The sequence below is a fragment of the Musca domestica genome, unplaced genomic scaffold (genome assembly GCF_030504385.1).
Source record: "Musca domestica strain aabys unplaced genomic scaffold, Musca_domestica.polishedcontigs.V.1.1 560, whole genome shotgun sequence".
Lineage (NCBI taxonomy): Eukaryota > Metazoa > Arthropoda > Insecta > Diptera > Muscidae > Musca > Musca domestica.
The window spans coordinates 32,400-173,602 of NW_026712357.1; the positions used below are offsets into that span (position 1 = coordinate 32,400).

Consider the following 141,203-nt stretch of genomic DNA (forward strand, 5'->3'; position numbering starts at 1 on the left):
AGGCAAAAACCTACAGGTATTCAAGGGTGCATACAAATATTTAGACGATTTTTTGTCACAAACTGAACTATTACACGACTTAGTGATAGAAGAAGAAAGACACCTATTCATTAAATATGTTTACAATTTTAAACTTACGAGACAAGTAAGAAGCACATTAGGTAGGTCAAGTAAACCAACGACATATGTAGAACTAAAGAAAATTCTAATTGAATCACATCCAAACCCTAGAACTTTACAGCAAGTCTTAACGGAATTAGGAACGACAAATCAAGGGAATACGACAATAAGTGAATTTAGAGAACAAATATCAGAGCTTGCAGATCAATTAAGCGCTTTTGAAATAAATAGCTTAACAAAACCTTCACAAGAAACGAAAGATGCTATTTATACGGTTAGCGAGAATATGGCGTTGAATGTATTCGTAAAAGGAGTGAATCCAGAATATCAAACTATACTGCTATCCAATCCACCAACCAATATAAACGAGGCAGTTCAAAGATGCCTGAGTGCAGAAAAGAGTTTTGGAAACGATAACAAAACGTATATGCTATAAAGAAGAGAAATTACAATGATAGATACAGAAGCAGTGAAGATACTGATAACAGATACAACGACAAACGTTCAGAGGAGATTAAGATACCGGCACGTACAGAACTAGTAATTCCGGTTCACCTAAACATCGATGAAGACAGCATAATATTGAACAAAGAAGTTTCAAGTGGTGTGTTCATAGCAAATTGCATAATACCAGGAAACGGTTTAAAACATGTTAAATTATTAAATACAACAAACAACTCGGTAGTTCTCAAAGAATTAGATTTGAGCTACATAACTTAAAGGATTATTACATCTATAAAGTTGCTAACAATCGTTCACAAGATTCATCCCCACTCACAACGAGCCACTCCTTTTATAGGGATCGGTGTCAGGACGGTGGTGTGCTTAAAGGTGCCCTACCGACGAATGTTGGTGCTACCCTTTTACTCGCGGCTCCTTCACATAAACAAGTTGTTTGCACGTTAGCGGCGCTTCAAAGGGCTCACACTACGCCTGTTGTTGATACTTGTTTTTCTCGCGATCACAACATAAACAAGTTGTTTACTCCTTTGTGTCGCTGGGGAATGCCCTACACATGCATGTTTTTGCTACTTGTTTCTATCGCGATCACTTGCATAAACTTGGAAGGTTTACGTGACACGCTTCTCAATTGAGCGCTGGACGTAACTACTATTCTCCGATTCGGTCTCTGTGGAATCCGCATATCTATGTGACGTCGGGTATAACGGGTGCTTTCGGATGCGCTGGTGTTTACAGCGAGTTTCTCTTCCGGAAGAAAATCGTCCAATTTATGGTGTTGATTACAGTAGATTTGGTCTAACATCATTTTGACGGTTAGATTTACCCGTTCTGTCGGATTCTCTTGAGGACAATACGGTGCTATAAATTGGTGTCGCACTCTGATTTCTTATAGGTATTTCCCTCGTTCCAGACTAGTGAACTAGCTTCCATTATCCGTGATGAGTAGCTTGGGCACACCGAATCTTGAGACAATCCGTTCTCGGAAGGATTTGACTACTCCGCCAGCAGTAGCCTTACGTAACTTGGAGATCCAATCTATGAAAACTAGGAACACTGTATTTCCATGCTTCGTCGGCGGCAACAGTCGAAATCGGTGCAGACCCTAGCCCAGGGCTCATCTGAAATGCTTATGAGCATTTCCCCAGTAGGCGCCAGCTGACTGGGCTTGTAACGCTGGCAGGATTTACAGATTCGCACAAACTTTCTTATGTCCCTCGTCATTCCAAAAGTCCAAAGCCCAAAAGTATAGTTCGGATATTCGGGTCGCCATTTTTCGGATCCCTAGATGACCAGCAGCGGGTTGGCCGTGATTTTTATGAAGGTCCCGCTATCTCAGTTGGGTGAGGACACAGAACTTCCAAGAGGAGTTGTGGACGTCGTTCGGGTGCAACGGAATATGTCTGTAGAGTTGTCCGCCGACTACAGCAAAATCCGAAAATTTCTTCGGGCTTCTTTCGATTTCTTTCTTTTTTGACTGTACCTATGGGCACTCTGTTCTAGTCTCTGCTACAGCTCGTTGCAAGGATTCCACTGGTCGCATAGATAGGGTATGGGCAAATACATTTAGAGCTCCTTTGCGATACTGTATAGTATATCTATACTGCTGGAGTTCCAACGCTCTTCTTGCCAATGTCATTCTCGATTGAGCTCAACCGCTAAGAACCGTCGAAACTCCTTCAGATTTTGTGGTGGCCTTACATCGAGTATCGCTGCTTTTTTCCGTCCGTATCTCTTCTCCTGACACTACATGTCCCAGATACTTGGCTTCTTTCTGGAAAAAGTGGCACTATTCACGTTTGATACGAAGATGAGCCGGTCGGAGCCTTCGGAACACCTCATGGAGATTTGCCAGGTGTTCATCAAGTATTTTCCCGATAACAATGATATCATCTAGGTAAACAAATTCAACCGGCTCCATTTCTGGTCCGATGACTCTATCAACGGGCACGCTGGAATGTTGCTGGTGCGGAATGCAAAAAGCATAACTCTCTTTTGGAAGAGACCCCGACCTGCGATTGTGAAGGCCGTATACTTCCGACTCTTTTCTTCCAATGGTATCTGCCAATACCCATCCTTGAGATCTATGCTACTGACGTAGTTGGACTCTCGGATATGCGTCGGGATCGGATTTGGATGTAAAGTTGTCGGAAATCCATACACAATCTCTGACTGACATTTTTCATCTGGGTGAGAGTAATCGGAAGTTGTAAGGGCTTCGGGATGGTCCGATAAACCCTTCCACTAAAAGTTCTCTGATCTTTGCGTCTATGATTCCCTGCATGTCAGGGTTACGTGTGGCGTACCGCAAATTGAACGGTCGATGGTCTGTCATAACGATGCGATGAGATACTGCCGGTCCATGAATATTACGGAATTGTTGAAGCCACTCCTTTTATAGGGATCGGTGTCAGGAGGCTGTGCTTTCACATACCTTTGCTCTGTTGTTGCTACAGTTTGTTGTCACCTCCTTGGTTTAAACTAGTTGTTTACATCTTGGTGTGCTTAAAGATGCCCTACCGACGAATGCTGTTGCTACCCTTTTACTCGCGGTTCCTTTGCATAAACAAGTTGTCTACACCTTAGCGGCGCTTCACAGGGCTCACCCTACGCCTGTTTTTGCTACTTGTTTTTCGCGCGATCAATGCATAAACAAGTTGTTTACTCTTTGTGTCGCTGGGGAATGCCTCACACATGCATGTTGTTGCTACTTCTTTTCCTCGCGATCACTTGCATAAACATGTTTTTTACTTCTTTACATATCGAGTGAGACATTTACATCATCGACCTAAACAAGTTGTTGACAATTTTGGCTACTGATAAATTTTGCGGCAGTAATCCTCGCCAACAATAATAAAACCTTAGGGACGGATAGAAATTATGGCAACAATGTATGTATCAATAAATTCATATATTCAATTCAAAACATTATAAGAAAACAATTCATGTTAATAATAATAATTAATTATGTCGATGCACAGCATCGGGATGTGGAGCCGGAAACAAGTTCCAGCTTCCAGCGTTACAATATGTAGACTTTGTGTGGTCTAAAATGTATATTTCGTGGTGTTGCAAACGGAAGTTTCCATTACGAATTTCAAAAACCAAATTTGAAACTTTTCCGGTGAATAATGTCGCTTAAATCACCAAAATATCGAAAAAAGTGAGGTACCATTATATGGAGGCTATACCTAAAAAACATGACCTTTTTTCAATACCAAAATTCCTGCAAACATAATATACATTTGAGTAAAATTGTATTCATCTACTTCATTTCGTTCGGAAGCTGGAGTGATTTCCACAGACGGACGGACATTGCTAGAAAGAAAGAGCAGCCATCCACTCCCAGTGCTTCTGTCAACCATTCTGTGACAAATAATAGTGTAATTTTTGCCACAAAAGGTAGTGGGTGGCTGTTTTTATCAAACAAACAAACATTCCTAGTTTTAATTAACATCGGGAAGTATATTATTGGCGCCGAAGGTTTTTACGAACTTCTTAGTGAAGGCTAAAGCTTCCATTTCAGCAAAAAATCACTTGGCTACGATCCAGTTGGTTAATACAAGAAGTCAATGGGATCGATTGAAATAGTAAAATAGAAAACAACTAAGAATCTTTATGTCGCTTGTGATTCCTCGAGTAAAACATCATTTCGCTTAACTATCTCTTGATGGTGGGCCAACTATTCAAAAAGAGTTGTACTCCATTTTACTCCCTTTTCGTTTACATAAATATGTGCGAATAGCAGATACTGAAAAAATTTATAGTCAAGTTTTAGTTGACGAAAAATGTAGAGATTTTCCCCTAACCTAATCTTTTGGACAAAAAACTCAAGTTATCCGCTACAAATATTTAATTAAAAAACGGTTACTTATGGAACATCTTCTACCACGTTTTTGGCAATTGGTTGTCGCATTTAAACGATTTGTCCAAAGAATCTTTGCCTATTGTGGCTGAAGTTATTCGCAAAATTTCTATGTGGATGATTTATTAACTGGCGCTGCTGACTTAAGTAGTCTGATCACAATTCGTGACGAGGTGAATTCAAACTAACCAAATGGTTTTCAAATCGAAACGAAACAAGTTGCAGTGAAAAAATATTACACTCGGATTCCGAAACTGTCAGAGCATGAGGAATTCATCGGGCTACTAACAATGATGTCTTCAAGTTTTGTAGTGAGGGAGGTTTCAAGATATTAAAGGTACTAAAATACATAATCTGTCAATTTCTTCAAGATGATTCGAACCCCTTGGTCTTCAGTGCCCAATTATTACCAAAACCAAAATGCACTTGCAAGAATTTTGAATTAATAAATTAGACTGGGATGAATCGATTCCTAAATCTTTAAATTCAGCTTGGGTTGACTTCAAATTTTTATTTTTTTATAATTGGTCTCTCCAATTAAGTTTCCTATCTAGTGTAAGGTTCAATACCTTTGAAAATATGCCCTTTTAAAAAAGACGTCCGTATAGTTGAACAATTGATTGGACAATAATTTTATTATTTTTCATACTTTTCTGTATTCATAAATTATATTTCATGGAATGCTTTTCCCAAAATATATTTGTTAAAATGAATTTATGTAAGTGCCTTTAACTCGGCCACGCTCCTCTGAATATGTCCCCGTGATGCATCTGTAAATAAATGATATATTATTATGGGATTTTAATATTATATGAATAATATTAATCCTTGGCTTCTGCATTAAATAATACGTATATCTTAATTTTATCCGTTCGTTTAGATCCTGGCATATCTCTTAACAACATATCTGTCATTTCCCAAATATTTAACTATCTGAAATGGTCAACAAAATTTCGGAAGAAGTTTTCGACATCCTTCTGTTGCTCTTGACTTTTAACTAATACTAACTGGTCCTTCTTATAAGTAGAACCCTCTTTTCTGATCGAACTTTCGTTTCTGATATTCCTGCATTTTGTCTATTGATTTTTTTGCTTGATCTCTACTAAGGACAACATTTGTTGGTGTATTTTCTAAAACTTCATTACTCAAGTCAGCGCAATTTTTTCCTGTTGGTATGAAACCAAATAATAGCTCTTTGCACGAGGCGTTGCAGTTGCATTATGAATAACTTTTATTTCGCAATCATTAGTTAAGCTCATAAACTTATGACACGTGAACGTGGTCGCTCTGTCACAAACAATTCGTCTCGGAACGCCAAAAATCTTAAAAAAGTCTTCTAAAAATTTTTTGGACGTGCTCCACTTTAGTTGTTGGCACCGCTTTCAACTGTACATATTTTGAAAATCCATTCACCATTACAATAAGGTATGTAGTGAATGGCCCCATATGATCAATATGAATTGTATCTGATGGAACTTTCAACTTTTCTGTTGGATGTAGCCCCCCCAACTTGCTTACCAGAAGGTAATTTGTTGTAAGAACCTGACAAACAAAATATAATGTATCGGTTAACATAACGACTCATGTTAACCAACCAATATTTATTACATATAGCAGAGATAGTTTTATCAAGAGAAAAGTGTCCTATTATCATGATGATTATATACGATTTACATTCTGCACGTCTTTGGAACAACCTATCTCAATCCTTTTTCAGTTCTCTTGTACAACCTCCCCTGTTTCAATGCGTATAAATTTCTCTTCATAATTGTGTGGGGCATTTTTAAGAACGTTTATTAAATATTCGCATCTATCATCACTGAGCTGCATTGATAATACCCAATCCATTTCCAAACTTTCTACACGAAAATTATCAACTGTTGACTTATCAGAAATTGTTACTAAATTGCGACTTAATGCATCCACATAAATTATTTGAGCACCTGGGTGATACTCTACCTCAAAATTATATTATTGTAAAGTTAACCACCATCTGCCTATTCTAGGAACTAAATCCCTTTTGGTAAATGCTGTTCTCAAAGCTGCACAGTCCGTTACAACTTTAAATTCTATTCCTAGTAAATACACCCTAAAGCGTTTTAATGCATAGACAACCGCTAATGTTTCCAATTCATAAGAATGGTACCGTTGTTCCTCTATTGATGTTGAACGACTAGAATAGGTCACAGGTTTTAATAGATTATCTGCCTGCCTTTGAAGTAAAACGGCACCTACTCCATTTACGAAAATTATCAACTGTTGACTTATCAGAAATTGTTACTAAATTGCGACTTAATGCATCCACATAAATTACTTGAGCACCTGGGTGATACTCTACCTCAAAATTACATTCTTGTAAAGTTAACCACCATCTGCCTATTCTAGGAACTAAATCCCTTTTGGTAAATGCTGTTCTCAAAGCTGCACAGTCCGTTACAACTTTAAATTCTATTCCTAGTAAATACACCCTAAAGCGTTTTAATGCATAGACAACCGCTAATGTTTCCAATTCATAAGAATGGTACCGTTGTTCCTCTTTTGATGTTGAACGACTAGAATAGGTCACAGGTTTTAATAGATTATCTGCCTGCCTTTGAAGTAAAACGGCACCTACTCCATTTACTTGCGTCTGTGTGCAATTCAGTATATGCTTCTCTGTCATAAATTGCTAATATGGGACGTTCCGTTAAGCTCTGTTTTAATTCTATAAATGCCTTATGTTGCTCTTCTTCGCATATACATTTTGAGTCATTTCTTATCAAACTTTGAATAGGTCTTGCAATCAAATAATACCTATTCATAAATTTCCTAAAATAGCTTGTTAACCCCAAGAACTTTTTTGGCACGGGAAATTCCAGCACAGTCTTTATTTTTTCATTTCCTGGCTTCACTCCCTCTGAATTTCTTTCAAAACCTAAATATTGAATAGAATCATGAAGGAAAAAAGGTCAGTCATTTTAAAACAATTTCTAGTTTATCGAGTCCACTTTTAATCGAATCGGATTAATAAATGAATCGGACCAATGCCGTAGTAAACCTTAAATTTCCAAGAACTTTATTTATAGTCCTTTGAAATACAGCAGGAGCATTTACTAAACAAAATGGCATTCTCAAGAATTCATAATGGCCATCGGGTGTTATAAATGCAGTCTTTTGAGACGAGTCATTATCCATCGAGAACTGGAAGTATCAACTTGCACAATCTAGACTAGTGGAATATTTGCTGCCTTGTAATGTAATAATTTCATCATCCATTCTTAGCATTGGAAAAACTTCTTTCTCGGTTTTCCTGTTCAGAGCTATGAAATCTATGCACATTCTATACCCCCCTCTTTCTTTTTAACTAAAAGAATGAGGCTTGAATACGAGGATGATGAGTCCTGAGTCTCACAAAAGCTATTGCTTTCCGGTTCACAAGCGTAAACTCTAGCTATGGCCTCTCTAAAAGTAATTTCATTATTAGACTCGTTACTGACACATATAAATCCCTTTTTCCCTAAAATATATCTCATAAACCGACACTCTTAACGCGGCATTCTTCATTCGGTTGGTTTACATACATATCATCAATATAAAAACTACCATTCTCATTGGACTCAGTTTCCACATCAACAAACTTGGCATGTTTTTTTTTTTTTGGATTGTGACCACTTCTTTTACGAATAAAGACAATCATTCTTTTTTATTACAATCGTATTCAGGATAAAATTTTGTGTCCTGTACATTATCCGCACAATATTATTGGAAACAATCATCAAAATCTTCGGATGATTTATAAAAGGCCCCCCTATCAATATATCAACGTCCTGAGCATGATCAGGAACAATATGTATATCAACTGACGCTGAAGCCGAATCGACTTCTAATTCTGAAGAGAATTTTCCAATGACAGGTATAACTGACCCGCCATAACCTTTCACATGAAGACCACATGGGTCAAAATTTTCTCTAACCTTATCGGCACTTGTCTGTTTTATTAGAATAACTGAACTTCATGTATCAATAAAAGTAACACCACTAACTCTACATTTCATAAAATAACACGAGTTATTGATGCGAAGTTTGTCATTCGTTACTGTAATTATTTCAGGTGTCTTACCTGCTACTTTTGAACATTCATGGGCCTGATGTCCCCATAGCTTACATTTGTTACACCTCTTTCCTGGTTCTTTGCATTGGTTAGCATAATGACCCTTCTTATTGCAATTAAAACATGCAGTATCCTTCTCTTGATTACCTGTTTCTCTCAAAAATGTTATAGATTGCCCTTCAATCTTCTTGTTGATAGATAATGACCGAGAAGATCTTCGCATGTAAGAAACTTTCCCGCTCTTGCTCCAATTTGAATACCACCATCCGGTAGTCCATCAATGATGCAAGAAACAGCATCACGTCCCGTAATTTTGCATGCATCAATCAGCATCTTTTTATCATAGTAGTACCTTGCCATTGATTCATCCGGCAGTTTTTGTACGGTTAACTAGTCGCTTAAGCGTTTCTGCGAAATCCAGATGTTCCGGGAATGATTGAACCAAAGAGGTTTTTCATTCATCCCAAGTCTTCGCGTAATTATTTAGGTTCTCGAACCAAAGCTTCGCTAAACCTTTTAATCGGCTTTACATAACGTAAATTTTGTAGTTGTAGTTCCAACCATAAAGTTCGCCAATTTGTTCGATTTTCCGAATCTATTTTGAAACTGACGAATTCATCGTTCCTGCCTCAAATTCTAGGATACAATTTGGACTGGAATTTATGCTGCGAGTTTGTTGCCTTTCACTCAATGATTTCTTCTCCTGCAGTATTTCCATCCCCTACGGGGATGAAAATGAATTTATGTAAGTGCCTTTACTAGAACCACACCGAGATATTTAACCTTATTGGAGATATTATATTGTCTTGTTCCGGAAGACCGGTTCATCGAATTGCCCCATTTTTCTTTTCCTAGTGAAAAGACATATCTCAGTTTTTCCGGGTAAACGTTAAGACCTCTTGATCAGGAACAGTTGTATGCAAGTTTCAGAGCCGACTCGGCCCTTCTGCACAGCAAGTTAGGGTCGTCCGCATAGCAGACTGGTTTAAAGCCCTCGTTGGTTAAAGTCTTTAAAAGACTGTTTATGATGGTAACTTACAGGAGCGGTGATAAAATCCTTCCCTGTTTATTTCCTTTACCAAATTTGTCCCTTATGTTAACGTCATATATGCCCCAACTTATCAATTTATTCCGTAGCATATGGTTTACCAAGTCCCTTAGGGCCGGTTGATCAGGAAATTGTCTAAGGATTGGATGATTGTATCTGTGTGACGTTGTTGAACGCGCGTTCGAAGTCAATGCATAGTATATACATCGTTTTTTTTCGAAGATGCTTTCGATGTGATGTACAACCTCATGCAATGCTGTTTCCACTGAACGTCCTTTTACGTATGCTGTTTATATTTAAGTATATAGTTTGCAATCCTCGATTGTGCGTTCCATGGTTTTGAGTAAGAACGATATTACACTTATTGGTCGATAAGACTACCCTCGCTTCCTACCAGGCTTTTGGGGTATATGCAAACTTTAGGCACGCGTTGAAAATTCCGGCTAAGTTGGACGAAATTTAGCCCACTTTCTTTTGGAGCAGAGCCGGGAAGACTGGAATCTAGTTCCGCTGCCTTGAACGTTTTGAAACTTTTGACGGCTTCCTTTACCATCGATTCATCAATTTTTGGTGCTTCCTCAGTCACATCCCTTCTATTCTTTAAGCTTGATGTGGTAGCTAGCTAGCCAGAATACTTCTAGTTTTCTACCCCGCGTTATTTCAAATCGTATATATGATCCGAAAAAGAATGTACATCCGAAATCCTCCAATTCTGAATCTCGTTTATAAGATTTCCTAAACAAAAAGTAATGTCTAAAAACTCCTCCCTAATTTTGTTTACAAACGTCGCTTTATTCCCAATGTTAAGAATTATTAGGTAGCTAGTATTTAGATAATCTAGTAGGGATTGACCCCTTTTTTGGTGTTCGTACTATCCCACGCAATGTAGTGAGAATTAGCATCGCTACCCATTAGTACTTCGGTACCTATTTGTTTTTCTTTGCTCACCAGCCGGGGAATTCTTAACATCATTGACGAATATTTGGAAGAACAACAGCTTTCTTTACAAGACTATTATCGCATTAATAGATGAAACAAAGAAAAAATTATAAAAAAGAATAACATAACGTCAAATATCACAAAAACTACGCAAACTGAAGACACATTTCTACGGTGTAGAATACATTCCTGGACTTTTTGACAATCAACACTTACGGAGGATAATAAAAACAAAAATATAAACTTTGTTTACAAGCCAAACATAACGGATAGCCCCATATTCACAAACACCAAAACACCAATCGACAAAGAACAACAAAATAATGTTGTTAACCAAATACCGTGTAACGGCATAGAAAATGAAAAATTCAACAAAATATACATAGGAACCAAGAAAAAAAGCGCTAAATATACAAGTGGGAGAACACAAACAAGATATACAGAAAGGGAAAGAAACGAACGTACTAGCACAACATATGATACATATAGGCTACTCACCTGATGACAAAACAATAATATTAGATGATAGATGATATTGAAGTCTGAGAATACAACAACAAATTGGCGCAACGATGAACATAAAAGAAGATCCGATAATATTATTGCAAGCTATAGAGTGGCAAAAAAATAATCATAACTGTGACACGAGATTTTAAGTCGTTGTCTTTTTATGTTATATTAATGTAAAACTATCTAAGAATGTTTTCAGTAAAAGTGTAAGTAAAGAGTATGTTTAAAATTATTGTAATTTTGATCATAATGTAAATTGTTATATTTATGTTATTTAAATAGACGAAATCCCTGAAGAAAAGAGAAGAAGCAACTAAACAAATATTTTACTGCACAAACTTACCGAGGTGAGAAAACTAAAACTATCAAATAAAATTCATTTCAATTCTGAGCATAAACATATCATAAAAAACAAAAAACGGATTGCCAGCCGCACGAGTAATTGAACAAAATAAATCTACAGCCTCATTTACAAATCAAAACAAAACGATGAAGAGCTACTTCCAGCGCAAAGCACTAAATACGGCAACAACACTTGACATGCCATAAAACAATATTGCATATTAAGAGACAAGCGCAACAGGAAACCCGACTTAAATTGTTACTGTCATACAGGGGTTAGGGAATTATCCCGAACCACACAAAAAAAATGACGACTAAGCTAGAGCAACGAACTGGGGCAATGGTGGAGTCAGCCCTAGGATTGACACTCCGCCATTCTGAAGTATGTGGAAAGCATAGGAAATCAGGCTATATCTAGCGATTATATATCACCTAGGCCCAACTTTGAATTCTTGATATCCATATACCTAACAGAGATATCTGGACCGCGACACTGCACCTTTTAAGTGTATAGCTGTTTATACTGATGGGTCAAAAATGGAAAGTGGGACGGAAGCAGGTGTCTACTGTGAAATTCTAAGTATCCAACGATCCTTCAAACTAAACAACAACTGTAGCTTTTTCATGCAAAAATCTTTGCTGTCAGGAAAGCCATAGAGTTGCTGGCAAATAGAATCAATGAACTGGATGGACCGGTGACAATATATGTCGCAAGTCAAGCTGCCCTAAGGTCTCTTAATTCCAAAAAAAAAAAAAAAAAAAAAATGGTTTAAATCATTTGTCAAACTCTGTTGGGCACTGCAACATATATGACAATGAATCGGCCGATGAATTGGCCAGTCACGGATCTGAGTCAGTAGATTTAGAGATTGAGAGGTCAGTGAAGCCACCCTTATGTCACTTCTTCCAAGTACTGCGTAAGCATTATTTGGAAAATTTCAACAGAACTGGATAACTGGAAGGGGATGTAATGTCTCCAAAAAGATTTGGCCATTACGAAGCTGGACTTGAAGCTTGTGGAGGGCCTTATTGTAGGACACTGCAACATAAAGGCCATGACATCCAAATGGGGGGTGACGACACTGAATACTCCAGGCTTTGTCAGGACGAGGAAGAAACTGAGATGGTGGAGTACTTACTTTGCCACTGCCCAACTCTTATAGTAGTGATGCAGAGGCTACTGGATAAGCAGACTTGTCATCCCTCTTCGACATTGAGCCAGCAGTCATTCTTCAGTTAGCCAGAAGACTAAAATGGCTAAGGACGACACATTGATACACCGTGAATGCAAACCTACAAACTTCTCCACTCTTGATTCAGATTCTCGCTTCTTCACTATCCTCTATTCATTTCCTACTCTTCTCTATATTCTTTTGCCCCTATCTTCTTAAATTAGGATGAACACAATGGACCAATAGGTCTCCGAGAGGACTGGTTGTTTATACAACTGCGCATTCTTTAACCTAACCAAGGCAGAACAATCATTCTGCAACAACTCAATACAAAACCAATACACACCAATAGAGTTTAATTTCTACAAGAAAATTGTAAATCTTGAAATTACACAAGCAAACATAGACATAAAAGCAACAAACAAAATCATACAAAGAGTAGACTCCCACATAAAATCAGTTCTTTATCAGGAAGACAGTTTCAGTTTTAAACAAATCAACAGAACCAACGCCATAAAAAGGGAATTGGCAGGAACAAAAGACCAGAAACTTAATAAACTGAATACAAATATTTCAAAAATTTTTGATTCAAATGTAATCCACAATAGTTTGACGATATACAATTATGGAATTCCCATTTGAAAGCAAATGTTATTATCACTACGAAGAAATTTGGATTCCCCTTTACAAAATGTAACTTCTAGCCTCTCCACACAATAGCCGATATAGAACAGTGCATAGTAGACCTAAATGAAAATGACAATGAAATTTGTAGGACAAAACAAGCTGATAGAAAAATTAATCTCAAGAAACAGTAAACATAGTCAAAAAGATAGATTTATCACTACAATATACGAAAATAAAAAGAAATACCTAAAAAGACGTAAACACATAATAATACTGCTAGCTGACTAGGGAAACAAAATGGTGAGTACCAAGAGAATATGGAAGAACTCCTAGAAGACAAAAGTACATACAAGATGCTAAGAAACGACACCACAAATAAATTACAAAAGACAAAAAATAATATTGTAACGGAAAATATTTATAAACAACTTTAACGACAATTTTTAAAATTAAACCAGTAAAGGAATCCTTAAAGTCGAGAAAAGTTTTAATGGGAGAATTCAATTATACACGCTATGATTATAATTTAAAGTTCAAAGAACTAAATATTCCGAAGCATTTGTATCTTTTAAATTCGGACTTGTATTGCCCATTTGGTGCACAATTAATTTGAAATCAGATAAAGATATATATGGGAGCTACATCAAATCGGAGCCGATCTCGATAAAATTTGGCAAAGATATTTCTGAGCTTTATTTGATATATTTCCCTGTTACGGAGTGCATATTACGGTGGGTAACAATATAACAAATCGGATGAACAGTATATATGGGAGATATAGCTATATCTGAACCGATCTTCACCAAATTTGACATACAAGCTTCTATACTCAATTCGGTCATAAGTGCCAAATTCAATCGCACTTGGACAAATATTAGACCTTTGGTGCACAATAAAATTAATTCGGACGAAGTTATTTATGGGAGCTATATCCAAATCTGAACCGATCTCGATAAAATTTAGCAGCTGTATTTCTGAGCTGTATTGGCTGCGGAGGATAAAAAATAACAAATCGGAATGAGCAATATATATGGGAGCTATAGCTATAACTGAACAGATTTCGATTTAAATTTGGCATACTTAGTTTTAGGCCTCATTTGGTTGAATGTGCGAAATTCTATACTATTCGTCCTTGGGCCAAACAAATGATTGTGGCAAAATTTCATCTGGATAGGGAAATAAATGCGAACTGTACCTTGTTTACAAAAATACATGGACAGACGGACGGACAGACAGACGGAAGGACGGACATGCATAAATCAACTCAGAATGGGATTCTATGTAGATCATTAAAAGGAAGTATGGGTCTATACCGTTCCTTTTGCCTGTTACAAACAACTGCACAAAGACATAATACCCTGACCACCTTGTGGTGTATGGTATATAAAAACTCCAATGCACATCTAAGATTTTTAGATGTACATTCATGAAAATTTTGCAATTTTTCCTCAAGGGCAATAAATATTTCACATACAAGGACAATATTTGAATGCTAATAGGGATGACGGAATGATTATGTTTAACTGGTACACTAAGGAATTTTCATCCGGCAGAATTATAAATTACAACGCTACACAACCTATATTTCAAATCCTAAGCACGGCACCTTACTTGATATACAGAATTCTAAATATCAGTGACGAACAATTTCACAATAAAAACACTCAAGCTATAACAACATTTAAAGAACAACAGCTCTCCTTATAAGACCATAATCTCATTAATACACAAACAAAAAAATTAAAGGAAAAAAAATAACATCGAATATCACTAAAACTACGCAAACTGAAGGTAAGACAAATTTAACGGTATAGAATACATTCCTGGACGTTTTGACAATCAACAATTACGGCGGATAATGAAGAACAAAAATATAAACTTTGCTTACAAGCCAAACACAACGCTAAGCTCCATATTCACAAACACAAAAACACCAATCAAAAACTGTTATATTTTTTTATTTATATAGACAAAATCCCCTGAAGAAGTCACCAAAAATGCGACGAAACATTGGAAAAATGCATTAAAACAAATCCTTTCTTGCAAAAAATTCCAGAGGTTTCCTAAGCTCAAAATATAAAAATTATTTTAAATTTCAGATCTGACCAAAAACATATAATAACAAAAAAAATTCAAATCTAATTTATCGCAGCCAGAGGCGATTCAGATTCGTAAACACGTCCACTCATCTTGGATTCAGATTCATAGATTCTTAGATGTCTCGATGCGAGCTCATATACGCTGCTCGCAGAGTAACCTGTCGTCTTTTAATAGCTAAGTCTACTGTACTGGTTAAAAACCCATCTATCCGCTCTGGCAACCTTGTTTCAAATAGAGTCACAGAGATACAAGAATGCTCAGACAATGGTATTTGGCGTCATGTGCCAACTAAACAAAATCCTGCCGACATTGTGTTGAGAGGATGTAGAGTTGAAGAAATTATAATGTCAAATTGGTTCAAAGGACCCAAATTTCTATTTGACGATATGTCTAAATGGCCGATCAACAATCATTTAGAGTGACCTGAGGAACAAAAATCATTGCAAGTTAGGAAATCGTCAGATTGACGTCAGATAGTAAGACATATACGAAATGTTCTGAAAGCATTCTTTCGAAATTAGTAAATGATCATTCGTCATATAAAAAGCTTCTGAGAGTGGTTGCATATTTCTTTCTTTTTGAGGATTGAGTTAAGAAGCGAAAAAATCCGAAATCTATCTGTCTTACAGCTCAAGAATTGAGATGGGCAATTCTAAAAATTGTGGAAGCAATTCAGTCTTAAAATGTTTTTGAGTAGGTTTCGAAAATATGAAATGTATTTGTTTTAAATAAAATCCTCAAAAACTAAAGCCGTTCATACATGATTTCTCCGCGTATAAAATAACCAAATATACCAGATAATATCAAGTTCACCATTCTCCTCCAAAAAATAAACATTTCGTTTCGGTCTATTGTCACGCTGGTACAAAATTTTTAGTGGATTGTCCCTTGAGCGAATCTGACTAATAAATATCCTTGACGAATGTAATAGAATTGTTCGAAATTGTATCCATTGCTATCGATATAAGCTTGAAGAGTGAAAGCTTTACGTCCGAAGCTCTGACACCCGGGAATCTACTAATCGGAGCGGATCTGCATTCACTGCCGCCAGAATACGCTGATGGAGACAACTATAACAGGAAGAGGTACTCCAAGCGTTGGCAGATTCTCTCCGTTCTCAAGCAGAGTTTCTGGCGGGCCTGGTCGAAAGATTATATCCTCGGTCTGCAGGACACGAGAAAAATCTGCCTCCACAGGATTGTCTCACCGGCAGAGTCGTCAACGTAATCGAAGGTAAAGACGGAAGGGTCAGACCGGAGTGTATAAGAGGCCAAGAACGAATCTTGCGATGTTACAAACGGATTGAAAACCTGCGTTAAATGGGGCCAGAAACTTGGAGCTGCACTTGACATGTCATGGAACAATATTGCAACGAACTTAAGAGACAAGCCCAACAAGAAAACCGACTTAAATTCTTAGTGTCATGCAGGAGTTAGGGAATTATTCGGAACCATACAAAGCATTGACGACTAAGGTAGAACAACGACAATGGCGGAGTCAGCCCTTTGGACACTCCGTCATTCTGAAGTATGTGGAAAGCAAAGGAAATCAGGCTATATCTAGCGTTTATATATCACCTAACAGAGATATCTGGACCAGAGATTGATGGACCGATGACTATACATGCCGGCAGTCAAGCCTCTCTAAATTCATTCACAATCAAATCTATGGCAGTTCTTGAATGTAGGAATGCTCTGGTTTAAATCGCTTGTCAAACTCTGTTGGGCACTGCAACATATGTGACAATGAATCGGCCGATGAATTGGCCAGTCATGGATATCAGTCAGTAGATCTAGAGATTGAGAGCTCAGTGAAGCCACCCTTATGTCACTTCTTCCAAGTACTGCATAAGCATTATCCTGGAAAATTTCAACAGAACTGGCTAACTGGAAGGGGATGTAATGTCTCCAAAAAATTTGTCCATTACGAAGCTGGACTTGAAGCTTGTGGTGGGCCTTATTATAGGACACTGCAACATAAAGGTCATGACATCCAAATGGGGGGTGACGACACTGAATACTCCAGGCTTTGTCAGGACGAGGAAGACACTGAGATGGTGGAGTACTTACTTTGCCACTGCCCAACTCTTATAGGGGTGAGGCAGAGGCTACGGGGTAAGTAAATTCTGTCAGACTTTTCATCCCTCTTCGACATTGAGCCAGCAGTCGTTCTTCAGTTAGCCAGAAGACTAAAATGGCTAAGGACGACACACTGGTACACCGTGGATGCAAACCTACTAACTTCTCCACTCTAAATTCAGATTCTCGCTTTTTCACTATCCTCTATTCATTTCCTTCTCTTCTCTCTATTCTATTCTCCTATCTTCTAAAATTAGGATGAACACAGTGGACCAATAGGTCTCCGATTGGAGTGGTTGTTTTTACAACCGCGCATTCTTTAACCTAACCCAACCTAAGGCAGAACAATCATTCTGCAACAACACAATACACTCCAATAAGTTTATTTCAACAAGAAAATTTTAAATCTTGAAATTACACAAGCAAACATAGACATAAAAGCAAAAAACAAAATCATACAAAGAGTAGACTCCCACATAAAATCAGTTTTGAATCAAGAAGACTGTTTCAGTTTTAAACAATTCAACAGAACCAACGCCATTAAAAAGGAATTGACAGGAACAAAAGACCAAAAACTTAATACACTGATTTTGAATTCAAATACAATCCACAATAGTTTTAACAATAAAACAATTATCGAATTCCCATTTGAAAGCAAATATTATTTATCACTACGAAAGAAATTTGGGTTCCGATTTACAAAATGTAACATCTAGTCTCTCCACGCAATAGCCGATATAGAACAGTGTATAGTAGACCTGAATGAAAATGACAAGGAAATTTGTAGAACAAAACTAGCACATAGAATAAGAAATAGTAAACATAGTCAAAAAGACAGATTTATTACTACAATATACGAAAATACAAAGAAAAGAGGAAAAAACCGAATAATACTGCAAGTTGTCTAAGGAAAGAAAATGGTGAGTACCACGAGAATATGGAAGATCTCCCAGAAGACAAAAATACATACAAGATGCTAAGAAACGACCCCACAAAAAATTACAAAAAATTAAACTCAATAGACGAGCTTTTTACTTTAAAAATATCCCTGAAGATGATTTCCGGAGGAAATCGAAATATTGGATGAATAAAAAAGGAAAAATTCAAAAATAAAAACATAGTTTTTTAATGACCTTAAGCCAAGCTATTAACCAAATAAGTAAAATAAATATAACAGGTCAACAATATACAACAACAACAAAAAGAAAAAAATAATATTGTCATGGAATTATTTATAAACAACTTTATCTACAATGAAAATAAAAACTACAATGCATATCCTCCAACGAACCCAGGATATATGGAGTCCCCAAAATATACAAACTTAATGTACCGTTACGTCCAATTGTCTCATCCATTAATATTCCGTGTTACCAAATCTCTAAATGCTTAAGGAAAATTTTGGAGAAAATTGTATCTGAGAAGTACAATATAAAGAATTCAAGAGAAATGAAAGAAAATCTCAAAAGTGTAAAGCTCGTTGGCTCAGAAACATTAGAACTATCATTTGACGTTATATCCTTATTCACAAACATTCCATTCAAATACAAAGTACACTAAGATTTCTAGATGTACATTCATGAAAATTTTGCAATTTTGTCTCAAGGACACTAACTATTTCAAATACAAGGACAAGATTTATAACCAAATATTTGAATGCTAATGGGGATGATGGAATGATTATGTGTAACTGGTACACTAAGGAATCTTTATCCGGAAGAATTATAAATTACAACGCTACACAACCTAAATTTCAAATCATAAGCACTGCACCTAACTTGATATACAGAATTCTAAACATCAGTAACGAACAATTTCATACTCAAATTATAACAAACATTTTAAAGAACAACAGCTTTCCGTACAAGTCCATAATCTCACTAATAGTTAAAACAAAAAAAAAAAAATATGAAGGAAAACAAGTTAAAAAGAAGTAAGTTCGGCCGGGTCGAACTTTGATTACCCTCCACCATTTGGAACGAATTTGGAAATTTTCAAATAAATAAAATCCTTAAAAAATTCTGTTTAAATTTAAAAATACCGAATATAGCCGTTTGGAGTCTATACGACGTGGACCTATCAATTACGAAGTTCAAATACGACATCTAAAAAAATCGGAGTCTATACGACGTGGACTTATATAGGCATTGTTTGTCAAAAGCCATTACCATATTTGAATTCGAAACTTAAAATATACGGCGAATAATGTAGCTAAAATCATCAAAATATCATATATAGGTATGTACCGTTACATCGTAGCTGGCGAAGACTCGGACCAGCATAGACAATTTCCTGTCATAGGCTGTAGCATCAATTACGAAGTTCAAATACGACATCGGTGGGTATTGTACCTAAACCCGTCAAAATAGCAAATATAGGCAGGTATTGATGTATGGGACCTAGACATGCATAGACAATTTTCTGTCACAGACTGTAGATCCCATTACGAATTCTAAATACGTAATTTGAAACAATTTCGGTGAACAATGACGATAAAATCATCAAAATACCGAATATTGAGAGGTACGTTATATGGGGGCTATACGAAGATGTGGATCTACATAGACAATTTTCTGTCATAGGCTGTAGAATCTATTGCGAACTTCAAATACCAAATTTGAAGTAATTCTGGTGTGTAGTGTCGCTAAAATAATCAAAATACCGAATATAGGGAGGTACAGTTATAAAGCGGCTATACGAAGACGTGGACCTGCACAGTAAATTTTCTGTCTAAGGCTGTAGAATCCCTCTCGAACTTCGAATACCAAATTTGAAACATTTCCGGTGAAGAATGTCGCTGAAATCATCAAAATATCGAATATCGGGAGATACCGTTATATCATGACTATACGAAGACGTGAACCTATATGACCGATTTACGAACTTTAGCCTTTTATCTAACTTCGTTCGAAAAATAGCATGATTACAACAGAGATACAGACAGACGGAAATGACTAAATCGTCTTATAATTTTACGCTGATCAAGAATATATATATACTTTGTTGGGTCTAAGATCGTTATTTCGATGAGTTACAAACGGAATGAAAAATGAATATACCCTCTGTTTGAGGATTGCCTATTTTGACAACCCCGGAATTTGTCCAATATGCAATCGAACAGACTCCTCACTCAAGGGCTTGAGTATGTTAATGACACAAAACTTAGATAAATCCAATCGTTCTTACCAGACGCTCCTTATACCTTGCACAATATTTCCTTCTAAGTCGTTCTTGCTGTCCCAGGAAATCTTGACTTACTCGCGTAACTAGCGTTACAGGTCTGTTGCTCCGTTCGTGCTTTGGCTCTTGTTTGGTTCACAGAATCTACTTTATTGGTAATTCCTCGACGAGCAAGAAAAATAGCCGTCCAACTTGTGATGGTTTTTGTAAAGAAAATCCTTAATTTCCTTCTATTTGCTCCAATGGGCAAGATTTATTCAACTTTTATGACAATTTTCAATTTATATGAAATTTTACTCAACAGGTAGGTTGGGTAATATTTTACTTTTTTGTTTGCCTCTAGCCCGTCACCAAATTAAAACACTTCTGCTTCCTTCAAATGTTTCAAATAAGAATGTTTTATTTCTTTTCTATTCTGGTTTAACAACCAAAAGAATAGCGGGACAATATTTTTTGCATTGAATAGCAGCAAAGCGATCAGCAGAGGCAGAGCAATAACATAAACAGAGATTATGCACTCAACGTATTTATATATGTTTGTACGTATGTGCGTTCTCTGCCTATCGGTTGATCGTCTGACTGCTCATCCATATTTACAATAACAATGCTTGTAATGATGGATTCTATTTAGGGCGAATTCAAAGTAAATAACAGAAAAGGGGAAAACAGAAAAAATAACTTTAAGGTGGCTCTTGTAGCGTTAAAATATTAAGTACTGAAAATAATTAATTTAAATAATGTTATGTTTTCAAAAATGCTCTTTGAGCAACAAATCAAATTTCTTCTAAGTCGTTGGGATCTGTTGATATCTGGCAGATAGGACGGGAATTTAAAATTGCCTCTATTTCAACAAGGGCTATGCATAGCTCTTCAAATGTAAGACGAGCACTAGGGAGCGTTCTGAGCAAGTGGCCTTTAGCTGATTTCACTGCAGCATCCTATAGTCCACCAAAATGAGGAGCTCTGGGAGGAATGAAGGAAAATTCTATGAACTTCGTAGATGAATAACGAGCAACTGCTTCCTTATTTTTGTCGAGGTGAAAAAATTTATGAAAATCACTCAATTTCCTCTCTGCTCCAACAAAATTGGTAGCGTTATCGCAATAAATTCTTGACGGTACATCTCTGCGGCCAGTAAACCGTTTTAATGCTGCTATGAAGGCCTCGCTGGACAAGTCGGATACCGCTTCTAGGTGTACTGCCTTTGATGCGAAACAAACGAAGACAGCAATGTAGGATTTTGATGGAGCTTTCCCTCGAATCCTGAGATAAGTTGGTATGGGACCAGCAAAATCAACTCCAACAACATCAAATGGGCGGAAACCGGTAACTCTATCCTTGCGTAAGTTGCCCATTACCTGAGTGAGTAATTTCGGTTTGTATCTTGTGCAATGTATGCACTGATGAACCACCTTTAGGGCCAAAGCCCGACAATTGACAATCCAAAATTGCTGCTGAACCAAAGATACTAAGGCCCTTAGACAAGCGATGAATATAAATCACCATGATTTTTACGAAGGGATCGGTTTTGGGCAGGAGCAAAGGAAACTTCATCTCTGGTGTAAGCTCGGAATTTAATAATCGGCCGCCAACTCTATTAATTGCACTCCAGAGACATCTTCTATAAATGGAGCCAATGATGACAGCTGACCAGAGACAAATCCATACTTTGATATTTCAAGGAATTCTTCCGAAAAATGATGTTGTTGAATGCACCAGACTATCCTATGGAGAGAATGTGTCAACTCATCTGGAGATATAGAGGGCAAGCCACCCTTATGTCACTTCTTCCAAGTACTGCATAAGCATTATCTTGGAAATTTCAACAGAACTGGCTAACTGGAAGGGGATGTAATGTCTCCAAAAAATTTGTCCATTACGAAGCTGGACTTGAAGCTTGTGGTGGGCCTTATTATAGGACACTGCAACATGAAGCTCATGACATCCAAATGGGGGGTGACGACACTGAATACTCCAGGCTTTGTCAGGACGAGGAAGACACTGAGATGGTGGAGTATATACTTTGCCACTGCCCAACTCTTAAAGGGGTGAGCCAGAGGCTACTGGGTAAGTAAATTCTGTCAGACTTTTCATCCCTCTTCGACATTGAGCCAGCAGTCGTTCTTCAGTTAGCCAGAAGACTAAAATGGCTAAGGACGACACACTGATACACCGTGGATGCAAACCTACTAACTTCTCCACTCTAAATTCAGATTCTCGCTTTTTTCACTATCCTCTATTTATTTCCTTCTCTTCTCTCTATTCTATTCTCCTATCTTCTAAAATTAGGATGAACACAGTGGACCAATAGGTCTCCGATTGGAGTGGTTGTTTTTACAACCGCGCATTCTTTAACCTAACCCAACCTAAGGCAGAACAATCATTCTGCAACAACACAATATACTCCAATAAAGTTTATTTTCCACAAGAAATTTTAAATCTTGAATTACACAAGCAAACATAGACATAAAAGCAAAAAACAAAATCATACAAAGAGTAGACTCCCACATAAAATCAGTTTGAATCAAGAAGACTGTTTCAGTTTTAAACAATTCAACAGAACCAACGCCATTAAAAAGGAATTGACAGGAACAAAAGACCAAAAACTTAATACACTGATTTTGAATTCAAATACAATCCACAATAGTTTGACAATAAAACAATTATCGAATTCCCATTTGAAAGCAAATATTATTTATCACTACGAAAGAAATTTGGGTTCCCCTTTACAAAATGTAACTTCTAGTCTCTCCACGCAATAGCCGATATAGAACAGTGTATAGTAGACCTGAATGAAAATGACAAGGAAATTTGTAGAACAAAACTAGCACATAGAATAAGAAACAGTAAACATAGTCAAAAAGACAGATTTATTACTACAATATACGAAAATACAAAGAAATTCTTGAAAAGAGGAAAAAACCGAATAATACTGCAAGTTGTCTAAGGAAAGAAAATGGTGAGTACCACGAGAATATGGAAGATCTCCCAGAAGACAAAATACATACAAGATGCTAAGAAACGACCCCACAAAAAATTACAAAAGAAAAAAATAATATTGTCATGGAATTATTTATAAACAACTTTATCTACAATGAAAATAAAAAACTACAATGCATATCCTCCAACGAACCCAGGATATATGGAGTCCCCAAAATATACAAACTTAATGTACCGTGACGTCCAATTGTCTCATCCATTAATATTCCGTGTTACCAAATCTCTAAATGCTTAAGGAAATTTTAGAGAAAATTGTATCTGAGAAGTACAATATAAAGAATTCAAGAGAAATGAAAGAAAATCTCAAAAGTGTAAAGCTCGTTGGCTCAGAAACATTAGAACTATCATTTGACGTTATATCCTTATTCACAAACATTCCATTCAAATAAAACAGTACACTAAAATTTCTAGATGTACATTCATGAAAATTTTGCAATTTTGTCTCAAGGACACTAACTATTTCACATACAAGGACAAGATTTATAACCAAATATTTGAATGCTAATGGGGATGATGGAATGATTATGTTTAACTGGTACACTAAGGAATCTTTATCCGGCAGAATTATAAATTACAACGCTACACAACCTAAATTTCAAATCATAAGCACGGCACCTAACTTGATATACAGAATTCTAAACATCAGTAACGAACAATTTCATACTCAAATTATAACAAACATTTTAAAGAACAACAGCTTTCCGTGTAAGTCCATAATCTCACTACTAGTTAAAACAAAAAAAAAAAAAATATGAAGGAAAACAAGTTAAAAAGAAGTAAGTTCGGCCGGGTCGAACTTTGATTACCCTCCACCATTTGGAACGAATTTGGAAATTTTCAAATAAATAAAATCCCTAAAAAATTCTGTTTAAATTTAAAAATACCGAATATAGCCGTTTGGAGTCTATACGACGTGGACCTATATAGGCATTGTTTGTCATAAGCCATTACCATATTTGAATTCGAAAACTTAAAATATACGGTGAATAATGTAGCTAAAATCATCAAATATCATATATAGTTATGTACCGTTACATCGGAGCTGGCGAAGACTCGGACCAGCATAGACAATTTCCTGCCATAGGCTGTAGCATCAATTACGAAGTTCAAATACGACATCTAAAAAATCGGTGGGTATTGTACCTAAACCCGTCAAATAGCAAATATAGGCAGGTATTGATGTATGGGACCTAGACATGCATAGACAATTTTCTGTCACAGACTGTAGATCCCATTACGAATTCTAAATACTTAATTTGAAACAATTTCGGTGAACAATGACGATAAAATCATCAAATACCGAATATTGAGAGGTACCGTTATATGGGGGCTATACGAAGATGTGGACCTACATAGACAATTTTCTGTCATAGGCTGTAGAATCTATTGCGAACTTCAAATACCAAATTTGAAATAATTTCTGTGAGTAGTGTCGCTAAAATAATCAAAATACCGAATATAGGGAGGTATCGTTATAAAGCGGCTATACGAAGACGTGGACCTGCACAGTAAATTTTCTGTCTTAGGCTGTAATATACCTTTGGAAGGTACGGTTATATGGTGGATATATGAAGACCTGCACAGACAATTTTCTGTCTAAGGCTGTAGAATCCCTCTCGAACTTCGAATACCAAATTTGAAACATTTCCGGTGAAGAATGTCGCTGAAATCATCAAAATATCGAATATCGGGAGGTACCGTTATATCGGGGCTATACGAAGACGTGAACCTATATGACCGATTTACGAACTTAGCCTGCCTACTGGCAAAATAAACATGTGTGCAAAATTTAGCCTTTTATCTAACTTCGTTCGAAAATAGCGTGATTACAACAGAGATACAGACAGACGGAAATGACTAAATCGTCTTATAATTTTACGCTGTTCAAGAATATATATACTTTGTTGGGTCTAAGATCGTTATTTCGATGAGTAACAAACGGAATGAAAAAATGAATATACCCCTCTGTTTGAGGATTGCCTATTTTGACAACCCCGGAATTTGTCCAATATGCAATCGAACAGACTCCTCACTCAAGGGCTTGAGTATGTTAATGACACAAAACTTAGATAAATCCAATCGTTCTTACCAGACGCTCCTTATACCTTGCACAATATTTCCTTCTAAGTCGTTCTTTCTGTCCCAGGAAATCTTGACTTACTCGCGTAACTAGCGTTACAGGTCTGTTGCTCCGTTCTTGCTTTGGCTCTTGTTTGGTTCACAGAATCTACTTTATTGGTAAATTCCTCGACGAGCAAGAAAAATAGCCGTCCAACTTATTGATGGTTTTTGTAAAGAAAATCCTTAATTTCCTTCTATTTGCTCCAATGGGCAAGATTTATTCAACTTTTATGACAATTTTCAATTTATATGAAATTTTACTCAACAGGTAGGTTGGGTAATATTTTACTTTTTTGTTTGCCTCTAGCCCGTCACCAAATTAAAACACTTCTGCTTCCTTCAAATGTTTCAAATAAGAATGTTTTATTTCTTTTCTATTCTGGTTTAACAACCAAAAGAATAGCGGGACAATATTTTTTGCATTGAATAGCAGCAAAGCGATCAGCAGAGGCAGAGCAATAACATAAACAGAGATGATGCACTCAAAGTATTTATGTATGTTTGTACGTATGTGCGTTCTCTGCCTATCGGTTGATCGTCTGACTGCTCATCCATATTTACAATAACAATGCTTGTAATGATGGATTCTATTTAGGGCGAATTCAAAGTAAATAACAGAAAAGGGAAAACAGAAAAAATAACATTAAGGTGGCTCTTGTAGCGTTGAAATATTAAGTACTGAAAATAATTAATTTAAATAATGTTATGTTTTCAAAAATGCTCTTTGAGCAACAAATCAAATTTAAATAATATTAAAAAATCATTTGAGTGATTTAACATCCCGGGCCCCATTGAAACCCTGGTTTCAATCAAACTTTATTCTTTAGGAAGTACGGCTAACTTTGCCACGGGACGCTTTAATGTAGTTTGTGATGTCTTGACTTCTGCCACTCGAACAAAACCGTCTGCTCCTGGAATATGGTTGGTAACACGACCGATGGCCCATTTCATGGGGGGAACATTGTCTTCGTGTATGAGCACCATATCGTGACTTGAAGATTTTGTTGTGGGTTTTTTCCAGCGATAACTGAGCCAAGTATTCTGTGTGCCACCTGCTCCAGAAATGAGACTTTATGGCTGAGATTCGTTGCCACTGTGAAGATGAGAAATGTCAGAGTCATATTTTATCTTCTCTGGAATACACTGCAACGGGCAACCAATGAGTAAATGCCCTGGAGTAAGCGCTTCTAAGTCGTTGGGATCTGTTGATATCTGGCAGATAGGACGGGAATTTAAAATTGCCTCTATTTCAACAAGGGCTATGCATAGCTCTTCAAATGTAAGACGAGCACTAGGGAGCGTTCTGAGCAAGTGGCCTTTAGCTGATTTCACTGCAGCATCCTATAGTCCACCAAAATGAGGAGCTCTGGGAGGAATGAAGGAAAATTCTATGAACTTCGTAGATGAATAACGAGCAACTGCTTCCTTATTTTTGTCGAGGTGAAAAAATTTATGAAAATCACTCAATTTCCTCTCTGCTCCAACAAATTGGTAGCGTTATCGCAATAAATTCTTGACGGTACACCCCTGCGGCCAGTAAACCGTTTTAATGCTGCTATGAAGGCCTCGCTGGACAAGTCGGATACCGCTTCTAGGTGTACTGGCTTTGATGCGAAACAAACGAAGACAGCAATGTAGGATTTTGATGGAGCTTTCCCTCGAATCCTGAGATAAGTTGGTATGGGACCAGCAAAATCAACTCCAACAACATCAAATGGGCGGAAACCGGTAACTCTATCCTTGCGTAAGTTGCCCATTACCTGAGTGAGTAATTTCGGTTTGTATCTTGTGCAATGTATGCACTGATGAACCACCTTTAGGGCCAAAGCCCGACAATTGACAATCCAAAATTGCTGCTGAACCAAAGATACTAAGGCCCTTAGACAAGCGATGAATATAAATCACCATGATTTTACGAAGGGATCGGTTTTGGGCAGGAGCAAAGGAAACTTCATCTCTGGTGTAAGCTCGGAATTTAATAATCGGCCGCCAACTCTTATTAATTGCACTCCAGAGACATCTTCTATAAATGGAGCCAATGATGACAGCTGACCAGAGACAAATCCATACTTTGATATTTCAAGGAATTCTTCCGAAAAATAATGTTGTTGAATGCACCAGACTATCCTATGGAGAGAATGTGTCAACTCATCTGGAGATATAAAGGGCAAGTGGAGCGATTTCCTTGAATGAATTCGAAATATATATGAGAATATTCTGAGACATTTTAAATAGTTACTGAATTTAGGATATAGGGTAAGTCCTCCTTTTTTGTTACCAATGTAATTTTTCGTCTTTCAAGATGCATGTCCGTTTCGCTTAGATTTGGGCCAGAATAATTTGGCCAATTGAAAGATGGGCCATAAGGAAGGAAGGGCCTACGAACCAAGGCGAAACCAGTATATCGGAGACAGAACAACCTCTGTATACTAAATCAGCGGGATTGTGTTCAGTAGGAACATATTGCCATAGGACATCAGGGCAAGTTTCTTGAATCTCAGCTACTCTGTTACCCACAGAAGTAGGCAAGATTGAAGAGTGGGAATTAATCCAATGAAGAGTAATCTGAGAATCCGACCAGAAGTAGATTTGAGAAATCGGGAAGTTAAAATATTGCTTTAATTGGCTCCAGAAGGTTGCGAGTAAATGAGCAGCACACAACTCTAATCGAGGCAACGTTCTCGTTTTCAAAGGCGCAACTCTTGACTTTGATGCTATTAAATTTACTGCTATGTTTCCCAAAGAATCTTCACAGCGAAGATATAAACATCAACCATATGCCTTTATTGAAGCATCTCCAAATCCATGGACCTCTATGTTAGTTGAATTTGATCCAAAGATGTTGGAGCAATATTTTTGACCTGATGGTGAGAGGGCTTATTAAAACCCATTGGGTCAAAGAGCGTCGACGTCAGGGAAAGAATGTTTCTTTTCGTATTATGTGCATACGTTTTGGATGGGCGAAACTCAAAATGGAATTTGTCATTATCTGAGTGCCATGTCATACCCAAAGTACTTGTGACGTCATCATTTAGCTTCATTTCTTTTACTTCATCTTCACTTGAGACATAACCTGGGTAATTGCTATGCCATTTCGAGAGTGAAAATTTCGAGTAAGATAAAATTTCGGTGACTTCTTTCTTAATGCGTTTTAAAGATACAAGGTCATCCGCTCCAGTAACCATATCGTCGACATAAAAATCATTCATTATTATGTCTTTTCCTACTTAGTATGGGTTGGGAAAACGTTCTGCGGCATAATGTAGGCTTCGAATTGCGAGATATGGTGCCGAAGCTGTCCCGTATGTAACGGTGTTGAGGGCAAATGTTTTTATCGGTTTGGTGGAGTCATCTCTCCACAGTATAAGCTGAAGTTGTCTATCCTCAGGGTGAACCAAAACCTGACGATACATTTTGACGATATCAGCTGTCATTCCGTAACGATGACACCTGAAACGAAGCAGAGTAATTAATAAATTGTTCTGGATTGTTGGACCCACCATCATAATTTCATTCAGGGATGTTTGTGAAGAGGTTCGACATGATGCGTCGAAAACAACACGCAACTTGGTCGACACACTGCTGGGGCGAAGAACACAGTGATGTGGTATGTAATAGTTGGGAACTGAATATTAGTGTTGTCCACCTGAGACATATGGCCCAATTCCTCATATTCTTTAAGAAATTTTGAGTAATCCTCTTTTAATTCAGGGTTTTTGTTCAATTTTCTCTCTATGGAAAAGAAACGACGCAGGGCAATGTCTCGTGAATCGCCAAGTAAATTTGGGTCACCTTTAAAGGGCAATCTAACCACTAAGCGTCCATCCGATTGAACTGATACATTTTTCACAAAATGGTCTTCACATACTTTTTGCTCTCGGGACATATTTTGGCATTTGCTTTCAACGACGTCAATTTTCCATAGCATTTCAATATTTTTATTTATCTCTTGGAAAATATCTTTGTGTTGTACAATGGAGTAAGTAGGCCTTTGTGATGATATTGCCGTTTGACTTGGATACTTTCCAGAGACAATCCACCCCAAGAGAGTTTTTTGTAAAGTTGGCAAATTTTCTCCAAGTTTAATTTGACCAACGGATAAGAGCGAAAAGAACGATTTTGCTCCGAATAAAATATCGATTTCTCGTCGACGATGAAATTCTGGATCAGATAGCTCTATGTTGGAGGGCAAATTGAAGTCATTAACGGAAAGATTCTCATCAGGATGATAACCAGTTATATTGCGAGAAACCAGGAACTCTAATGACATATTGAAGTTATTAAGACGAGATATTATTGCCGTTTGTGTTTTATGAGTGACTCTCAACTTCGAAGAGCCAACTCCAGAGACATCTGTTGAATTGTGCATTTCTTGAGATTAAGAGATTTGCATAATGTCTCACTTATGAAGTTAACTTGAGAGCAAGAGTCAAGCAGAGCACGGCCCAGTTGATATTTTCCCTCTGAGTCACGAACCAATACTAATGCAGTAGCAAGAATAACAGAACTCACTTGGGGACTGGGTTTGTTTTGAAAGGTGCTATGTGTAGCAGCAGATGATGATGACGGTTCTTCTTCTTCCCGGGGACAGGTTGGTTCTGATTGCTTATGAAGAAGCGAGTGACGACGTTGTTTACAAAATCTGCATGAATATTTTGAGGGGCATTGTATGTAACCATGCCCTTTTGATAAACAATTGAGGCAAAGTTTTTGTTGTTTAGCTTGTTCAATTCGTTGATTAGGAGTAAGAACGATGAACCGCTGACAAGTTGATATCATATGACCCGATTTGGAGCAATGACTGCACACAAAATCTTGAGCCACATTTTTTGTTATGAATGAATGTTGTTTTTGATTATTACTATGTGAGTAATTTGTTGTTATGGTAGGGTTATGCTGTTTTGAAGATCGTCGGCACTGTGCGTCCAATTGCTGACAACGCTTGTCCAACATGGAGCAACATTCAGTCCAAGAGGGTAATTTAGAGTAATCGATGTATTCATCCCATCGTTGTTTGGTTTCAGAATCAACCTTGCTCATTGCGAGATGAATTATGAAGGCATCACAAATTTGTTCAAATGAGCCAAGGGATTTCAAAGAGCTATATAGAGCAGAAATTGTATCCACAATATTTCTCAATTGCTTTGGAACAGGTTTATTGGACTTCGGGAGTTCAAACATTGATGTCACATTTTCAAGAAAGATTAGTGTGTCATTATCGTACCGCTCCTTCAATCTTTTAAGGGCAATAGAATAATTTTCATCAGTGACTTGGAATGCCTTTATGGTTGCAAGTGCTTCCCCACTAAGACACGAGAGTAAGTGGTTGAATTTTTCCGAATAGAAATATTTGGGTCATTGTGGACCAAACTGTTTGATCAGCTATACTGATACTGTTTGATCAGCTATACTGATCAAACTGATTGATCAGCTATACTAGGACGTCTACCTTGCCCAATTTGAGTAAGAATTTTAGTTTTAATTGAAACATACAGTTCCTCAATTTCGGCTCTTCCATTATCTCTAGGGGACAATCTTTCTATCTGACTTTGGTAGTAAGAAGCTTGCTTGTAGTGGCATTCTACAATTCCCAACCGACACTCAAGTTCTGTATGAGACAATGAAGTGTTGGATTCAATTATAATTTTAATTCGGGTCATACTCCCCTTTGACGGCCACGTTGTTGTTTCAATTCATCAATGGTTGTGTCCCTTTGGGAACCCTGGACTTGTTCATCAGTCATAATTTATTATAAATTTGTGTAAAAATGTTTTCCGTTGATAGGATTATGTTGCGCAAGAAAGAGAAGCCGGTATATGAGAATGCCGTCTCAGTCTAATTTTCAGATTCAGCCACTTGAGCAACAATTTCCCTCTGAGAAAGAAGCAATACGATAGTTTTAAAATTGCACCAAAAAATTAGCTGAAAAGTAGGCGAGAATGCTGTCTCACTCTAAATTTTCAATTCAGCAATATTCCTTATCGCTTATAAAAATGGCTTCGATTCTTTCGCAAAATGCTGACAGTAAAAAGGCGGGCAAACAAAATCCAAATGCACTTGGGTAATATGGAGCAAAATTTGTAGGTTAACACGACACAAGTGCCCTGTCACGGTCGCCAATGTTTGAGGATTGCCTATTTTGACAACCCCGGAATTTGTCCAATATGCAATCGAACAAACTCCTCACTCAAGGGTTCGGCTTGAGTATGTTAATGACACAAAACTTAGATAAATCCAATCGTTTCTTACCAGACGCTCCTTATACCATGCACAATATTTCCTTCTAAGTCGTTCTTGCTGTCCCAGGAAATCTTGACTTACTCGCGTAACTAGCGTTACAGGTCTGTTTCTCCGTTCTTGCTTTGGCTCTTGTTTGGTTCACAGCATCTACTTATTTGTAAATTCCTCGACGAGCAAGGAAAAATAGCCGTCCAACTTGTTGATGGTTTTTGTAAAGAAAATCCTTAATTTCTTTCTATTTGCTCCAATGGGCAAGATTTATTCAACTTTTATGACAATTTTCAATTTATATGAAATTTTACTCAACAGGTAGGTTGGGTAATATTTTACTTTTTTGTTTGCCTCTAGCCCGTCACCAAATTAAAGCACTTCTGCTTCCTTCAAATGTTTCAAATAAGAATGTTTTATTTCTTTTCTATTCTGGTTTAACAACCAAAAGAATAGCCTACTTGACTTACTCGCGTAACTAGCGTTACAGGTCTGTTTCTCCGTTCTGCTTGGGCTCTTGTTTGGTTCACAGCATCTACTTTATTTGTAAATTCCTCGACGAGCAAGAAAAATAGCCGTCCAACTTGTTGATGGTTTTTGTAAAGAAAATCCTTAATTTCCTTCTATTTGCTCCAATGGGCAAGATTTATTCAACTTTTATGACAATTTTCAATTTATATGAAATTTTACTCAACAGGTAGGTTGGGTAATATTTTATTTTTTTGTTTGCCTCTAGCCCGTCACCAAATTAAAACACTTCTGCTTCCTTCAAATGTTTCAAATAAGAATGTTTTATTTATTTTCTATTCTGGTTTAACAACCAAAAGAATAGCGGGACAATATTTTTTGCATTGAATAGCAGCAGAGCGATCAGCAGAGGCAGAGGCAATAACATAAACAGAGATGATGCACTCAACGTATGTATGTATGTTTGTACGTATGTGCGTTCTCTACCTATCGGTTGATCGTCTGACTGCTCATCCATATTTACAATAACAATGCTTGTAATGATGGATTCTCTTTAGGGCGAATTCAAAGTAAATAACAGAAAAGGGAAAACAGAAAAAATAACATTAAGGTGGCTCTTGTAGCGTTAAAATATTAAGTACTGAAAATAATTAATTTAAATAATGTTATGTTTTCAATTATGCTCTTTGAGCAACAAATCAAATTTAAATAATATTAAAAAATCATTTGAGTGATTTAACACCATAGTATGGTCGATGGTATAAAAATAATATTGTAATGGAATTATTTATAAACAACTTTATCGACAATTTTGAAATTAAACAAGTTAAGAAGCATAAAGTTCGGCCGGGCCGAAACAATTCCGGTGAACAATGACGATAAAATCATCAAAATACCGAATATTGGGAGGTCCCGTTATATGGGGCTATACGAAGACGTGGACCTGAACATTAAATGTTCCGTCTTAGGCTGTATGTAATATACCTTTGGAACATTTAATAACAAATTTGAAACAATTCCGGTAAATAATGTCGCTAAAATCACCAAAATACCGAATATCGGGAGGTATCGTTATATGGCGGCTATAAGAAGACGTGGACCTGCACAAACAATTTACTGTCTTACACTGTAGAATCCCTCTCGAACTTCGAACACCCAATTTGAAGCATTGAAGAATATCGCTGAAATCATCAAGATATCGAATATAGGGAGGTACCGTTATAAAAAGGGGCTATACGAAGACGTGGACCTATATGACCCATTTACGGACTTAACCTGCCCACAGGAAAAATAAACATGTGTGGTGGAGGATATAAAAACTACAATGCACATACTCCAACGCACCCAGGATATATGGACTCCCCAAAATACACAACCCAGTGTATTGTTACGTCCAAATGTCTCATCCATTAATGTTCCGTGTTACCAAATCTCAAAAGCTTAAGTAAAATTTTAAAGAATATTGTATCTGAGAAGTACAATATAAAGAATTCAACAGAAATGAAAAGAAAAATCTCAAAAGTATAAAGCTCGTTGACTCAGAAATATCAGAAGTATCATTTGACGTTATATCCTTACTCACAAACATTCCAGTACGTACTGCAAGAAAAATTATTATGAATAAATGGGATCAAACAGTACACTAAGATTTCTAGATGTACATTCATGAAAATTTTGCAATTTTGCCACAAGGACAATAACTATTTCACATACAGGGACAAGATTATAACCAAATATTTGAATGCTACTAGGGTCGATGGAATGATTATGTTTAACTGGTACACCAAGGAACCTTCATCCGCCAGAATTATAAATTACAACGCTACACAACCTAAATTTGATATATACACTTAAAACACTTAAATTATAACAAAAATTTTAAAGAACAACAGCTATCCTTGCAAGACCATAATCTCATTAATAGATGAAAAAAACAAAATTATAAAGGAAAAAAAAAAACAATATAACATCGAATATCACAAAAACTACGCAAAATATGAACTTTGCTTACAAGCCAAACACAACGCTAAGCTCCATATTCACAAACACAAAAACACCAATCAACAAACTGTTATATTTATTTTATTTATATAGACGAAATCCCGTGAAGAAGTCACCATAACGTTACTAAACGTTGGGAAAAATGCACTAAAACAAATCTTTTATTGCAAAAATACAGAGGATAGTAAGCTAAAAATATGAAAATATAAGAAATTTCAGATCTGACCAAAAACGTATAATAACAAAAAATTTCAAATTAATTTACATCAGCTGGATATAATTCATATTCCAAGATTCGTAAGCATGTCCACTTCATCTTGGATTCAGATTCATGGATTCTCAGATGTCTCGATGCGAGCTCAATTCAAGCAATTCAGATTTCCAATTTTTCCGAGGAGGTTTCGAAAATAAATAAATGTATTTGCTTTAAATAAAATACTTAAAAACTAAAGCCGTTCATACATGATTTCTCCGAGTATAAAATAACATTTTTTCTCCTAAGAGTAGGTGGAAGATTGCTTAATGCCTGGTATATTTGCATTAAGCAATCCAAGCAATACCAAGTTTACCCTTCATCTCCAAAAAGAAACATTTCGTTTCTGTCTATTGTATTGTACTAAATCTTTAGTAGATTGTCCCTTGAGCGAATTTGACTAATAAAGGCCCTTGACGGATGTAATAGAATTGTCCGAAATTGTATACACGGCTATCGATATAAACTTATAGAGTGAAAGCTTTACGTCCGAAGCTCTGACACCCGGGCATCTATTAATCGGAGCGTTTCTGCGTTCACTGCCGCCAGAATACGCCGAAGGAGGGAACGACAACAGGAAGAGGTACTACATGCGTTGGCAGATTCTCTCCGTTCTCAAGCAGAGTTTCTGGGGGAGCTGGTCGAAGGATTATATCCTCGGTCTGCAGGACAGGGTCAGAAACCTTGGAGCTGCGTTTTTGCAACACTTGGCATGTCATGAAACAATATTGCAACGAACTTAAGAGACAATCGCAACAAGAAACCCGACTTAAATTCTTACTGTCATGCAGGAGTTAGGGAATTATTCCGAACCATACAAAGCATTTGACGACTAAGGTAGAACAACGACAATGGCGGAGTCAGCCCTTTGGACACTCCGTCATTCTGAAGTATGTGGAAAGCATAGGAAATCAGGCTATCTAGGGTTTATATATCACCTAGGCCCAACTTTGAACTCTTGATATCCATATACCTAACAGAGACATCTGGACCCGCGAAATTGGCGAAGGATGACACACTGATACATCGTGGATGCAAACCTACTAACTTCTCCACTCTTAATTCAGATTCTCGCTTTTTCACTATCCTCTATTCATTTCTTCTCTATTCTATTCTCCTATCCTCTTAAATTAGAATGAACACAATGGAACAATAGGTCTCCGAGTGGAGTGGTTTTTCTTTACAACCGCACATTCTTTAACCTAACCTAAGGTAGAACAATCATTCTGCAACAACACAATACAAAACCAATACACTCCAATAGAGTTAAATTTATACAAGAAAATGTTAAATCTTGAATTTACACAAGCAAATGTAGACATACAAACAACAAATAAAATCATATAAAGTGTAGTCTCCCATATATAATCACTTTTGAATCAAGAAGACTGTTTCAGTTTTAACCAAATCAACGGAACGAACGTCATTAAAAAGGAATTGACAGGAAAAAAAGTCCAAAAACTTAATACACCGAATAAAAATATTTTCAAAAAATTTGGATTCAAATACAATCTACAATAATTTGACTATAAAACAATTATCGAATTTCCATTTGAAAGCAAATGGTTCTATCATTACCATGGTAGAAATAAAAGTTAACAACATAGGCGAAAATTACAACCTAGCAACTTTTTTAGAAACTTGATATGTCAAAGTTTTGATCAGGGCGAATTTATTTGAACTATAAAATTTGGGGCAAATTGGTTTGCACCCGTAAGCACTCTTCATTCTGAAACATTGAATAAGTTTGTTTTGGTTTATTCATATGTATATATTAGTTGAGATTAGTATATTTTTAACATATAAACTGAAATAACTGGAATATACAATAACTGGAAGTGTATACCATCAGTCATATCGCTAAAGAAAGTTTGTATAATTTGATATGACCAAAATGTATCTAATCGAAATAATGCCTCATTCGACGAATTCCGTTTCAGGAAATTTGGGGTCGATTCGGAATTATAATTTATTATAAGTTTGTGTAAAAATGTTTTCCGTTGATAGGATTATGTTGCGCAAGAAAGAGAATGCCGGTATATGAGAATGCCGTCTCAGTCTAATTTTCAGATTCAGCCACTTGAGCAACAATTTCCCTCTGAGAAAGAAGCAATACGATAGTTTTAAAAATTGCACCAAAAAATTAGCTGAAAAGTAGGCGAGAATGCTGTCTCACTCTAAATTTTCAATTCAGCAATATTCCTTATCGCTTAGAAAAATGGCTTCGATTCTTTCGCAAAATGCTGACAGTAAAAAGGCGGGCAAACAAAATCCAAATGCACTTGGGTAATATGGAGCAAAATTTGTAGGTTAACACGACACAAGTGTCCTGTCACGGTCGCCAATGTTTGAGGATTGCCTATTTTGACAACCCCGGAATTTGTCCAATATGCAATCGAACAAACTCCTCACTCAAGGGTTCGGCTTGAGTATGTTAATGACACAAAACTAAGATAAATCCAATCGTTTCTTACCAGACGCTCCTTATACCTTGCACAATATTTCCTTCTAAGTCGTTCTTGCTGTCCCAGGAAATCTTGACTTACTCGCGTAACTAGCGTTACAGGTCTGTTTCTCCGTTCTTGCTTTGGCTCCTGTTTGGTTCACAGCATCTACTTTATTTGTAAATTCCTCGACGAGCAAGAAAAGTAGCCGTCCAACTTGTTGATGGTTTTTGTAAAGAAAATCCTTAATTTCCTTGTATTTGCTCCAATGGACAAGATTTATTCAACTTTTATGACAATTTTCAATTTATATGAAATTTTACTCAACAGGTAGGTTGGGTAATATTTTACTTTTTTGTTTGCCTCTAGCCCGTCACCAAATTAAAACACTTCTGCTTCCTTCAAATGTTTCAAATAAGAATGTTTTATTTCTTTTCTTTTCTGGTTTAACAACCAAAAGAATAGCCTACTTGACTTACTCGCGTAACTAGCGTTACAGGTCTCTTTCTCCGTTCTTGCTTGGGCTCTTGTTTGGTTCACAGCATCTACTTTATTTGTAAATTCCTCGACGAGCAAGAAAAATAGCCGTCCAACTTGTTGATGGTTTTTGTAAAGAAAATCCTTAATTTCCTTGTATTTGCTCCAATGGGCAAGATTTATTCAACTTTATGATAATTTTCAATTTATATGAAATTTTACTCAACAGGTAGGTTGGGTAATATTTTATTTTTTTTTGCCTCTAGCCCGTCACCAAATTAAAACACTTCTGCTTCCTTCAAATGTTTCAAATAAGAATGTTTTATTTCTTTTCTATTCTGGTTTAACAACCAAAAGAATAGCGGGACAATATTTTTTGCATTGAATAGCAGCAGAGCGATCAGCAGAGGCAGAGCAATAACATAAACAGAGATGATGCACTCAACGTATGTATGTATGTTTGTACGTATGTGCGTTCTCTGCCTATCGGTTGATCGTCTGACTGCTCATCCAAATTTACAATAACAATCCTTGTAATGATGGATTCTCTTTAGGGCGAATTCAAAGTAAATAACAGAAAAGGGAAAACAGAAAAAATAACATTAAGGTGGCTCTTGTAGCGTTAAATATTAAGTACTGAAAATAATTAATTTAAATAATGTTATGTTTTCAAATATGCTCTTTGAGCAACAAATCAAATTTAAATAATATTAAAAAATCATTTGAGTGATTAACACCATAGTATGGTCGATGGTATAAAATAATATTGTAATGGAATTATTTATAAACAACTTTATCGACAATTTGAAATTAAACAAGTTAAGAAGCATAAAGTTCGGCCGGGCCGAAACAATTCCGGTGAACAATGACGATAAAATCATCAAAATACCGAATATTGGGAGGTCCCGTTATATGGGGCTATACGAAGACGTGGACCTGAACATTAAATGTTCCGTCTTAGGCTGTATGTAATATACCTTTGGAACATTTAATAACAAATTTGAAACAATTCCGGTAAATAATGTCGCTAAAATCACCAAAATACCGAATATCGGGAGGTATCGTTATATGGCGGCTATAAGAAGACGTGGACCTGCACAAACAATTTACTGTCTTACACTGTAGAATCCCTCTCGAACTTCGAACACCCAATTTGAAGCATTGAAGAATATCGCTGAAATCATCAAGATATCGAATATAGGGAGGTACCGTTATAAAAGGGGCTATACGAAGACGTGGACCTATATGACCCATTTACGGACTTAACCTGCCACCAGGAAAAATAAACATGTGTGGTGGAGGATATAAAAACTACAATGCACATACTCCAACGCACCCAGGATATATGGACTCCCCAAAATACACAAACCCAGTGTATTGTTACGTCCAAATGTCTCATCCATTAATGTTCCGTGTTACCAAATCTCAAAAAGCTTAAGTAAAATTTTAAAGAATATTGTATCTGAGAAGTACAATATAAAGAATTCAACAGAAATGAAAAGAAAAAATCTCAAAAGTATAAAGCTCGTTGACTCAGAAATATCAGAAGTATCATTTGACGTTATATCCTTACTCACAAACATTCCAGTACGTACTGCAAGAAAAATTATTATGAATAAATGGGATCAAACAGTACACTAAGATTTCTAGATGTACATTCATGAAAATTTTGCAATTTTGCCACAAGGACAATAACTATTTCACATACAGGGACAAGATTTATAACCAAATATTTGAATGCTACTAGGGTCGATGGAATGATTATGTTTAACTGGTACACCAAGGAACCTTCATCCGCCAGAATTATAAATTACAACGCTACACAACCTAAATTTCAAATCCTAAGCACGGCACCTAACTTGATATATACACTTAAAACACTTAAATTATAACAAAAATTTTAAAGAACAACAGCTATCCTTGCAAGACCATAATCTCATTAATAGATGAAAAAAACAAAAATTATAAAGGAAAAAAAAAAACAATATAACATCGAATATCACAAAACTACGCAAAATGAAGGTAAGACAAATTTTAACGGTGTACAATACATTCCGAGACTTTTTACAATCAACAATTACGGCGGATAATGAAGAACAAAAATATGAACTTTGCTTACAAGTCAAACACAACGCTAAGCTCCATATTCACAAACACAAAAACACCAATCAACAAACTGTTATATTTATTTTATTTATATAGACGAAATCCCGTGAAGAAGTCACCAATAACGTTACTAAACGTTGGGAAAAATGCATTAAAACAAATCTTTTATTGCAAAAAATACAGAGGATAGTAAGCTAAAAATATGAAAATATAAGAAATTTCAGATCTGACCAAAAACGTATAATAACAAAAATTTCAAATTTAATTTACATCAGCTAGATATAATTCATATTCCAAGATTCGTAAGCATGTCCACTTCATCTTGGATTCAGATTCATGGATTCTCAGATGTCTCGATGCGAGCTCAATTCAAGCAATTCAGATTTCCAATTTTTCCGAGGAGGTTTCGAAAATAAATAAATGTATTTGCTTTAAATAAAATCCTCAAAAACTAAAGCCGTTCATACATGATTTCTCCGAGTATAAAATAACATTTTTTCTCCTAAGAGTAGGTGGAAGATTGCTTAATGCCTGGTATATTTGCATTAAGCAATCCAAGCAATACCAAGTTTACCCTTCATCTCCAAAAAAGAAACATTTCGTTTCTGTCTATTGTATTGTACTAAATCTTTAGTAGATTGTCCCTTGAGCGAATTTGACTAATAAGGCCCTTGACGGATGTAATAGAATTGTCCGAAATTGTATACACGGCTATCGATATAAACTTATAGAGTGAAAGCTTTACGTCCGAAGCTCTGACACCCGGGCATCTATTAATCGGAGCGTATCTGCGTTCACTGCCGCCAGAATACGCCGAAGGAGGCAACGACAACAGGAAGAGGTACTACAAGCGTTGGCAGATTCTCTCCGTTCTCAAGCAGAGTTTCTGGGGGAGCTGGTCGAAGGATTATATCCTCGGTCTGCAGGACAGGGTCAGAAACCTTGGAGTTGCGTTTTTGCAACACTTGGCATGTCATGAAACAATATTGCAACGAACTTAAGAGACAATCGCAACAAGAAACCCGACTTAAATTCTTACTGTCATGCAGGAGTTAGGGAATTATTCCGAACCATACAAAGCATTTGACGACTAAGGTAGAACAACGACAATGGTGGAGTCAGCCCTTTGGACACTCCGTCATTCTGAAGTATGTGGAAAGCATAGGAAATCAGGCTATATCTAGGGTTTATATATCACCTAGGCCCAACTTTGAACTCTTGATATCCATATACCTAACAGAGACATCTGGACCCGCGAAATTGGCGAAGGACGACACACTGATACACCGTGGATGTAAACCTACTAACTTCTCCACTCTTAATTCAGATTCTCGCTTTTTCAGTATCCTCTATTCATTTCTTCTCTATTCTATTCTCCTATCCTCTTAAATTAGAATGAACACAATGGAACAATAGGTCTCCGAGTGGAGTGGTTTTTCTTTACAACCGCACATTCTTTAACCTAACCTAAGGTAGAACAATCATTCTGCAACAACACAATACAAAACCAATACACTCCAATAGAGTTAAATTTATACAAGAAAATGTTAAATCTTGAATTTACACAAGCAAATGTAGACATACAAACAACAAATAAAATCATATAAAGTGTAGTCTCCCATATATAGTCACTTTTGAATCAAGAAGACTGTTTCAGTTTTAACCAAATCAACGGAACGAACGTCATTAAAAGGAATTGACAGGAAAAAAGTCCAAAAACTTAATACACCGAATAAAATATTTTCAAAAAATTTGGATTCAAATACAATCCACAATAATTGACTATAAAACAATTATCGAATTTCCATTGGAAGCAAATGGTTTTTATCATTACTATGGTAGAAATAAAAGTTAACAACATAGGCGAAAATTACTACATAGCAACTTTTTTAGAAACTTGATATGTCAAAGTTTTGATCAGGGCGAATTTATTTGAACTATAAAATTTGGGGCAAATTGGTTTGCACCCGTAAGCACTCTTCATTCTGAAACATTGAATAAGTTTGTTTTGGTTTATTCATATGTATATATTAGTTGAGATTAGTATATTTTTTAACATATAAACTGAAATAACTGGAATATACAATAACTGGAAGTGTATACGTATTATACCATCAGTCATATCGCTAAAGAAAGTTGTATAATTTGATATGACCAAAATGTATCTAATCGAAATAATGCCTCATTCGACGAAATCCGTTTCAGGAAATTTGGGGTCGATTCGTCTGTCTGTCTGGCTGGTGCGTGCGATAGCTGTAGAATGGATCATCATCCAAACATAGTGCATCGCAATATTATTAACAAACATATTGCGGAGATGGGCAATGTCGTCCCATTCCTCACGACATTTTAAATAGCACAGAATCCAGTGTGAAGATACAAAAGATAGATATGTTATGTATGTTATCACTTATTTTTTATTCTCTTAATAAAATAAATAATTCACCTTGTAGCATTAAATATAGGTTTTTAAGAAATGTGTAAAGATTCCAAGTTATCCTTTTGTATTAGAATTAGGGTTGACGCTTTGCCATTAAAAGTGTGTAAATAATGAATGTACATATATGCGTGGAACTTGTGAATTTAAAATATCAAGACCAAGAAATTGTATGCTACTTAAAAAATTGTTGTACCCTCTACCATGGGTAGGAGGGTATATTAACTTTTTCATTCCGTTTGTAACATCTCTAAATATTCGTCGTAGACCCCATAAAGTATATTTATTCATAATCAGCACAAAATTATAAGACTGTCTGTCTACCGTTTAAAATTTGGAACAAGTGTGTGTATTGTTCCTAGGATGGTTGGTATTGCAAATGGGACATAACGGTGCACGTTTTGGTATAGCCCCCATATAACGGTACTTCCCGATATTCGGTATTTTGACTATTTAAAACACGTGTTCTAACGGATCTGCGTACCATATAACGGTACCCACTGTATTTTAATGATCTTTGTCGCATTTACCCAAGGAATTGTTTCAAATTTGGTATTTAAAACTTGCAGTAGATAGAAATCCTTTTAGTATAAATATATCTATATAGGTTCACGTTTTGGTATGGCTCCAATGTAACGGCGCCACCCACTTTATTGGTATTTTAAATCTATATCTGCATTCTCCTACCGATCTCACTAGTATTTGTTGTTTAAAGTGGAACATGTTTGAATCCAGATACTTTTATATAAAAATGTTTTCTTAGGTAATGGTGGAGGGTATTCAAAGTTGGGCCCGGCCGAACTTAATGTTTTTTTCTTATCATTTTAAATATTTATTTTATTTTTAATAAGTAACAATAAAAATGATAGAATATCAAATTTTATAATTAAAAATTAAACCGAAGAATACTTCGAACGGTTTAGTAAATTAAAAAACAGGGGGCGTTTTTGACCAAAATTTGATCAAAGGTCTGGATGACGGTTAAATGATGATCTAAATAAAAAATATATTTTTTATAAATGAAATTAATAAAAATATTGAGTTTACGTAAATACAAACCGTTAAAAGAAGTTTATAATTTTATTTTCAAAAATGTTTTATTGGTCATGATCCGCTATTTCGCTTTCTGGACTTTTAGTCGTCTATTTAATTGCCTAACCCTAAAAAATATTCCGCATTTGAAAAAAAGCTCTTTAGCTTTATCCGTTAAGTTGATGTTGTTGCTTCTTTGCATAAGAAAGTAGTGGGAAATTCTGACTCCATTAACGTCGTTAAAAATCGGCCCATGAGTATGAATTTGGCTGACGTTGAAAATCTTTAAGATGAAACTTACGAATCACATAACCTGATACGTATTCTAAAGCATCTTCTTGTAGAAATCCAATGTCAACCACACTCGATTCATCCAAGTTGATTACACTGGAATTTTGGGTTGATGCCAAAATAAATATGCCTTCGCAATCATCCTCTTGTGGATGTTCGTCAAGACTTAAAAGACTATGTTGAAATACATATTAGGGTTCTGCCGCTCTGTTGACTCGGCTTCACCATTCCCTTTTCCAGAGAGGATTTCAGTGTTCCTTGCTAATAGAAAGAAAAATAACACAAAATTGGGATTAAATGAAATATAATCATCATTTACCCAGTATATTTTTCCTTATTCTAAACATGAAGTCTTGGGGCGGAGGATGAACATTGAGACCACCTTGACTTCTCATCCCTCCAAAGAAGTGCTCCAAATGATCTTAATTCAACAGTTTTTTTTAATATATAATCGAATTCGTATTTTTTCATATAGTCATGGAGCATTATCAGGGCGTTATTTGTAGTCAATATGCCAACTTGGAAGAACTCAATATGTTTATTTTTTGGAATTATTGGTTTGGACATGACTTAATTTATTTTGTGCAATATTTATTTTGGTCTTGCAATTTCACTCCTTAAGGCTCCTTACATAAAATAATATATTATAATTACATTAATATGTAATTAATTAACATAACCCTTATTTACTTTTCCTGGTATACCAAATGTACTTGTTGAAGAATTTAATATGTCGAACCAGTCATTTATTATTAGGATGTTGAAACGAAGTACAATATATATATATATATATATATATATATATATATATATATATATATATATATATTTATATATATTTATATATATATATATATATATATATATATATATATATATATATATATATATATATATATATATATATATATATATATATATATATATATATATATATATATATATATATATATATTTATATATATATATATATCCTAATCCCCAATCTTTCCTCAACTTGCGATTTGAGGATCCCATGTCGCATACCACAGCGATAACAACGGAACCAACACTCCAAAGAGCTTCAATTATATTCAGCAAAATTTCCTTCGTCATTTTTGATCAAAATTGTAATATAAAGGCTGCTTCCAAGACTTCTTTTGCCCACTGGCCATTACAACTTTAACGAAGTTTGCCGGTTTATGTACAAATCTTCGCGCAAGTTGTATTCATATGTCTGTTTCACTTTCATTTCATCGAAGGTATGTACGCATATTTTTTCTCTGGCAACATGTTATTAATTTGTCACATGAAGCCAATAGAGGTGGATGTCAGACCTTCTTTTACATCGATTTTACTACACCAACATTGTAGATCATTAACATGAGCATATAGACATCTACTTATATAATAAAGGTTATGCCCTTCATCTTTATTATATAGATGTCTATATGCTCTTGGGCCGGAAATTTGGGCCCACTCTACTCTGCTATTGCTCTCCAGTTTTTTTAATGGCCTTTGCTAAATATGTTTTGCAATGACTTTAGTGCCGAATTCGCCTTCAGAAGTTGCAATTCCAAATCTTTGTCTTGGTTTTGGAGCTTCCTTGGAACTTCTACACAATTCTCCGAAAGAAAAATTACTGAGCTATAAGCAAAAATCTATAAAAGTAAGTAAATTAATATTTACGTTTTTTGAAACCTAAACTTGAAATTTACGAAGATGTGTTCTACCCATTAAAACTCCAATACAATACAGGTTGTTCCGCTGGGAGTTATGATCGTAACCAATGTACATTAAATCGGCCAAATTGCAATCAATCCGCTTGAAAAATGAAACCTTCGAAATATCTATTATCAGGAGATACATATACCAATAATGAACATTTTGGAAAAGGAATGTCTGTGTCCATGGAGGACCTAATGTGTGTGTGTGTGGAGATGTCTTACTGTATTTGTGTTTCGGCATCTTTTATCAATAATTCTGTAACATGGTAGGGCATAACAACTTCTTTGTCATATCTATCTATTCCAGCCTCACACTGAAGCATCCTCCCGACTTCTTCGCATTGGGCTCCGCTATATATAAACTTCTGGCAAATACGTACCCTGGAAATGTCTTTTTTGAACAACCAGAATAGAATTGATGCATCTCCGGTACAGCGCATGGTAATAATTTCATTCTTCAAGTTTTCCCCGTTATATACTTTGGGTTGAAGTGGTGAGAACAAATTTTGTGTTTGTGGTTTAAAGTGATCCCACAAATCGCACTACATTTCAACCTCTTCGTCTCTTTCTTGGGTGCATTAACAAATGTTGCTTGTCGATCACTATCCTTTCTTTTACAAACAGCACAGCACGTCATATTCTGTTCTTTTATTTGACTTTATCACAAAATTTAATTTTTTTATTTTTGTGTTTTGTTTTTTTTTTCTCTATGATGTTTGAATTTCTGTTATGAATTTCTACGGCGAATTCGAATTACAACAACTTGTTTGACATATCAAGTTGACTACAACTGGCCTGAAAGAGTTACCTTGTAATTCTACCATGCTTATTACGAAAGAAATTTAGGTTCCCCTTTACAAAATGCAACTTCTAGCCTCTCCATGCAATAGCCGATATAGAACAGTGCATAGTAGTTGTAGGACAAAACTAGCAAATAGAATAAATATTCTCAAAAGAAACAGTAATCACAGTCAAAAGAAAGATTTATCACTAATATATACGAAAATACAAAGAAATTCCTGAAAAGATTAAAAAATAATAATACTGCAAGCTGACTAGGGAAAAAATGGTGAGATCCACGAGAATATGGAAGATCTCCTAGAAGACAAAAATACATACAAGATGCTAAGAAACGAACCCACAAAATCTCTAATTGCTTAAGATAAATTTTAGAGAATATTGTATCCGAGAAGTGCAATATAAAGAATTCAACAGAAATGAAAAAAATATCTCAAAAGTGTAAAGCTCGTTGACTCAGAAATATCAGAAGTATCATTTAACGTTATATTCTTACTCACAAAAATTCCAGTACATACTGCAAGAAAAATTATGAATAAATGGGATCAAACAGTACACTAAGATTTCTAGATGTACATTTATGAAAATTTTGCAATTTTGCCACAAGTACAATAACTATTTCACATACACGGACAAGATTCATAACCAAATATTCAATGCTAATAGGGATGATGGAATGATTATGTTTAGCTGGTACACTAAGGAATCTTCATCCGCCAGAATTATAAATTACAACGCTACACAACATAAATTTCAAATCCTAAGCACGGCACCTAACTTGATATATAAAATTCTAAACATCAGTGACGAATAATTTCACAATAAAAACAATCAAATTATAACAAACATTTTAAAGAACAACAGCTTTCCGTACAAGAGCATAGTCTCATTAATAAATGAAACAAAAAATAATTACAAAGGAAAAAAACAACATAACATCGAATATCACAAAAACTAGGCAAACTGAAGGTAAGACAAATTTTAGCGATGTAAAATACATTCCTGGACTTTTTGACAATCAACAATTACGGCGGATAATGAAGAACAAAAATATATATATGCTAATAGAAAGAAAAATTACACAAAATTGGGATTAAATGAAATATAATCATCATTTACCCAGTATATATTTCCTTATTCTAAACATTTTAGGAGATGAGGGACGTCGTAAAATGTAAATATTTTATTGTTAGGACTAACGGGATGTTGAAACGAAGTAATATATATATATATATATATATATATATATATATATATATATATATATATATATATATATATATATATATATATATATAGTTAAAATGAATATTTTTCAAAATATATTTAAAAAAAAAATATATATATATATATATATATATATATATATATATATATATATATATATATATATATATATATATATATATGTATATATATATATATATATATATATATATATATATATATATATATATATATATATATATATATATATATATATATATATATATATATATATATATATATACTATGGAGGGTATATTAACTTTGCGTAAAATTCTAAGCGTAAAAAAATTCAGCGTAAAATTCTAAGTCGATTTAGCGATGTCCGTCTGTCTGTCTGTCTGTCCGTCTGTCTGCCTGCCTGTCTGTCCGTCTGTCTGTCTGTTGTAATCACGCTATCTTTCAAATGAATTGAGATAGATGGCTAAAATTTTGCACACATGTTTATTTTTCCAGTAGGCAGGTTAAGTTCGTAAATGGGCCATGTAGGTCCACGTTTTCATATAGCCCCCATATAACGGTACCTCCCTATATTCGGTATTTTAATGATTTAACGTCATTATTCACGGGAATTGTTTCAAATTTGGTATTTGAAGTTCGTTATAGGAACTACAGTCTGTGACAGAAAATTGTCTGTGCGAGTCCAGGTCTTCGTATAGGCCCCGTATATCAGTACCTCCCTATATTCGGTATTTTGATGATTTTAGTGACATTATTCACCGGAATTGTTTCAAATTTGGTATTTGAAGTTCGTAATGAATACTACAGTCTAAGATAGAAAATTGTCTGTGCAAGTCCATGTCTTCGTATAGCTCCCATACAACGGTATCTCCCGATTTTCGGTATTTTGATGATTTTAACGACATTATTCACGGGAATTGTTTCAAATTTGGTATTTGAAGTTCGTTATAGGAACTACAGTCTGTGACAGAAAATTTTCTGTGCGGGTCCAGGTCTTCGTATAGGCCCCATATATCAGAACCTCCCTATATTCGGTATTTTCATGATTTTAGAGACATTATTCACCGGAATTATTTCAATTTTGGTATTTGAAGTTCGTAATGAATACTACAGTCTAAGATAGAAAATTGTCTGTACAAGTCCATTTCTTCGTATAGCCCCCATATAACGGTACCTCCTGATATTCGGTATTTTGGTGATTTTAACGACATTATTCACGGGAATTGTTTCAAATTTGGTACTTGAAACTCAAAATGGATACTACACCCTAAGATAGAAAATTGTCTGTGCAGGTCTACGTCTTCGTATAGCCCCCCTATAACGGTACCTCCCAATATTCGGTATTTTGATGATTTTAGCGACATTATTCACCGGAATTGTTTGAAAATTGGTATTTATAGTTCGTAATGAATACTACAGTCTGTGACAGAAAATTGTCTGTGCGGGTCCAGGTCTTCGTATAGGCCCCATATATCAGTACCTCTCCATATTCGGTATTTTGACGATTTTAGGTACAATACCCACCGAAATTGTTTGAAATGTGATATTTGAAGTTCGTAATGGATGCTACAGCCTGTGACAGAAAACTGTCTATGCTGGTCCAGGTCTTTGCACAGCTCCAATTTAACGGCACCACCTTATATACGATATTTTGATGATTTTAGCTACATTATTTACCGTTTATTTCAAGTTTCCAATTTGAATATGGTAATGGCTTATGACAAACAATGCCTATGTATGTCCACGTCGTATAGACCCCAATATGACGGCAATATTCGGTATTTTTAAAATTTTAACAGAATTTCAGAATTTTTTTATTGTGAAATTGTTTGTCACTGATATTTAGAATTTTATATATCAAGTTAGCTGCCGTGCTTAGGATTTGAAATTTATGTTGTGTAGCGTTGTAATTTATAATTCTGCCGGATGAAGATTCCTTAGTGTACCAGCTAAACATAATCATTCCATCATCCCTATTAGCATTCAAATATTTGGTTATAAATCTTGTCCGTGTATGTGAAATAGTTATTGTCCTTGTGGCAAAATTGCCAAATTTTCGTAAATGTACATCTAGAAATCTTAGTGTAGTGTTTGATCCCATTTATAATTTTTCTTGCAGTATGTACTGGAATTTTTGTGAGTAAGAATATAACGTTAAATGATACTTCTGATATTTCTGAGTCAACGAGCTTTACACTTTTGAGATATTTTTTCCATTTCTGTTGAATTCTTTATATTGCACTTCTCGGATACAATATTCTCTAAAATTTAACTTAAGCAATTAGAGATTTTGTGGGTTCGTTTCTTAGCATCTTGTATGTATTTTTGTCTTCTAGGAGATCTTCCATATTCTCGTGGATCTCACCATTTTTTCCCTAGTCAGCTTGCAGTATTATTATTTTTTTAATCTTTTCAGGAATTTCTTTGTATTTTCGTATATATTAGTGATAAATCTTTCTTTTTGACTGTGATTACTGTTTCTTTTGAGAATATTTATTCTATTTGCTAGTTTTGTCCTACAACTACTATGCACTGTTCTATATCGGCTATTGCATTGAGAGGCTAGAAGTTACATTTTGTAAAGGGGAACCCAAATTTCTTTCGTAATAATCATGGTAGAATTACAAAGTAACTCTTTCAGGCCAGTTGTAGTCAACTTGATATGTCAAACAAGTTGTTGTAATTCGAATTCGCCGTAGAAATTCATAACAGAAATTCAAACATCATAGAGAAAAAAAAACAAAACACAAAAATAAAAAAATTAAATTTTGTGATAAAGTCAAATAAAAGAACAGAATATGACTTGCTGTGCTGTTTGTAAAAGAAAGGATAGTGATCGACAAGCAACATTTGTTAATGCACCCAAGAAAGAGACGAAGAGGTTGAAATGTAGTGCGATTTGTGGGATCACTTTAAACCACAGACACAAAATTTGTTCTCATCACTTCAACCCAAAGTATATAACGGGGAAAACTTGTAGAATGAGATTATTACCATGCGCTGTACCGGAGATGCATCAATTCTATTCTGGTTGTTCAAAAAAGACATTTCCAGGGTACGTATTTGCCAGAAGTTTATATATAGCGGAGCCCAATGCGAAGAAGTCGGGAGGATGCTTCAGTGTGAGGCTGGAATAGATAGATATGACAAAGAAGTTGTTATGCCCTACCATGTCACAATATTATTGATAAAAGATGCCGAAACACAAATAGAGTAAGACATCTCCACACACACACATTAGGTCCTCCATGGACACAGACATTCCTTTTCCAAAATGTTCATTATAGGTATATGTATCTCCTGATAATAGGTATTTCGAAGGTTTCATTTTTCAAGCGGATTGACTGCAATTTGTCCGATTTAATGTATATTGGTTACGATCATAATTCCCAGCGGAACAACCTGTATTGTATTGGAGTTTTAATGGGTAGAACACATCTTCGTAAATTTCAAGTTTAGGTCTTCAAAAAACGTAAATATTAATTTACTTACTTTTATAGATTTTTGCTTATAGCTCAGTAATTTTTCTTTCGGAGAATTGTGTAGAAGTTCCAAGGAAGCTCCAAAACCAAGACAAAGATTTGGAATTGCAACTTCTGAAGGCGAATTCGGCACTAAAGTCATTGCAAAACATATTTAGCAAAGGCCATTAAAAAAACTGAAGACCAATAGCAGAGTAGAGTGGGCCCAAATTTCCGGCCCAAGAGCATATAGACATCTATATAATAAAGATGAAGGGCATAACCTTTATTATATAAGTAGATGTCTATATGCTCATGTTAATGCTCTACAATGTTGGTGAAGTAAAATCGATGTAAAAGAAGGTCTGACTTCCACCTCTATTGGCTTCATGTGACAAATTAATAACATGTTGCCAGAGAAAAAATATGCTTACATTCCTTCGATGACATGAAAGTGAAACAGACATATGAATACAACTTGCGCGAAGATTTTGTACATAAACCGGCAAACTTCGTTAAAGTTGTAATGGCCAGTGGGCAAAAGAAGTCTTGGAAGCAGCCTTTATATTACAATTTCGATCAAAAAATGACGAAGGAAATTTTGCTGAATATAATTGAAGCTCTTTGGAGTGTTGGTTTCGTTGTTATCGCTGTGGAATGCGACATGGGATCCTCAAATCGCAAGTTGTGGAAAGATTGGGGGTTAGGATTGGGGGTTATATTCATTTTAGATTTTATATTATAGATGTAATGTGTACTCTAAAAAAAAATAAAATAAGTTAAAAAGCAATAAGTTCGGCCGGGCCGAACTTTTAATACCATCCACCATTTGCAACGAATTTGGAAATTTTTAAAAATAAAATGCTTAAAAAATTCTGTTAAAATTTTAAAAATGCCGAATATAGCCGTCATATTGGGGTCTATACGACGTGGACATACATAGGCATTGTTTGTCATAAGCCATTACCATATTCAAATTGGAAACTTGAAATAAACGGTAAATAATGTAGCTAAAATCATCAAAATATCGTATATAAGGTGGTGCCATTAATTGGAGCTGTGCAAAGACCTGGACCAGCATAGACAGTTTTCTGTCACAGGCTGTAGCATCCATTACGAACTTCAAATACCACATTTCAAACAATTTCGGTGGGTATTGTACCTAAAATCGTCAAAATACCGAATATGGGGAGGTACTGATATATGGGGCCTATACGAAGACCTGGACCCGCACAGACAATTTTCTGTCACAGACTGTAGTATTCACTACGAACTATAAATACCAATTTTCAAACAATTCCGGTGAATAATGTCGCTAAAATCATCAAAATACCGAATATAGGGAGGTACCGTTATAGGGGGGCTATACGAAGACGTAGACCTGCACAGACAATTTTCTGTCTTAGGGTGTAGTATCCATTTGAGCTTCAAGTACCAAATTTGAAACAATTCCCGTGAATAATGTAGTTAAAGTCACCAAAATACCGAATATCAGGAGGTACCGTTATATGGGGGCTATACGAAGAAATTGACTTGTACAGACAATTTTCTATTTTAGACTGTAGTATTCATTACGAACTTCAATTACCAAAATTGAAATAATTCCGGTGAATAATGTCTCTAAAATCATGAAAATACCGAATATAGGGAGGTTCTGATATATGGGGCCTATACGAAGACCTGGACCCGCACAGAAAATTTTCTGTCACATACTGTAGTTCCTATAACGAACTTCAAATACCAAATTTGAAACAATTCCCGTGAATAATGTCGTTAAAATCATCAAAATACCGAAAATCGGGAGGTACCGTTGTATAGGAGCTATACGAAGACATGGACTTGCACAGACAATTTTCTATCTTAGACTGTAGTATTCATTACGAACTTCAAATACCAAATTTGAAACAATTCCGGTGAATAATGTCGCTAAAATTATCAAAATACCGAATATAGGGAGGTACTGATATACGGGGCCTATAGGAAGACCTGGACTCGCACAGACAATTTTCTGTCACAGACTGTAGTTACTATAACGAACTTCAAATACCAAATTTGAAACAATTCCCGTGAATAATGTCGTTAAAATCATTAAAATACCGAATATAGGGAGGTACCGTTATATGGGGGATATATGAAACGTGGACCTACATGGCCCATTTACGAACTTAACCTGCCTACTGGAAAAATAAAAATGTGTGCAAAATTTTAGCCATCTATCTCAATTCATTCGAAAGATAGCGTGATTACAACAGACAGACGGACAGACAGGCAGACATACGAACAGACAGTCAGACAGACAGACGGACATCGCTAAATCGACTTAGAATTTTACGCTGATCAAGAATATTTATACTTTGTTGGGTCTGACATGAGTATTTCGAGGAGTTACAAACGGAATGACAAAGTTAATATACCCTCCATAGTATGGTGGAGGGTATAAAAAACAACAAACAAATTTTAGCGATGTAAAATACATTCCTGGACTTTTTGACAATCAACAATTACCGCGGATAATGAAGAACAAAAATATAAACTTTGCTTACAAGCCAAAAACAACGAAAAACTCCATATTCGCAAACACAAAAACACCAATCAACAAACTGTTATATTTATTTTATTTATAAAGACGAAATCCCCTGAAGAAGTCAGCAAAAATGTGACGAAACGTTGGAAAATGTAATAAAACAAATCTTTTATTGCAAAAAAATTACAGAGGTCAGTAAGCTAAAAATATCAAATATAATAAATTTCAGATCTGACCAAAAACATATAATAACAACAAACTTCAAATTTAATTTATCGCAGCCAGATACGATTCAAATTCCAAGATTCGTTAACACGTCCACTTCAACTTGGATTCAGATTTTTATACCCTCCACCATACTATGGAGGGTATATTAACTTTGTCATTCCGTTTGTAACTCCTCGAAATACTCATATCAGACCCAACAAAGTTTATATATTCTTGATCAGCGTAAAATTCTAAGTCGATTTAGCGATGTCCGTCTGTCCGTCTGTCTGTCCTGTCTGTCTGTCTGTTGTAATCACGCTATCTTTCGAATGAATTGAGATAGGTGGCTAAAATTTTGCACACATGTTTATTTTTCCAGTAGGCAGGTTAAGTTCGTAAATGGGCCATGAAGGTCCACGTTTTCATATAGCCCCCATATAACGGTACCTCCCTATATTCGGTATTTTGATGATTTAGCGACATTATTCACGGGAATTGTTTCAAATTTGGTATTTGAAGTTCAAATGGATACTACACCCTAAGACGGAAAATTATCCGTGCAGGTCCACGTCTTGGTATAGCCCCCATATAACGGTACCTCCCGATATTCGGTATTTTGATGATTTTAGCGACATTATTCTCCGGAATTGTTTTAAAATTGTATTTGAAGTTCGTTATGGGAACTACAGTCTGTGGCAGAAAATTGTCTGTGCGCGTCCAGGTCTTCGTATAGCCCCATATAACGGTACCTCCCTATATACGGTATTTTGATGATTATAGCTACATTATTCACCGTTTATTTCAAGTTTCGAATTTGAATGTGGTAATGGCTTATGACAAACAATGGCTATGTATGTCCACGTCGTATAGACCCCAAAATAACGGCTATATTCGGTATTTTTAAAATTTAACAGATTTTTTTTAAAGATTTTATTTTTTGAAAATTTCCAAATTCGTTGCAAATGGTGGAGGGTATTAATAGTTCGGCCCGGCCGAACTTACTGCTTTTTAACTTGTTGGATTCTCAGATGTCTCGATGCGAGCTTATATACGCTGCTCACAAAGTAACTTGTCGTCTTTTAACAGCTAAGTCTACTGTACTGGTTAAAAACCCATCTATATGCTCTGGCAACCTTTGTTTCAAATAGAGTCGCAGAGATTCAAGAATACTCAGATAATGGTATTTGACGTCATGTGCCAACTAAGCAAAATCTTGCCGACGTTGTGCCAAGAGGATGTAGGGTTGAGGAAATTATAACGTCAATGTGGTTCAAAGGGCCCAAATTTCTTTTTGACCGATCAACAATCGTTTTGAGCTAAATGAGGAACAAAACTCATTGGAGTTAGGAAATTCAAAGTTTTACTGACGTCAAATAGTAATACAGATACGAAATGTTCTGAAAGCATTTTTTTGAAATTATAAAAACCTTCTGAGAGTAGTTGCATATTTCTTTCGATTTGTTAGAGTTAAGAAGCGAAAGAGTCCTAAATCTATCTGTCTTAAAGCTCAAGAATTGTGATGGGCATTTCTGAATACTGTGGAAGCAATCCGGATTTACAATTTTTCCGAGGAGGTTTCGAAAATAAAGAAGTGTATTTGCTTTAAATCTTCAAAATTAACGCCGTTCATACATGATTTCTCCGAGCATAAAAGAACATTTTTTCTCCTAAGAGTAGGTGGAAGATAGCTTAATGCAAAATTACCAGATTATACCAAGCTTGCCCTTCTTCTCCTCAAAAAAAAAAGAAACATTTTGTTTCGGTCTATTGTCAAGCTGGTACAAAAGCTTTAGTGGATTGTCCCTTGAGCGAATTTGACTAATAAATGCCCTTGACGAATGCAATAGAATTGTTCGAAATTGTATCCATTCCTATCGATATAAACTTATAGAGTGAAAGCTTTACGCCCGAAGCTCTGACACCCGGGCATCTATTAATCGGAGCGGATCTGCGTTCACTGCCGCCAGAATACGCCGAATTAGACAACGACAACATTAAGAGATACTCCAAGCGTTGGCGGATGCTCTCCGTTCTCAAGCAGAGTTTCTGTCGGGCCTGGTCGAAGGATTATATCATCGGTCCGCAGGACACGAAAACAATCTGCCTCTTCAGGATTGATTGGCAGAGTCGTCAACGTAATCGAAGGCAAAGGCGGAAGGGTCAGAGTGTCGGAAATAAAAACAAAAACCGGAGTGTATTAGAGACCAAGAACGAATCTTGCAATGTTACCAACGGATTGAAAAACTGCCGTCGTTAAATGGGGCCAGAATTTTGGAGCTGCGTTTTTGCAACACTTGGCATGGCATGAAACCATATTGTAACGAACTTAAGAGACAAGCGCAACAAGAAAACCGACTTAATTCTTACTGACAAAGCATTTGAGGAATAAGGTAGAGCAACGACTCAATGATCTGGGACAATGGCGGAGTCAGCCCTTTGGACACTCCGTCATTCTGAAGTATGTGGGAAGCATGGGAAATCAGGCTATAGCTAGCGATTATATATCACCTAGTCCTAGCTTTGAACTCTTGATATCCATGTACCTAACAGAGACATCTGGACCCGCGACACTTCATCTTTGAACGGTATGGGGCCTACTGTGAAAGTCTAAGTATCCAACACTCCTTCAAACTAAACAACGACTTTAGCGTTTTTTAGGCAAATAGCTTCACTGTCGGGAAGGCAATAGAGCTGCTAACAAATGGAATCAATTAACTGGATGCAACGGTGACTATATATGTCGGTAGTCAAGCGGCTCTGAGGTCTCTAAATTCATTTACAATCAAATCTGGTTTAAATCGATTGCCAAACTCTGTTGGGCACTACAACATATGTTGCAATGAATTGGCCAGTCATGGATATGAGTCAGTAGATCTAGAGATTGAGAGCTCAGTGAAGCTACCCTTATGTCACTTCTTCCAAGTACTGCATACGGAAGGGGATGTAATGTCTCCAAAAAGATTTGGCCATGACAAAGCTGGACTTGAAGCCTGGTAGATGCTACTGGGTAAGTAAATTCTACCGGACTTGTCATCCCTCTTCGACATTGAGATAACAGTCATTCTTCAGTTAGCCAGAAGACTAAAATGGCGAAGGATGACACACTGATACACCGTGGATGCAAACCTACTAACTTCTCCACTCTTAATTCAGATTCTCGCTTTTTCACTATCCTCTATTCATTTCCTCTCTATTCTATTCTCCTATCTTCTTAAATTAGAATGAACACAATAGAGTTTAATTTCCACAAGAGATTTTTAAATCTTGTCTAAGGTGTCGGTGGATGTGGGACAAGGTATATTATACTATTTACCTAGCTTTAACCCCCAATCTTCCACAACTTGCGATTTGAGGATCCCATGTCGCATACCACAGCGATAACAACGAAACCAACACTCCAAAGAGCTTCAATTATATTCAGCAAAATTTCCTTCGTCATTTTTTGATCGAAATTGTAATATAAAGGCTGCTTCCAAGACTTCTTTTGCCCACTGGTCATTACAACTTGTACGAAGTTTGCGGGTTTATGTACAAAATCTTCGCGCAAGTTGTATTCATATGTTTGTTTTACTTTCATGTCATCGAAGGAATGTACGCATATTTTTTCCTCTGGCAACATGTTATTTATTTGCCAAATGAAGCAATAGAGTTGGATGTCAGACCTTCTTTTACATCGATTTTACTACACCAACGTTGCAGAGCATTAACATGAGCATATAGACATCTACTTATATAATAAAGGTTATGCCCTTCACCTTTATTATATAGATGTCTATATGCTCTTGGGCCGGAAGCATTTGAAATATCCTCCCACGCCCACTCTACTCTGCTATTGGTCTCCAGTTTTTTGATTTGGCCTTTGATAAATATGTTTTGCATTGACTTTAGTGCCGAATTCGACTTCAGAAGTTGCAATTCCAAACCTTTGACTTGGTTTTGGAGCTTCCTTGGAACTTCTACATAATTCTCCGAAACAAAAATTAACGAGCTATAAGCAAAAATATATAAACCAATAACAATAGAAATTTTTGGATAAGAGACAATAGAAAGATTAATTTGTATTGATTATCTGTACATAGAAGATTGTTGCATATTCAAAACGAAATTTGAAATTCAAAACGATGTTCTAGAGTTATTCGTGATATAGATATGGATTTGAAATTTCTTTTTTTAAAATATATATGTTTCCATAAATTAACATTAGATGTTGAAAGCACCTAAGATGCCGAACTTGATGTCCTTAAAAAATATAAAATCACGTAAAATGATTTAAAGCTCGACCTAGCACACTTTTTACATCATGTTTCATGTAAATGAAGCTGCTCTGAATTCGGTTTGTTTTTGCGCCATCTACCACAACTTGAAAAACTCAGGATATTTTTTGGGAAATATCACAAAACCCGTTGCAATTCAAAATACAAACAAGCAGCCCATAGTTCATTCGGTTGGGAAATGTGTATGTTGGCAAAATGGCAAATTTGGGAGTAAATTGATATTTACGTTTTTTGAAGACCTAAACTTGAAATTAACGAAGATGTGTTCTACCCATTAAAACTCCAATACAATACAGGTTGTTCCGCTGGGAATTATGATCGTAACCAATATACATTAAATCGGTCAAATTGCAATCAATCCGCTTGAAAAATGAAACCTTCGAAATACGTATTATCAGGAGATACATATACATATAATGAACATTTTGGAAGAGGAATGTCTGTGTCCATGGAGGACCTAATGTGTGTGTGTGTGGAGATGTCTTGCTCTATTTGTGCTTCGGCAACTTTCACCAATAATTCTGTGACATGGTAGGGCATAACAACTTCTTTGTCATATCTATCTATTCCAGCCTCACACTGAAGCATCATCCCGACTTCTTCGCATTGGGCTCCGCTATATATAAACTTCTGGCAAATACGTACCCTGGATTATTTTTTTTTGAACAACCAGAATAGAATTGATGCATCTCCGGTACAGAGTATGGTAATAATCTCATTCTACAACTTTTCCCCGTTATATACTTTGGGTTGAAGTGATGAGAACAAATTTTGTGGTTGTGGTTTAAAGTGATCCCACAAATCGCACTACATTTCAACCTCTACACTACATTAACAACCACTCCACCTCTTCTCTTTCTTGGGTGCATTAACAAATGTTGCTTGTCGACCACTATCCTTTCTTTTATAAACAGCAAAGCACGTCATATTCTGTTCTTTTATTTGACTTTATTACAAAATTTAATTTTTTTATCCTTGTGTTTATTTTTTTCTCTATGATGTTTGAATTTCTGTTATGTATTTCAACGGCGAATTCGAATTACAACAACTTGTTTGATATATCAAATTGACTACAGTTGGCCTGAAAGAGTTACCTTGTAATTCTATCATGGTCGCTACGAAAGAAATTTGGGTTCCCCTTTACAAAATGTAATTTCTAGCCTCTCCATGCAATAGCCGATATAGAACAGTGCATAGTAGTTGTAGGACAAAACTAGCAAATAGAATAAATATTCTCAAAAGAATCAGCAGTCATAGTCAAGAAGAAAGATTTATCACTACAATACACGAAAATACAAAGAAATTCCTGAAAAGAAGTAAAAAAATAATAATACTGCAATCTGACTAGGGAAACAAAATGGTGAGATCCACGAGAATATGGTAATCTCCTAGAAGACAAAAATACATACAAGATGCTGAGAAACGAACCCACAAAATGTCTAATTGCTTAAGTAAAATTTTAGTGAATATTGTATCCGAGAAGTACAATATAAAGAATTCAACAGAAATGAAAATATGAAATATCTCAAAAGTGTAAAGCTCGTTGACTCAGAAATATCAGAAGTATCATTTGACGTTATATTCTTACCCTCAAACATTCCAGTACATACTGCAAGAAAAATTATAAATAAATGGGATCAAACAGTACACTAAGATTTCTAGATGTACATTCATGAAAATTTTGCAATTTTGCCACAAGGACAATAAATATTTCACATACACGCACAAGATTTATAACAAAATATTTGAATGCTAATAGGGATGATGGAATGATTATGTTTAGCTGGTACACTAAGGAATCTTCATCCGGCAGAATTATAAATTACAATGCTACACAACATAAATTTCAAATCCTAAGCACGGCACCTAACTTGATATATAAAATTCTAAACATCAGTGACAAACAATTTCACAATAAAAACAATCAAATTATAACAAACATTTTAAAGAACAAAGCTTTCCGTACAAGGCCATAATCTCATTAATAAATGAAACAAAAAATAATTATAATGAAAAAAAAAAAAACATAACATCGAATATCACAAAAACTACGCAAACTGAAGGTAAGACAAACTTTAGGGGTGTAAGATACATTCCTGGACGCAAACACAAAAGTACCATTCAATAAACTGTTATATTTACTTTATTTATATAGGCGAAGTCCCCTTTTATTGCAAAAAATTACAGAGGTATAAAATACAATAAATTTCAGATCTAACCAAAAACATATAATAACAACAATCTTCAAATTTAATTTATCGCAGCCAGATACGATTCAAATTCCAAGATTCGTAAACACGTCCACTTCATCTTGGATTCAGATTCTTGGATTCTCAGATGTCTCGATGCGATCTTATATTCGCTGCTCACAAAGTAACTTGTCGTCTTTTAACAGCTAAATCTACTGTACTGGTTAAAAACCCATATATCCGCTCTGGCAACCTTCGTTTCAAATATAGTCGCAGAGATTCAACCTTAGTTTCAAAAAGAGTCGCAGAAATTCCAGAATGCTCAGATAATGTAACAACAAAAAGAGTTGAGGAAATTATAACGTCAATGTGGTTCAAAGGACATAAATTTCTAATTGACGATATGTCTAAATGGCCGATCAACAATCATTTTGAGTTAAATGAGGAACAAATATCATTGGAAGATAGGAAATTGTCAGATTGACGTCAGATAGTAAGACAGATACGAAATGTGCTCAAAAATTTCTAATTGACGATATGTCTAAATGGCCGATCAACAATCATTTTGAGTTAAATGAGGAACAAATATCATTGGAAGATAGGAAATTGTCAGATTGACGTCAGATAGTAAGACAGATTCGAAATGTGCTCAAAACATTCTTTTGAAATTAGTAAATGCTCATTCGTCATATAAAAAGCTTCAGAGAGTGGTTGCATATTTCTTTCGATTTGTTAGAGTTAAGAAGCGAAAGAGTCCTAAATCTATCTGTCTTAAAGCTTAAGAATTGAGATGGGCATTTCTGAAAACTGTGGAAGCAATCCGGATTTCCAATTTTTCCGAGGAGGTTTCGAAAATAAAGATAAGTATTTGCTTTAAATCTTCAAAAATTAACGCCGTTCATACATGATTTATCCGAGCATAAAAGAACATTTTTTCTCCTAAGAGTTGGTGGAAGATTGCTTAATGCAATATTACCAGATTATACGAAGCTTGCCCTTCTTCTCCTCAAAAAAAAAAAAGAAACATTTTGATTCGGTCTATCGTCAAGCTGGTACAAAAGCTTTAGTGGATTGTCCCTTGACCGAATTTGACTAATAAATGTCTTGACGAATGTAATAGAATTGTTCGAAATTGTATCCATTGCTATCGATATAAACTTATAGTGTGACGGCGAAAATCCTTCGTCATTTTTGCCCACACATAACGCTATGTTAAATTCCAATTGCCTAGCAAAATTCTTGCGAGCAACCACACACTCAAGAGAGGTAAACCGTTATCGCAACAACGCACAGCATCACTCATCACTACCATTGGCGGTGATGAGCACATGTGATGGTGTTGTGATAACCAAATTTTTTGTAAACAAGTTCCCGTTACTCCACTGACTCCAAGGCAGTCAGCGCTAGACCTTGAAAGTGAAAACATCGACCTCGGTAAGTAAACTAACATCTCATCGAAGCCTGGGCATCCTTGTGTATCCTGAGAATATCCCCACCCATTCTAACGACATCCTTGTGAGTTCATTCATTGTCCTTGAATATCTTGTAGTGCTTGAGTACTTATTAAGGTCTCTTGCAATCATATCCTTGAATATCCTGTAGTGCTTGAGTACTTATTAAGGTCTCTTGCAAATGTATCCTAGATCCTTGTAGTGCCTGAGTACTTCTTAAGGTCTCTTGCAATCACATCCTGTAGTGCTTGAGTACTTATTAAGGTCTTTTGCAACAGTATCCTATATCCTTGTGGCGGAAGATCTCCTCCAGCCATATCCTTGAATATCCCGTAGCCTGCTTGAGTTCTTATCCAGGTCTCTCGCAGAGAATCCATCCCGAATCCTGAACACCCTGTTCCTGTATCCTTGTCACGTTCCTAGAGTACTTATCCAGGCCTCGAGTGGAAGAACCCCCAATCCCGGACCGAAGACGTGTAGGATAGTTATTTTAATCTATAGTTATATATAGTTAAAATTTCATTTAATATAAAAACATAGTAATATTAAAACGTAAACCACTGTCTTTCTCTTCCTGTCTCAAAAATAAAATATCTGTACGAACCCCTGGACCCCGACGAGCTATTCTAGCCCAAGGGGAGAAATCCTGCCGTTACAGTGGCGCCCGAGCAGGGACAGAAGGAGTAAGACAGCGTACGTTTTAACGTGGGATAGGCAAAGTGTCGGTGCGTTAGTGAGTAAAGTGTAAGAGCGATAATGACATTAGAATTGCGTGTGTCCTGGGCGTACAGCCTCCGTAAAGACGACCTCAATAGTTACCTTGAGGAATTCGGTTGTGAAGTAGAAGGAACAGTGGAAGAACAGAGAAGAAGGTTTGCCATGTTCTTAGCCCAGTTACATGAGCCGGATGTGATGAAAAGACTCCTAGAACTCCAAGCTATCCACGAAAAGAAGACAAAGACAGCATCACCACGGAAGTTAAGTGAGACGGAAGGCGTTGCGTCCACACGGCTAGAGGTGCCATTCTCTAGAAGCAGGAAAACACTCGACCTTCAGAGTACAGCTGAGCAGGTTCGGAAGTGGGGTATAAGCTTTACTGGGGAGAGTAAGCCGTTCGAATTCGTGGAAAGACTGGAAGAACGAGCCGAGATGTACCAAATCCCCATTAGCGACCTAGTAAAAATGATGCCAAAGGTTCTCCTCGGACGGGTATTAATGTGGTACCGCAACAATCGCAAGTCGTGGCAATCTTGGGAGGCATTCCGGAAAGACCTGTTAAAGTTCTTCCTCCCTCCTCGATTTATGGAAAACTTGGAAGACGAGATACGCCAGCGAAAACAGAAGTCTCAGGAGTTGTTTAAGGACTATATGTTGTCGATGCAGGACCTAATGAGGCATACCGACTACACCGAGGAGCAAAGAGTGGAGCGAATCATTAAAAATGCCCGTCCCGAGTATATGTGGTACATTAAGCGGAAGGACTTTACCGACTTGGCAAGCCTCCTGGAGATGGCGGAAGATCTCGAAGATATACCATCCATACCAAGCATTGCCAGAGACCACCATAGACAGATCGAGCATGTCGAACCAAGAAAGGACCAAGAAAGAACTTTCAACCCTGCCAATGCCTGCCGTAGATGTGGTCAAGAGGGACACTTTGCCACCGGATGTCGCAACCCACCGAAACTCTTTTGCTGGGAATGTGGTCGACAAGGTATACGGACAAAAGAGTGTTGCCGAAAACGTTCGGGAAACGAGAGCTCGACGGAAATGTGGGTTCGATGACAGTTACCCCTACCATCGAGTCACAACCCTTTATTTCACGGACTCACGACGGATCAGAGCGAAAAATACACCAAATAATGAGAACAGAGGTATCCTTTGGTCGGAGTAGACCCCAAATCGACTTTTTTGTGATGACAGATGCCAGTGAAGACATAATTTTGGGTTAGATTTCCTCCGGATGAGCCAGACAAGAATCCAGTGCGCCGGGCTGTGCTGCGATATTCCGATTCTCAAAGCAAACCAACCTACAGTTACACACTCAGCGAAAAGTCTGCATAAAACACTGCAACAGGGGATACATCGGACCAAGCTTCGCAGTCATCGACTCCAAGGCAAAATCAAGACAGCAAAGAACACGAAAAAGTCTCTTAAAATGGGTACCGATTCGCTTATATCCAAAATTGTCATACCTCGAGCTTAAAGGACCCCACCCCAGAAAGGGGTGGAAGTGTGACGGCGAAAATCCTTCGTCACACAAAACGCTATCTTAAATTCCAATTGCCTAGCAAAATTCTTGCGAGCAACCACACTCAAGATACGTAAACCGTTATCGCAACAACACTCAGCATCACTCATCACTACCATTGGCGGTGATGAGCACATGTGATGTTGTTGTGATAACCAACTTTTTTGTAAACAAGTTCCCGTTACTCCACTGCGAACACGTGTTGGAGCCGGGTATAAAAGGGCAGGCAATGGCAGAATCGGGGCAGTCAGCGCAGACCTTGAAAGTGAAAACATCGACCTCGGTAAGTAAACTAACATCTCATCGAAGCCTGGGCATCCTTGTGTATCCTGAGAATATCCTCACCCATTCTAACGACATCCTTGTGAGTTCATTCATTGTCCTTGAATATCTTGTAGTGCTTGAGTACTTACTAAGGTCTCTTGCAAACATATCCTTGAATATCCTGTAGTGCTTGAGTACTTACTAAGGTCTCTTGCAAACGTGTCCTATATCCTTGTAGTGCTTGAGTACTTATTAAATCTCTTGCAATCATATCATTGAATATCCTGTAGTGCTTAAGTACTTGTTAAGGTCTCTTGCAATTATATCCTTGAATTTCCTGTAGTGCTTGAGTACTTACTAAAGTCTCTTGCAAACGTGTCCTAGATCCTTGTAGTGCTTGAGTACTTATTAAGGTCTCTTGCAATCATATGCTTGAATATCCTGTAGTGCTTGAGTACTTATTAAGGTCTCGTGCAATCATATCCTTGAATATCCTGTAGTGTAGGATAGTTATTTTAATCTATAGTTATATATAGTTCAAATTTCATTTAAAATAAAACATAGTAATATTAAAACTTAAACCACTGTCTTTCTCTTCCTGTCTCAAAAATAAAATATCTGTACGGACCCGAAGGAGACAACGACAACATGATCTCCGTTCTCAAGCAGAGTTTCTGTCGGACCTGGTCGAAGGATTATATCTTCGGTCCGCAGAACACGAGAACAATCTGCCTCCTCAGGATTGTCTCACCGGCAGAGTCGTCAACGTAATCGAAGGCAAAGACGGAAGAGTCAGAGTGGCGGAAATAAAAACAAAAACCGGAGTGTATTAGAGACCAAGAACGAATCTTGCAATGTTACCAACGGATTGAAAACCTCCGTTAAATGGGGTCAGAACCTTGGAGCTGCGTTTTTGCAACACTTGGCATGTCATGAAACAATATTGCAACGAACTTAAGAGACAAGCGCAACAAGAAAACCGACTTAAATTCTTAGTGTCATGCAGGAGTTAGGGAGTTATTCCGAACCATACAAAGCATTTGAAGACTAAGGTAGAATAACGACTCAATGAACTGGGACAATGGCGGAGTCAACCCTTTGGACACTCCGTCATTCTGAAGTATGTAGGAAGCATGGGAAATCAGGCTATAGCTAGCGATTATATATCACCTATCTATGGCAGTTCTGGAATGTGAGAATGCTTTGGTTTAAATCGTTTGTCAAACTCTATTGGGCACTGCAACATAAGTGGCAATGAATCGGCCGATGAATTGGCCAATCATGGATATGAGTCAGTAGACCTAGAGGTTGAAAGCTCAGTGAAGCTACCCTTATGTCATTTCTTCCAAGTACTGCATAAGCATTATCTAGGAAAATATCAACAGAACTGGCTAACTGGAAGGGGATGTAATGTCTCCAAAAAGATTTGGCTATTACGAAGCTTGTGGTGGGCCTAATTATAGGACACTGCATTATAAAGGCCATGACATCCAAATGGGGGTGACGTTACTGAATACTGCTGGCTTTGTCAGGACGAGGAAAAAACTGCGATGGTGGAGTACTTACTTTGCCACTGCCCAACTCTTATAGGAGTGAGGCAGAGGCTACTGGGTAAGCAAATTCTGCCAGACTTGTCATCCCTCTTCGATATTGAGATAGCAGTCATTCTTCTGTTAGCGAAGGACGACACACTGATACACCGTGGATGCAAACCTATTATCTTCTCCACTCTTAATTCAGATTCCCTCTTTTTCACTATCCTCTATTCATTTCCTCTCTATCCTATTTTCCTATCTTTTTAAATTACGATGAACACAATCGACCAATGGGTCTCCGAGTGGAGTGGTTGTTTTTACAACCGTGCATTCTTTAACCTAACCTAAAGCAGAACAAACTTTCTGCAACAACACAATACGGAACCAATACACTCCAATAGAGTTTAATTTCCACAAGAAAATTTTAAATCTTGAAATTACACAATCAAATATAGTCATAAAAGCCACAAACAAAATCATACAAAGAGTAGACCCCCATATAATACATATACTTAATACAATGATTTTGGATTCAAATACAATCCACAATAATTTGACAATAAAAAAATTATCGAATTCCCATTTGAAAGCAAATATTATTTATCATTACGAAAGAAATTTTGGTTCCCATTTACAAAATGTAACTTCTAGCCTCTCCACGCAATAGCCGATATAGAACAGTGCATAGTAGACCTGAATGAAAATGACAAGGAAATTTGTAGGACAAAACTAGCAAATAGAATAAATAATCTCAAAAGTAGCAGTAAACATAGTCAAAAAGACAGATTTATTACTACAATATATGTAGATGCAAAGAAACTCCTGAAAAGACGTAAACACATAATAATACTGCAAGCTGACTAGTGAAACAAAATGGTGAGTAGCACTAGGATATGGAAGATCTCCCAAAAGACAAAAATACATACAAGATGCTAAGAAACGACCTCAACATTAAATTACAAAAGACAAAAGAATAATATTGTAATGGAATTATTTATAAATAATTTTATAGACAATTTTTAAAATAAAAACTACAATGCACATCCTCCAACGCACCCAGGATATATGGACTCCTCAAAATACACAAACCCAATGTACCGTACGTCCAATTGACTCATCCATTAATGTTCCGTGTTACCAAATCTCTTAATGCTTAGTTAAACATTTGGAGAATATTGTATCAGCGAAGTACAGTATAAAGAATTCAACAGAAATTAAAGAAAATCTCAAAAGTGTAAAGCTCGTTGTACAAAATACTTTGTTCCTACTTTTGAGTGCGGTTGAGGCGCTGGGAAAAACTAGCAATAAACAATAAATATTCAAAAATTATATATATATATATATATATATATATATATATATATATATATATATATATATATATATATATATATATATATATATATATATATATATATATATTAGAATAGATAAGAACAATTGTGTGGCTGCGGACTAGGTTAAGTTAGATTAGTTTCAGTAATACGTAAGGAAAATATTTTTGAAATAAAACTAGAATTGAATCAACAGCCAAACCGTTCGGTTGGTTTTCTCTTCTCATTCATTGGTCAATCGAGCCATCACTTTTGTCAAAGTGAAACGAATTAGCGACCACAAAACGAAAATACTACGAGTTTTCCCCCACCAGTGGTAAGAGACTCACTACAAGCAGAAGTGCTATTCTTCAAAAAAGAGGAGAGTAGCTACCAATAAAAATCCGTTGAGGGATAAAATTATAAAGAGACATAAGGACAAAATTTAAACATATATATAAAAAAAAAAGACCCACGGGGCAAATTAAAAAAAAAAAAAACATAACAAAAAGAGAACATCAAAGTCCCAACTGAAAAAAAAAGAAGGCAATATAAAAAAGTTTTGAAAAGAGGACAAATGGAACCATCTAAATTAAAAATGTATAAAAAAAGGAAAAACTATCACCACTTTGGCAGACTATTTCCAGCTGTTAACGTCGACGTCAGCCTTTGAAAAGGTTAAACACGTCGCACAGTGTCACGACCGCGGCCAAAAATGGTAAAAACCAAGTACATAAGAGCACAAATTTATTGATGAGAATTGATAGAAAACATTCCAGTTAGGAATAATATGAATTTTGGTAGTGATACGTCAAGTAGTTTTGCCTGTACGAGGGTTCAAATCTGATAGTTTTTGGCAATCGACATTTTTCTATTTTTTTCGGAAAATTGACACTTTTTTCATATGTTCAAAAATTTGAATATTAAAAGTAACGGTTATAAAAAAAGTGTTTATTTTAGTTACTTGGGATGTCAAAAACTTGGCTTCACCTTTGTTTGGGTGTAAATAGTGATCATATGGTGTTTACAGTTACAAACACCTGTTGTACTTAGTTCATCTATTTTGTAAAGCAAATCTTGAAATTAGTGGAGTAGAAAAAAAAAGGTTAAAAAAGTTTAGTCTACATTTTTGTTGATTTTAGTTGTGAAAAGTATGTATTTTAACCTATAAAAAATTAGCTGCGGAAACCTGCGCTCCTAAGAGTTATTTGCTTTTTTTAGTGACCACCTCTTTAAAAAACTGTGACATATTTTTGGAATGGTTAGAAGTAAAGGATCAAAGTATGTCATATGTTCTGGCAAAACTTAAAGAATTTATTGAGGATCGAATTGGAAGGAAAATGACGGGCGAAGAACACATAAAGGTTAAAAATATTTGCTACAAATTGTCTTCTACGTGGAAAAAATACTATCGAAAGAGGGATAAAGTAGAAATGGTCTTAAAAGATTGGTTTCTTATGGATACGTTTAAATTTGATTCGGTACATTTGAAGATTATTTTTATTAAACCAATTATTTAAAAACTTTTAAATATTTAGGAACCTGATAAGTCTACATCAAGAGGTCGACCACGCATTAACTTTGAGGAAAGTTCATGTAGAACAAAAAGGCGACGTGTAGGTGAACTTGTTGCATCTACTTCGGCGGACATCATAACAACAGCTGCAAAAGATTTTCGAATGTAAAGGAAACGGACATTATTTCAGTGGAAAAGGCATTGGCGCTCTACGTGGATATGGATTTATCAGTTAGGCAGTATAACATGATGAGAAATGCTGTAAATGCTATACATAAAAATTGTTTCCCATCGTATTATGCTATAGCAGAAGCTAAGAAAAAATTGATTCCAGAAAATATAGAAGTGACGGAAACATCAATGAATGTACCTCTACAAACACTTTTGGATAATACCGCGAAGAGCATTCTAACTAAACTACAAATTTGTCCGAAAAATAATATAACTTTAGAATGTAAATGGGGATTTGATGGCAGCAGTGGTCATAGCCTCTATAAACAAAAATTTCGAAACGAAGACGCAACAGATGAATTTATGTTCGTTTCTTCATTTGTGCCCTTGCGTATTTTAGATGATACAAACGAAAATGTCTTGTGGCAGAACGACAGGCACTCATCTTCAAGGCTATGTAGACCTATTAAAATACTTTTTACAAAGGAAAATTCACAGACTATAAATGAAGTCAAAGAAAACATAGAGAAAGAAATAGCAGATTTGGATGCTTGTGTATACATGAAACTAACAATGATTGACGGAGCTGTATTAAATGTATTGTATGGCAATAAAAGTTGTGCAACCTGTGTTTTATGTGGCGCCAAGCCTTCACAAATGAATGATGAATCTATATACCAAAGAGAAGTAAACGAAGAGTGTTATAGGAACGGTATATCTAGTTTACACGCCTGGATTAAGTTTTTTGAGTGCATTGTTCATATTGCATGTAAACTACCTGTCAAGACATGGCGAATTGATAGTAGAAACACAATATTAGTGAATGAAAATAAAATCAGGATACGAAGAGCATTAAAAACAAATCTAGGTCTTCTTGTCGACAAAATAAAACCGGGCTACGGGACATCAAATGATGGAAATACAGCTCGACGTTTTTTTTCAAACATTGAAGTAGCGGCAGATATTACCGGGGTCGACAGAAGATTAATTTACAATTTTTCCCTCATTTTGCGGATTTTGTCTTGTGGGAGATTTATAAATATAAATTTATTTCATAAGCTTCTTCAAGATACATGGCAACTTTACATCGACTTATACTCTTGGTATTACATGCCAGTCACGGTGCATAAAATTTTAGTTCATGGCATTGGATATGTAAGGTACAGTACATCCCCTCTTGGACTGCTTTCGGAAGAGGCTATCGAGTCATGCCATAAATAATTAGGAGCAACCGTTTGAAACACACCCGAAAATGTGGTAGAGTCGAGTCAAATAGGGATTTAATTCAGTATTTGATACTACAATCGGACCCTGTAATATCCTTGAACAGTCATAATATATTGGCCCGAAATTATAACATGGAAGACATTAAATCATATATTTGTGAAGAAAATAACTTAATATTCCGGAAATATGTTCAGAAGATGAATCTGATGATTGCAGTGAGGTATGTAGTGAATAGTGTATTTCAAAGCTTATGTTATTAATAAAAATTAAATACGAATAAAACGTGTTTTATTGAAAAGAGGGTTTTGTAATATAAAATACTCTGAAACGTAAACCTACAGACAATTTTAATATTTCACTAAATAAGAAGTAAACTGCAAATATCATTTAATATGGTTGAATACATACGATTTCATAGGCCAACAAATCGAAATTTTCAAGACCCATTGTATGGGAGGTATACCAAATCATGGTCCGATCAATCCAATTTCTTGTCAACTGTTTTATAGGCCCAATTAGAAGTTACATGCCAATTTTCATCAAATTTGGTTGAATATTAACGATTTTATAGGCTAAAAGAGTGAAATTTGGAAGACCCTATATATGGGAGGTATACCGAATTTTGGTCCAATCTATCCAAATTTTTGTAATTTGCTTTTTAGCCCAATAATAAGCATCTGTACAAAATTTCATCCACCTACGACAACTCTTTCTATTTTTGGCCGCCGTTTGTATGAACTCGCGACATAGTGCGTCGCGGCATGGTAGGTACTGGTAGAAAATACATATTACCAGTTACGACGGTACTTGAGGGTACACCAAAAATATCTTCCAACCCATATGAAGACATTACCCTGTGATGTGGATATGTGTATGTTATCAGCAATGAAGCTTTTAGCAACCCGGAGTCGCAATTACACAGACTTTGACATCGATGAAACCTCCATCACGATGGATACTCTCGCTGAAATATGACCATTTAACTTGGGAAGAGCAAGTGGAAGAAAACAGACAAGTTAGCTATGTCGAAACAAAGGAAGATTACGACAGAGAATTAGAAGATGGTTTGCACGAACAAATGCAAGCCTATGAACATAATTTACAATGGCTGCAGGGACAAGCAATAGAATTGCGTTCTCAATTAATAATCGAAGTGGAAAAAATGAAATGATATTGAGAAATGCGAAGGCCCACGAAAAGTATCTGCTCGCCAAATCTGAAGAAAGCCTGCCGGCCAAAGATGAACAATTCGAAGAAAAGCATCGAGTTCAGAAAGATAAAGTGCGACATCTGAAAACGAAGTTAGAGAAAGTCGATGAAAAATTGGCTAGCTCGGAAAGAGCGCGGCAAGTCTTGGAAGCTGAGAAAGATGACCTGTCCAAGCAACTAGCAAGTGTAAGAGAGGGACATAATGCTGATAATCTAAACAGAATCAATGTTTAGAAGGAAATATTGTGAGTGTTTCCCGCCGGCAAGTCCTCATTTTGAGGAAAGGAAAGAAGAAATTCCACCCTGACCAATGAAGAACTCGAAAAACATAATTATATTGTAGTAAAGGAAAAAGGAATGAAGGAGTTAAGCACAGAAGGTCCCATCAGTTCCAACGAGTATGGAAATTAATTTATCGAAGAAGTGGGAAAAAACAAACAAAGTTCTCTGGTTCCAGTTTCTGAAGGGTATTGCCTTAGCGATATCAAGAGCAAATCATCAATGGCCGTGAAAACAGAAGACGACAAAGCAGAGCGTACCATGGAGCCAATGGCAATCCTTCTCAACGTGAATGATGGCGGTCTGCATCGATGGACTATTAATGCGGTATGGAGAATGAAGCCGGAAGATAAAGGTGGTGGCATTGGCAAGAAAGACTGGACAAAGAAATGGAGTCGATTCCTGGAAGCAGTTACTTAATAGAATATTTAGATTGTTTGAGCATATATAGTTAGTTTCGTTTTCATATTTAAATATTTTATAGTATACATTTATTCATCTTTATAAAAATACAGTCCACTATTAACATACACATTTAAGCCGCCCGGGAGAATGTACAAAATACTTTGTACATACTTTTGAGTGCGGTTGAGGCGCTGGGGAAAAAACTAGCAATAAACAATAAATATTCAAAAATTACATATTTCCCAGCCGCCATAAAATACCACATGTGAACAATTCGGTGATCTTGTGCGCTGACGAATATGTGTCAGATAATAAAGGTTATGACCCACACGCACAGATATCGATGCGCTCAGTAGATGCACAAGATCACTTGAATGAAATGTAAAGCAGCCCTGCAATGTTCTCCATTCAATATTAGAGTAGATAAGAACAATTGTGTGGCTGCGACTAGGTTAAGTTAGATTAGTTTCAGTAGTACGTAAGGAACATATTTCTTAAATAAAATCAGAATTGAAACTACAGCCAAAACCATTCGGTTGGTTTTCTTTTCTCGCCTCTTACATTGATCCTTCGAGCCGGATCCAAAACAGAATTGAATCAACAGCCAAACCATTCGGTTGGTTTTCTTTTCTCGCCTCTTACATTGGTCTTTCGAGCCGGATCCAAAACAGAATTGAAATAACACACAGACGAAACGGTCGTGTTTCTTCTCTCAATCACTCGTTGACTCAGTAATATCAGAAATATCATTTGATATATCCTTATTCACAAACATTCCAGTACATACTGCAATAAAATTATTATGGATAATGGGATCAAATAGAACAATACACTAAGATTTCTAGATGTACATTCAGGAAAATTTGCAATTTTGTCTCAATGGACAATAAACTATTTCATATACAAGGACAAGATTTACAACCAAATATTTGAATGCTAATAGGGATGATGGAATGGTTATGTTTAATTGGTACACTAAGCAATCTTCATCCGGCAGAATTATAAATTACAACGCTACACAACCTAAATTTCAAATCCTACGCACATTGATATACAGAATTCTAAACATCAGTGACGAACAATTTCACAGTAACAACGCTCAAATTATAACAACATTTTAAAGAACAATAGTTTTCCTTACAAGACTTGAAATAAAAGGTGAATAATGTAGCCAAAATCATCAACATACCGTACATCGGAAGGTGCCGCTATATAGGAGCTATACGAAGACCTGCATAGACAATTTTCTGTCACAGGCTGTTGCTTCCATATAGAACTTCAAATACGACATCTCGAACAATTTCGATGAGTATTGTACCTAAAATCGTCAAAATTCAGAATACTATGAGCTACTGATATATGGGGCCTACACGAGGACTTAATCCTGCATAGGCAATTTTCTGTCAGAGACTGTAGTTGCCATTACGAACTCTAACTACGTAATTTGAAACTATTACGGTGAATAATGACGCTAAAATCATCAAATACTGAATATTAGGAGGTACCGTTATATGAGGGCTATATGAAACCGTGGACCTACATGGTCCATTTACGAACTTAACCTGCCTACTGGCAAAATAAACATGTGAACAAAATTTTAGCCTTTTATCTCAATTCGTTCGAAAGGTAGCGTGATTACAATAGACAGACAGACGGACATGGCTAAGTCGTATTAAATTTTACCAGAACACTAAGATTTCTAGATGTACATTTATGCAAATTTGGCAATTTTGCCTCAAGGACTATAACTATTTCACATACAAGGACAAGATTTATAACCAAATAGTTGAATTCTAATAGGGATATTAGCAAAATACATACCTGAACTTAAGAAGTCACCAAAAACGAAACGTTGGAAATATGCAATAAAACAAATCTTTTATTGCAAAATTTACAGAGGTTAGTAAGCTAAAAATATTAAATATAATAAGTTTGAGATTTGACCAAAACATATAATAACAACAGACTTCAAATTTAATTTATCGCAGCCAGATACGATTCAAATTCCAAGATTCGTAAACACGTCCACTTCATCTTGGATTCAGATTTTTGGATTCTCAGATGTCTCGATGCGAGCTTATATTCGCTGCTCACAAAGTAACTTGTCGTCTTTTAACAGCTAAATCTACTGTACTGGTTAAAAAACCATCTATCCGCTCTGGCACCCTTCGTTTCAAATATAGTCGCAGAGATTCAACCTTAGTTCAAAAAGAGTCGCAGAGATTCCAGAATGCTCAGATAATGTTATTTGGCGTCATGTACCAACAAAACAAAATCTCTCGACAATTGTGTCGAGAGGATGTAGAGTTAAGGAAATTATAACGTCAATGTGTTCAAAGGACCCAAATTTCTAATTGACGATATGTCTAAATGGCCGATCAACAATCATTTTGAGTTAAATAAGGAACAAATATCATTGGAAGATAGGAAATTGTCAGATTGACGTCAGATAGTAAGACAGGTACGAAATGTGCTCAAAACATTCTTTTGAAATTAGTAAATGCTCATTCGTCATATAAAAAGCTTCTTTCGATTTGTGGATAGAGTAGAAGCAAAAGAATACGAAATCTATCTGTCCTAAAGCTAAATTCAAGCTATTCTGATTTCCAATTTTTCCGAGGAGGTTTCGAAATAAAGAAATGTATTTGCTTTAAATAAATAACATTTTCTCTCCTAAGAGTAGGTGGAAGATTGCTTAATGCAAAATTACCATATAATACCAAGCTTAACCTTCTTCCCAAAAAAAAAAAAAAAAAAAAAAAACAAACATTTCGTTTCGGTTTAATGTCACGCTGGTGCAAAGCTTTAGTGGATTGTCCCTTGAGCGACTTTGACTAATAAATGTCTTGACGACATGTAATAGAATTGTTCGAAATTGTATCCATTGCTATCGATATAAACATATAGAGTGAAAGCTTCACGTCCGAAGCTCTGCACACAGGCATCTATTAATCGGAGCGGATCTGCGTTCACTGCAGCCAGAATACGCCGAAGATGACAACAACAACCGGAAGAGGTACTTCAAGCGTTATCGCAACAACACTCAGCATCACTCATCACTACCATTGGCGGTGATGAGCACATGTGATGTGTTGTGATAACCAAATTTTTTGTAAACAAGTTCCCGTTACTCCACTGACTCCAAGGCAGTCAGCGCTAGACCTTGAAAGTGAAAACAATCGACCTCGGTACGTAAACTAACATCTCATCGAAGCCTGGGCATCCTTGTGTACCCTGAGAATATCCCACCCATTCTAACGACATCCTTGTGAGTTCATTCATTGTCCTTGAATATCTTGTAGTGCTTGAGTACTTATTAAGGTCTCTTGCAATCATATCCTTGAATATCCTATAGTGCTTGAGTACTTACTAAGGTCTCTTGCAAACGTGTCCTAGATCCTTGTAGTGCTTGAGTACTTATTAAAGTCTCTTGCAATCATATCATTGAATATCCTGTAGTGCTTAAGTACTTGTTAAGGTCTCTTGCAATATATCCTTGAATTTCTTGTAGTGCTTGAGTACTTACTAAAGTCTCTTGCAAACGTGTCCTAGATCCTTGTAGTGCTTGAGTACTTATTAAGGTTTCTTGCAATCATATCCTTGAATATCCTGTAGTGCTAGAGTACTTATTAAGGTCTCTTGCAATCATATCCTTGAATATCCTGTAGTGTAGGATAGTTATTTTAATCTATAGTTATATATAGTTCAAATTTCATTTAAAATAAAACATAGTAATATTAAAACGTAAACCACTGTCTTTCTCTTCTGTCTCAAAATAAAATATCTGTACGGACCCAAAGGAGACAACGACAACATTAAGAGGTACTCCAAGCGTTGGCAGATGCTCTCCGTTTTCAGCAGAGTTTCTGTCGGACCTGGTCGAAGGATTATATCCTCGGTCCGCAGGACACGAGAACAATCTGCCTCCTCAGGATTGTCTCACCGGCAGAGTCGTCAACGTAATCGAAGGCAAAGACGGAAGAGTCAGAGTGGCGGAAATAAAAACAAAAACCGGAGTGTATTAGAGACCAAGAACGAATCTTGCAATGTTACCAACGGATTGAAAACCTCCGTTAAATGGGGTCAGAACATTGGAGCTGCGTTTTTGCAACACTTGGCATGTCATGAAACAATATTGCAACGAACTTAAGAGACAAGCGCAACAAGCAAAACCGACTTAAATTCTTAGTGTCATGCAGGAGTTAGGGAGTTATTCCGAACCATACAAAGCATTTGACGACTAAGGTAGAACAACGACTCAATGAACTGGGACAATGGCGGAGTCAACCCTTTGGACACTCCGTCATTCTGAAGTATGTAGGAAGCATGAGAAATCAGGCTATAGCTAGCGATTATATATCACCTAGTCCCAGCTTTGAACTCTTGATATCCATATACCTAACAAAGACAGCTGGACCCGCGACACTTCATCTTTTAACGGTATGGGGCCTACTATGAAAGTCTAAGTATCCAACACTCCTTCAAACTAAACAACGACTTTAGCGTTTTTTCAGGCAAAAATCTTTGCTGTCAGGAATGCAATAGAGCTGCTAACAAATAGAATGAACTAACTGGATGGACCGTTGGCTATACATGTCGATAGTCAAGCCTCTCTAATTCATTCACAATCAAATCTATGGCAGTTCGGGAATGTAGGAAAGCTTTGGTTTAATCGTTTGTCAAACTCTAATGGGCACTGCAACATAAGAGGCAATGAATCGGCCGATGAATTGGCCAATCATGGATATGAGTCAGTAGACCTAGAGGTTGAGAGCTCAGTGAAGCTACCCTTATGTCATTTCTTCTAAGTACTGCAAAAGCATTATCTAGGAAAATATCAACAGAACTGGCAAACTGGAAGGGGTTGTAATGTCTCCAAAAAGATTTGACTATTACGAAGCTGGACTTGAAGCTTGTGGTGGGCCTAATTATAGGACACTGCATTATAAAGGCCATGACATCCAAATGGGGGTGACGTTACTGAATACTGCAGGCTTTGTCAGGACGAGGAAAAAACTGAGATGGTGGAGTACTTACTTTGCCACTGCCCAACTCTTATAGGAGTGAGGCAGAGGCTACTGGGTAAGCAAATTCTGCCAGACTTGTCATCCCTCTTCGATATTGAGATAGCAGTCATTCTTCTGTTAGCGAATGACGACACACTGATACACCGTGGATGCAAACCTACTAACTTCTCCACTCTTAATTCAGATTCTCGCTTTTTCACTATCCTCTATTCATTTCCTCACTACCTATTTTCCTATCTTTTAAATTACGATGAACACAATCGACCAATGGGTCTCCGAGTGAGTGGTTGTTTTTACAACCGTGCATTCTTTAACCTAACCTAAAGCAGAACAAACTTTCTGCAACAACACAATACAGAACCAATACACTCCAATAGAGTTTAATTTCCACAAGAAAATTTAAATCTTGAATTACACAATCAAATATAGTCATAAAAGCCACAAACAAAATCATACAAAGAGTAGACTCCCATATAATACATATACTTAATACAATGATTTTGGATTCAATACAACCCACAATAATTTGACAATAAAAAAATTATCGAATTCCCATTTGAAAGCAAATATTATTTAACATTACGAAAGAAATTTTGGTTCCCATTTACAAAATGTAACTTTTAGCCTCTCACGCAATAGCCGATATAGAAGAGTGCATAGTAGACCTGAATGAAAATGACAAGGAAATTTGTGGGACAAAACTAGCAAATAGAATATATAATCTCAGAAGTAGCAGTAAACATAGTCAAAAGACAGAATTTATTACTACAATATATGAAGATGCAATTACTATTAACATACACATTTAAGCCGCCCGGGAGAATGTACAAAATACTTTGTACATACTTTTGAGTGCGGTTGAGGCGCTGGGAAAAACTAGCAATAAACAATAAATATTCAAAAATTACATATTTCCCAGCCGCCATAAAATACCACATGTGAACAATTCGGTGATCTTGTGCGCTGACGATAATGTGTCAGATAATAAAGGTTATGACCCACACGCACAGATATCGATGCGCTCAGTAGATGCACAAGATCACTTGAATGAAATGTAAAGCAGCCCTGCAATGTTCTCCATTCAATATTAGAGTAGATAAGAACAATTGTGTGGCTGCGACTAGGTTAAGTTAGATTAGTTTCAGTAGTACGTAAGGAACATATTTCTTAAATAAAATCAGAATGAAACTACAGCCAAACCATTCGGTTGGTTTCTTTTCTCGCCTCTTACATTGATCCTTCGAGCCGGATCCAAAACAGAATTGAATCAACAGCCAAAACATTCGGTTGGTTTCTTTTCTCGCCTCTTACATTGGTCCTTCGAGCCGGATCCAAAACAGAATTGAAATAACACACAGACGAAACGGTCGTGTTTCTTCTCTCAATCACTCGTTGACTCAGTAATATCAGAAATATCATTTGATATATCCTTATTCACAAACATTCCAGTACATACTGCAATAAAAATTATTATGGATAAATGGGATCAAATAGAACAATACACTAAGATTTCTAGATGTACATTCAGGAAAATTTTGCAATTTTGTCTCAAGGACAATAACTATTTCATATACAAGGACAAGATTTACAACCAAATATTTGAATGCTAATAGGGATGATGGAATGGTTATGTTTAATTGGTACACTAAGCAATCTTCATCCGGCAGAATTATAAATTACAACGCTACACAACCTAAATTTCAAATCCTACGCACATGATATACAGAATTCTAAATTGCAATTTTGTCTCAAGGACAATAACTATTTCATATACAAGGACAAGATTTACAACCAAATATTTGAATGCTAATAGGGATGATGGAATGGTTATGTTTAATTGGTACACTAAGCAATCTTCATCCGGCAGAATTATAAATTACAACGCTACACAACCTAAATTTCAAATCCTACGCACATGATATACAGAATTCTAAACATCAGTGACGAACAATTTCACAGTAACAACGCTCAAATTATAACAAACATTTTAAAGAACAATAGTTTTCCTTACAAGACTTGAAATAAAAGGTGAATAATGTAGCCAAATCATCAACATACCGTACATCGGAAGGTGCCGCTATATAGGAGCTATACGAAGACCTGCATAGACAATTTTCTGTCACAGGCTGTAGCTTCCATAAAGAACTTCAAATACGACATCTCGAACAATTTCGATGAGTATTGTACCTAAAATCGTCAAAATTCAGAATACTATGAGCTACTGATATATGGGGCCTACACGAGGACTTAATCCTGCATAGGCAATTTTCTGTCAGAGACTGTAGTTGCCATTACGAACTCTAACTACGTAATTTGAAACTATTACGGTGAATAATGACGCTAAATCATCAAAATACTGAATATTAGGAGGTACCGTTATATGAGGGCTATATGAAACCGTGGACCTACATGGTCCATTTACGAACTTAACCTGCCTACTGGCAAAATAAACATGTGAACAAAATTTTAGCCTTTTATCTCAATTCGTTCGAAAGGTAGCGTGATTACAATAGACAGACAGACGGACATGGCTAAGTCGTATTAAAATTTTACCAGAACACTAAGATTTCTAGATGTACATTATGCAAATTTGGCAATTTTGCCTCAAGGACTATAACTATTTCACATACAAGGACAAGATTTATAACCAAATAGTTGAATTCTAATAGGGATATTAGCAAAATACATACCTGAACTTAAGAAGTCACCAAAAACGAAACGTTTGGAAATATGCAATAAAACAACTCTTTTATTGCAAAATTTACAAAGGTTAGTAAGCTAAAATATTAAATATAATAAGTTGAGATTTGACCAAAAACATATAATAACAACAGACTTCAATTTAATTTATCGCAGCCAGATACGATTCAAATTCCAAGATTCGTAAACACGTCCACTTCATCTTGGATTCAGATTTTTGGATTCTCAGATGTCTCGATGCGAGCTTATATTCGCTGCTCACAAAGTAACTTGTCGTCTTTTAACAGCTAAATCTACTGTACTGGTTAAAAAACCCATCTATCCGCTCTGGCAACCCTCGTTTCAAATATAGTCGCAGAGATTCAACCTTAGTTTCAAAAAGAGTCGCAGAGATTCCAGAATGCTCAGATAATGTTATTTGGCGTCATGTACCAACAAACAAAATCCTCTCGACATTGTGTCGAGAGGATGTAGAGTTAAGGAAATTATAACGTCAATGTGGTTCAAAGGACCCAAATTTCTAATTGACGATATGTCTAAATGGCCGATCAACAATCATTTTGAGTTAAATAAGGAACAAATATCATTGGAAGATAGGAAATTGTCAGATTGACGTCAGATAGTAAGACAGGTACGAAATGTGCTCAAAACATTCTTTTGAAATTAGTAAATGCTCATTCGTCATATAAAAGCTTCTTTCGATTTGTGGATAGAGTTAAGAAGCAAAAGAATACGAAATCTATCTGTCCTAAAGCTAAATTCAAGCTATTCTGATTTCCAATTTTTTCCGAGGAGGTTTCGAAAATAAAGAAATGTATTTGCTTTAAATAAAATAACATTTTCTCTCCTAAGAGTAGGTGGAAGATTGCTTAATGCAAAATTACCATATAATACCAAGCTTAACCTTCTTCCCAAAAAAAAAAAAAAAAAAAAACAAACATTTCGTTTCGGTTTAATGTCACGCTGGTGCAAAAGCTTTAGTGGATTGTCCCTGAGCGACTTTGACTAATAAATGTCTTGACGAATGTAATAGAATTGTTCGAAATTGTATCCATTGCTATCGATATAAACATATAGAGTGAAAGCTTCACGTCCGAAGCTCTGACACACAGGCATCTATTAATCGGAGCGGATCTGCGTTCACTGCAGCCAGAATACGCCGAAGATGACAACAACAACCGGAAGAGGTACTTCAAGCGTTATCGCAACAACACTCAGCATCACTCATCACTACCATTGGCGGTGATGAGCACATGTGATGTTGTTGTGATAACCAAATTTTTTGTAAACAAGTTCCCGTTACTCCACTGACTCCAAGGCAGTCAGCGCTAGACCTTGAAAGTGAAAACATCGACCTCGGTACGTAAACTAACATCTCATCGAAGCCTGGGCATCCTTGTGTACCCTGAGAATATCCCCACCCATTCTAACGACATCCTTGTGAGTTCATTCATTGTCCTTGAATATCTTGTAGTGCTTGAGTACTTATTAAGGTCTCTTGCAATCATATCCTTGAATATCCTATAGTGCTGAGTACTTACTAAGGTCTCTTGCAAACGTGTCCTAGATCCTTGTAGTGCTTGAGTACTTATTAAAGTCTCTTGCAATCATATCATTGAATATCCTGTAGTGCTTAAGTACTTGTTAAGGTCTCTTGCAATTATATCCTTGAATTTCTTGTAGTGCTTGAGTACTTACTAAAGTCTCTTGCAAACGTGTCCTAGATCCTTGTAGTGCTTGAGTACTTATTAAGGTTTCTTGCAATCATATCCTTGAATATCCTGTAGTGCTAGAGTACTTATTAAGGTCTCTTGCAATCATATCCTTGAATATCCTGTAGTGTAGGATAGTTATTTTAATCTATAGTTATATATAGTTCAAATTTCATTTAAAATAAAACATAGTAATATTAAAACGTAAACCACTGTCTTTCTCTTCCTGTCTCAAAAATAAAATATCTGTACGGACCCAAAGGAGACAACGACAACATTAAGAGGTACTCCAAGCGTTGGCAGATGCTCTCCGTTTTCAAGCAGAGTTTCTGTCGGACCTGGTCGAAGGATTATATCCTCGGTCCGCAGGACACGAGAACAATCTGCCTCCTCAGGATTGTCTCACCGGCAGAGTCGTCAACGTAATCGAAGGCAAAGACGGAAGAGTCAGAGTGGCGGAAATAAAAACAAAACCGGAGTGTATTAGAGACCAAGAACGAATCTTGCAATGTTACCAACGGATTGAAAACCTCCGTTAAATGGGGTCAGAACATTGGAGCTGCGTTTTTGCAACACTTGGCATGTCATGAAACAATATTGCAACGAACTTAAGAGACAAGCGCAACAAGAAAACCGACTTAAATTCTTAGTGTCATGCAGGAGTTAGGGAGTTATTCCGAACCATACAAAGCATTTGACGACTAAGGTAGAACAACGACTCAATGAACTGGGACAATGGCGGAGTCAACCCTTTGGACACTCCGTCATTCTGAAGTATGTAGGAAGCATGAGAAATCAGGCTATAGCTAGCGATTATATATCACCTAGTCCCAGCTTTGAACTCTTGATATCCATATACCTAACAAAGACAGCTGGACCCGCGACACTTCATCTTTTAACGGTATGGGGCCTACTATGAAAGTCTAAGTATCCAACACTCCTTCAAACTAAACAACGACTTTAGCGTTTTTCAGGCAAAAATCTTTGCTGTCAGGAATGCAATAGAGCTGCTAACAAATAGAATGAACTAACTGGATGGACCGTTGGCTATACATGTCGATAGTCAAGCCTCTCTAAATTCATTCACAATCAAATCTATGGCAGTTCGGGAATGTAGGAAAGCTTTGGTTTAAATCGTTTGTCAAACTCTATTGGGCACTGCAACATAAGAGGCAATGAATCGGCCGATGAATTGGCCAATCATGGATATGAGTCAGTAGACCTAGAGGTTGAGAGCTCAGTGAAGCTACCCTTATGTCATTTCTTCTAAGTACTGCAAAAGCATTATCTAGGAAAATATCAACAGAACTGGCAAACTGGAAGGGGTTGTAATGTCTCCAAAAAGATTTGACTATTACGAAGCTGGACTTGAAGCTTGTGGTGGGCCTAATTATAGGACACTGCATTATAAAGGCCATGACATCCAAATGGGGGTGACGTTACTGAATACTGCAGGCTTTGTCAGGACGAGGAAAAAACTGAGATGGTGGAGTACTTACTTTGCCACTGCCCAACTCTTATAGGAGTGAGGCAGAGGCTACTGGGTAAGCAAATTCTGCCAGACTTGTCATCCCTCTTCGATATTGAGATAGCAGTCATTCTTCTGTTAGCGAATGACGACACACTGATACACCGTGGATGCAAACCTACTAACTTCTCCACTCTTAATTCAGATTCTCGCTTTTTCACTATCCTCTATTCATTTCCTCACTACCCTATTTTCCTATCTTTTAAATTACGATGAACACAATCGACCAATGGGTCTCCGAGTGGAGTGGTTGTTTTTACAACCGTGCATTCTTAACCTAACCTAAAGCAGAACAAACTTTCTGCAACAACACAATACAGAACCAATACACTCCAATAGAGTTTAATTTCCACAAGAAAATTTTAAATCTTGAAATTACACAATCAAATATAGTCATAAAAGCCACAAACAAAATCATACAAAGAGTAGACTCCCATATAATACATATACTTAATACAATGATTTTGGATTCAAATACAACCCACAATAATTTGACAATAAAAAAATTATCGAATTCCCATTTGAAAGCAAATATTATTTAACATTACGAAAGAAATTTTGGTTCCCATTTACAAAATGTAACTTTTAGCCTCTCCACGCAATAGCCGATATAGAAGAGTGCATAGTAGACCTGAATGAAAATGACAAGGAAATTTGTGGGACAAAACTAGCAAATAGAATATATAATCTCAGAAGTAGCAGTAAACATAGTCAAAAAGACAGATTTATTACTACAATATATGAAGATGCAAAGAAATTCCTGAAAAGACGTAAACACATAATAATACTACAAGCTGACTAGTGAAACAAAATGGTGAGTAGCACTAGAATATGGAAGATCTCCCAAAAGACAAAAATGCATACAACATGCTAAGAAACGACCTCAACATTAAATTACAAAAGACAAAAAAATAATATTGTAATGGAATTATTTATAAATAATTTTATCGACAATTTTTAAAATAAAACTACAATGCACATCTTCCAACGCACCCAGGATATATGGACTTCTTTAAGATACACAAACACAATGTACCGTACGTCCAATTGACTCATCCATTTATGTTCCGTGTTACCAAATCTCTTAATGCTTAGTTGATGGAATGGTTATGTTTAACTGGTGCACTAAGGAATCTTCATCCGGCAGAATTATAAATTACAACGCTACACAACCTAAATTTCAAATCCTACGCACTTGATATACAGAATTCTAAACATCAGTGACGAACAATTTCACAGAAACAACGCTCAAATTATAACAAACATTTTAAAGAACAATAGTTTTCCTTACAAGACTTGAAATAAACGGTGAATAATGTAGCCAAAATCATCAACATACCGTACATAGGAAAGTGCCGTTATATAGGAGCTATACGAAGACCTGCATAGACAATTTTCTGTCACAGGCTGTAGCTTCCATAAAGAACTTCAAATACGACATCTCGAACAATTTCGATGAGTATTGTACCTAAATCGTCATAATACAGAATATTAGGAGCTACTGATATATGGGGCCTACACGAAGACTTGGTCCTGCATAGGCAATTTTCTGTCAGAGACTGTAGTTGCCATTACGAACTCTAACTACGTAATTTTAAACTATTACGGTGAATAATGACGCTAAAATCATCAAAATACTGAATATTGGGAGGTACCGTTATATGAGGGCTATATGAAAACGTGGACCTACATGGTCCATTTACGAACTCAACCTGCCTACTGGCAAAATAAACATGTGTAGAAAATTTTAGCCTTTTATCTCAATTCGTTCGAAAGGTAGCGTGATTACAATAGGCAGACAGACGGACATGGCTAAATCGTCTTAGAATTTTACCAGAACACTAAGATTTCTAGAAGTACATTCATGCAAATTTTGCAATTTTGCCTCAAGGACTATAACTATTTCACATACAAGGACAAGATTTATAACCAAATAATTGGATTCTAATAGGGATATTAGCAAAATACATACCTCAACTTTTTGACAATCAACAATTACGGCGGATAATGAAGAACAAAAATATAACTTCGCTTACAAACCAAACACAACGCTAAGATCCATATTCACAGACACAAAAACAGCATTCAATAAACTGTTATATTTATTTTATTTATATAGACGAAATCCCCTGAAGAAGTCACCAAAAACGAAACGTATGGGAAAATGCAATAAAACAAATCTTTTATTGCAAAAAAATACAGAGGTTAGTAAGCTAAAAATATCAAATATAATAAATTTGAGATTTGACCCAAAACATATAATAACAACAGACTTCAAATTTAATTTATCGCAGCCAGATACGATTCAAATTCCAAGATTCGTAAACACGTCCACTTCATCTTGGATTCAGATTCTTGGATTCTCAGATGTCTCGATGCGAGCTTATATTCGCTGCTCACAAAGTAACTTGTCGTCTTTTAACAGCTAAATCTACGGTACCGGTTAAAAACCCATCTATACGCTCTGGCAGCCTTCGTTTCAAATATAGTCGCAGAGATTCAACCTTAGTTTCAAAAAGAGTCGTAGAGATTCAGAATGCTCAGATAATGTTATTTGGCGTCATGTACCAACAAAACAAATCCTCTCGACACAATGTCGAGATGTAGAGTTGAGGAAATTATAACGTCAATTTAGTTCAAAGGACCCAAATTTCTAATTGACGATATGTCTAAATGGCCGATCAACAATCATTTGAGTTAAATAAGGAACAAATATCATTGGAAGATAGGAAATTGTCAGATTGACGTCAGATAGTAAGACAGATACGAAATGTGCTCAAAACATTCTTTTGAAATTAGTAAATGCTCATTCGTAATATAAAAAGCTTCAGAGAGTGGTTGCATATTTCTTTCGATTTGTTAGAGTTAAGAAGCGAAAGAATACGAAATCTATCTGTCCTAAAGCTAAATTCAAGCTATTCAGATTTCCAATTTTTCCGAGGAGGTTTCGAAAATAAAGAAATGTATTTGCTTTAAATAAAATCTTCAAAAATTAACGGCGTTCATACATGATTTCTCCGAGTATAAAATAACATTTTCTCTCCTAAGAGTAGGTGGAAGATTGCTTAATGCAAAATTACCATATAATACCAAGCTTAACCTTCTTCTCAAAAAAAAAAAAAAAAAAAAAAAAACATTTCGTTTCGGTCTAATGTCACGCTGGTAAAAAAACTTTAGTGGATTGTCCCTTGAGCGAATTTGACTAATAAATGTCTTGACGAATGTAATAGAATTGCTCGAAATTGTATCCATTGCTATCGATATAAACATATAGAGTGAAAGCTTCACGTCCGAAGCTCTGACACACAGGTATCTATTAATCGGAGCGGGTCTGCGTTCACTGCAGCCAGAATACGCCGAAGGAGACAACGACAACCGGAAGAGGTACTTCAAGCGTTATCGCAACAACACTCAGCATCACTCATCACTACCATTGGCGGTGATGAGCACATGTGATGTTGTTGTGATAACCAAATTTTTTGTAAACAAGTTCCCGTTACTCCACTGCGAACACGTGTTGGAGCCGGGTATAATAGGGCAGGCAATGGCAAAATCGGGGCAGTCAGCGCCAGACCTTGAAAGTGAAAACATCGACCTCGGTAAGTAAACTAACATCTCATCGAAGCCTGGGCATCCTTGTGTATCCTGAGAATATCCCCACCCATTCTAACGACATCCTTGTGAGTTCATTCATTGTCCTTGAATATCTTGTAGTGCTTGAGTACTTATTAAGGTCTTTTGCAATCATATCCTTGAATATCCTGTAGTGCTTGAGTACTTGTTAAGGTCTCTTGCAATCATATCCTTGAATATCCTATAGTGTAGGATAGTTATTTTAATCTATAGTTATATATAGTTCAAATTTCATTTAAATAAAAACATAGTAATATTAAAACGTAAACCACTGTCTTTCTCTTCCTGTCTCAAAAGTAAAATATCTGTACGGACCCGAAGGAGACAACGACAACATGCTCTCCGTTCTCAAGCAGAGTTTCTGTCGGACCTGGTCGAAGGATTATATCCTCGGTCCGCAGGACACGAGAACAATCTGCCTCCTCAGGATTGTCTCACCGGCAGAGTCGTCAACGTAATCGAAGGCAAAGACGGAAGAGTCAGAGTTGCGGAAATAAAAACAAAAACCGGAGTGTATTAGAGACCAAGAACGAATCTTGCAATGTTACCAACGGATTGAAAACCTCCGTTAAATGGGGTCAGAACATTGGAGCTGCGTTTTTGCAACACTTGGCATGTCATGAAACAATATTGCAACGAACTTAAGAGACAAGCGCAACAAGAAAACCGACTTAAATTCTTAGTGTCATGCAGGAGTTAGGGAGGTATTCCGAACCATACAAAGCATTTGACGACTAAGGTAGAACAACGACTCAATGAACTGGGACAATGGCGGAGTCAACCCTTTGGACACTCCGTCATTCTGAAGTATGTAGGAAGCATGAGAAATCAGGCTATAACTAGCGATTATATATCACCTAGTCCCAGCTTTGAACTCTTGATATCCATATACCTAACAAAGACAGCTGGACCCGCGACACTTCATCTTTTAACGGTATGGGACCTACTATGAAAGTCTAAGTATCCAACACTCCTTCAAACTATACATGTCGATAGTCAAGCCTCTCTAAATTCATTCACAATCAAATCTATGGCAGTTCTGGAATGTAGGAATGCTTTGGTTTAAATCGTTTGTCAAACTCTATTGGGCACTGCAACATAAGTGGCAATGAATCGGCCGATGAATTGGCCAATCATGGATATGAGTCAGTAGACCTAGAGGTTGAGAGCTCAGTGAAGCTACCCTTATGTCATTTCTTCTAAGTACTGCAAAAGCATTATCTAGGAAAATATCAACAGAACTGGCAAACTGGAAGGGGATGTAATGTCTCCAAAAAGATTTGACTATTACGAAGCTGGACTTGAAGCTTGTGGTGGGCCTAATTATAGGACACTGCATTATATAGGCCATGACATCCAAATGGGGATGACGTTACTGAATACTGCAGGCTTTGTCAGGACGAGGAAAAAACTGAGATGGTGGAGTACTTACTTTGCCACTGCCCAACTCTTATAGGAGTGAGGCAGAGGCTACTGGGTAAGCAAATTCTGCCAGAATTGTCATCCCTCTTCGATATTGAGATAGCAGTCATTCCTCAATTAGCGAAGGACGACACACTGATACACCGTGGATGTAAACCTACTAACTTCTCCACTCTTAATTCAGATTCTCGCTTTTTCACTATCCTCTATTCATTTCCTCTCTATCCTATTTTCCTATCTTTTTAAATTACGATGAACACAATCGACCAATGGGTCTCCGAGTGGAGTGGTTGTTTTTACAACCGTGCATTCTTTAACCTAACCTAAAGCAGAACAAACTTTCTGCAACAACACAATACAGAACCAATACACTCCAATAGAGTTTAATTTCCACAAGAAAATTTTAAATCTTGAAATTACACAATCAAATATAGTCATAAAAGCCACAAACAAAATCATACAAAGAGTAGACTCCCATATAATACATATACTTAATACAATGATTTTGGATTCAAATACAATCCACAATAATTTGACAATAAAAAAAATTATCGAATTCCCATTTGAAAGCAAATATTATTTATCATTACGAAAGAAATTTTGGTTCCCATTTACAAAATGTAACTTCTAGCCTCTCCACGCAATAGCCGATATAGAAGAGTGCATAGTAGACCTGAATGAAAATGACAAGGAAATTTGTGGGACAAAACTAGCAAATAGAATAAATAATCTCAGAAGTAGCAGTAAACATAGTCAAAAAGACAGATTTATTACTACAATATAAGAAGATGCAAAGAAATTCCTGAAAAGACGTAAACACATAATAATACTACAAGCTGACTAGTGAAACAAAATGGTGAGTAGCACTAGAATATGGAAGATCTCCCAAAGACAAAAATGCATACAAGATGCTAAGAAACGACCTCAACATTAAATTACAAAAGACAAAAAAATAATATTGTAATGGAATTATTTATAAGTAATTTTATCGACAATTTTTAAAATAAAAACTACAATGCACATCCTCCAACGCACCCAGGATATATGGACTTCTTTAAAATACACAAACACAATGTACCGTACGTCCAATTGACTCATCCATTAATGTTCCGTGTTACCAAATCTCTTAATGCTTAGTTGATGGAATGGTTATGTTTAACTGGTGCACTAAGGAATCTTCATCCGGCAGAATTATAAATTACAACGCTACACAACCTAAATTTCAAATCCTACGCAATTGATATACAGAATTCTAAACATCAGTGACGAACAATTTCACAGTAACAACGCTCAAATTATAACAAACATTTTAAAGAACTATAGTTTTCCTTACAAGACTTGAAATAAACGGTGAATAATGTAGCCAAAATCATCAACATACCGTACATAGGAAGGTGCCGTTATATAGGAGCTATACGAAGACCTGCATAGACAATTTTCTGTCACAGGCTGTAGCTTCGATAAAGAACTTCAAATACGACATCTCGAACAATTTCGATGAGTATTGTACCTAAAATCGTCAAAATACAGAATATTAGGAGCTACTGATATATGAGGCCTACACGAAGACTTGGTCCTGCATAGGCAATTTTCTGTCAGAGACTGTAGTTGCCATTACGAACTCTAACTACATAATTTTAAACTATTACGGTGAATAATGACGCTAAAATCATCAAAATACTGAATATTGGGAGGTACCGTTATATGAGGGCTATATGAAAACGTGGACCTACATGGTCCATTTACGAACTCAACCTGCCTACTGGCAAAATAAACATGTGTAGAAAATTTTAGCCTTTTATCTCAATTCGTTCGAAAGGTAGCGTGATTACAATAGGCAGACAGACGGACATGGCTAAATCGTCTTAGAATTTTACCAGAACACTAAGATTTCTAGATGTACATTCATGCAAATTTTGCAATTTTGCCTCAAGGACTATAACTATTTCACATACAAGGATAAGATTTATAACCAAATAATTCGATTCTAATAGGGATATTAGCAAAATACATACCTCAACTTTTTGACAATCAACAATTACGGCGGATAATGAAGAACAAAAATATAAACTTCGCTTACAAACCAAACACAACGCTAAGATCCATATTCACAGACACAAAAACAGCATTCAATAAACTGTTATATTTATTTTATTTATATAGACGAAATCCCCTGAAGAAGTCACCAAAAACGAAACGTATGGGAAAATGCAATAAAACAAATCTTTTATTGCAAAAAATTACAGAGGTTAGTAAGCTAAAAATATCAAATATAATAAACTTGAGATTTGACCAAAACATATAATAACATTAGATTTCAAATTTAATTTATCGCAGCCAGATACGATTCAAATTCCAAGATTCGTAAACACGTCCACTTCATCTTGGATTCAGATTCTTGGATTCTCAGATGTCTTGATGCGAGCTTATATTCGCTGCTCACAAAGTAACTTGTCGTCTTTTAACAGCTAAATCTACTGTACCGGTTAAAAACCCATCTATACGCTCTGGCAGCCTTCGTTTCAAATATAGTCGCAGAGATTCAACCTTAGTTTCAAAAAGAGTCGTAGAGGTTCCAGAATGCTCAGATAATGTTATTTGGCGTCATGTACCAACAAAACAAAATCCTCTCGACATTGTGTCGAGAGGATGTAGAGTTGAGGAAATTATAACGTCAATGTAGTTCAAAGGACCCAAATTTCTAATTGACGATATGTCTAAATGGCCGATCAACAATCATTTTGAGTTAAATAAGGAACAAATATCATTGGAAGATAGGAAATTGTCAGATTGACGTCAGATAGTAAGACAATGTCGAGAGGATGTAGACTTGAGGAAATTATAACGTCAATGTAGTTCAAAGGACCCAAATTTCTAATTGACGATATGTCTAAATGGCCGATCAACAATCATTTTGAGTTAAATAAGGAACAAATATCATTGGAAGATAGGAAATTGTCAGATTGACGTCAGATAGTAAGACAGATACGAAATGTGCTCAAAACATTATTTTGAAATTAGTAAATGCTCATTCGTCATATAAAAAGCTTCAGAGAGTGGTTGCATATTTCTTTCGATTTGTGGATAGAGTTAAGAAGCGAAAGAATACGAAATCTATCTGTCCTAAAGCTAAATTCAAGCTATTCAGATTTCCAATTTTTCCGAGGAGGTTTCGAAAATAAAGAAATGTATTTGCTTTAAATAAAATCTTCAAAAATTAACGGCGTTCATATATGATTTCTCCGAGTATAAAATAACATTTTCTCTCCTAAGAGTAGGTGGAAGATTGCTTAATGCAAAATTACCATATAATACCAAGGTCAACCTTCTTCTCAAAAAAAAAAAAAAAAAAAAAAAAACATTTCGTTTCGGTCTAATGTCACGCTGGTAAAAAAAACTTTAGTGGATTGTCCCTTGAGCGAATTTGACTAATAAATGTCTTGACGAATGTAATAGAATTGCTCGAAATTGTATCCATTGCTATCGATATAAACATATAGAGTGAAAGCTTCACGTCCGAAGCTCTGACACACAGGTATCTATTAATCGGAGCGGGTCTGCGTTCACTGCAGCCAGAATACGCCGCTGGAGACAACGACAACCGGTAGAGGTACTTCAAGCGTTATCGCAACAACACTCAGCATCACTCATCACTACCATTGGCGGTGATGAGCACATGTGATGTTGTTGTGATAACCAAATTTTTTGTAAACAAGTTCCCGTTACTCCACTGCGAACACGTGTTGGAGCCGGGTATAATAGGGCAGGCAATGGCAGAATCGGGGCAGTCAGCGCCAGACCTTGAAAGTGAAAACATCGACCTCGGTAAGTAAACTAACATCTCATCGAAGCAAGGGCATCCTTGTGTATCCTGAGAATATCCTCACCCATTCTAACGTCATCCTTGTGAGTTCATTCATTGTCCTTGAATATCTTGTAGTGCTTGAGTACTTATTAAGGTCTTTTGCAATCATATCCTTGAATATCCTGTAGTGCTTGAGTACTTGTTAAGGTCTCTTGCAATCATATCCTTGAATATCCTATAGTGTAGGATAGTTATTTTAATCTATAGTTATATATAGTTCAAATTTCATTTAAAATAAAAACATAGTAATATTAAAACGTAACCACTGTCTTTCTCTTCCTGTCTCAAAAATAAAATATCTGTACGGACCCGAAGGAGACAACGACAACATGCTCTCCGTTCTCAAGCAGAGTTTCTGTCGGACCTGGTCGAAGGATTATATCCTCGGTCCGCAGGACACGAGAACAATCTGCCTCCTCAGGATTGTCTCACCGGCAGAGTCGTCAACGTAATCGAAGGCAAAGACGGAAGAGTCAGAGTGGCGGAAATAAAAACAAAAACCGGAGTGTATTAGGGACCAAGAACGAATCTTGCAATGTTACCAACGGATTGAAAACCTCCGTTAAATGGGGTCAGAACATTGGAGCTGCGTTTTTGCAACACTTGGCATGTCATGAAACAATATTGCAACGAACTTAAGAGACAAGCGCAACAAGAAAACCGACTTAAATGCTTAGTGTCATGCAGGAGTTAGGGAGTTATTCCGAACCATACAAAGCATTTGACGACTAAGGTAGAACAACGACTCAATGAACTGGGACAATGGCGGAGTCAACCCTTTGGACACTCCGTCATTCTGAAGTATGTAGGAAGCATGAGAAATCAGGCTATAGCTAGCGATTATATATCACCTAGTCCCAGCTTTGAACTCTTGATATCCATATACCTAACAAAGACAGCTGGACCCGCGACACTTCATCTTTTAACGGTATGGGGCCTACTATGAAAGTCTAAGTAGCCAACACTCCTTCAAACTAAACAACGACTTTATCGTTTTACAGGCAAAAATCTTTGCTGTCAGGAAGGCAATAGAGCTGCTAACAAATAGAATGAACTAACTGGATGGACCGTTGGCTATACATTTCGATAGTCAAGCCTCTCTAAATTCATTCACAATCAAATCTATGGCAGTTCTGGAATGTAGGAAAGCTTTGGTTTAAATCGTTTGTCAAACTCTATTGGGCACTGCAACATAAGTGGCAATGAATCGGCCGATGAATTGGCCAATCGTGGATATGAGTCAGTAGACCTAGAGGTTGAGAGCTCAGTGAAGCTACCCTTATGTCATTTCTTCTAAGTACTGCAAAAGCATTATCTAGGAAAATATCAACAGAACTGGCAAACTGGAAGGGGATGTAATGTCTCCAAAAAGATTTGACTATTACGAAGCTGGACTTGAAGCTTGTGGTGGGCCTAATTATAGGACACTGCATTATAAAGGCCATGACATCCAAATGGGGGTGACGTTACTGAATACTGCAGGCTTTGTCAGGACGAGGAAAAAACTGAGATGGTGGAGTACTTACTTTGCCACTGCCCAACTCTTATAGGAGTGAGGCAGAGGCTACTGGGTAAGCAATTCTGCCAGACTTGTTATCCCTCTTCGATATTGAGATAGCAGTCATTCCTCAATTAGCGAAGGACGACACACTGATGCACCGTGGATGCAAACCTACTAACTTCTCCACTCTTTATTCAGATTCTCGCTTTTTCACTATCCTCTATTCATTTCCTCTCTATCCTATTTTCCTATCTTTTTAAATTACGATGAACACAATCGACCAATGGGTCTCCGAGTGGAGTGGTTGTTTTTACAACCGTGCATTCTTTAACCTAACCTAAAGCAGAACAATCTGTCTGCAACAACACAATACACTCCAATAGAGTATAATTTCCACAAGAATATTTTAAATCTTGAAATTACACAATCAAATATAGTCATAAAAGCCACAAACAAAATCATACAAAGAGTAGACTCCCATATAATACATATACTTAATACAATGATTTTGGATTCAAATACAATCCACAATAATTTGACAATAAAAAAATTATCGAATTCCCATTTGAAAGCAATATTATTTATCATTACGAAAGAAATTTTGGTTCCCATTTACAAAATGTAACTTCTAGCCTCTTTACGCAATAGCCGATATAGAACAGTGCATAGTAGACCTGAATGAAAATGACAAGGAAATTTGTAGGACAAAACTAGCAAATAGAATAAATAATCTCAAAAGTAGCAGTAAACATAGTCAAAAAGACAGATTTATTACTACAATATATGAAGGTGCAAAGAAATTCCTGAAAGGACGTAAACACATAATAATACTGCAAGCTGACCAGTGAAACAAAATGGTGAGTAGCACTTGGATATAGCAGATCTCCCAAAAGACAAAAATACATACATGATGCTAAGAAACGACCTAAACATTAAATTACAAAAGACAAAAAAAATAATATTGTAATGGAATTATTTATAAATAATTTTATCGACAATTTTTAAAATAAAAAACTATAATGCACATCCTTCAACGCACCCAGGATATATGGACTCTTCAAAATACACAAACCCAATGTACCGTACGTCCAATTGACTCATCCATTAATGTTCCGTGTTACCAAATCTCTTAATGCTTAGTTAAACATTTGGAGAATAATATCAGCGATGTACAATATAAAGAATTCAACAGAAATTAAAGAAAATCTCAAAAGTGTAAAGCTCGTTGACTCAGTAATATCAGAAATATCATTTGATATATCCTTATTCACAAACATTCCAGTACATACTGCAATAAAAATTATTATGGATAAATGGGATCAAATAGAACAATACACCAAGATTTCTAGATATAAATTCAGGAAAATTTTGCAATTTTGTCTCAAGGACAATAACAATTTCACATACAAGGACAAGATTTACAACCAAATATTTGAATGCTAATAGGGATGATGGAATGGTTATGTTTAACTGGTACACTAAGGAATTTTCATCCGGCAGAATTATAAATTACAACGCTACACAACCTAAATTTCAAATCCTACGCACTTGATATACAGAATTCTAAACATCAGTGACGAACAATTTCACAGTAACAGAGCTCAAATTATAACAAACATTTTAAGAACAATAGTGTTCCTTACAAGACTTGAAATAAACTGTGAATAATGTAGCCAAAATCATCACATACCGTAAATAGGAAGGTGCCGTTATATAGGAGCTATACGAAGACCTGCATAGACAATTTTCTGTCACAGGCTGTAGCTTCCATAAAGAACTTCAAATACGACATCTCGAACAATTTCGATGAGTATTGTACCTAAAATCGTCAAAATACAGAATATTAGGAGCTACTGATATATAGGGCCTACACGAAGACTTGGTCCTGCATAGGCAATTTTCTGTCAGAGACTGTAGTTGCCATTACGAACTCTAACTACGTAATTTTAAACTATTACGGTGAATAATGACGCTAAAATCATTAAAATACTGAATATTGGGAGGTACCGTTATATGAGGGCTATATGAAAACGTGGACCTAAATGGTCCAATTACGAACTTAACCTGCCTACTGGCAAAATAAACATGTGTACAAAATTTTACCCTTTTATCTCAATCTGTTCGAAAGGTAGCGTGATTACAATAGACAGACAGACGGACATGGCTAATCGTCTTAGAATTTTACCAGAACACTAAGATTTCTACATGTACATTCATGCAAATTTTGCAATTTTGCCTCAAGGACTATAACTATTTCACATACAAGGACAAGATTTATAACCAAATAATTCGATTCTAATAGGGATATTAGCAAAATACATACCTGAACTTTTTGACAATCAACAATTACGGCGGATAATGAAGAACAAAAATATAAACTTCGCTCACAAACCAAACACAACGCTAAGATCCATATTCACAGACACAAAAACACCATTCAATAAACTGTTATATTTATTTTATTTATATAGACGAAATCCCTGAAGAAGTCACCAAAAACGAAGCGTATGGAAAAATGAAATAAAACAAATCTTTTATTGCAAAAAATTACAGAGGTTAGTAAGCTAAAAATATCAAATATAATAAATTTGAGATTTGACCAAAAACATATAATAACATTAGATTTCAAATTTAATTTATCGCAGCCAGATACGATTCAAATTCCAAGATTCGTAAACACGTTCACTTCATCTTGGATTCAGATTCTTGGATTCTCAGATGCCTCGATGCGAGCTTATATTCGCTGCTCACAAAGTAACTTGTCGTCTTTTAACAGCTAAATCTACTGTACTGGTTAAAAAACCCATCTATCCGCTCTGGCAACCCTCGTTTCAAACATAGTCGCAGAGATTCAACCTTAGTTTCAAAAAGAGTCGTAGAGATTCCAGAATGCTCAGATAATGTTATTTGGCGTCATGTACCAACAAAACAAAATCCTCTCGACATTGTGTCGAGAGGATGTAGAGTTGAGGAAATTATAACGTCAATGTAGTTCAAAGGACCCAAATTTCTAATTGACGATATGTCTAAATGGCCGATCAACAATCATTTTGAGTTAAATAAGGAACAAATATCATTGGAAGATAGGAAATTGTCAGATTGACGTCAGATAGTAAGACAATGTCGAGAGGATGTAGACTTGAGGAAATTATAACGTCAATGTAGTTCAAAGGACCCAAATTTCTAATTGACGATATGTCTAAATGGCCGATCAACAATCATTTTGAGTTAAATAAGGAACAAATATCATTGGAAGATAGGAAATTGTCAGATTGACGTCAGATAGTAAGACAGATACGAAATGTGCTCAAAACATTATTTTGAAATTAGTAAATGCTCATTCGTCATATAAAAGCTTCAGAGAGTGGTTGCATATTTCTTTCGATTTGTGGATAGAGTTAAGAAGCGAAAGAATACGAAATCTATCTGTCCTAAAGCTAAATTCAAGCTATTCAGATTTCCAATTTTTCCGAGGAAGTTTCGAAAATAAAGATATGTATTTGCTTTAAATAAAATCTTCAAAAATTAACGGCGTTCATACATGATTTCTCCAAGTATAAATAACATTTTCTCTCCTAAGAGTAGGTGGAAGATTGCTTAATGCAAAATTGCCATAATACCAAGCTTAATCTTCTTCTCCAAAAAAAAAAAAAATAAATAAATAAATAAACATTTCGTTTCGGTCTAATGTCACGCTGGTACAAAAGCTTTAGTGGATTGTCCCTTGAGCGAATTTGACTAATAAATGTCTTGACGAATGTATAGAATTGCTCGAAATTGTATCCATTGCTATCGATATAAACATATAGAGTGAAAGCTTCACGTCCGAAGCTCTGACACACAGGCATCTATTAATCGGAGCGGATCTGCGTTCACTGCACCCAGAATACGCCGAAGGTGACAACGACAACCGGAAGAGGTACTTCAAGCGTTGGCAGATGCTCTCCGTTCTCAAGCAGAGCTTCTGTCGAAGGATTATATCCTCGGTCTGCATTATACGAGAATTATCTGCCTCCTCAGGATTGTCTCACCGGCAGAGTCGTCAACGTAATCGAAGGCAAAGACGGAAGAGTCAGAGTGGCGGAAAAAAAACAAAGACCGGAGTGTATAAGAGGCCAAGAACGAATCTTGCGATGTACCAACGGATTGAAAACCTGCCGTCACTAAATGGGCCAGAATCTTAGAGCTGCGTTTTTGAAGGACTTGGCATGCCATGAAACGAATTGCAACGAACTTAAGAGACAAGCGCAACGAGGAAAACCAACTTAAATTCTTACTGTCATGCAGGAGTTAGGGAATTATTCCGAACCATACAAAACAGTTGACGACTAAGGTAGAACAACGGCTCAATGAACTGGGACAATGGCGAAGTCAGCCCTTTGGACACTCCGTCATTCTGAAGTATGTAGGAAGCATAGAAAATCAGGCTATAGCTAGCGATTATATATCACCTAGTCCCAGCTTTGAACTCTTGATATCCATATACCTAACAAAGACATCTGGATCCGCTCAACTCCATCTTTTAACGGTATAGCTGTTTATACTGATGGGTCAAAGATAAAAAGTGGAGCGGGAGCTGGGGCCTACTGTGAAAGTCTAAGTATCCAACGATCCTTCAAACTAAACAACGACTTTAGCGTTTAGAATCAATTAATTAAACAGTCCATCGGCTCTGAGGTCTATAAATTCATTTACAATCAAATCTATGGCAGTTTTGGAACGTAGGAATGCTCTGGTTTAAATCGTTTGTCAAACTCTGTTGGGCACTGCAACATATGTGACAATGAATCGGCCGATGAATTGGCCAGTCATGGATATGAGTAAGTAGATCTAGAGATTGAGAGCTCAGTGAAGCTAACCTTATATCACTTCTTTCTAGTACTGCATAAGCATTACCTAGGAAAATATCAACAGAACTGGCTATCTGCAATGGGATGTAATGCCTCTAAAAAGATTTGGCTTCGTTTCAAATATAATCGCAGAGATTCAACCTTAGTTTCAAAAAGAGTCGTAGAGATTCCAGAATGCTCAGATAATGTTATTTGGCGTCATGTACCAACAAAACAAAATCCTCTCGACATTGTGTCGAGAGGATGTAGAATTGAGGAAATTATAACGTCAATGTAGTTCAAAGGACCCAAATTTCTAATTGACGATATGTCTAAATGGCCGATCAACAATCATTTTGAGTTAAATAAGGAACAAATATCATTGGAAGATAGGAAATTGTCAGATTGACGTCAGATAGTAAGACAGATACGAAATGTGCTCAAAACATTCTTTTGAAATTAGTAAATGCTCATTCGTCATATAAAAGCTTTAGAGAGTGGTTGCATATTTCTTTCGATTTGTTGGAGTTAAGAAGCGAAAGAATACGAAATCTATCTGTCCTAAAGCTAAATTCAAGCTATTCAGATTTCCAATTTTTCCGAGGAAGTTTCGAAAATAAAGAAATGTATTTGCTTTAAATAAAATCTTCAAAAATTAACGGCGTTCATACATGATTTCTCCGAGTATAAAATAACATTTTCTCTCCTAAGAGTAGGTGGAAGATTGCTTAATGCAAAATTACCATATAATACCAAGCTTAACCTTCTTCTCAAAAAAAAAAAAAAAAAAAAAAAAAAAAAAAAAAAAAAAAAAAAAAACTTTCGTTTCGGTCTAAGGTCACGCTGTTAAAAAAATCTTTAGTGGATTGTCCCTTGAGCGAATTTGACTAATAAATGTCTTGACGAATGTAATAGAATTGCTCGAAATTGTATCCATTGCTATCGATATAAACATATAGAGTGAAAGCTTCACGTCCGAAGCTCTGACACACAGGTATCTATTAATCGGAGCGGGTCTGCGTTCACTGCAGCCAGAATACGCCGAAGGAGACAACGACAACCGGAAGAGGTACTTCAAGCGTTATCGCAACAACACTCAGCATCACTCATCACTACCATTGGCGGTGATGAGCACATGTGATGTTGTTGTGATAACCAAATTTTTTGTAAACAAGTTCCCGTTACTCCACTGCGAACACGTGTTGGAGCCGGGTATAATAGGGCAGGCAATGGCAGAATCGGGGCAGTCAGCGCCAGACCTTGAAAGTGAAAACATCGACCTCGGTAAGTAAACTAACATCTCATCGAAGCCTGGGCATCCTTGTGTATCCTGAGAATATCCCCACCCATTCTAACGACATCCTTGTGAGTCCATTCATTGTCCTTGAATATCTTGTAGTGCTTGAGTACTTATTAAGGTCTTTTGCAATCATATCCTTGAATATCCTGTAGTGCTTGAGTACTTGTTAAGGTCTCTTGCAATCATATCCTTGAATATCCTATAGTGTAGGATAGTTATTTTAATCTATAGTTATATATAGTTCAAATTTCATTTAAAATAAAAACATAGTAATATTAAAACGTAAACCACTGTCTTTCTTTTCCTGTCTCAAAAATAAATATCTGTACGGACCCGAAGGAGACAACGACAACATGCTCTCCGTTCTCAAGCAGAGTTTCTGTCGGACCTGGTCGAAGGATTATATCCTCGGTCCGCAGGACACGAGAACAATCTGCCTCCTCCGTCAACGTAATCGAAGGCAAAGACGGAAGAGTCAGAGTGGCGGAAATAAAAACAAAACCAGAGTGTATTAGAGACCAAGAACGAATCTTGCAATGTTACCAACGGATTGAAAACCTCCGTTAAATGGGGTCAGAACATTGGAGCTGCGTTTTTGCAACACTTGGCATGTCATGAAACAATATTGCAACGAACTTAAGAGACAAGCGCAACAAAAAAACCGACTTAAAATCTTAGTGTCATGCAGGAGTTAGGGAGTTATTCCGAACCGTACAAAGCATTTGACGACTAAGGTAGAACAACGACTCAATGAACTGGGACAATGGCGGAGTCAACCCTTTGGACACTCCGTCATTCAGAAGTATGTAGGAAGCACGAGAAATCAGGCTATAGCTAGCGATTATATATCACCTAGTCCCAGCTTTGAACACTTGATATCCATATACCTAACAAAGACAGCTGGACCCGCGACACTTCATCTTTTAACGGTATGGGGCCTACTATGAAAGTCTAAGTATCCAACACTCCTTCAAACTAAACAACGACTTTAGCGTTTTTCAGGCAAAATCTTTGCTGTCAGGAAGGCAATAGAGCTGCTAACAAATAGAATGAACTAAATGGATGGACCGTTGGCTATACATGTCGATAGTCAAGCGGCCCTAAGGTCTCTAAATTCATTCACAATCAAATCTATGGCAGTTCTGGAATGTAGGAATGCTTTGGTTTAAATCGTTTTTCAAACTCTATTGGGCACTGCAACATAAGTGGCAATGAATGGGCCGACGAATTGGCCAATCATGGATAGGAGTCAGTGGACCTAGAGGTTGAGAGCTCAGTGAAGCTACCCTTATGTGATTTCTTCCAAGTACTGCATAAGCATTATCTAGAAAAATATCAACAGAACTGGCTAACTGGAAGGGGATGTAATGTCTCCAAAAAGATTTGGCTATTACGAAGCTGGACTTGAAGCTTGTGGTGGGCCTAATTATAGGACACTGCATTATAAAGGCCATGACATCCAAATGGGGGTGACGTTACTGAATACTGCAGGCAGGAAAAAACTGAGATGGTGGAGTACTTACTTTGCCACTGCCCAACTCTTATAGGAGTGAGGCAGAGGCTACTGGGTAAGCAAATTCTGCCAGACTTGTCATCCCTCTTCGATATTGAGATAGCAGTCACTCCTCAATTAGCGAAGGACGACACACTGATACACCGTGGATGTAAACCTACTAACTTCTCCACTCTTAATTCAGATTCTCGCTTTTTCACTATCCTCTATTCATTTCCTCTCTATCCTATTTTCCTATCTTTTTAAATTACGATGAACACAATCGACCAATGGGTCTCCGAGTGGAGTGGTTGTTTTTACAACCGTGCATTCTTTAACCTAACCTAAAGCAGAACAAACTTTCTGCAACAACACAATACAGAACCAATACACTCCAATAGAGTATAATTTCCACAAGAATATTTTAATCTTGAAATTACACAATCAAATATAGTCATAAAAGCCACAAACAAAAGCATACAAAGAGTAGACTCCCATATAATACATATACTTAATACAATGATTTTGGATTCAAATACAATCCACAATAATTTGACAATAAAAAATTATCGAATTCCCATTTGAAAGCAAATATTATTTATCATTACGAAAGAAATTTTGGTTCCCATTTACAAAATGTAACTTCTAGCCTCTTACGCAATAGCCGATATAGAACAGTGCATAGTAGACCTGAATGAAAATGACAAGGAAATTTGTAGGACAAAACTAGCAAATAGAATAAATAATCTCAAAAGTAGCAGTAAACATAGTCAAAAAGACAGATTTATTACTACAATATATGAAGATGCAAAGAAATTCCTGAAAAGACGTAAACACATAATAATACTGCAAGCTGACCAGTGAAACAAAATGGTGAGTAGCACTAGGATATGGAAGATCTCCCAAAAGACAAAAATACATACAAGATGCTAAGAAACGACCTAAACATTAAATTACAAAAGACAAAAAAATAATATTGTAATGGAATTATTTATAAATAATTTTATCGACAATTTTTAAAATAAAAACTATAATGCACATTCTCCAACGCACCCAGGATATATGGACTCCTCAAAATACACAAACCCAATGTACCGTACGTCCAATTGACTCATCCATTAATGTTCCGTGTTACCAAATCTCTTAATGCTTAGTTAAACATTTGGAGAATAATATCAGCGAAGTACAATATAAAGAATTCAACAGAAATTAAAGAAAATCTCAAAAGTGTAAAGCTCGTTGACTCAGTAATATCAGAAATATCATTTGATATATCCTTATTCACAAACACTCCAGTACATACTGCAATAAAAATTATTATGGATAAATGGGATCAAATAGAACAATACACTAAGATTTCTAGATATAAATTCAGGAAAATTTTGCAATTTTGTCTCAAGGACAATAACTATTTCACATACAAGGACAAGATTTACAACCAAATATTTGAATGCTAATAGGGATGATGGAATGGTTATGTTTAACTGGTACACTGAGGAATTTTCATACGGCAGAATTATAAATTACAACGCTACACAACCTAAATTTCAAATCCTACGCACTTGATATACAGAATTCTAAACATCAGTGACGAACAATTTCACAGTAACAGAGCTCAAATTATAACAAACATTTTAAAGAACAATAGTGTTCCTTACAAGACTTGAACTAAACTGTGAATAATGTAGCCAAAATCATCAACATACCGTAAATAGGAAGGTGCCGTTATATAGGAGCTATACGAAGACCTGCATAGACAATTTTCTGTCACAGGCTGTAGCTTCCATAAAGAACTTCAAATACGACATCTCGAACAATTTCGATGAGTATTGTACCTAAAATCGTCAAAATACAGAATATTAGGAGCTACTGATATATGGGGCCTACACGAAGACTTGGTAGGCATAGGCAATTTTCTGTCAGAGACTGTAGTTGCCATTACGAACTCTAACTACGTAATTTTAAACTATTACGGTGAATAATGACGCTAAAATCATCAAAATACTGAATATTAGGAGGTACCGTTATATGAGGGCTATATGAAAACGTGGACCTAAATGGTCCAATTACGAACTTAACCTGCCTACTGGCAAAATAAACATGTGTATAAAATTTTAGCCTTTTATCTCAATCTGTTCGAAAGGTAGCGTGATTACAATAGACAGACAAATTCTAAATCGTCTTAGAATTTTACCAGAACACTAAGATTTCTAGATGTACATTCATGCAAATTTTGCAATTTTGCCTCAAGGACTATAACTATTTCACATGCAAGGACAAGATTTATAACCAAATAATTGAATTCTAATAGGGATATTAGCAAAATAAATACCTAAACTTTTTGACAATCAACAATTACGGCGGATAATGAAGAACAAAAATATAAACTTCGCTTACAAACCAAACACAACGCTAAGATCCATATTCACAGACACAAAAACAGCATTCAATAAACTGTTATATTTATTTTATTTATATAGACGAAATCCCCTGAAGAAGTCACCAAAAACGAAACGTATGGAAAAATGCAATAAAACAAATCTTTTATCACAAAAAATTACAGAGGTTAGTAAGCTAAAAATATCAAATATAATAAATTTGAGATTTGACCAAAAACATATAATAATAACAGATTTCAAATTTAATTTATCGCAGCCAGATACGATTCAAATTCCAAGATTCGTAAACACGTCCACTTCATCTTGGATTCAGATTCTTGGATTCTCAGATGTCTCGATGCGAGCTTATATTCGCTGCTCACAAAGTAACTTGTCGTCTTTTAACAGCTAAATCTACTGTACTGGTTAAAAAACCATCTATCCGCTCTGGCAACCCTCGTTTCAAATATAGTCGCAGAGATTCAACCTTAGTTTCAAAAAGAGTCGCAGAGATTCCAGAATGCTCAGATAATGTTATTTGGCGTCATGTACCAACAAACCAAAATCCTCTCGACATTGTGTCAAGAGGATGTAGAGTTGAGGAAATTATAACGTCAATGTGGTTCAAAGGACCCAAATTTCTAATTGACGATATGTCTAAATGGCCGATCAACAATCATTTCGAGTTAAATGAGGAACAAATATCATTGGAAGATAGGAAATTGTCAGATTGACGTCAGATAGTAAAACAGATACGAAATGTGCTCAAAACATTCTTTTGAAATTAGTAAATGCTCATTCGTCATATAAAAAGCTTCAGAGAGTGGTTGCATATTTCTTTCGATTTGTGGATAGAGTTAAGAAGCGAAAGAATACGAAATCTATCTGTCCTAAAGCTAAATTCAAGCTATTCAGATTTCCAATTTTCCCGAGGGAGTTTCGAAAATAAAGATATGTATTTGCTTTAAATAAAATCTTCAAAAATGAACGACGTTCATACATGATTTCTCCAAGTATAAAATAACATTTTCTCTCCTAAGAGTAGGTGGAAGATTGCTTAATGCAAAATTGCCATATAATACCAAGCTTAATCTTCTTCTCCAAAAAAAAAAAAAAATAAACATTTCGTTTCGGTCTAATGTCACGCTGGTACAAAAGCTTTAGTGGATTGTCCCTTGAGCGAATTTGACTAATAAATGTCTTGACGAATGTAATAGAATTGCTCGAAATTGTATCCATTGCTATCGATATAAACATATAGAGTGAAAGCTTCACGTCCGAAGCTCTGACACACAGGCATCTATTAATCGGAGCGGATCTGCGTTCACTGCACCCAGAATACGCCGAAGGTGACAACGACAACCGGAAGAGGTACTTCAAGCGTTGGCAGATGCTCTCCGTTCTCAAGCAGAGCTTCTGTCGAAGGATTATATCCTCGGTCTGCATTATACGAGAATTATCTGCCTCCTCAGGATTGTCTCACCGGCAGAGTCGTCAACGTAATCGAAGGCAAAGACGGAAGAGTCAGAGTGGCGGAAAAAAACAAAGACCGGAGTGTATAAGAGGCCAAGAACGAATCTTGCGATGTTACCAACGGATTGAAAACCTGCCGTCACTAAATGGGCCAGAATCTTGGAGCTGCGTTTTTGCAACACTTGGCATGTCATGAAACAATATTGCAACGAACTTAAGAGACAAGCGCAACGAGAAAACCAACTTAAATTCTTACTGTCATGCAGGAGTTAGGGAATTATTCCGACCCATACAAAACAGTTGACGACTAAGGTAGAACAACGGCTCAATGAACTGGGACAATGGCGAAGTCAGCCCTTTGGACACTCCGTCATTCTGAAGTATGTAGGAAGCATAGAAAATCAGGCTATAGCTAGCGATTATATATCACCTAGTCCTAGCTTTGAGCTCTTGATATCCATATACCTAACAAAGACATCTGGATCCGCGCAACTCCATCTTTTAACGGTATAGCTGTTTATACTGATGGGTCAAAGATAAAAGTGGAGCGGGAGCTGGGGCCTACTGTGAAAGTCTAAGTATCCAACGATCCTTCAAACTAAACAACGACTTTAGCGTTTAGAATCAATTAATTAAACAGTCAAGCGGCTCTGAGGTCTATAAATTCATTTACAATCAAATCTATGGCAGTGTTGGAATGTAGGAATGCTCTGGTTTAAATCGTTTGTCAAACACTGTTGGGCACTGCAACATATGTGACAATGAATCGGCCGATGAATTGGCCAGTCATGGATATGAGTAAGTAGATCTAGAGATTGAGAGCTCAGTGAAGCTAACCTTATATCACTTCTTTCAAGTACTGCATAAGCATTACCTAGGAAAATATCAACAGAACTGGCTATCTGGAATGGGATGTAATGCCTCTAAAAAGATTTGGCTATTACGAAGCTGGACTTAATGCTTGTGGTGAGCCTAATTACAGGACACTGCAACATAAAGGCCATGGCATCCAAATGGGGGTGACGACACTAAATACTGCAGGCTTTATCAGGACGAGGAAAAAACTGAGATGGTGGAGTACTTACTTTGCCACTGCCCAACTCTTATAGGAGTGAGGCGAGGCTACTGGGTAAGCAAATTCTGCCAGACTTATCATCCCTCTCCGACATTGAGCCAGCAGTCATTCTTTAGTTAGCCAGAAGATTAAAATGGCTAAGGACGACACACTGATACACCGTGGATGCAAACCTACTAACTTCTCCTCTATTCATTTCCTCTCTATCCTATTTTCCTATCTTTTTAAATTAGGATGAACACAATCAACCAATGGGTCTCCGAGTGAAGTGGTTGTATTTACAACCGTGCATTCTTTAACCTAACATAATGTAGAACAATCACTCTGCAACAACACAATACAAAACCAATACACTCCAATAGAGTATAATTTCCACAAGAAAATTTTAAATCTTGAAATTACACAAGCAACCATAAACATAAAAGCAACAAAGAAAGTCATACAAAGAGTAGACTTCCACATAATATCAGTTTTGAATCAAGAAGACTGTTTCAGTTTAAAAAAAAAAAAAACAACAGAACCAACGCCATTAAAAAGGAATTAACCGGAACAAAAACCAAAAACTTAATACACTGATTTTGGATTCAAATACAATCCACAATAGTTTGACTATAACACAATTAATCCCCTTTTGAAAGCAAATGGTTTTTATCATTACGAAAAAAAAAAATTGGGTTTCCCTTTACAAAATGTAACTTCTAGCCTCTCCACGCAATAGCCGATATAGAACAGTGCATAGTAGACCTAAATGAAAATGACAAGGAAATTTGTAGGACAAAACTACCAAATAGAAATAAAATCTCAAAAGATACAGTAAGCATGGTCAAAAAAACATTTTTATCACTACAATAATCGAAAATACAAATAAATTACTGAAAAGACTTAAAAACATAATAATACTGCAAGCTGACTAGGGAAACAAAATGGTGAGTACCTCGAGAATATGGAAGATCTCCCAGAAGACAAAAATACATACAAGATGCTAAGAAACGACCCCACAAATAAATTACAAAAGACAAAACAAAAAAATAATATTGCAATGGAATTATTTATAAACAACTTTATCGACAGTTTTGAAAATAAAAAACTATAATGCACATCCTCCAACGCACCCAGGATATATGGACTCCCCACAATACATAAACCCAATGTACCGTTACGTCCAATTGTCTAATTCATTAATGTTCCGTGTTACCAAATCTCTAAATGCTTAGTTAAACGTTTGGAGAATATTGTATATGCGAAGTACAATATAAATAATTCAACGGAAATGAAAAACTATTTCAAAATTGTAAAGCTGTTGACTCGGAAATATCAGAAGTATCATATGACGTTATATACTTTTTCCCAAACATTCCAGTACATTTCTTGCAATTTTGTCTCAAGAGCAATAAATATTTCAGATACAAGGACAGATTTAAAACCACATATTTGAATGCTAATAGGGATGATGGAATGATTATGTTTAACTGGTACATTAAGGAATCTTCATCCGTCAGAAGTATAAATTATAACGCTACACAACCTAAATCTCAAATCCTAAAGACGGCAACTACTTGATATACAGAATTCTAAACATCAGTGACGAACAATTTCACAATAAAAACATTCAAAAAAAAAAAAAAAAAAAAAAAAAAATCATTTTGAAGAACAGCAGCCTTCCTTACAAGACCATTATCACATTAATAGATGAAATAAAAAAATTTTAAAGGAAAAAAACAACATAACATCGAATACCACAAAAACTACGCAAACATAACTAAGACAAATTTTGACGGTTTAAAATAGATTCCAGGACTTTTTGACAATCAACAATTACTGCGGATAATGAAGATCAAAAATATGAACTTTGCTTACAAGCCAAACACAACGCTAAGCTCCATATTCACAAACACATAAACACCAATCAACCAAAAGTAAAAAAGAGCGCTAAATATACAAGTGGAAGAACACAAAAAAGAAATACAGAAAGGGTAAGCAAATTCTGCCAGACTTGTCATCCCTCTCCGACATTGAGCCAGCAGTCATTCTTTAGTTAGCCAGAAGACTAAAATGGCTAAGGACGACACATTGATACACCGTGGATGCAAACCTACTAACTTTTTACTCTTTATTCAGATTCTTACTTCATCACTATCTGCTATTCGTTTCCTTTTCTATTCTCTATTCTATTCTCCGATCTTTTTAAATTAGGATGAACACAATGGACCAAAAGGTCTCCGAGTGGAGTGGTAATTTATACAACCGCGCATTCTTTAACCTAACCTAAGGTAGAACAATTATTCTGCAACAACGCAATACAAAACCAATACAACCCAATAGAGTTAAATTTCTACAAGAAATTTTATACCTTGAAATTACACAAGCAAACATAGATATTAAAGTAACAAACAAAATCATACAAAGAGTAGACTCCCATGTAAAATCATTTTGAATTAAGAAGACTGTTTCAGTTTTAACCAACTCGACGGAACCAACGCCATTAAAAAGGAATTGACAGGAAAAAAAACCAAAAACTTAAAAATATATTCGAACATTTTGGATTCAAATGCAAATCCACAATAGTTTGGCAATAAATCAATTATCGAATTTGGGTTCCCCTTAACAAAATGTTAATTCTAGCCTTTCCACGCAATATCCGATATAGACATGAATGAAAATGACAAGGAAATTTGTAGGACAAAACTAGTAATTAGAATAAATAATCTGAAAAGAAATAGTAAACATATTAAAAAAGATAGATTTATCACTACAATATACGAAAATACAAAGAAATTCCTGAAAGGATGTAAAACATAATAATACTGCAAGCTGATTAGGGAGACAAAATGGTGAGTACTACGAGAATATGGAAGATCTCCTAGAAACAAAAATACATACAAGATGCTAAGAAACGATCCCACAAAAAAACTTTATCGAGAATTTTGAAAATAAAAAACTATAATGCAAATCCTCCAACGCACTCCGCAAAATATCATTTGACGTTATATCCTTATTCACAAACATTCCAGTACATACTGCAATAAAAATTATTATGTATAAATAAGATCAAATAAAATAGTACACTAAGATTTCTAGATGTGCATTCATGAAAATTTTATAATTTTGTCTCAAGAACAATAATTATTTTACATACAAGGACAAGATTTATAACCAAATATTTGAATGCTAATAGGGATGTTGGAAAGATTTAACTGGTACACTAAGGAGTCTTCATCCGGCAGAATTATAAATTACAACGCTACACAACCTAAATCTCAAATCCTAAACACGGCACCTAACTTGGTATACAGAATTCCAAACATCAGTGACAAACTATATCACAATAAAAACTCTCAAATAATAGCAAACATTCAAAAGAACAACAGAACCATAATCTCCTTAATAAATGAAACAATTATTTTATGTTATAAATGAAAACAACATAACATCGAATATCACATATAAATGAAAAAAACAACATAACATCGAGTATCACAACAACTACTACTGAAGTTAAGAGATATTAGCGGTGTAAAATACATTCCTGAACTTTTTGACAATCAACAATTACGGCGGATAATGAAGAACAAAAATATAAACTTTGCTTTCAAGCCAAACACAACGCTAAGCTCCATATTCACAAACACAAAAACACCAATCAATAAACTGTTATATTTATTTTATTTATATAGACGAAATCCCCTGAAGAAGTCACCAAAAATGTGACGGAACCTTGGGAAAAATGCAATAAAACAAATCTTTTATTGCAAAAACTTACAGATTCAAATTTTAAGATTCATAAACACGTCCACTTCATCTTGGATTCTCAGATGTCTCGATGCGAGCTTATATACGCTGCTGACAAAGTAACTTGTCGTCTTTTTTATAGCTAAGTCTACTGTACTGGTTTAAAACCCATCTATCCGCTCTGGGAACCTTCGTTTCATATAGAGTCGCAGAGATTCAAGAATGCTAAGATAATGGTATTTGGCACATGAGGCCAACAAAACAAAATCCTGCCGACATTGTGTCTAGAGGATGTAGAGTTGAGGAAGTTATAACGTCAATGTAGTTCAAAGGACCCAAATTTCTATTTGACGATATGTCTAAATGGCCGATCAACAATCATTTTGGGTTAAATGAAGAACAAAAATCATTGGAAGATAGGAAATCGTCAGATTGACGTCAGATAGTAAGACAGATACGAAATGTGCTCAAAACATTCTTTTGAAATTAGTAAATGATCATTCGTCATATAAAAAGCTTCAGAGAGTGGTTGCATATTTCTTTCTATTTGTGGATAGAGTCAGGAATCCGAAATCTATCTGTCTTACAGCTCAAGAATTGAGATGGGCATTCCAGAAAATTGTGGAAGCAATTCAGATTTCCAATTTTTCCGAGGGGGTTTCGAAAATAAAGAAATGTATTTGCTTTAAATTTTCAAAAATTAACGCCTTTCATACATGATTTGTCCGAGCATAAAAAGAACATTTTTTCTCCTAAGAGTAGGTGGAAGATTGCTTAATTCAAAATTACCAGATCATACCAATTTTGACTTTCTTCTCCTAAAAAATAAACATTTCGTTTCGGTCTATTGTCACGGTTGGTACAAACGCTTTAGTGGATTGTCCCTTGAGCAAATTTGACTAATAAACGAATGTAATAGAATTGTTCGAAATTGTATCCATTGCTATCGTTATAAGCCAAAGCTGATGACCCTAGAAATGAAAAATCTACAAATTTATAGAGTGAAAGATTTACGTCAGAAGCTCTGACACCCGGGCATCTATTAATTGTAGCGGGTCTGCGTTTACTGCCGCCAGAATACGCCGAATGAGACAACGACAGCAGGAAGAGGTACTTTAAGCGTTGACAGATGCTCTCCGTTCTCAAGCAGAGGTTCTGGCGGGCTTGGTCGAAGTATTATATCCTCGGTCTGCAGGAAACGAGGACAATCTGCCTCCTCAGGATTGTCTCACCGGCAGAGTCGTCAACGTAATCCAAGGCAAAGACGAAAATATCAGGGTGGGGAAATTAAAAACGAAGACCGGAGTGTATAACGGGCTAAGAATGAATCTTGCGATTTTACCAACGGATTTACAACCTGCTGTCATTAATTGGGGCCAGAATGATGAAGCTGCGTTTTTAGAACTCTTATTTTTCCTTATATAAGTTTTTATTGAATTATTATATTAAATTAATTTAATAGGTTTTATTTTAATGTAAGTACAATTTGAATTTCATAAATGTTATTATTGTTATTAGAATAGTATATACATTTAATGAAATTGGCTGTAAATAAGAATAAGAAAATTAATTAGCAAAAGGATAAATATAAAAGTAAAGTTGTTGTACTTACCTCCACAAAAAAGTGCATCGTATTCAAATTTCTTTCCGAAAAAAAAAAAATACCAATTAGCTAAAAAATGAAAACCAAATAACAATTTAGGAATTAATAAAGTTGTTTCTTTAATACTCCCCCTAAATTAAGGTGGAACATTTATAAAATTACGAATTAAGGTGGAACATTTATAAAATTACGAAAAAAAAAATTTTCATGCAGAAATAAAACCTAATTCAAACTATCAAATGTTTTATAAACAAATCAATAAATAAAAAGGGCAAAAAAGGGGCAGTATCTCCAATTCCAGCGATAGCACTTTTAGGCGACAAAAATATACCAAGTGGCTTTTCAAATCGGTATTGTGGAAAAGTATTTACATTCATAAATAAAATTTATTACATCTCTACGTATTTAGATATTTATTTAGATATACTGTAACAAATAAAAAATTAAAACGCATAATTTTTAACGCTGAAATTCCCGATATAAAGTATCTAATTGATTTACTATAAGCAAAAAGTATGTATTTGTATTTGAATCAAAACAAAAATTTTGTACCAGAGAAACAACTCAAAAGACAAACCATACCACACAATATCAAGCGTCCTATAATGCACCTGTAACTCATCCAAACTATATAGACAGAAGGTAGAACCCGTTACAAATTCTAAGATCCGAATGTTAGAAAATTCTGCCACAGTAGGTACGAACTTAACCTGCCTAATGCCAAAGTATACATATGTGGAACATTTTATCCTTTTATCTTAATACGTTTCAAAGATAAGTCTCTAGACCGACTTAGAATTTTACACTGACCAAGAGTATTTGGATTTAGTTGGTAACAACATGCGTATTTCGAGAAATTACAAACGGAATGATTATTTTTTATATCCTCCATAGTGTAGTGGAGTAAACGGAAAAAATAAAACAAGTCCACATTAGCAGGAAGGAAAGTTTTACTAATAAAAAAATTAACACGTATAATTGTTCTTATAATTCAACATATCCCAATTATTTTTTAAACTTTGAACACCATACAAATTATCCGCAATGCCGATCATTATGAATACTGTTTAGAACTCAAAAATAGAATTTATACTAATTCAAACACACAAATTGATTGTGAATGTGTCCAATTTTTTGTTACATACAACAGCAATCTGTAATTTTTAACACACTGTACAATAGAATCAAATAAATATGTAGAGCCCAACATTATTATAACGTGGAATTTAAGTTGCACAAACAACACAAATTTTAAAATGCAAGGCAATAACAAAATAGAAATAAATAATTGCAGTATTCTGATAAATGATACCAATAAATGATCATGATCGAAAATAGATTATCACCCGCTGTTGAACTTGAAGTATGCTTACTTTATCATCGTATCAACGAATCATCATACCAGAGACGTATACAAAATTTAAGCACTTTATCTCAATAGCTTCAGAAGATAGCATGATTATAACAGAGTTACGGACAAGGCTATATCGGATTATAATATGAATAATAATAATAATAATAATAATAATAATAATAATAATAATAATAATAATAATAATAATAATAATAATAATAATAATAATAATAATAATAATAATAATAATAAGTTCGAGTTCACATGCTGAAAAGACATTTCACGATCTGCTCCCTTTTCAGATAACATACAGGAACGGGTACCATCTATGTTGTTTAATCTATACTAATTCATTGACATATGTTACATTTCACTCTTGATAATTTTAACTTGATTGTCATTTAAACTAGATACTATGAGACTGGTAGTATTCGTCCTAGGGCCATCGGTGGATCAAAACCAAGGGTTGCAACTGCTGAAGTTGTTGCTAAATTGCGCAGTATAAAGTTGAATGTCCTAGTATATTTGCGTGGGAAATACGAGACAAATTGTTACAAGACGGTGTCTGTACAAATGATAATATTCCTAGCGTGAGTAATAACACTGTTCAACATCCAATCTAGCGGGGTGTAATATTCTAATTGAAGGTGCTAAAATTCAGTTCGCAGGTGAAAATCTCAACAGAGTTTTGCGTTCTCACGATAATCTTTTTCTCAGCGCCCATTATATATAGCCTTAACTATATACAAAGGGTCTCAAATATTTTGTCTTATACTTCGCAAAATTTAAAATAGAGCTTTTAAATTTGATACTGGCATTCGGGTTACATGTAGCATCATTTGTTGAAATGTTGTTTATTTCGGTCCACGTTTTGGTAAAGCCGCCATATACTTATATTGAATTTTATCTGTAAGATGTTTCTCTATTCCCAAAGTAGCCCAAAACACAAAACGTTCGATTTCATGAATATTGTTCGCCATATGTGTAACATTAGTCCAAAGCATTTTGACATAGACTACTAAATTAAGTGAAAATTGAAGTCTTTTATCTAATTTTATACTCTTTATACTCTATAACAAGGATTTTTAGTTCAAGATATCAAGTACATTTTAAGAATACATTCGCAAGTTTTGTCTAGAACAGTCAAGATTTGGATATATCTCCGATATATGCTTCCCTCTTATCTATATATTTAAAAGAAAGTTGTTTTAGTTGCTTCGCTTATAATTAAAGATCTGCCGATCTGATTTTAACGCTTCTGCAGGTTATGATATGGGTTATAACCCCCGGATAAGGGTACAACCCGATTTCAAGTATATCTTACATTTTAACCATATGTTCAAACCTGTTTCGGCATATGTTGGTAATTTGAGAAGAAACCATCCTTCCACAAAATGATCACTTATTTATATATAAATAAATGATCACCCTTATTTAGCATCCTTGTTTCTAAATCTAAGTCAAGATTTGGATATATCTCCGATATATGGTTCCCTCTTATCCATAGATATAAAAGAAAGTTGTGTTAGTTACTACGCTTATAACTCATGAACCGCCGATCTGATTTTAACGATTCAGACCTGTAATCGCTTCTGCAGGTCATGATATGGGTCATAACCCCGGATAAGGGTACAACCCGATTTCAAGTATATTGTACATTTTAACCATATGTTCAAACTTATTTCGGCATATATTCCAAAAATTACCACTTATTTATATATCAATAAATGATCACCCTTATTTGGCATCTTTGTTTCTAAGGGGGTAGAAAACAACTTCGCAAACAATTCTAAAATTTCGCAGTAGCGCCCACCTTGATTTTGACAACATTATTCAATTGTTTTTGCTAAAAGATTGTATTCAGGCTATTCTGGGGTAGAGAATCATCTTACTTACTTGGGAACTTAGATTTGGGATGTACGTCTATATGAAATCAACTCCGAAATGTCAAACTTTGACTCATTTAGACAAAAATTGTGGCGGAAACATAATAAATTTACGAACATTAAAAATAAACACCGGACCCCACATTTGTTTATTCGTCATTGAATTATACTGTGATGAAAAAATTGACATATTGTGGTCTCCAATGCAAAGTTTGAACGATAAAACAATTAATTCTCATCTTACGAGTACTTTAAAAATAAACAATAAAGAATAAAAGTAAGGACCGGCAACGCGGACAGGGCCAGCAAGTTTGATTTAAAAATACATCAAGAACGTTACTTTTGTCCACTTTAGTTGTTCCATCCGATTTTATCGATTAAGATGTAGTTTTCATTGATTAGTATCAACTGATTTTAAATTTAAACCGTTTTAAAGATCTAAACACATTTAACACTTGAATTGCCAATATTAACTTTTTTCTGGTACAGGTGACTACTAAATATTCATGTCGGTTTTGGGTACCATAAAGTCGGCACGGCCCGAATTTTGTTTTTCCCTACTGGTTATCTTTATAATATTATAAATAGTTCTGTACAATATCATCCGAACACACACTTTTCGAGAAGTCCGTGGCAGAGTTCATACCTATTGCAGTAATCATAGGTTTAATTTAAATAGAACTTTAATTTATTACTAAATCCAATGTTCGAGATCTAGTTCCCAGATTAGGTCGACATTTCCCAAAAGGGTCCATTATTGAACACGGGGTTTCCTACTTTCTTTGGATCCGGCCAACATCTCCACGAAGGATGACGTCATTGTAATATGATATTTATGTAAGTAAACAATATAAATAATAAACATGTATGGCTATACTGAGAAAGTATATGTGAGGGTGAGAATTTTGTCCGTCCGTAATGTAAACGAATGCAGTTCGCCTGAGTGGAAAATGCTCAAATTTCTGTCCGTCCTCTTTCAATCATGTTCACGATCAACGCGCCAGTCTTCCAGTGTCGCTATTATAAGTTGGTATACTATTTCTCAGCAAGAATTTTTTTGGGTGCATAAATATAAATTTCGGTAGTATGTTTGTTAGTATGTTGTAGATACCCATAAATAAATTCACTGTCTTTTTTTTGTTAAAAGGTTGAACAGAGTGCAATTTAAGAATGTCTGGACATTATAGTTTTTCAGTTACTATAACTCGATCTTTGTAATTATTTGTTCGATATGAAAGCAATGACGATTAAGAAAGTTTAAGGTCCGTTACGATAAATTCCGAATTTAACTAGAGCCACGAATTTAACAGAGAAAATAACATAGCTATGTTAACTTAACAGAGCTACATAAAAATTGTTTTTTCCTTAATATTTTGATTTTTAATTACTTATCGTATAAAAACGCTAACAAAATGTATTATATAATTATAATTAAATTATATTCCAAAGATCGTAAGGCAACATACACCTATTAACTCGTAGCACAATACTATGTGCCAGGACAATTTTACACCAAACTGTGCCTTCCAGGACAATTCTGCCGGCACAATATGGGTATCTACGGAAAGCTTATGAAGTCTACTATCCAATGGCATTAACAAAATTATAGGAAGGTCCGGCCAGTTCCGAGGTATATGGTGATTTCTGGAGGTATCCTTGTAACAGGATAACTCCATTGGCCAAAATGCCTTCCAGGACAATTCTGCCGGTACAATATAGGTACTTACGGAAAGCTTATGAAGTCTACTATCCAATGGCATTAACAAAATTATAGGAAGGTCCGGCCAGTTCCGAGGTAAATGGTGATTTCTGGAGGTATCCTTGGAACAGGATAACTCCATTGGCCAATATGCCTTCCAGGACAATTCTGCTGGCACAATATGGGTATCTACGGAAAGCTTATGAAGTCTACTATCCATTGGCATTAACAAAATTATAGGAAGGTCCGGCCAGTTCCGAGGTATATGGTCATTTCTGGAGGTATCCTTGGAGCAGGATAACTCCATTGGCCAATATGCCTTCCAGGACAATTCTGCCGGCACAATATGGGTATCTACGGAAAGCTTATGAAGTCTACTATTCATTGGCATTAACAAAATTATAGGAAGGTCCGGCCAGTTCCGAGGTATATGGTCATTTCTGGAGGTATCCTTGGAACAGGATAACTCCATTGGCCAATATGCCTTCCAGGACAATTCTGCCGGCACAATATGGGTATCTACGGAAAGCTTATGAAGTCTACTATCCAATGGCATTAACAAAATTATAGGAAGGTCCGGTCAGTTACGAGGTATATGGTGATTTCTGGAGGTATCCTTGGAACAGGATAACTCCATTGGCCAAAATGCCTTCCAGGACAATTCTGCCGGTACAATATAGGTACCTACGGAAAGCTTATGAAGTCTACTATCCAATGGCATTAACAAAATTATAGGAAGGTCCGGCCAGTTCCGAGGTATATTGTCATTTCTGGAGGTATCCTTGGAACAGGATAACTCCATTGGCCAATATGCCTTCCAGGACAATTCTGCCGGCACAATATGGGTATCTACGGAAAGCTTATGAAGTCTACTATCCATTGGCATTAAGAAAAAATATGCGGAATAAAATTGTTGGGATCTGGATTTGAACCCGGGCCACTGTCAGCAAAGTGAGTGTGTGTATTACATCACACACACACAGATTCTAAGGTATTTGGGCACTTCGGACGGATTTTTTTTTAAGTATAAATTCAATACAAATTGTACGTACAGTCAGTTAGATGTTGACGGAACAATTCGGTCATTAGAGAAAAGTGTCCCGACCCGGAATTGAACCCGGACCGCAATAAATAAGAAAAGCAACCATTGCTTCTAAACAGTTACGCTACGCTAAACTTTGTTGAAATCCCTATATAATTTACAGTAACTGAGTATTTGTTAATGAAAAAATTAAAAGGTTTATTTTGGGCAATCTTACAGATCGCTCAAAATTCACATAAATACTAACAATGTATTAAAAAAAAAAAAAAAAACAGGTAAGAAAAAAGTTCGCGCCGTCTCCGGGATTCGAACCCGAACCACCAGGTCCGAAAACACACCGCTTAGCCCACCGCACTACGTACTGTGCTGAAAAAGATTTGCCAAATGTACATTCTGAACTACACTATCGACAATCCATTGCAGATTCTCCTCTCACAATTTCAAATATTATGCAAACCTCTTACAATCAAGAAAAACACATTTTTTTGCAAATGATTGTATACATCTGTCTCTTTCTTCTGGAACGTTAAAATAGATCAATGCAGAAATGCTGTTATATAACATACTCAAATGGAAATCGTGGTGAAAATTTAAGTTTTTCAACACTATCTATGACAAGCGTATTTGTTGACCTTAATAGACTGTTGAAATATTATATATATATATATATATATATATATATATATATATATATATATATATATATATATATATATATATATATATATATATAATGGAAAATACAGGTATTAGTGGAAAATGATTCAAATAATAAATTTCTTAAAAAAAAACTTGTATTTAAAAAACTGACCTGACCAGGAATTGAACCAGGGTCACCTGAGTCGCAATCAACAAAAACAACTCAGCGCCAGCCACCTACCGATTGAGCCACTACACTACCGATGATCATAAATTGTTCCGGAAAGAATCCATCCTAGTTTTGTATTTAGTGCCACTATCTTCTCTTCATAGCGAACACCTTCTTCCATTATTTGTTGGAAAAGGTCCACGCCAATTACCAGATCGATTCTCTCAGGTTTATAAAAATTTGGATCTGCTAGAGTTATGTTTTTCCATTTCTCCAAGTCGTAATGGAAATTGTTGTCAGGATGAGCTGATGCTAATTTCGACAAGACTAGTGATTCCGTTATAATTTTAGTGTTGCTGAAAAATCTCGGCCTTATCTTTAGCAATACTTTAGATTTCGGGACACCCACCATGGTATCTCCTAGACCTCGTAATCTCACCTCAGTCCTTTATCTTGGTAATTGTAGCAGCTGCGCCGCATCTTCGGATAAAGAAGTTATCTGTGATCCTTGACCTATCAAGACTCTTAAAGTGATATATTCTCCAAACCAAGATTTGACTCGAACTTGAGCTGTAGCAAGAAGAACATTTGTTGTTGCGTGTGTGCTCATTGATTTTGTATTGCTTGTTTTTTTCAAGTGGACTAATGTGTTATGATGTAATCTACACTTCTGGCATTTGGAATGGCTCAGGCATCTTTTGTCTTTCGAGTGCCTAATACATCTGAGGCACATTTGGGCTGCTTTCACAAAACTAAATCTATCGTTTGCCGGTTGTGCCGCAAATTTTCTACAAACCGCAACTTCATGTCCAATCAGCTTACAAAACCTGCATTGCCTCTTTTCCGACCCTCCGGATTTATCTTGATTTTTATACGTTGCTGAAGCAGCATATTTTTTGCTCGTTGATGCTTCCAAGGCCTGGTATTGCTGTTCTAAGAAGTCCATTACATCTTCGAGTTTTTGGATCTCCTTTGATTTCTTTACGTTCTGCTCATATTGAATTTATCCACTTCCTTATTATTATTCTGGGTATTATAGGGTCCGCATGTTCTAACGGTATATCCATTGCTCTCAACGCATGTATGCTATCGTTAACGCTATCTACCAAATTTCGTATGCTTGCTGCAGATAGGCTGTTTATATTCGGGTGATCCAAAATTTTATCAACCAATTTCGTGAATAAAACTCGTTTGTTGTCATAGAGTTTTTCTAATAGTTCCCACGCTGCTCTGTAGTTTGCGTCTGTCACCTGCAAATGTTGCACCAAACGAAACGCCTCTCCTCTCAGATTAATTTTGAGGTAGTATAACTTTTGTACCTCGGATAGTTGAGCGTTCCTATCAATCAATTTCTTAAATAAATCGTGGAAGGAACTCCATTCCTACACATTTCCATTGAAACATGGAATCTGTATTCTTTTTAACTTCACTGCCTGAGTTTCTTCTTTTAGGACACCTATCTTTAAAATAATATTATTTGTTTTCGTATTCATTTTCCTTTCAATATCTTCCATTTCATCATCCACCTCTTCCATTCCATGTTCTGTTGTTAATTCTAAATGCAGTCGTTTTATGTCGTCGAATTGCTTTTCCCATGAAACCTTCATTTTTTCCAGAGAATATTTACCTACTCCTGAAATATCTTCTACTATGGAGTCTGAAAGCTTCAAGATCTTTCTTCTGAATTGGAAAAGCACTGCATTTTTCTTATCACTGCTAGCATGTGGCGTTACAATGGCTAGTTTTCCATCTCCTTCTTCGCCTTCTTTATTATTTCCATATGGATGTTGAAACTGCAGCATCTGCCTCATTTGCTCTTGTATAGTTTCTGCATTTGTTCCTATTGTATCTTCATTTGCTCTTGTTGTTTTTGCCATTGTTCCTGCTGCATTTTGAACTGGATTAGCATACTCTCCTGTAACGCTCGAAATTGTTGCTCCATTGCCACCAGTGTTCGAAAATAAACATTATGGTACAGTACCATAGTGTTCTGTACCGTACCGAGGTGGAGTGGTACACTACGATAGTGTACCGTATCGGAACACAACCCTTAAAAAATATTTTAGTGATACTGTACCGGAGCACAACGTACTGTACCGCAGTCGGAGCACTACAAAATCGTAGTGTTCCGGAGTCGGAGCACTACAAAATCGTAGGGTACCACATGGCGGAACATTAAAAAATAATGTACCGGTAGTTTACCACATGTGTGCTGTTTATGATTTGGGGAAAAATTTAATGTTTGATGTTTTTGATAATGTAAATATAAATAATACAATTCAATATTTTGAAAATAATTGCTGGATTTATTTCCTTTGCGAAATTGAAAAATAAAAATATGAGATTAGGTAGAAAGGATAAAAAGGAAAATTAAATTGAAAATTTAAATTCTCCGTGGATACGCCTGAAATTCGGCATATGGCGTTATATATGAGCCAGTAAAGAATATGGGTAATAAAAGTTATTGCCATAAAATTGTATATTTTGGTAAAAGGTCAAGTTTCTTTTATTATCTTAGGTGGGCCGCTAAATGAAATCAATGAATGGTTTTTATGCAGATAATTTACCTGTTGTGGTACCGAAAAATCAGTGAATGTAGGTGCAAAAAATTAAATATTTTTTGAAGTATGGCTGAGGGCTTAAAAGCAGTTTTATGATTTAGTCTTAAATAAAACCAAACATTGTACAGGTACCACATCAAAGTATGTGCTGATATCCAGAATATAGTTTGCCACTATTTCGCATCGGAGTACAGGTAGTCTTTTATTATTAAGAACAATATTTGTTACAATATATGCAAAAAAGCCGATATCCTGCTGTTTAGTTCTTCTCAAACGTTCAGCAATTACAAAAATGCCGCGACCTTAAATATTATTCTTTTAGATATGTTCAATACAAATGAATCAAACGAAGTTGTGTGTAATTTGCAAAGTTGTAAGAACAAGATTTTACGTGTACATTCCGGAAATATAGAAAGACACTTAAAGGGATCACATCCTGAGCAATATGCAAACTATATTGGACAAAAACGTGCAATGAAATTACAAAATTGTATTAACGAAGTATTACTGCGAAGAAATGTAAATCCGAGGAACATCGAACTAGCAATAGTGGAACTATTCACCAAAAATGGACGTCCTCTGCACATGGCCGAAGATAGGGCCTTCAAAATTCTTATGGAACCAGTTTTAAGTTTGCTCGGAATAACAGTCAATTAGGATAATATAATGGAACGAATTATCGCATTTTTCACAAATATTAAACGGAAATATCTAATGATTTAAAAGGGAAATTGTTTTCTCTTAAGATTGATGTAGCAACCAGGTGGGATTTGAGCATGCTCTGTATAAATGTTCAATACATCAAAAATGGTAGAATCATTGTTAAAACATTGGCAGTAAAAGAGCTGAAATCAAGTCATATCGGTGAATATATAAAATCTATTATTTTGGAAGTTCTAAAAGAATATGTTGTTGATGTACGCAACATTTTTACCATTACAACCGACAATGGATCTAACATGTTAAAAACGGTAAAAGTGCTGAATTCGGAGTTACAAATGCTTATGGAAGAAGAATCTCAGGAAGCGAAGAAGAAGTTGATTGTGAAATATCGATTTAAGAAATTGAGTCAATCGACTTTAATATATCCTCACACCATATTACTAACATTCGTTGTGGTGCCCATACGCTGCAGCTGTGTGTAAATGATGTTCTAAAACAGCCTACAATAAACGAAAAAACTGAAACCTAAGACTCGTAGTGAAAAAACTTCGAAGTAAAACGTATGAGTATTTTTAAAAATGGGCTCCACAAAAACCAATAATTGACTGTATAACAAGATGGAATTCAACATACAATATGATTGAAAGACTGCTGGAAATAAGAGAAGTTGTAACTACATTAAGCAAGGATAATTCGAAATTATTCATTAGGTCTGCTGACTGGTCTTTCGCAAGTGAATTTGTTGGAATATTTAAAACTATTTACACAGCTACAATGAAACTACAAACTGAACAGCTGTGTTATAGCGAACTATATATTGTAGTAATGGATATTACATTCCAAATAGGCGCTTTACCAAATACCGAAATGAAAGTGATACTGAAAAAATCATTGAAGACAAGAATGGATAAATTTTTTGATAACGAACTTTTCAACCCAGCCGTGTATTTGGATCCACGTATTAAAGTCTGTATGACAAGCGAACAGAAAACTAGAGCGCAGATGTACATAGTATCGTTATATAAGCGAATATACTCAAAAGAAGGTACGTTTGCTATATTAATAAACAGAAGTAAGCGTGGAACGCTTATTTTCAGCTATGAAATATATGTTATCCGATCAGCGCAATCGATTGTCACCGTTAAATTTAGAGCATATATTAATGGTAAAAGCCAATGGGATTTTAATTACCTGTTGGGATCTATCTATATTTTTAGTTTATTACATTTTCTTTATTTACTTTATATTTATATTATGTTTATTATATTTATCTTGTTTAATTAATTCAATTTTTATTACAAAAATACATTTATGTAATAACAATTAAATACTTATAAATAAATCAGTATTAAGTATGTTTCATTGACATATGACAGTACGTTGTTTTATTTATTCTTTAATTTCCACTTATACAAAGAGTGATACTAATATCGAATTTTGGGTATTTTGCAAAGTTGGATAATCTTTAATTTCTTTTATTATAATCATTGTATTCATTAGCAATGCTACATATATTATTTTCCCAAATCATAAAAAAGCATATTGATGCCAATAACATCTTTTTATGTGGTGCATTTAATAATAATTTTAAAACAAAATCTACTAACTCGATAACGCACCTAATCACGAGTTTTAATAACAAAATCGCACAAATAACTAAAGAAACGCATATCAGCCACCAGCCACCAACAATCTAGAGCCGTATCTTGATCTGAAGCAAACCGATTGACAATCGAAAATAGAGCAACAACTAGAACGCAACTTATAGTTTTAAATAAAACACATATATTAAAAAAAAATCATTATATTATATCGTAAAGTAGACAGAATGAAGCATGTATGTATGGAACAAGATATCGTGCAAATTGCCGTCACGGCTTTACTGGCGCACGCGCGACCTTCAAGTGAAATATCCAATACATTCTGCAGTAATTGATTAATGCAGTGTTCAATTTCATCTTTTATGGCTTGTATATAAGGCTATAACAATTATGTACCGAACATTTTTCGCAATGAGAGAACAGACCTACCGAGAACCTCATTTATCAAGTATCAGCTAAGTTGGTTGGAAATTGTGGCAGAAACCAGAACTGCTTCAATTTGAGCCAGAACCGTGCTTATCTCTTCATGCGTTAATTTTATCGCGCAAATGATTCTTTTAAGATGGTATTTCATTGACTTAACTGCAGCTTCCTCCTACGAAGTGAGGAGCTGCCTGGGGAATTATATGCCATTTTATTTGTTCATTCTCCAGAATTGGCGCTAACGTATTGTTGCTTTTTATCGCCTCTATATAATCTTTATCTTGCTGCCTTGATGCCCCGACAAAGTTCATTCCGTTGTCGGAATATAAATCGCTTGATTTTCCTCTCCTTGCAAAGAATCTTCTCAGCGATACTAAAAATGCTTCTGCCGTAAGCTCGCTAACTGCCTCTAAATGCACCGCTTTCGTCACCATGCACACAAATACTGCTACGTAACCCTTCATAGACTTGGTTCCTCTCGTTTTCGAACTTTGTATTTGAAACGGACCCGCGTAGCCTATTCCGCAATGTTGAAATGGTTGACTTATATTCTACTCTTCTTCTTCTCTCTACTCATTGGTAGATTTCCCATTAACTGATTCGTACTTCTCCCCTTTAGCGCGTACATCGTGGACAGCACCTGACGCAGAGTTTTATTCTATTTTGGCTCCGATTATCCAATATTTGCCCCTTAAAACATTCCCATCAGCCTATTTCCTCCATGCAATGTTTCCATATTAGCTCTCCTTATAATATTCGCAGCTAATCGTGATTTTTGAATCAGTATTGGATGCTTTTCGTTATACGTTAGCTTTGACAAACCCAGTCTTCCTCCTACTCGCATAACCCCATATTCTTCGATCTACGGATGCAATGATGCTACATTGCTTCGATGATTTACTGCTCCTGAAGTTTTTAGCTGACTAATTTCTGTCGGCCATTCAATTTCTTGGTGCATTTTGATTAAAGCAATTTCTATCAGCGTCCTTACAGCCAAAAACGGCGCTGATGCGGTGCCATATGTCACTGTGGTGAGTTTGAATTGTTGCACTGGCTCGCTCTTGTTATTTCTCTACAGGACATATTGGTATTCTTGCTCTTCTTCGTCTAAACATTTTTTCTACATCGGCTGATATGACAAATCTCCAAGTTCTCCATTTGGTGATAATATCAAATATGCCCTTTTGCAACTTTGGACCTGTATGCATAATGTCATTCAGCGACTTTCCATTTGATGTTTTCGACGATGCATCAAACACCACTCTTACTTTTGTGATTAAGCTGGCTTCACGTATCACTGCTTGATGCGGCATATAATATTTTCCTTGTTTCCTCTCTTCTACTTTCACCATGTGTTTAATTGTAATATGCTCATCTATTGTTTTTCTGTATTCTGCTCTTAATTTCGGACATCCTTCTAATCTTTTCGTAGACTTAAAATCTCGACAATGCTCCTTTATATGATTCTCCCAAACGTCTGTCTTCAGCAAATGGCAATCGCACTACAAATCTTCCCGCTTGATCGACTCGTGTTGTTTCCTCATATAGTTTTAGATAGTAATCATCTTCTGCTATCGTTTGTTCATCTTCAAACTCTTCTATTTCCCAAAACCGTTCTATTGTCGTCGTCGCAGCTGATTTCACGTTATTTCTTCCGGATTTCACCTGTTTGTCTTTGCTTTTTACGGCGGATAAAATCTCTAATATCAAAATCGTTGTAGAATACTTAAAATAGCCTTTTGAAGGCAGTTGAAAGTTCAGACCATTGTTTATTATCACTTAGACGGTGGTATCTCTGAAAACATCCTAAAACTTTTCCCTCGAACAATAAATGGGCATACCTTCACAGTAATTAAACATTATATATACCCTATAGATAAAATCGTCTATAGGGGTATCGTTAATTTTCCCGGTATATATTAATCTTAAAATCGTTATTACATCAATCTTTTTTTCTTGTGATTCGGGAGATGACTAGCCCTACTATTGACTTTTTGGACGTGTATTTGTAACTATTTTTTTTTTCAAATCAAAATTCCAATGAAGTCCTTATGTAAGATTGGTGTGTGGTTGTATATGCATGAAAATGTAACCATAACCCACAGGTGTCAAGTATATTCAGATGCCCTCCTGTACTCTGGAGTACAGAAATTGAATTATCTGCCGTGAAGAAAGAGTTTAGAAAAAAATTATTTAAATAATAATTTTATCCTAGCGTACTCATATGTTGCTCCAAATTCAAATCTAAATGTTTATCTTAACATTTGAATTAATAAATGACATTTCATCTCGTTGTTCAACGAATTCGGATCTGATTTGCTTCGGTGACTTTAATTTACGTAGTTTAACTCTTTTCCAGGTGACCCACATCTAATAATGTGGATTATGCACCATTTCATTGTCAAAATTGTCCTCTGAAATGTTACATTTTTGGGAAATTATGTCTGATAAGTCCCTTTATCAAATTAACAACATTTATAATGTGAGAAGTAAAATCTTGGGCTTAGTGTTTACTTCGACTACAAATTCGAATGCACATCATTCTAATCTGTCGATAAGCATTGAACTTTAAAATATTCCAAGTATAAATACGTCATAATTTTTAAATAAGAAAACTAAGCTTTAGCAAGACAAATATGGATTACTTACGCACTACATTATTAGCGTCTACGAAGGTAGCGTTGATTCTTGTATTTCATGTTTTTGTAAGAAATTTAATGATGCCTTGAAAATCCATATGCTTATCTGCTTAGATAAGTGTGAATCTTGCTTAAACCCATATCAGAGACGCTTTGTATGTAAAACGTAGATTATACAAAAAATTTAAAAAATACAATACAACGATAAACTTTGGTAATTACTCAAAGGCAGAAAATTTATACAACATTGGAAATTCAAACTGTTATTCTAATTATCTTATGAGGATAAGAATTAACCTAAACCGAAATGCAATTTTTCTACAAAATTTGCGAACTTAAAAAGAAAAATCCGGAAATAACCTAGCAACATAAGACTTGGTTGTAGAGAATCGTGTGATCATAATGAAATAGAAAATATGTTCGCAGAATTTTTTCAAAACAATTATTCTTAATTCTTTTTTTACATTGCACTACCAACCCATATAATGTTAATAAGTTTAATCAGTTCCATCACACACGCGGATAATGACGTTTTTAAACGGTAAATTATCATTCAAATATTCTAACTCCCCATGTCCTGATGTGCACAGGAACTTTGTTGACCATTAACAGACATGATTCGTTGGCACTATGTTACTTTCCTCTATTATGGCGATTTAGTTATTATTTCTTTACATAAACCCAATAGTAGATGCGTTATTGAAAATTCTGATATTATATATTCATATTTCAGTAAAGCAGTTGACAACGTTGTAAATGAGTTATTTATATATAAACATGTCCTCTTATCATGAATATCGACACATTTACAAGAACGTACCAAAAAAATGTCCTTTAACGAAAGAATATCTGTACATTCTTGAGTTCCTTAAGGTAGTCATTTAGGTCCTTTACGTTTTTTACTTCGCTTGAATACCTCCCATCCGTTATTCGTTTCTCTAAAATGTTGATGTTTGCTGATGACGTTAAATTTTACTCTAATATTGAGTCTTATAACCAATCAATTAATCTTCAATGCGATTTAAATGCTCGTGTGAATTGGTGTAGTGTAATTGGGACGTCGTTAATTAAAGGGTAAAAAACTATAATTCTATAGATCCCAGTCTTCATCTGAACCTTTGCATGTTATAAAAAAACTATCTACTGAATCAGTTGCCTGAAATAATTATAGTTGAATGTCTGTGTTGTGTTTATTAATATACTTTATTGTTTCACCGGCTGATAGTACTTGTAGCCGGTTTCCCCTAACCTACTAACCCCATATACTCAAACTATAGGTTATACACGCTTTCTTCAATATCTTTTTTTCTTGTGATTCGGGAGATGGACTAGCCCTACTATTGACTTTTTTGGACGTGTATTTGTAACTATTTTTTTTTTTCAAATCAAAATTCCAATGAAGTCCTTATGTAAGATTGGTGTGTGGTTGTATATGCATGAAAATGTAACCATAACCCACAGGTGTCAAGTATATTCAGATGCCCTCCTGTACTCCTCGAAGTAGGAGTCTGAAATTGAATTATCTGCCGTGAAGAAAGAGTTTAGAAAAAATTATTTAAATAATAATTTTATCCTAGCGTACTCATATGTTGCTCCAAATTCAAATCTAAATGTTTATCTTAACATTTTGAATTAATAAATGACATTTCATCTCGTTGTTCAACGAATTCGGATCTGATTTGCTTCGGTGACTTTAATTTACGTAGTTTAACTCTTTTCCAGGTGACCCACATCTAATAATGTGGATTATGCACCCATTTCATTGTCAAAATTGTCCTCTGAAATGTTACATTTTTGGGAAATTATGTCTGATAAGTCCCTTTATCAAATTAACAACATTTATAATGTGAGAAGTAAAATCTTGGGCTTAGTGTTTACTTCGACTACAAATTCGAATGTGTGTAGAATTTCTCCCTTTTTCAAACCTGAAGATTTATATCATTCTAATCTGTCGATAAGCATTGAACTTTAAAATATTCCAAGTATAAATACGTCATAATTTTTAAATAAGAAAACTAAGCTTTAGCAAGACAAATATGGATTACTTACGCACTACATTATTAGCGTCTACGAAGGTAGCGTTGATTCTTGTATTTCATGTTTTTGTAAGAAATTTAATGATGCCTTGAAAATCCATATGCTTATCTGCTTAGATAAGTGTGAATCTTGCTTAAACCCATATCAGAGACGCTTTGTATGTAAAACGTAGATTATACAAAAATTTAAAAAATACAATACAACGATAAACTTTGGTAATTACTCAAAGGCAGAAAATTTATACAACATTGGAAATTCAAACTGTTATTCTAATTATCTTATGAGGATAAGAATTAACCTAAACCGAAATGCAATTTTTCTACAAAATTTGCGAACTTAAAAAGAAAAATCCGGAAATAACCTAGCAACATAAGACTTGGTTGTAGAGAATCGTGTGATCATAATGAAATAGAAAATATGTTCGCAGAATTTTTTCAAAACAATTATTCTTAATTCTTTTTTTACATTGCACTACCAACCCATATAATGTTAATAAGTTTAATCAGTTCCATCACACACGCGGATAATGACGTTTTAAACGGTATATTATCATTCAAATATTCTAACTCCCCATGTCCTGATGTGCACAGGAACTTTGTTGACCATTAACAGACATGATTCGTTGGCACTATGTTACTTTCCTCTATTATGGCGATTTAGTTATTATTTCTTTACATAAATCCAATAGTAGATGCGTTATTGAAAATTCTGATATTATATATTCATATTTCAGTAAAGCAGTTGACAACGTTGTAAATGAGTTATTTATATATAAACATGTCCTCTTATCATGAATATCGACACATTTACAAGAACGTACCAAAAAAATGTCCTTTAACGAAAGAATATCTGTACATTCTTGAGTTCCTTAAGGTAGTCATTTAGGTCCTTTACGTTTTTTACTTCGCTTGAATACCTCCCATCCGTTATTCGTTTCTCTAAAATGTTGATGTTTGCTGATGACGTTAAATTTTACTCTAATATTGAGTCTTATAACCAATCAATTAATCTTCAATGCGATTTAAATGCTCGTGTGAATTGGTGTAGTGTAATTGGGACGTCGTTAAATTAAAGGGTAAAAAACTATAATTCTATAGATCCCAGTCTTCATCTGAACCTTTGCATGTTATAAAAAAACTATCTACTGAATCAGTTGCCTGAAATAATTATAGTTGAATGTCTGTGTTGTGTTTATTAATATACTTTATTGTTTTCACCGGCTGATAGTACTTGTAGCCGGTTTCCCCTAACCTACTAACCCCATATACTCAAACTATAGGTTATACACGCTTCCTTCAATATCTTTTTTCTTGTGATTCGGGAGATGACTAGCCCTACTATTGACTTTTTTGGACGTGTATTTGTAACTATTTTTTTTTTTTCAAATCAAATTCCAATGAAGTCCTTATGTAAGATTGGTGTGTGGTTGTATATGCATGAAAATGTAACCATAACCCACAGGTGTCAAGTATATTCAGATCCCCTCCTGTACTCCTCGAAGTAGGAGTCTGAAATTGAAATATCTGCCGTGAAGAAAGAGTTTAGAAAAAAATTATTTAAATAATAATTTTATCCTAGCGTACTCATATGTTGCTCCAAATTCAAATCTAAATGTTTATCTTAACATTTTGAATTAATAAATGACATTTCATCTCGTTGTTCAACGAATTCGGATCTGATTTGCTTCGGTGACTTTAATTTACGTAGTTTAACTCTTTTCCAGGAGACCCACATCTAATAATGTGGATTATGCACCCATTTCATTGTCAAAATTGTCCTCTGAAATGTTACATTTTTGGGAAATTATGTCTGATAAGTCCCTTTATCAAATTAACAACATTTATAATGTGAGAAGTAAAATCTTGGGCTTAGTGTTTACTTCGACTACATATTCGAATGTATATCATTCTAATCTGTCGATAAGCATTGAACTTTAAATATTCCAAGTATAAATACGTCATAATTTTTAAATAAGAAAACTAAGCTTTAGCAAGACAATATGGATTACTTACGCACTACATTATTAGCGTCTACGAAGGTAGCGTTGATTCTTGTATTTCATGTTTTTGTAAGAAATTTAATGATGCCTTGAAAATCCATATGCTTATCTGCTTAGATAAGTGTGAATCTTGCTTAAACCCATATCAGAGACGCTTTGTATGTAAAACGTAGATTATACAAAAAATTTAAAAAATACAATACAACGATAAACTTTGGTAATTACTCAAAGGCAGAAAATTTATACAACATTGGAAATTCAAACTGTTATTCTAATTATCTTATGAGGATAAGAATTAACCTAAACCGAAATGCAATTTTTCTACAAAATTGCGAACTTAAAAAGAAAAATCCGGAAATAACCTAGCAACATAAGACTTGGTTGTAGAGAATCGTGTGATCATAATGAAATAGAAAATATGTTCGCAGAATTTTTTCAAAACAATTATTCTTAATTCTTTTTTTACATTGCACTACCAACCCATATAATGTTAATAAGCTTAATCAGTTCCATCACACACGCGGATAATGACGTTTTAAACGGTATATTATCATTCAAATATTCTAACTCCCCATGTCCTGATGTGCACAGGAACTTTGTTGACCATTAACAGACATGATTCGTTGGCACTATGTTACTTTCCTCTATTATGGCGATTTAGTTATATTTCTTTACATAAATCCAATAGTAGATGCGTTATTGAAAATTCTGATATTATATATTCATATTTCAGTAAAGCAGTTGACAACGTTGTAAATGAGTTATTAATATATAAACATGTCCTCTTATCATGAATATCGACACATTTACAAGAACGTACCAAAAAAATGTCCTTTAACGAAAGAATATCTGTACATTCTTGAGTTCCTTAAGGTAGTCATTTAGGTCCTTTACGTTTTTTACTTCGCTTGAATACTCCCATCCGTTATTCGTTTCTCTAAAATATTGATGTTTGCTGATGACGTTAAATTTTACTCTAATATTGAGTCTTATAACCAATCAATTAATCTTCAATGCGATTTAAATGCTCGTGTGAATTGGTGTAGTGTAATTGGGACGTCGTTAAATTAAAGGGTAAAAAACTATAATTCTATAGATCCCAGTCTTCATCTGAACCTTTGCATGTTATAAAAAAACTATCTACTGAATCAGTGCCTGAAATAATTATAGTTGAATGTCTGTGTTGTGTTTATTAATATACTTTATTGTTTTACCGGCTGATAGTACTTGTAGCCGGTTTCCCCTAACCTACTAACCCCATATACTCAAACTATAGGTTATACACGCTTCCTTCAATATCGGTCGGCAGGGGCGGGAATGACTGGGAATGGGAACGGAACGGAAGGAATAATAACAATGTCTTAACGAAAATATTTTAGTAATTAATTGAGGTAAAAGTGTGATGGAATGAAGAATATATTTTCTCACTCAACATGATGGTTTTTTGCTATTAAAGTTGAAATAAAAGCTTCATTTCATATACCACGATTATTACAGGATGTACTTTTTACCATGTGAACTTATACAGATATATTTGTTCATCATCAATTAGTGGTTTCATAATTTTCTTGAATATAAAAAAAATATCTTCCGGCAAATTAGAATGTTCCATATTGTTCAAGATAAAGCTTTTCTAGATCTTGCATTCTTCTGTCCACGACAAAACGTGTTGAAAGTTGTTTAAAGGGATAAATCACCTGAACTAGAAGTAATAAAGACGAAGGCCGATCGACTGTTCTTAAGAATATTTCGAAGAATCCTTTTTATGACTATAGCCAATCTGCTCGGTTGTGATTTTAGCTTCTGTATAAATAAATTATACCCTTTCTAAATATCTAACAAAATGTTCCTTTCTATTAATATTTTCCATCTGAGCTTCCAATAATAAACTTTTCTTTATTTTTTTTTTTTTTTCAGATTGATGATAGCAAATTTTTTCTACTTTCACAAGGCCTCCTATGAATCCCTATACATAATAAAACATGTTTCTATTCGAATGCGACTTGGAATAATAAGACATTGAATTCCTTACTTTTGAATTGTGAACCATTATCTGGAATTATAATTTCCGGTACACTACAAAACATAAAATCGTCATCACTTAAATATGAAATACTCGACTATGAAACCAATTAATAAAGGCTTAATAAAAGTACATTTTGAAAAGTGGTATAAAACAATTATCATTCCTAGGTGTCCTTTCCGAGTCCTAAAGGCCCCATGAGGTCAACATAAAGCCTTTGAAACGACCTATTACACTTTCCTTTGCGCCTTCGTGAAATTTTTTTTGACATATGTGCTATAGGTACTTCATTTCCATCACTGTGAGCCAAACTGCTTCGATTCCCACTGTACTACCATCGCACTGTAGTATAAATAGTTTAGTAAAATCAGCATGACCTAAGACAGGTACTCTACATAATTTTCCCTTCAACAAGTTAAACGCCTTCTGAACATCATCCGTCCATTTAAACGACTTCTTCTTAGACAACAATTGCGTCAGTGGGAAGTTGTGCCTTGAGAATTCCGCAATGAAACGTCGGTACCATCTACTTATTCCCAAAAATTGCCGGAGGACAGACAATGACCTTGTCGGGATCAACTTTTAATGAACCTTCTCCTACAAAATACTCCAAGTATTTAACCCCTTTTAAAGGTTCGAAACAGTATTGCAACTGTAGATGTTCATAAAATATCTCAGATATATATGAAGTGACAATGTCCATTAATCGGGGTATTGTTTGGTGGGTTGGGTTTAGATGACTCATCCAAGTTAATTTGCCAAAAGGCATTTTTAAGTCAACCTTCGAAATATATTGAACGGCTGCTAATCTAGACCGTATACCTTCAATATTAGGTATCGGATACGAATCTTTAATAATTACTGAAATTAGTTTTCTTCTATCAACGCAGAAACTTACCTTATCTGGTTTTACTATTAATACTCCAGGGGAGGACCAACTAGATTGTGGACATTACCCCTAACGACAACATCCATCAGTCCATCTGCATTTCGTAGGATTCCGTGACACATTTAAAACTGTGTAAGTCTTCTAATTTTTCATCCAAATTTTCACCTATTACACTAACAATGCTAAATTAAATTCCCTCCTTCGTGTCATTATCATTAAATAAAATTGATGCTACTGTAAATTTCTTCAATTATATTAATTGATTCCTAAAATTCCCCGTGCGATTAGAATTGCGAGCTGATTTTGACACTTTATTAAATTACGATTACTACATACTTTTTTCTAATATATTCTGTGGTACCAGTTCACACTGATGATTACATTTTGATGTACTCTCTTCGCTGCTTGACGGTGGTATCTCCAAAACCACCCTAAAGCTTTTCCATTGAAAAATAAGTAGGCATACTTACACAGTAATTGAACATTATATTTACCTTATAGATAAACTCGTCTAAAGGTGTAGTACTAGCCCTGCTACTGTCTTAAATTGGACGTGTGTTTGTAGCTGAAATTTCTGATAAATTACAATAAAAATAAATACATTTATGTAATAACAATTAAATACTTATAAATAAATCAGTATTAAGTATGTTTCATTGACATATGACAGTACGTTGTTTTATTTATTCTTTAATTTCCACTTATACAAAGAGTGATACTAATATCGAATTCTGTGTAATTTTGCAAAGTTGGATAATCTTTAATTTCTTTTATTATAATCATTTTATTCATTAGCAATGCTACATATATTATTTTCCCAAATCATAAAAAAGCATATTGACGCCAATAACATTTTTTAATGTGGTGCATTTATTAATAATTTTAAAACAAAATCTACTAACTGGATAACGCACCTAATCACGAGTTTTAATAACAAATCGCACAAATAACTAAAAAAACGCATATCAGCCACCAGCCACCAACAATCTAGAGCCGTATCTTGATCTGAAGCAAACCGATTGACAATCGAAAATAGAGCAACAACTAGAACGCAACTTATAGTTTTAAATAAAACACATATATTAAAAAAATCATTATATTATATCGTAAAGTAGACAGAATGAAGCATGTATGTATGGAACAAGATATCGTGCAAATTGCCGCCACGGCTTTACTGGCACACGCGCGACCTTCAAATGAAATATCCAATACATTCTGCAGTAATTGATTAATGCAGTGTTCAATTTCATCTTTTATGGCTTGTATATAAGGCTATAACAATTATGTACCGAACATTTTTCGCAATGAGAGAACAGACCTACCGAGAACCTCATTTATCAAGTATCAGCTAAGTTGGTTGGAAATTGTGGCAGAAACCAGAACTGCTTCAATTTGAGCCAGAACCGTGCTTATCTCTTCATGCGTTAATTTTATCGCGCAAATGATTCTTTTAAGATGGTATTTCATTGACTTAACTGCAGCTTCCTCCTACGAAGTGAGGAGCTGCCTGGGGAATTATATGCCATTTTATTTGTTCATTCTCCAGAATTGGCGCTAACGTATTGTTGCTTTTTATCGCCTCTATATAATCTTTATCTTGCTGCCTTGATGCCCCGACAAAGTTCATTCCGTTGTCGGAATATAAATCGCTTGATTTTCCTCTCCTTGCAAAGAATCTTCTCAGCGATACTAAAAATGCTTCTGCCGTAAGCTCGCTAACTGCCTCTAAATGCACCGCTTTCGTCACCATGCACACAAATACTGCTACGTAACCCTTCATAGACTTGGTTCCTCTCGTTTTCGAACTTTGTATTTGAAACGGACCCGCGTAGCCTATTCCGCAATGTTGAAATGGTTGACTTATATTCTACTCTTCTTCTTCTCTCTACTCATTGGTAGATTTCCCATTAACTGATTTCGTACTTCTCCCCTATAGCGCGTACATCGTGGACAGCACCTGACGCAGAGTTTTATTCTATTTTTGGCTCCGATTATCCAATATTTGCCCCTTAAAACATTTCCCATCAGCCGATTTCCTCCATGCAATGTTTCCATATTAGCTCTCCTTATAATATTCGCAGCTAATCGTGATTTTTGAATCAGTATTGGATGCTTTTCGTTATACGTTAGCTTTGACAAACCCAGTCTTCCTCCTACTCGCATAACCCCATATTCTTCGATCTACGGATGCAATGATGCTACATTGCTTCGATGATTTACTGCTCCTGAAGTTTTTAGCTGACTAATTTCCGTCGGCCATTCAATTTCTTGGTGCATTTTGATTAAAGCAATTTCTATCAGCGTCCTTACAGCCAAAAACGGCGCTGATGCGGTGCCATATGTCACTGTGGTGAGTTTGAATTGTTGCACTGGCTCGCTCTTGTTATTTCTCTACAGGACATATTGGTATTCTTGCTCTTCTTCGTCTAAACATTTTTCTACATCGGCTGATATGACAAATCTCCAAGTTCTCCATTTGGTGATAATATCAAATATGCCCTTTTGCAACTTTGGACCTGTATGCATAATGTCATTCAGCGACTTTCCATTTGATGTTTTCGACGATGCATCAAACACCACTCTTACTTTTGTGATTAAGCTGGCTTCACGTATCACTGCTTGATGCGGCATATAATATTTTCCTTGTTTCCTCTCTTCTACTTTCACCATGTGTTTAATTGTAATATGCTCATCTATTGTTTTTCTGTATTCTGCTCTTAATTTCGGACATCCTTCTAATCTTTTCCGTAGACTTAAAAATCTCGCCAATGCTCCTTTATATGATTCTCCCAAACGTCTGTCTTCAGCAAATGGCAATCGCACTACAAATCTTCCCGCTTGATCGACTCGTGTTGTTTCCTCATATAGTTTTAGATAGTAATCATCTTCTGCTATCGTTTGTTCATCTTCAAACTCTTCTATTTCCCAAAACCGTTCTATTGTCGTCGTCGCAGCTGATTTCACGTTATTTCTTCCGGATTTCACCTGTTTGTCTTTGCTTTTTACGGCGGATAAAATCTCTAATATCAAAATCGTTGTAGAATACTTAAAATAGCCTTTTGAAGGCAGTTGAAAGTTCAGACCATTGTTTATTATCACTTAGACGGTGGTATCTCTGAAAACATCCTAAAACTTTTCCCTCGAACAATAAATGGGCATACCTTCACAGTAATTAAACATTATATATACCCTATAGATAAAATCGTCTATAGGGGTATCGTTAATTTTCCCGGTATATATTAATCTTAAAATCGTTATTGCATCAATCTTTTTTTCTTGTGATTCGGGAGATGACTAGCCCTACTATTGACTTTTTTGGACGTGTATTTGTAACTATTTTTTTTTTCAAATCAAATTCCAATGAAGTCCTTATGTAAGATTGGTGTGTGGTTGTATATGCATGAAAATGTAACCATAACCCACAGGTGTCAAGTATATTCAGATGCCCTCCTGTACTCTGGAGTACAGAAATTGAATTATCTGCCGTGAAGAAAGAGTTTAGAAAAAAATTATTTAAATAATAATTTTATCCTAGCGTACTCATATGTTGCTCCAAATTCAAATCTAAATGTTTATCTTAACATTTTGAATTAATAAATGACATTTCATCTCGTTGTTCAACGAATTCGGATCTGATTTGCTTCGGTGACTTTAATTTACGTAGTTTAACTCTTTTCCAGGTGACCCACATCTAATAATGTGGATTATGCACCCATTTCATTGTCAAAATTGTCCTCTGAAATGTTACATTTTTGGGAAATTATGTCTGATAAGTCCCTTTATCAAATTAACAACATTTATAATGTGAGAAGTAAAATCTTGGGCTTAGTGTTTACTTCGACTACAAATTCGAATGCACATCATTCTAATCTGTCGATAAGCATTGAACTTTAAAATATTCCAAGTATAAATACGTCATAATTTTTAAATAAGAAAACTAAGCTTTAGCAAGACAAATATGGATTACTTACGCACTACATTATTAGCGTCTACGAAGGTAGCGTTGATTCTTGTATTTCATGTTTTTGTAAGAAATTTAATGATGCCTTGAAAATCCATATGCTTATCTGCTTAGATAAGTGTGAATCTTGCTTAAACCCATATCAGAGACGCTTTGTATGTAAAACGTAGATTATACAAAAAATTTAAAAAATACAATACAACGATAAACTTTGGTAATTACTCAAAGGCAGAAAATTTATACAACATTGGAAATTCAAACTGTTATTCTAATTATCTTATGAGGATAAGAATTAACCTAAACCGAAATGCAATTTTTCTACAAAATTTGCGAACTTAAAAAGAAAAATCCGGAAATAACCTAGCAACATAAGACTTGGTTGTAGAGAATCGTGTGATCATAATGAAATAGAAAATATGTTCGCAGAATTTTTTCAAAACAATTATTCTTAATTCTTTTTTTACATTGCACTACCAACCCATATAATGTTAATAAGTTTAATCAGTTCCATCACACACGCGGATAATGACGTTTTAAACGGTATATTATCATTCAAATATTCTAACTCCCCATGTCCTGATGTGCACAGGAACTTTGTTGACCATTAACAGACATGATTCGTTGGCACTATGTTACTTTCCTCTATTATGGCGATTTAGTTATTATTTCTTTACATAAATCCAATAGTAGATGCGTTATTGAAAATTCTGATATTATATATTCATATTTCAGTAAAGCAGTTGACAACGTTGTAAATGAGTTATTTATATATAAACATGTCCTCTTATCATGAATATCGACACATTTACAAGAACGTACCAAAAAAATGTCCTTTAACGAAAGAATATCTGTACATCTTGAGTTCCTTAAGGTAGTCATTTAGGTCCTTTACGTTTTTTACTTCGCTTGAATACCTCCCATCCGTTATTCGTTTCTCTAAAATGTTGATGTTTGCTGATGACGTTAAATTTTACTCTAATATTGAGTCTTATAACCAATCAATTAATCTTCAATGCGATTTAAAATGCTCGTGTGAATTGGTGTAGTGTAATTGGGACGTCGTTAAATTAAAGGGTAAAAACTATAATTCTATAGATCCCAGTCTTCATCTGAACCTTTGCATGTTATAAAAAAACTATCTACTGAATCAGTTGCCTGAAATAATTATAGTTGAATGTCTGTGTTGTGTTTATTATATACTTTATTGTTTTACCGGCTGATAGTACTTGTAGCCGGTTTCCCCTAACCTACTAACCCCATATACTCAAACTATAGGTTATACACGCTTCCTTCAATATCTTTTTTCTTGTGATTCGGGAGATGACTAGCCCTACTATTGACTTTTTTGGACGTGTATTTGTAACTATCTTTTTTTTTTTCAAATCAAAATTCCAATGAAGTCCTTATGTAAGATTGGTGTGTGGTTGTATATGCATGAAATGTAACCATAACCCACAGGTGTCAAGTATATTCAGATCCCCTCCTGTACTCCTCGAAGTAGGAGTCTGAAATTGAATTATCTGCCGTGAAGAAAGAGTTTAGAAAAAAATTATTTAAATAATAATTTTATCCTAGCGTACTCATATGTTGCTCCAAATTCAAATCTAAATGTTTATCTTAACATTTTGAATTAATAAATGACATTTCATCTCGTTGTTCAACGAATTCGGATCTGATTTGCTTCGGTGACTTTAATTTACGTAGTTTAACTCTTTTCCAGGAGACCCACATCTAATAATGTGGATTATGCACCCATTTCATTGTCAAAATTGTCCTCTGAAATGTTACATTTTTGGGAAATTATGTCTGATAAGTCCCTTTATCAAATTAACAACATTTATAATGTGAGAAGTAAAATCTTGGGCTAGTGTTTACTTCGACTACATATTCGAATGTATATCATTCTAATCTGTCGATAAGCATTGAACTTTAAAATATTCCAAGTATAAATACGTCATAATTTTTAAATAAGAAAACTAAGCTTTAGCAAGACAAATATGGATTACTTACGCACTACATTATTAGCGTCTACGAAGGTAGCGTTGATTCTTGTATTTCATGTTTTGTAAGAAATTTAATGATGCCTTGAAAATCCATATGCTTATCTGCTTAGATAAGTGTGAATCTTGCTTAAACCCATATCAGAGACGCTTTGTATGTAAAACGTAGATTATACAAAAAATTTAAAAAATACAATACAACGATAAACTTTGGTAATTACTCAAAGGCAGAAAATTTATACAACATTGGAAATTCAAACTGTTATTCTAATTATCTTATGAGGATAAGAATTAACCTAAACCGAAATGCAATTTTCTACAAAATTTGCGAACTTAAAAAGAAAAATCCGGAAATAACCTAGCAACATAAGACTTGGTTGTAGAGAATCGTGTGATCATAATGAAATAGAAAATATGTTCGCAGAATTTTTTCAAAACAATTATTCTTAATTCTTTTTTTACATTGCACTACCAACCCATATAATGTTAATAAGCTTAATCAGTTCCATCACACACGCGGATAATGACGTTTTAAACGGTATATTATCATTCAAATATTCTAACTCCCCATGTCCTGATGTGCACAGGAACTTTGTTGACCATTAACAGACATGATTCGTTGGCACTATGTTACTTTCCTCTATTATGGCGATTTAGTTATTATTTCTTTACATAAATCCAATAGTAGATGCGTTATTGAAAATTCTGATATTATATATTCATATTTCAGTAAAGCAGTTGACAACGTTGTAAATGAGTTATTAATATATAAACATGTCCTCTTATCATGAATATCGACACATTTACAAGAACGTACCAAAAAAATGTCCTTTAACGAAAGAATATCTGTACATTCTTGAGTTCCTTAAGGTAGTCATTTAGGTCCTTTACGTTTTTTACTTCGCTTGAATACCTCCCATCCGTTATTCGTTTCTCTAAAATGTTGATGTTTGCTGATGACGTTAAATTTTACTCTAATATTGAGTCTTATAACCAATCAATTAATCTTCAATGCGATTAAATGCTCGTGTGAATTGGTGTAGTGTATTGGGACGTCGTTAAATTAAAGGGTAAAAAACTATAATTCTATAGATCCCAGTCTTCATCTGAACCTTTGCATGTTATAAAAAAACTATCTACTGAATCAGTTGCCTGAAATAATTATAGTTGAATGTCTGTGTTGTGTTTATTATATACTTTATTGTTTTACCGGCTGATAGTACTTGTAGCCGGTTTCCCCTAACCTACTAACCCCATATACTCAAACTATAGGTTATACACGCTTCCTTCGTTATCGGGAGGTGTCCCCCTCGGTCGGCAGGGGCGGGAATGATTGGGAATGGGAACGGAACGGAAGGAATAATAACAATGTCTTAACGAAATATTTTAGTAATTAATTGAGGTAAAAGTGTGATGGAATGAAGAATATATTTTCTCACTCAACATGATGGTTTTTGCTATTAAGGTTGAAATAAAAGCTTCATTTCATATACCACGATTATTTACAGGATGTACTTTTTACCATGTGAACTTATACAGATATATTTGTTCATCATCAATTAGTGGTTTCATAATTTTCTTGAATATAAAAAAAATATCTTCCGGCAAATTAGAATGTTCCATATTGTTCAAGATAAAGCTTTTCTAGATCTTGCATTCTTCTGTCCACGACAAAACGTGTTGAAAGTTGTTTAAAGGGATAAATCACCTGAACTAGAAGTAATAAAGACGAAGGCCGATCGACTGTTCTTAAGAATATTTCGAAGAATCCTTTTTATGACTATAGCCAATCTGCTCGGTTGTGATTTTAGCTTCTGTATAAATAAATTATACCCTTTCTAAATATCTAACAAATGTTCCTTTCTATCAATATTTTCCATCTGAGCTTCCAATAATAAACTTTTCTTTATTTTTTTTTTTTCAGATTGATGATAGCAAATTTTTTCTACTTTCACAAGGCCTCCTATGAATCCCTATACATAATAAAACAGGTTCTATTCGAATGCGACTTGGAATAATAAGACATTGAATTCCTTACTTTTGAATTGTGAACCATTATCTGGAATTATAATTTCCGGTACACTACAAAACATAAAATCGTCATCACTTAAATATGAAATACTCGACTATGAAACCATTAATAACGGCTTAATAAAAGTACATTTGAAAAGTGTATAAAACAATTATCATTCCTAGGTGTCCTTTCCGAGTCCTAAAGGTCCCATGAGGTCAACATAAAGCCTTTGAAACGACCTATTACACTTTCCTTTGCGCCTTCGTGAAATTTTTTTGACATATGTATACGCGATAGGTACTTTATTTCCATCACTGTGAGCCAAACTGCTTCGATTCCCACTGTACTACCATCGCACTGTAGTATAAATAGTTAAGTAAATCAGCATGACCTAAAACAGGTACTCTACATAATTTTCCCTTCAACAAGTTAAACGCCTTCTGAACATCATCCGTCCATTTAAACGACTTCTTCTTAGACAACAAGTGCCGTAAAGTGGGAGTTGTGCTTTGAGAATTCCGCAATGAAACGTCGGTACCAGCTACTTATTCCCAAAATTGCCGGAGGACAGACAAGGGACCTTGTCGGATCAACTTTTAATGAACCTTCTCCTACAAAATACTCCAAGTATTAACCCCTTTTCAAAGGTTCGAAACAGTATTGCAACTGTAGATGTTCATAAAATATTCAGATATATTAGAAGTTGACAAATGTCCATTAATCGGGGTATTGTTTGGTGGGTTGGGTTAGATGACTCATCCAAGTTAATTGCCAAAGGCATTTTTAAGTCAACCTTCGAAATATAGTGAACGTCTGCTAATCTAGACCGTATACCTTCAATATTAGGGTAGCGATACGAATCTTTAAGAATTACGGAAATTAGTTTTCTTCTATCAACGCAGAAAACTTACCTTATCTGGTTTTACTATTATACTCCAGGGG

General features: G+C 35.5%; 1 long non-coding RNA gene and 1 pseudogene across 1 annotated transcript; both read left to right on the forward strand.

The window, feature by feature from the left end:
• The first annotated feature begins 67,468 nt into the window (after positions 1–67,468).
• On the forward strand, positions 67,469–68,252 carry LOC131805467 (uncharacterized). Its single transcript, XR_009343690.1, has 3 exons — positions 67,469–67,739; positions 67,810–68,069; positions 68,127–68,252. It is a non-coding gene; the product is annotated as an uncharacterized LOC131805467 (long non-coding RNA).
• A 2,417-nt stretch (positions 68,253–70,669) lies between these two features.
• Positions 70,670–121,645, forward strand: LOC131805468 (uncharacterized; annotated as a pseudogene).
• Positions 121,646–141,203: the final 19,558 nt, after the last annotated feature.